Source organism: Lotus japonicus, chromosome 3, assembly GCF_012489685.1.
Source record: "Lotus japonicus ecotype B-129 chromosome 3, LjGifu_v1.2".
NCBI classification, from domain to species: domain Eukaryota; kingdom Viridiplantae; phylum Streptophyta; class Magnoliopsida; order Fabales; family Fabaceae; genus Lotus; species Lotus japonicus.
Genome location: NC_080043.1, coordinates 198,634 through 317,623, shown reverse-complemented (window position 1 = coordinate 317,623; position 118,990 = coordinate 198,634). Strand labels below are relative to the sequence as shown.

The following is a 118,990-nucleotide window of genomic DNA, read 5'->3' as shown; positions in this document are numbered from 1 at the left end:
GGAGGTTAAGTATCCAACTTGGTTGGCGAATGTTGTAATGGTGAAGAAAGCTAATGGAAAGTGGCGAATGTGCACGGATTATACAGATTTGAACAAGCATTGTCCTAAGGATTCTTATCCTTTACCGAATATTGATAAGCTTGTTGATAGGGCGTCAGGATTTGGAATGCTTAGCCTCATGGATGCATATTCAGGGTATCATCAGATAAGAATGTACCAGCCCGATGAAGAGAAGACAACTTTTATGACAAATCAGGCGAACTATTGTTATCAGACTATGCCATTTGGGCTGAAGAATGCGGGAGCAACATACCAAAGGCTGATGGATAAGGTGTTTGACAAGCAGGTGGGGCGGAACATGGAGATTTATGTAGATGACATGGTGGTCAAATCAGAGGAAATGATAGCACACTGTTCTGATCTCGAAGAGGCGTTTGGCGAGCTAAGAAAGCATAACATGAGACTTAATCCAGAAAAGTGTTCGTTTGGAATTCAAAGTGGAAAGTTTTTGGGTTTCATGATCACAAGGAGAGGAATTGAGGCGAATCCTGATAAGTGTAAGGCGATACTTGATATGCAGAGTCCAACCTCAGTTAAAGATGTGCAGAAATTAACAGGAAGAATAGCAGCTTTATCTAGGTTTCTTCCGTGTTCTGGGGAAAAATCAGCACCATTCTTTCAATGCTTAAGGAAGAACAAAACTTTTCAGTGGTCTGAAGAATGTGAAAGGGCGTTCCAAAGTTTGAAGGATCATTTATCCAGGCCACCAATTTTAGCCAAACCAATTCCAGGTATTTCATTATCAATGTTTATTTCCATATCTGATAATGCAGTTAGTTCAGTCTTGTTGCAAGAGAATAAAGATGATATGAGGATCATATATTTTGTGAGTCATGCTCTTCAAGGAGCCGAAGTTAGATACCAGAAAATTGAAAAGGCTACATTAGCTTTAATTATATCCGCCAGGAAATTAAGACCTTATTTTCAAGGCTTTCCAATTGTGGTAAAAACTGATTTGCCACTTCGCCAAGTTTTGCAAAAGCCTGATCTGGCTGGAAGAATGGTTTCCTAGGTTGTTGAGTTGTCAGAATTTGAAATCACTTTTGACAGGAAAGGTCTGGTTAAAGCACAGGTATTGGTGGATTTTGTCAATGAAATGTCTTCTAGTGAGAAAACTATGGAAGTTGGCGAATGAACATTGATGAAAGGAACATTGAAGTTAGCGTTATCTCGGTTTCTTCCTAAGTCTGGTGACAGATCTTTCCCTTTTTTCAAGTGTCTTCGCAAGAATGTCGCATTTGAGTGGACGGCGGAGTGTGAGGAAGCTTTTGTTCGCCTCAAGGAACTCCTATCGTCGCCACCAATCTTGTTGAAGCCAATACAGGGACACCCGCTGCAATTGTATTTTGCTGTGAGCGATAGTGCTCTGGGTTCTGTGATATTGCAGGAGGTAGATGGCGAACATCGAATTGTTTATTTTGTTAGTCACACACTCCAGGGCGCAGAGGTCAGATACCAGAAAATCGAGAAGGCAGCATTAGCGGTCCTCGTCACCGCCCGGCGGTTAAGACCTTACTTTCAGAGTTTTCCAGTAAGGGTGCGGACGGATTTACCCCTGAGACAAGTGTTACAAAAACCGGATTTGTCAGGCAGATTGGTCGCCTGGTCGGTTGAATTGTCCGAATATGGGTTGCAATATGATAAACGAGGCAAGGTTGGCGCACAGTCGCTGGCTGATTTTGTGGTGGAATTAACCCCAGTTCGGTTTGAAAGAGTAGACACGCAGTGGACTCTCTTTGTAGATGGATCCTCCAATAGCAGCGGCAGTGGCGCGGGAGTAACGTTGGAGGGACCAGGGGATCTAGTACTGGAACAATCGCTGAAATTTGAGTTCAAAGCCACAAACAACCAGGCAGAGTATGAAGCTCTCATCGCCGGGTTGAAGTTGGCGCGAGAGGTAAAGATCGGGAGCTTGTTGATAAGGACGGACTCGCAGTTGGTGGAGAATCAAGTGAAGGGCACTTTCCAGGTCAAAGATCCTAATCTGATCAAGTACCTGGAGCGAGTGCGATATTTGACGACGCTTTTTCAAGAGGTTGTGGTGGATCATGTTCCTCGGACTGAAAACCAGCGGGCGGACGCGTTGGCCAAATTGGCGAGCACGCGAAAGCCCGGCAACAATAGAAGTGTGATTCAGGAAACGCTGGCGTTCCCCAGCATTGAAGGCGAGCTAATGGCATGTGTGGACAGAGGGGCGACATGGATGAGGCCTATATTGTCTATCTTGGCGGGGGACCCGGCGGAAGTAGAGCAATGCACAAAGGAGCAGCGGCGAGAGGCGAGCCACTACACTCTCATCGACGGACACTTGTATCGTCGTGGTTTTTCGGCGCCATTGTTAAAATGCGTGCCGCCAGAAAAGTACGAGGCGATCATGTCTGAGGTGCACGAGGGAGTGTGCGCAAGCCACATTGGGGGGAGATCTTTGGCTTGCAAGGTGTTGAGGGCGGGATTCTACTGGCCCACCCTCAGGAAAGATTGCATGGACTTTGTGAAAAAATACAAAAAATGTCAAGTGTTTGCTGATTTATCTAAGGCACCGCCAAAGGAGCTGGTAACGATGAGCGCCCCGTGGCCTTTCGCCATGTGGGGCGTGGACTTGGTCGGACCTTTTCCGATCGCCAAGTCGCAAATGAAGTTTATATTGGTGGCGGTGGATTATTTCACTAAGTGGATTGAGGCCGAGCCCTTGGCCAAAATAACCTCTGCAAAAATAGTCAACTTCTACTGGAGGAGAATTGTTTGCAGGTTCGGGATCCCAAGGGCGATCGTATCCGACAACGGGACCCAGTTTTCAAGCAATCAAACTAGAGAATTTTGCAAGGAAATGGGCATACAGATGAGGTTTGCCTCTGTGGAACATCCGCAAGCAAACGGGCAAGTGGAATCTGCAAACAGGGTAATCCTGCGTGGATTAAGGCGACGGCTCAAGGAGGCTAAGGGAGCATGGCTGGAGGAACTCCCGGTGGTGTTATGGTCATACAACACCACTGTGCAATCCACTACAAGGGAAACCCCCTTTAGAATGACCTATGGGGTTGATGCTATGTTGCCAGTGGAGATTGACAACTTCACATGGCGAACCCAGCCAGATTTTGAAGGGGAGAATCAGGCCAATATGGCGGCGGAGTTGGACCTTTTGTCGGAAACGCGTGACGAGGCGCACATTCGGGAAACAGCGATGAAGCAGCGCGTGGCGGCAAAGTTCAACAGCAGGGTTCGCGTCCGAGATATGCAGGTCGGCGACCTGGTCCTCAAGTGGCGATCGGGAGCCCCGGGAAATAAGCTTACTCCTAACTGGGAGGGGCCCTACCGCATTATTAAAGTTCTTGGTAATGGGGCCTATCATTTAGAAGAGCTTGATGGAAGGCGGCTACCTCGGTCGTTCAATGGTTTGAGCTTGCGCTACTATTATAGTTGATCGCAGGCGAGAAAGCGAGCAAGGCGGAGTCGCCGGAGCCAGATATCTTTAAAATTTTCTGAAAAGTGTTTCCAAATTCTCCAATGTATTACAATAACAAAGCGTGCTCTTTTTCTCCGAAAGGAGTTTTTTAATGAGGCGCTCCATCAATAAAATAAAATGAAAATTCACGAAATTCGTGTCCAAAAATTCCAGGGATTCCCTGACGATCGGAATTGCCGATCGAATTAAAGAATTACGGCGATCACTAAGTGGGACAAGCTTGATCCCCAAAGGGGCTTGCTGGAACCCTGAAGGTGGCGGCGATTCCACAAATGGCCTTTGACGCCTGGGAATCACCCCCCGGAAAGTCTGACGTGATCGCCGGTCCCGTAAACGATGTGCTGGGTAAGTCTCACCAGAATACGACGAGCGTCGTTAACTAGGCAAAAGTCTTGGGACCCCCAAATGGCCATTTGGATCCAAGCATTGTAAGCCCCGAGCGGGCAAAGCCCCGAGCGAAGCCCTCGAGAATGGAGGCCGTTTTCTCCCTTTGGGGAAAACGTCTAAAGTCTTGGTGGTGGAATACCAAGCAACAAGTCCTAGTTAAAATTAATGCACGAAATCGTTAGGCGTAATTCAATCATATGACGCGTGAAAAACAGCGCAAGATATAAGGTCGGCGAATGAATAAGGTGGAAGGCGAGTGCTTGGTCTCTCAGGATGTTGAGTATTTTACTACTCCGGCGTGTTGGGGGGTTAAACTATGAAACTCGTTCTTAAATTTTTTAAGCAATAAGAATACGGCGACCAAAAAATGTACGGCGAAGAGCATTCCAACATGGTTTACAAAATATCCAACGGCGATATAAAAAGCTATGGCAAGGTGGCGAGGTTGCTTAAACATAGATGCATGGCGGAAAAGTACACTACAAGGTGGCAGTAAAAGCTAAAGTAATGTTAAAATTACATTATTCATTGTTTTCTTTCTCTTTCTCTTGTTCTTCTTCTTCCTCTTCTTCTTCAGTCGCTGTCCAGAGGTGTTGGTCAATCAGGGGAGGATCGTCGGGACCAACCAGTCCTTCAGCGGTTATCTCTTTCATTACTCCCATGGCGCTAAAGTCAAAGTTCGGGTACAAATGTTGGGCCTGATCTTTGGCGAGATAGAAACCGCGCTCGCGGTTGTCGAGGGCGATGTCAGCGGCTTGTTCCCTCGCCTCAGTGGCTTTGGTTTTCTCCGTCGCCAGCTCGTCCCCGAGCACTTTGATTTTTGCCAGTTGTGAAGCAATCTCGGCATCTTTCGAGGCGAGGGCCTCGGCGTGAGCACCAGTCGTTTTCTTGATTTCCTCAGCTGTGGCTTGCATCACCGCCTCCATGTCAGACCTCGCCAGGGCCAGGGACTCGGCAGACTTTTTCTCTTGCTCCGCCAGCGCCTTCTTCACTAACTCCAGCTCAGTGCGCAATATTGCGAGCTCCGACTCCTTAGCAACCAGCGCCTCGCTTCTGGCGATCAAGTCCTTCTCAGCTTGCTCTTTTTCCTTTTTGCAAGTTTGAAGGCTTGCGTCAAGACCATCCGCTTCCTCCTTCATCAGCGCCAGCTGATCCTCCAGTTCGCCGATTTTAATCCCCGCCGTGCCAATCATCTTGTCGGCATAGACCTTGTCTTTTCCTGCCTGCGTCGCCAGTTTGTCGAAACGCTTTTCCCAAGCAGCGGCGGCTTCTTGATGCTTAGCACTCTCGGCCTTCAATCGCTCAGCTTCGATGGTGGCGATGTTGAACTTTTCAAACGCGTGGGCAAAGATGCACCCAGCGCGTAGGAGGCAAGCGAGAGTTTCCTCCTTGGTTTCATTGATACCCCGGCTCAAAACCTCTTTCTCTATGACTTCGCGGTTGAGGCCGGTAAGCAAGAATTCTGAAGGTTCAATGGCGTTAGGAAGCATGTTGAAGTAAATGGAGGAACCGCTATCTTTACCAGGAGCTTGCTCAATCTGGGTTGCGGCGACATTAGAAGATCCCTCTTCGCGGCGAGGTGGAGGAGACGCAGGGCACCCATCATTTGTTGGGGGCGGGCTAGGAGGTGCGTCCTGGCGAGGAGGAGACTGGGGGGTTTCATTTTCTTTCCTTTTCTCCCCGGCAAGAGCATCAGAAGACGTGGCGGCTGTTGTGGCATTGACGGTGACAGATTTCTCAGCAGCTGAAGGTTGGGAGATGTTGGCGGTCGAATCAGCGGTTGGTGACGGATCAGCAGAGGTAGTTGTGGCACCAGCAGAGGTAGTAGTGGCATCGGTGGAGGCAGCTGTGGCACCTACAGTAGTGGACTTGGTGGCGGCTGTAGAGGCCACGTCCGCGGTAGCAGATTTGGGGGCCGGGACAGTGGTTGTCTTGGTAGCTGCGGCGGCGGAGGCTTTAGCAACACTTTAACCTTTAGACGCAGCGGCGGTGGTGGGTTGAGCGCCAGGGTTGGAGGTGCCGGCGACGGAGGAGGCTTTGACCAATTTTCTCCTTTTGGGAGCGTTGGCGCCCTCACCTTGGTTCTCGGCACCGCCCCGCTTTTTCACGTCGCCCTCAGTGTTGAACTTTGGGGAAAAGCGGGCCATTCTCCTCTCACGAGCCTTCAGGAGCTCGGCGTTTGTAAAGTTCATGTCTTCTGCAACAAAGAAAAATATCAGTAACAACATAAGAGGCGAGAAAGAAGATGTCGATAATAGAAGTAAGCCATGGACGACCTAGGTATTTGGGAGTCCTTGAGGAGCCAGCGCCCTCAAGGACTGTTGAGCAGTCAAGGATGGGGAGTGGGGCAAGGAGATGCAGAAAAGCTTTGTCGTTAGCGGACAAGGATTCCTCGGAAGGATCAGTAATCCCATTAGGCTTCTCCGTCCAGTAAAGGGGGAAAAGGGCGGTCCCGTCTCTAAGGGTGAAGGCCTCTGGGTAGGCGGGATGAACCGCTACACGGAAGTACTTCCGCGCAAAGGAAGACTTCGCATTACTTTTGTGGGGATGCAAGCACTTCCGGCCGGCCCGGGCCTTCAAGGAAATCCATCCTTTGCTTTTGATGGACTTGGGGTCGACGTCGTAGAGGTAGAAGAAACTGGTGGGGGATGGGGCGATGCCAACAGCGGCGCTTAAGATTTCAAAGCACCGAATGAAGGCCCAGGCGTTGGGGTGGAGTTGGCAGGGAGCCGCGTTGATGTCGCGGAGGACGGTTTGAACAAAAGGCGAGAAGGGAAGCCTGATTCCAAGCTCGCTAAACATGTATTCATATGCAAAGAAAAAATGGGATCTCTTTACGTCGCCGTCTGGCTTATGAAGCCAGGGGCGATCCCCAGGACTGCAAATCCAGATCCTGAGTTTGGCGTTAAACTCATCGTCATTAGACAAACCACCCAAGGAGTTTACGAACTGCACGATGAGATCGCTATCCTGGAAAATAGAAGGTTGGTCTATAGCCTCGTGAGTGGGGGCTATTTGGACTGGAAGGGGCAGAGTGGCGTAGGTTTTTAGTCGGTAAGGAGGGATCTCCGGGACCTCTAAACGGAGGCCGCCGGCAGCGGTGGCGTCGGGGTCGCTTCCGGAAGAGGATGAGGAGTGATTAGGGGAGGTAGGGTTTGAAGCCATTTTTAGAAGGCAGCAAAGTGAAAGAAAGGAAAAGATGAGTATGTGAATGATGCAGAGATAAGGACAGTGGGACTCACCGGAGTAAGATGTGAAGAGTGGGTAGCGGAAGGGGTGATAAGCGATGGCTCCGGAACGGAAGTTGGCAGAAGGAGTCTGGTAAGCGATTAGGGAGGTGAAGAGGGGTTTCGGAAAGGGATGATTGTAGGGAAGAAGGGTTTTTATAGGGAAAGGAGGGAGTCTGGAAGGGTGACGCGTGTGGAAGGTTAGAAGTCATGATGGTTTTGGGAAAGTGGGTCGCGTGTAATGGGGAGTTACTGCGCACGATGGGACGGTTATGAAAAGTGAAGTGACGGTTCCGGAGAAAGAGGGAAATTGATGTAACTGACACATCACGTGGGGCAGTCACGTGGGGCAGTTAGGGATTTGAAAGAGTTTTGAAATAAGAGAAAGCGCGAAAGGCCTCGCCACTGAAGAAACCAAACGCCATCGCCTGACAGGTGATGCCAGCAACAAAGTTTAGTCGCTCCAGAATGATGCCCGCCGGCGAACGGTCATGTACCTGCTCCAGCTAATCGCCAGCACGGAGCAATCGCTCTCGCCGCTTGTGGACTTGTGGATTTGTGGGCTTGCCGGCTCGGGTTGCTCGCCAAGTCAGTGGACTGGGTGGCTAAAGATGTTAGTTTCCTTTTGCTCACGCCATGTTGGCGATATAGTTTACCACACTTTTCTCAAGTCATGTTGACAGCTTAGATCCCAGTGTACAATAGGACACATGTAAAGGCATTTAAAAGACACACTTAGCTCTCATACTTCGAGCTCGGTGTCTTGTGGACTAGTGGACTGGGCGAGCCCCTAGAGGGGCAACGCCCAGCATATAGCCCGCCCCGTGGCGGGGCCTTGGCCTTAAATTGGGCCTTGATCTCAGAGGCCCAATAGGTAGTACCCGAGCTCTATAAATTGGAGGTAGTTATCAGTTGGAAGGGACTTTTGCTCATTTGAGAAAATCATACATGAAATTCAGCATTCTCTCTCTAGCGCAATTCTCCACTCTCTAGGTACTATACCTTTCATCAATGTTCATTGCAATAACAGAGTTTGTCTGTAGATGGTTCATCTAATGTTAAGGGAAGTGGAGCCGGAATAATCCTAGAAGGACCAGGTGGCGTGACAGTTGAGCAGTCACTCAAGTTTGACTTCAAAGCAAGCAATAATCAGGCAGAATATGAAGCTATAATTGCAGGTTTGAAGTTGGCGATCGAGATGGGGGTTAAGAGCATAATGATTAAAACAGACTCTCAAATAGTTTCCAGGCAAATTCAGGGTGAATATCAGGCGAGGGATGCACAGCTGGCTAAGTATTTATTGAAAGCTCAGGGATTGATAAAGCAGATAGGCACGGTGCAGGTCAATTATGTTCCGCGGGAGGAAAATACAAGGGCGGATATTCTGTCAAAGTTAGCAAGCACCAAGAAGCCGGGAAACAATAAGTCAGTCATCCAGGAAGTTTTAGGCAGCCCGAGTATCGAAGAGGATGAGACAATGATGGTGTTAACTTTAGCAGATTCAGATTGGATGGGGCGTATCAAAAAGTGTTTGGCGGCAGAGGGCTCAGATGTGTTGACATTTTCTAAGGATCAAATTCGCGAGGCAAGTCGTTACACATTGCTGGGAGATCAATTGTACAGAAGAGGGATTGGAATGCCTTTATTGAGATGTGTCTCTAAAGATGAGGCGGAAAGAATCATGTTTGAGGTTCATGAAGGTGTGTGCAAGTCATGTGGGGGACAGATCTTTGGCGGCGAAAGTGCTCAGAGCAGGGTTCTATTGGCCAACTTTACGAGGGGACTGTATGGAATATGTGAAGAAGTGTGATAAATATCAAATTTATGCAGATTTACATAAGGCGCCGCCTGAAACTCTTAGCTCAATGAGTTCATCGTGGCCATTTGCAATGTGGGGAGTGGATATTCTGGGACCGTTCACTCCAGCAGGTTCTCAGATCAGATTCATTTTGGTTGCGGTAGACTATTTTACTAAGTGGATTGAGGCGGAATCAATGGCGAAAATAACAGCAGAGAAAGTCAAAAAGTTTTATTGGAGAAAATTGGTTTGCAGATTTGGCGTTCCAGCAACTATCGTCTCAGACAATGGAACACAGTTCACTAGCAGGAGTGTGAAGGATTTTTGTGCAGAAATGGGAATTGAGATGCGCTTCGCCTCAGTTGAGCATCCTCAGACAAATGGTCAAGTAGAGTCGGCGAATAAAGTCATTCTCAATGGAATTAGAAAGCGTCTAGGAGAAGCTAAAGGATTGTGGGCAGAAGAGTTAATCACAGTCATTTGGGCGTACAATACTACTCCTCAGTCAACTACTGGCGAATCGCCTTTTAAGTTGACTTACGGGGTAGATGCTATGATCCCAGCAGAATTGCAAGATGTAACTTTCAGGGTGGCAACTTATAATGAAGAGCATAACGAATTGAATAGATTGGTTGATCTCAATTTAGCAGAGGAAACGCAAGCAGAAGTTCGTTTGAGGCAAGCAATGGTAAAACAGAGGTCGGAAAGGCGATACAATTCTAGAGTGGTTCCGAGGCAAATGAAAGTTGGAGATTTGGTTCTGCGTAGGAAGGCAAAGGGGCCTGATGATTCGAAGTTATCCCCTAATTGGGAAGGACCTTACAGGATTCTGCGAGAGCTTGGTCAAGGGGCGTATCATTTGGAGGAGTTATCGGGGCGAAGGATCCCAAGGGCTTGGAATGCACAGCATCTCCGTTACTATTACAGTTGAAGTGCAGAGTGGTTCGCTCAGTTTGTTTTGTGTTGTTCAGTTTGGTTCAGTGTATGTTTCTCCAAGACCATGTTTTGTTGTTTCAGTTTGTGTGTGTTGAAGTCTATGTTTGTTGGTTGTATCGTTTAAGACTATGTTTGTTGTGTAAGACTAAATTTGATGCACTCTTTTCTCTACCCCAGGCGGGAGAGTTTTTAACGAGACATCAATTATTAATGAATAACAGGTATGCACTCTTTTCTCTACCCCAGGCGGGAGAGTTTTTAACGAGGCATAACCTTTTTTAAAAATGATCAAGGGTGTATCATTTTACTTATTTCTTTTACCCATAGCGGAAACTTATCAACTAAGGTCTATCAATTGGGCGACGTCAGACAATTGAGAAAAAAGTAAGTCTCTTAAAACAAGAGCATTCGACCACGAATTCATAAGCACAGTCTTAAATTGGATTTAAGCTTGTCCAAACTAAGCACAAGTCTCCACGCGAGCATACTAATGAAATCAAATATTTTGACTTTGATTTCCATGAATAATAACTATGTCAAAAATGAAAATTTGACTAAGTTATGTACAAAAAGGCCTTATGATTCCAAAGTAGTTGATTAAGTTTAAATTTTACAACATTTAAAGAGATTCACTCAAGAGTATTTTACTATGTACGGTAAAATGTGAGAGTAACGAATTCAACTAAATGACGAATCTAAATGATGAAGGCGGACCGATTCTGGTGAAAGGTTAGTAAACGTTATTTATGTTAAGTTATATTTTGAAGTTATATGATAACTTGAATAACTAAGTAAAGTTATGCTTATATTTTTAAGTTATATGATAACCTAGATGACTAAGTAATGATATGTTTAGTTATAGAATTAGTTATTGTGATAGTTGTTTGGGTGAGCAAAGGATAAGGTTATTACTGAAGTCATGAAGTTTTAGGTTTTTGGCGACACAATTATAACATGTTTGGGTTTTAGGCGAAACAATTAGAATGTGAGGCATTCATATAATGCTGAAGGGAAATTCATTACGATAAGGGAAAAGTTCGGTACATGAAAGCAAAGAAAATAAATAGACAAAGATTAAAGAGACCGGAGGTCTTTTACATAAGTTGCTAAAAAGGAAAAGGGAACAAGACTTGTCGCTAATGGTTTTCGCCCTCTCCTTCTTTGGTGTTGACATTTTCTTCTTCATTCTTGTCTTCTTCTTCTTCTTCTTCTTCTTCCTCTTCTCCTTTCCCATCCGCGTTATCCGGGCTGATCAGTTTTCCATCCACGATACGAGCATAAGGGTTTGAGCCCTCCAAGTTGATCGCCAGGTCAGGATTGAGAAAGGAGATTTGACTTAGTGCTTTGGCGAAGCCAACCTCAAATTGATCCAAAACAGAACATTGCAATTCAGCAATTTCTGTTTTCATTTTAGAATTCTCGTCCAGGGTTTGGTTGTGAACAGTAGTAATTTGGGCGAGGTCAGCTTTCACCTTGTCATTTTCCTCAGTCAGTGTCTGAACAAAAGCTTTGTGATCTTCAGCAGTCTTCTTCGCATTCTCAATCTCTACAGCCAAATCAGCAGCTTTTTTCTCATTGGCTTTGTTGGATTTATCTAACAACTTCAACGTTGCTTTCAGCTTCCCAATTTCTTTTTCTTTTTCTTCAACAAGTTTGGCATTGGCGAGGTCATCGAATCCGTTAGATTCTAGGTCAATCATCTTGGCGACTGCAGCAATCTCTAAACCTTTGGTCATCATAGCTTGACAGGCCTCTTTTAAACCCATCTTCCTCATCTTCTCACGATCAGCCTCAAAAACCAAGTTTGTTTCCACCAAAGAGTTGAAATCTATCTTTGAATCCCAAAGTGAAGTTACTTCAGTGGAGGTCAGTTCTTCAAACTCCTTCAACAAGTTTTTCCAGCAAATAGGCGGAGCGCTTGATGAGCAGCCTTTATTCGTCCCTGGCGAATCATTTCTGTTCATGAATTATTCCAAGGAAGTCTGGTTCGAAGCTTTGTTCTTCTGAGAGGTAGGTTCTTCATTCTTTTTCTTTTTCTTAGTAGGGCGACCAACTTCAGTGCCAGAATGGCTGGTGTCTTGGTCGGCAACAGACTTTGAAGGATTCCTTTTTTCACGGGCAGCCTGTTGTTCACGGCGAAAGCGGAGGAGGTCTTCTTCAGTAAGGCGAGCCATTTTCCCTGCAATAATATAGTGGTGTTAGAATATAAGAAGATTTTTATATAAAGAGGAAAGGTAAAATGCATAATGAGATGTCTTACCAATGTATTTACCCACTTCATTCTTAGAAAGAGCGGCCATAAAATCTGCAAGGTTCAATCCTAAGCCAGATAAAAGTTGGCAATCTACTAATTCTTCTTTAGTCAAGGCATCCTCGGGAATTTTGATGATGCCTTCATATTGGTTCGTCCAGTAGAACGGAAATCGGGGACTCCCGTCATCAAAGTAAAAAATATCTTTACAGGGTTCTGATTCACGGAGTTTGAAAAATTTTCCTTTGAAGTGTTTATAGTGGCTTTTGAATAAAGTGAATAGCCCTAGACCCCTAGCAGTAGCAAGCGAAACATATTCACCTCTAACGTTTCGCCCACATGTTTCAAAAAAGTAGAAAAACTTATTACTGGTGGGTTCGTTTTTTAGAGTTAGGCATAAAATTTCAAAGGCTTTTAAATACGCCCAAGCATTGCCATGAAGTTGGGTAGGAGCTACATTCAGAAGGGTTAAAACGGAACAAGTGAAATCAGAGAAAGGCAGAGTGTACTTCAAATCGGAAAATAAGTTTTCAAAGAGATAGGTGAAGTTTCGCCCCTGATTATCTGGCCCCCCAAAACAACACGGCTCATCAGGGGCGCAGGGAATTATGTCCAAATGCGCATCTAGGCCATCTTTCCTAAAGTTGTATTTAGTGACTAAATCTATAATAGCTTTTGGAGTACAGTATTTAGAGAATTGTTTTTTGATTTTACTAGCCACCCATAGGGAATCGGCGATAGGTGGGACATTAGGAGTAGAAGCCTCTTTACGGGTGCGTTTAGAAACCATTTTCAAAGTGTCCTGAAAGTGAAAGGTTTAGAAGTAAGATGAAGATGGAATAGAGTATAAGTTTTTAGTTTACAATGCAAGGTTTATGCAGTGTTTCTGGGTAGAGAAAGAGTCATGGGTGTTAAAGATAGGAACTTTTATGCGCAAGTTCATGTGAAAGTATGAAATAAAGAAGAAAAGAGAAGAAGATTGTTACCTGAGAGAAAGTTTGGAACTTCAAAGACTGCTGGGATGGTTGATGATGAATGCAGGAAATAGGAAAGCGGGTTTGGCAGAGAAGAAGCAGGGTGTGGGTTTTTGTTTTCCTTGAAAAGAATATTGGTAGTAAGGAATTGCAGGTAAGTGATGAGAGGGGTAGAATAGGGGGCTTTATATAGAGAAGGAAGGAGGGGTGAAAGGGTGAGATGAAAAGGTACATTAATCACCAGATGAGTGGACGCGTGCTTACATATGGATATTCAAGAGTCAGGTTTGATGTTCATATTAAAAGATGACACGTCGATCAGGGATTTGAATTTAAACGGACGTGATTCATTGTAAAAGTCAAGTGGAAAGGACATTTTAGTCCGGCAGTCATAACGTTTCAGGAGTCACTGGAACGACACAACCTTTTGTGTTTGAATTTATTTTATGTGCTTTTAATCGTATTTATTTTTCATGATGGTAATTATGTCAGTGGGATTTAAAGACGCGATAATGCTGCGGCTCAAGTTCCAAAATATTTGTGGATATCTGTTGATGTAATTGTAGCAGGAAAAGCAATGATGATTCTTGCCACAGTGAGGGCGTAGCAGGTAATAGGCTCAGAGATTTGACAGGTTGGGTTGAACACGCAAGAAAAGAAGAAGAGGAAAGAGCTGGTCTGACGTGGTTATTATTATTTACTTTTATTCAAATGAACATATGTTATGATTTATACGCCCATTTTAATTGCATCATGAGGGCTTTAATGGCTGAGGGCTTATTAAAGACACATTCGCCTTATACTAAGCCTTAGTGTCTTGAGGGCTTGTGGTCTGGTATGGGCGGATCAATGTATTTAGTAACTGAGCTGATCAAATCATGTATCAAATGGGCCGGGAAACCCATGATCCAACCGGATCAAAACCCAAGCTATAAATAAAAGAGGACCGCCCAAGCGGCAGGGACCTATCATTTCACGCATTTTTACTCACTTTGTTTACTTTCGCTTGCTCTCTAAACTGGTTAGCCTTAGTCTGTAGTTCTATACCGGAACAGTTATTATTTATTTTTCATTTTGAATTAAAAATTATTATAGACTTCACATATTTTCAATTGTAATTTTTTTCCATGTATCATATTTTTAAGGCATTTTTAATGATACATGTACCGTACGTATACCATTATGAAGTGGAAGCGTACGTGTCGGCGAAAATAGATCCACGTGTAGTATTATGAAGCATACACTAAATAAATGAAAGACGTATCAACAGCAACTGTGATTGGTTCTATTCTCCGACACTGACAGGACAACATTTTCTAAATCACTGTCACTAATACTAAACAGTCGATCGATCAGTTTTAATTCTTTTTCTTCTTATATTCTATTGAAATTGACTATATGCTAGTTCTTCAAAGTCCGAGAAATGAACCCTATTTGAGTACACCCTCGGGTCATTATTATAAGTAAAAATAAGTTTTTAAATTCATTGAATAAATGATATCCAATTAGACTAGATATATCATTTATTCAATGAATCTAAAATATTATTTTTTACTTATAATAGCGACCGAAGGGTGTATTTTTATTTTAAAATAATGGAAAGCGAAATTCTATTCTATGCAGAAGGACCCGAGGGCGTGATCGCACTAAAGGCAAATCCACCACCATCAACAATAACCAAATTCACACATTTAGTTGGGGACACTTATCGGATCAACCTTTTAAAGGTGCAACAACCTTTAAAGGCGAAATGTCAAACCCCTCCGCAGCTCCAGCCGCAACGCAACACTCTCCAATAAGTGAAGAAGAACTTACCACCAACACCCGCATTGTTATATATGAAAGTTTTGGGCAAAAAATTATGTGATTTGAACATAGAGCTAATTAACCTGATTTTCTAAGCGTGGGCAATTAATAATACTAGTACTCCCCAATAATAACAAATAATAACAAATTTTATTGGAGACATTGCATTGACCTCCCCAATATTTATTATTCTCTCTGTTCCTTTTTTAGTGTTGTTTTAGAAGAATTTGTTGTTCCTATTTAGCTGTAATTTTAATGTTTTAAGATTACAATTTGTCAATTATACCCTTACATGTTCAATAACTTCACTTCAAATTTTTCATAAAATTCTCCTTTTTCAATAACTCTCATTCTCATTACTTCATTTCAAAGTCTTGTCTAGTCAATGGAAATTAAATTCCAATTATAGTACCCAAAATATCATTTAACTTGCTCTACTAGAATGAGAGGTAAATTGTGAAATGATGAGAGAGTGAAAAAAAAACTAACAATTCATTATCTTGGTTGGAGAGTTTTATGACTTTATGACTAGAATGTGAGAGGGTAGAATGAAAAAAACTCTAACAATCCAGTATCTTAGTTGGAGAGTTTATGCTAAAATGACACTTAAAAAGGAAGAGATGGAGTATTAATTATTACATCAACCTCTCCAAAAGATTTATTATTATATCATTCAATATTCATCTATTATTCTAAAAGCTGTTTTAAAACGGGAAGATCATTGCATTTCTCAAAATAGAGGAGATGTATAATAAAATCATAAACATCAAAGAAAGTTAATGCAATTTTCCCTAAAACTAAAGACAGAAATAAAAATCGAGAAATGATCAATGTTCTTGGTACTTTTTCTTATTCAGCAACCTTAGATTTTATAATTAAGAGTTAGGACTGAACCCTTATTGGCTAAAGAGAGCCATACAAGTGGGCATCATGCCATCATCCTACTATTGTGAATATGAATATTCTATAAACAAAATAGGGTTAATCGTCTACTTGGCCCCTGTCTTTGTCTCGCCGTCTGAAATTAGTCCCTCCCCGGAAAATTTGCAAATCTGGGTCCTCTCGTTTGCAATAAGTCTGGAGCAGGTCCTCGCCGGAGTCCGAAGCTCCGGCGAGTGATGAATAGGCATGCTGACTGGATAAATGTAGCTGACATGGATTTTTTTTAAATATATATATATATATATATATATATATTTAGAGAGTTTTAGAGAGATAAACACTGAGAGTGCTCCTCTTGTAAGTTCTCCTTCAGTTTTTCTTTCTTTCAATCTTTTCAGTTTTCAGTTTTTAAGTTTCAGTTTTTGTAACCTATGTTTATGTAATATATTTCCTTCAGTTTTATTTTTCTGTTCATGGAAGGCTGAGCCTCCTGTTTTAATTTCTGTCTTTTAATTTCTGCTTTTAAATTTCTGCTATATAAGCCCCTCCGTGGTGGCGTCCTACTTCTCTTGTTAATCCACTTCTCATCCCCTTCCTTCTGCTTCCGACCCCCTCTTGGTATCAGAGCCTGATGGGGAAATAGGAACATGCTAAATATGTTAGGTATATTAAGTTGTTTCTCTGTTCTGTTCTTGCATAATTAAGCACTATGTTCTGGATCTGGACTGGTAGTACACTTTGAACTAAACTAAAATGAAAGCTCTTTTGAAAACCCTCTAGGATTATTACTATTCAGACTTTTGATCATCTCCGCAGCGGAGGCGTTGAAGGCAGTAAGTCCCTGCGTGGCAGTAAGTCTATATTGGCCATACTACGGACATGTTTTTAAGTTCTGAATATTTTTAATGTCCTTGTTTAGTTTCTTTTTGTGGTGACTTAAGTCTGATCCAGATCTATACTGCTCAACTATTAAGAACAACACAGAACATAACTTATATTTCTAATTTACTTATCTGTTTCTATAGAATAGCTTGCCATCTGGCAAAGATATGTTTTGAAGCTAAGTTTTTGACATCTTTTTGTAAGATTTCTTTCGCAGATTTGCAGTCCACACGGACCAAGAATTTTTAATTAATCAAATCAGATTGAAATTTTGAAATAGATAAAACGATTGCTAACACTTCTTTTTTGACATCATATAAATATATATATTACACATCATATAATTAATAAAATTAAACCTATTTCTATTTCTAACTAATTTAATTAACCAAATTTAATCCCCCACCCTAATCCTAATTCCCACCAAATTAAGTAATTAACCCAATTCCCAATCTTTCTTCTTCTTCCTCTGCCGTTCTTCTTCTCCCTTTCTCCCTCCATTCCCAAAATCAACAAGCTAGGGTTTCTTCTCCTCCTCTCCACTTCTCTGCCCCGCCACCATGGGTACACTAGCGCCAAACCTCCTCTGGAAGGAGCTCTCCGACCACTTCTCCTCCCGCTCTCAAGAACAAGATTCTCACCCTCGACCACCACACCACCACCCCCCTCCATCTCCTCCAACGCCGCGAAACCACCATCGACGGCAGCGTCCTCCCCTGTCGACCGTGAGGTTTGGAAGAACAAACCAGAACTTCTCTGCCATCTATCCTCGTTCGCTTCCCTCCCTCTGTTTCGACCTCACCACGTATGCACGCTCTTCGCCGTTGCGAACGACCAGGCCGCCCAGATCTCGTTCCCCCCTCCTCTGTGTCTGCTCTCCCTTTGCTTCTTTACTTTCGGTGACCCTGTTTTGGCCAAGATCTGTTTTTTTTTTCTTTCTCGTAAACGTGGTTCTTTGTTTAGAAAATTATCATGTTCTTTAATTGAAGTAGCACAATCAAATATCAAGTATATTAGCAATTGTAGGCTTATTTTGGGGGGAGGGAGAATTGATTTTGTGAATTTCTGGGTCCTTTGAAGATGAAGAAGGTTCTGGGGTTGAGAGGAAGAAGAAGCAATAATTGATTTAGGTTTTGTTATTTATTTATTATTTGGTGGGAAATTGATTTTTTAGTTAGATTAGGTTAGATTTGTTAATAGATTTAATATTAGTTCATTTGATTAATTTTTTTTATTAATTTGATTAATAAATCTGATTTGTTATTTATTTTTAATTTTTTTAAATCCACATCAGCCACATTTATCCAGTCACTATGCCAATTCATCACTCGCCGGAGCTCCGGGCTCCGGCGAGGACTTGCTCCAGACTTATTGCAAACGAGAGGACCTAGATTTGCAAATTTTCCGGGGAGGGACTAATTTCAGACGGCGAGACAAAGACAGGGGCCAAGTAGACGATTAACCCAACAAAATAATAACTAATAAAGTAATAGTATGTAATTAGTAAAGCTAGCATCATGTATGAAATTTGTTATGAAAGAAAAATAGTATAATTATATAATAGTATATATCAATAATATATATATATATATATGAAAGTTGTTTTGAAATTAAAATAAGAATTACATAAATTTTAGTTTTAGGATTATAAAATAGTATTAGCATAATTGCATAAATACATTTCAATAGCTCCAAATTCCAGAATAATTTTTTTTTTCGTAGCTTGCTTGAACTTTTAGAATAGTGATTTTACTTTCGTAGCTTGTTTGGGAATATGAACTTATGACAATTACGAAAGTTGAAATTACTTTAAACTATAGTATTGGTCTCGCACTATGCATAAATAAAATAAGAGTACTTTGTCGACATACATCAGATTTTTGCATATTCTCTATCGTTTTTCTTTTTTAAATACCTATACAACATAATTAAGCTTTTTTTCTAATCCTAATTACATTATAATTCTTTTTTTCCTAATTTATTATGCTTTGAATTTGAATCAATACACCAAAATCATTTTAATCTTCTAAATGTATATACGAAAACATAAAATATAAAATATTTGAAGGTTAATTTCTAAATCAATCCTTTAAAACTATTTAATATTATTTTGAACGTAAGATAAACAAGATATTACATTCAATTTTTTATTTTATAATATAAAAAAACTATAATCATTAAAAAAAAGTTGTCAGCATATATCTTTTTTGATACGTACATTTGAAAGAAAAATTGTACCCGTCAGGGTTCAATCCCTAGACCGCCCCCACTCTTATCCATATGTCTCGTAGCTCTTACCACTTTAACTATCATTCGGGGACATCAAGGTACATCTTAATGGCAGAAAAGTTACAATTGACTTTTATTAATTATTTTAAGGTCATTAAATCCATTAAATGTCAAATTAATAGAATGATTATTTTTGAAAAGAGTCATAATTGACTTTTATTAATCATTTTAATGTCATTAATAAATATTAAATTAAATATTAATCCATTATTTATTTTTTAAAATATAAAATTATTTACTATTTAAATTATTAAAAAATAGAAAATATAAATATGGCATAATCTACCTACTAATTAACTAATTATAGTATGAGAGAGAAAATTTATGAAAAAAAGACATAAAATGAAGGGTGTGACATCTATCGGAGTTGCTACTTTTTTATTTCGGAAATAATAAATATAGTATATGATGAAATTTTAATATAAACACATTATAAATAGAGTTTAATTTCTATGCACCGTTTTATTTAATTTCATTAATTGACATGACACATCCTTGAAATCTGATTGGTTGACGGTGTAAAAAAACTTTACACTGTCGGTGCATCATCCTTTTTCTCTTATAAATATACTAGTGCGATAACCCGTGCATTGCACGGAATTTTGTGTTGGAATTTTTTAATAAATAATTTAGTTATATATATATATATGTATTTTTAAATTATAAATAAGTCAATCGTATATAAGTCAACACTGTTATAATATATGAAGAGAAAAATTGAATAAATAAATGAAATTGTGTTGTTTACATTAAACATTTCCAAAAATTTCCTTAAACACTAGTTTGTTGTTTGCCCGACTCATCCAGTATGCAAAGTTTAAGACCCTTTCTTGAACGTATTCTAGAGAGAGCTGCATATAACTGACCATGACTGAAGGCGGGCCTCAGAAGAAAGAGCCCAATCTGAGATAGTGTTTGTCGTTGGCTTTTGTTTGTGGTCATCGCAAAACATACTGCAATTGGAAACTGTCTTCTTTTGAATTTAATTGAAAATTTGGAATAAAAAAGAACCAAGTCTATTCTTAAAATGTGCACTCTGTCATTAGCATTTTTTCCCGTGATAACAGTTGCACCAATAACACGTTCACCAAGGTCATCCACAATTAACCTGGTTCCATTGCATAAACATGTTGTTTGGTCTATATTTCTCAAAAGCATGATTCAAGTACCAACTTTGAATAATAGTTTGTGGTTTGGGATTCCTGAACTTTTAGTGTCGTTCAAAATTTTGTGGTAAACCACTCACCTCAGATTTCAAGATCGCAAGGCAGAGTTAGAGCTCAAATATTCATGTTCTGGTGCAGCTATCATGCTAAACATGTAAGTGTTTATCATTTTAACAATCTCCAGTGTAGGGGGCAAATATTGCTCTATCTTGAAAGAATTGCAAGTCTTTCATTTTGTGTGAAAGGTCAGGATATGCATATTTAATTAATTCAATTAATGGGTCAGGGCTAATTGGGATGAGCAGATCTGGCGGGATTTGAACATCATACTCTCTTGCTCTGAAATCAGGATTATCGCCATTTTCAATTTTAAGAATCCAATATGCAAACTTTTTGATTTCTTTTGCTTTATCAGTCGTCTTAGCTGCGGTTAGCCTCATGTTCTTAGACAATATGACCCGCTTTGCAATGCTTCCACAATGATGAAGAGTTTACAGTAGCTTCCTCTGCTTTCTCTAGTTATTACATGTAGTATTTGTCTAAAATCACTTCCAAGTATTACTACTTTTCCTTTAAAAGGTTTATGTACGTTGTCTTCATTTTTCAACCTCATTAAATCTAGGACTATAACGTTTAGAGTTTCGAAACAAAAAAAAATCAATATTGGAGTTTCATCCCATATAATAAGGCTTGTTTCAAGCAGAAGCTTTGCTCGTAGACTTCCCTACTTTATATTACATGTTAGGTCTTTGTAGCATCAGATGGAATGCAAAATTTAGAATTGAATGAGATGTTCTGCCTCCAAGCAAGAGTAATGATGCTATGCCACTGGAAGTAACATTAAGCACAATTAGTCCTCTTGATCTAAGTGACGTGGATAAAGTGTTCAAACAAAAGTATTTCCGGTTTCACCATAGCAATATAAAAAGTAGAAGCCTTTTGAGTTTGAAAACACAGATGTGACAACCCTCTCATATACAGACTTTTGCTCAGGTGTAAGCATACTAAGCAACTCTTCATATTGTATCTTTAATACATCTTTGTTATAGTTTAGTTCATGGACAATAAATCTATTATCAAATTGTAGGACTTCATCATATTATGGAGATGACAAAGATGGGTAATCATATAATGACCTACCATTCCTTTGGAGAAACTTCTCAATTTCAATGATACATAAATTTTTAAAATCAGCATCGCGATTCGTAGTCATGCAGGCGAGAATGAAGATTGACTAATGATTTTTAACTGTATCAAATATAACTAATGTTGTTCACACACTTTGCATAACTATCATGCGCAACGTGATTTTATAAACTTTTGAATTTCATTTAAATTAAATTCAAGAAATAATTATGTTATTTATAGAAACATTTCAAATATTAATAATATAACTTGAAAACATACATACCTGGATTTTGAAATGTTTTTCTTCTAGGGTGTAGAATGCCTTCTGATAAGAGAAGCCATCATGCATCTCAAACATCATTAGATTTTGAGATTGAATTCATCATTAACATTCTTACAAAAGTTTCCGCATTAGTTCTCCGGAAGCTAAATAAGAGACTTCTTTAATTGCATCTATATATTCTTTGTCATCTATTAGCAACCTCAATTGATCGCATGCTTCCTTAAAAGTACCATATGTTATTCCCTTCACCGTTCTTATACTTCTGTATGATATACAACCTTATTACATAGTTAGTAGCTAGGATTCTCATGTAACATAACTCTCCGATTCCTGGGGGATATACTGTAGTCTGCCAATTTTAAAACATATTTTTCTTGGTTTTCAGATTCTATCTTTTTTATGATAAACAAATCTACTGGGAAATTCATCATATGTTAGATTCCGCCCAGACCGGTATTTCTCATTAGCTGCAAACCAAGCCATAAACATTGTGGATTTTGTACCACTCTTTTCAAGAACATCTCCAACGTCTTCATCATCATTATAGTATACCAAACATTCATTTGGAAGATGAAAATTTAGTTTTTACAACGACGACTATCGTTTGTGTATAGTAAAGTCAAATGTTCTCCAAGCTGCCTCACACGGAGAAAAATAACGACAATCATAATATTTCTTTACCTTGTCCACTGGCTCTTTCGCTTGAGCATCGTTGTCCTTATTTAAAATTTCAAGCATTGCTCGGTCTGTGTCTTTGTTGATATATTTGAACAAATATTTTATAGCATTGGACTTGTTACAATACTCTACATTAATGTGAGCTTGATACTTCATAAGAAGAGTGAGATTGTAAGGCACAACACACCTTCAATGTAAAATATGTTACATGCATATTACAATTGTAATAAATAACATATCTGAGTTATCTTTCATTTTTTCACGAAGTTATGTTTTTCCAAATTGGTATCAGTTTACTGTATTCACAATGCATATTACAACTGTAATAAATAACATACATGTTATCAATTTCAATGTCTTTTCTCATAATTACAATCCTTGTTTGCCTTCTTCTATACTGCAGGTAGTCTTTTTGGTCAATAGTGGTGGTGTTTTAAAATTTATTCAGAAAGAACTTAGTGCGCACCTACCATTCTCCATGCATGGTGATTTTTTTTTGCACTACCACACGGTCCATGTATCTTGAAGTTAGAAACTATAGCGTGCAACTTCTGCAAATATGACTTTGCCAATGTTGTTCCCAGCAAATAGCTCGTGCAATGCATGGGTGTTTTTAAAATTTAAATATATTTAATTATTTTTAGTGTTTTTATTATATTTTTAAATATATTTTTAGTACAAAGAATATGCTTAAATTCTTGATTTTAACACTACTTGAAAATATCTCACCATAGCACAGGCATTAAGTATTCAAGTTCGTATAACTCTTGATTTCTTTATCCATATGATTGAGTCAATGAGTTTCATAATTTGATATTTTTTAATCAATCACAATTTAATTCATAATTTTAAAAATTAAAGATAATATTGATTATTTTTTTTGTAAGTAAAGATAATATTAAAGCTATTCTAAAATATTTTTCAACATATAGAAACTTGGTTAGAATAAAGTTTAACTATAATATACGTATACTCATTTTTCTTTAATTTAATTTTCACCTCCTTGCAAAAAAAAATCACTTATTTTTTCTCTCCATCTCTTTCTTATTTTGCTATCACTATCCCATGTTATATCTTTGTTTCTCACTATTATATTATTATCTCTCCCTTGCGCATAGTTGTATTAGATGGTGTAAAGAAAAAGTATTGATTACTATTTATTAAATCACATAACCTGCGAATATTAGATTGATATATACATAATAAAATTAAGCGAGCAATATAAATAAAAAACATGGTTTAAATATTAGAGTTAACCAATACTAAAAATGTCCCTAGACTTCATGAGGATAGCCTAGTTATTAGAGTTAAAATGACGAAGATACCAAGAAGAAATAATTAAGCAAAAAGCTTCCTCAAAATTCATATCAATGTCATCTGAATCCATCAAACATTTATATGTTTTCCTTCTTCTTTGATAATCTGCATCAAATTAATAAAAATACTTTATATGAGGATGAAATTCAGAAACCACGGTTTAAGAATTGGATTGTTGAGAGGCTGAAATCAAGAAACTCAATGTTTGAGAGAAGCCTGATGCATAATCTTATTTGTACAAATTAAAGAAGGTTTAAGAGTCTTGGTGCTTTTCCTGGATGGTTCTCATAAGCAAATTCATGAATCAAAGACTGAAACCATACCGAATAGAGGAGCTTCCGGTCCTTCAGATTCAAACCAATTAGTTATATAACCAAATCTCTATTTGATCGTAGTTTGAAAAAATAAGTAAAAACTGCATAACAATATGAGAATAATGCTTGACTTACTATCTTTTAAATGAAAAAAAAAAGATATGTACGTTCCATTAAACGACACACCAAATTCCTTGTCTGTCTACCCTAAAAAAATATTCCTTGTCTCTCTTTCAATTATTTTTAAATTCGTACTCTCTCATAGTGGTCTTACAGTAGAATTTTTTTAGTAAAAAGATTATTCTAAGATCTCATGAGTAGAAAAGAAGGGCATAATTCAAGACTCTTGTTACTGATTAATGAAAGGCACCGAATTATCTCATATTCTAATAATTGGAAAAGTTGAAGAAAAGTCAAATGAACAGAGTCATAACCCCCTCTCCTCACAATGCAATTTGAAATCGTGAATGAGAGGAAAAAAAGAGAATTTCTATATCCTCCAAAACAATGAGTCGTATAATCCTCCGAAAAAGCATCAATGAGCCTTGTAGAATTCTTGGTTCAAGATACAACCTAATATCAATTAATTTCTTTTTGATTGTTTTTTTTTACCAAACTTGCCCCTTGAATGTTTTAGTTAAAAAAAATCAAATGTCACTCTTTCCTTCTCTCAGTGCTATTTCTTTTTAGTAATTTAAATAATTATAACGTAAAATATTGAACATATTTGAATACTAATTTTTTGTTTAATGAATAATTGATTAAATAATTTAATTTTTATAGTGTAAAAATGTTTTACACTGACACTCAACTTTTTCTCAAGGTATCCCTAAGGTCCTGAGATTATGTTAAATGGGTGGATCTCTTTCAATAAATCATTTTTCATACGCACTGTTTAGGGATCAAATTTTGAACTAAATACTTAAGTAGTTCAGCTATCTATCAGTTGTGCTAGATTTTGTCTGAACTCCGAACACTTAAACTCAAATAAGTACCAATGATTACCTTCCATTTTAATTTTAATTAAAATAAAAATATAGTTACTCATGTGAAAAAATCAATTAAATAATCTCAAGGAGGCATTTTTAAAATTTGATTTTTTAAATAAAAAAAACACTGATTTCGTTCTTTCCAAGATACAACCTAATATCAATTTTTAAATTTTTAATAACATATGCTCCTTTTTGAAATTTAAAATGATTTTCAAAACTAATTGTAAAATAGATTTTAATAATTAGACATTATTTATAATATTTGACCACATTTTAGTCATCCTATTTAGGCGGCATTAGGCTGTATTTTTAAACAATTTAATTTTTTTAAAAAAGTACACACTGATTTTGTTTTTTTTTTCTAAAAAAGCTCAATTTTAAATTTTGAAAATTTTGGAAAAGGGCACAAAGATTATGTCTTTTTTTTCTGAAAGTACACAAAGATTATGTCAAAATTACCAATTATGAATTTTAATTTTTTCAAAAAATTAAACACACTGATTTCGTTTTTTACTAAAAAATGTGAATTTAAAATTTTAAAATTTTGGAAAAGGGTCCAAAGATTTTGTCAAAATTACCAATTATAAAATTTTAATATTAAACACAGATTTCATTTTTTTCTAAAAAAAGCTCAATTTTAAATATTAATATTTTGAAAAAGCTTAATGAATGTTCTAATTACGGAAAGATTATGATTTTTTGATGGTTTAATGAAAAAAAAATTAAAATCATATATTTGCAAATTAGGAAACATTGACCTTGTCAAAAAAATTAATTGTAAACAATTTAATAACCTTTTTAACCGGTTATTCATGTGCCATTTATGGTGAATGATTTAATAACTTTTTTACTTATTAATTTATTTATTGATTTATTGACTCATTAAATTCGACCAATGAAAATTAATCAATGTGAACCAATTAGAATATGTCATTTGGAAATTCAATAGCAACAACCAATAGAATGAAAACATGTGGATATTAAGTAACAATGCGGCCCACTTTGGTGGATGAGCTTTATATATTATTAAGATGTATAGTTGTTCCTGAAGAGCAAATATGTATTGTTGTTTTTTTTTTCAACGTAAAATATATATAGTTGTTAAATGTATAAAAAATTGATTTGATGTGGCTTATATTACGTTAAGAACATCAAAAGAATGGATCTTAGAACAAAGTAAGTTTCCTAATTATATTATAGAAGTTTCAAGTTCTATACGTAGATATTTTTTTTTCAAAAAAAAGTCATGTTGCATATATGGTCTAAGCTAAGTGAAAACACATAATCGTTGTTATGGCTACTTTATATATGAGGACAATAAATTTGTTCCTCACCCTTGGGCGCCTGTCCAACCTCTGTCAGTTGAGAGGGACAAGATCGTGCTTTATAGAGTCATTGTTCTCTTTCTAATGATTAAAGTTTACAATAAACATGGAGCATCGAAGTTCTGGTTCATTTGGTCATCATTGGGACAAAGAATATTGAGGAGATTCATCTGAATTTTCAGGGCACTTCCGAAGATTGCTATTGCTCATCTTTATATATATAAAAGAGGCGTAAGTGAAAACAATGCTTATTGGGGAGATGAGAGCATCAAATTATGACCATTAAATCTAAGGTTGAAATTTAATGTCATTAAATGGTCATGTACCTTTTTTAAAAAGTAACATTTTATGTTTTAATCTTGACTATTTATATTATATTTAATGGTCATAATTTGATGCTCTAATCTCTCACAATAAACATTGATCTTACTTGATATAATATACATATACATATATTTGTCCTTCCAAGATTAGTAGGTGAGGAATAACTAATAATTACATAGCATTTTTGAAATTTATCTTACTAAAACTTTATTAAATGTGTTCTTTAATTTGTATCTAAACAGTCACATATTTGTAATAGTTGGTTGTGTTGGTGAACAAGTGTAAAAACATTACTTATCCCACGTTTCTTCTTCTTCAATTCCATTAATGGGAAATGCAGAGTGATATGACATTGAGACACACACAACCTAGATACGTTAACAAGTTTCATTAATGGGAAATGCAGAGTGATACGACATTGAGACACGCACAACCTAAACACATTCACAAGTTTCATTCACCTCTCTAGTGATCGTATCAACACCGTCCACCCCATTGTTAGAAACAACACTAATACCTCTCTGCATTCATAAATGGATATTTGAGGTGAGGGACTATTGTCCAACCCCTCCGGAAGCCTCACTTCTGACGATCGTGTAATTAATGACCGTCTTTTCGTCAACCAAAATCCACCATGACCAATCACTCTCCCAATCATAATCGCTCAGACTGATACCTATGTAGGAACCTAAGACCCCAAGATGTCTGCGTCATCTCACCATGTCCCATCATGAGCTCCTCAACCTATTAGTAGTCATATGAGTGGAGATCAAGATCGAGGTCTCGTTCACGAGGAACCTCCAACCATCAGATCTCGGAAGAAAGCAAAAAGCTCAACTACTAGGACTCACCCAGAAGCTAAGCACTCATCACAACCCTTGAGACCCCCCGAACTCTCATAATTACAAAAGACTGGACTCAAGTTTGAAGCATGTACACACTTTTTATCCAAGTCTTATAGAAATTCCCGAACTCCACAATCCACTAATTTAGGCATTGGAGTGATTTTACATGGACCCCTCCTAAGCTTGACGACAGTGGATGACCGACCTCAAGATCCTTCATTCCCTCCGATTAAAGCTCTCATCAACCCCTTCCTCACCATAGTTCAACTTTTCCTCTTCAATCAACATCCTCTTAGGTGATTTGAATGGATTAGCCCGATCAATTGACTCCGTCTGTGATAATTGATAAAACTTCTCCATCACCTAGTCATGGTTGTCACGCACCAATCTTCAAGTTTGGTCGCTACTTCATAAGGATTTGTGGAAACCATCAAAGAGAACGAACCACCACAAAGTTCTCTTCCATCAGAGCAACCCGAGATACAAATGTCACCTACTACTCCGCACCACCGACATCCTGAGTAGCAAGAACTGTCCCACCGCGCAATAGGAGAAGCTCTTAATCGACTCGAGGCAAGAGTCGTAGCCATGGAACATCAACGTCTCCCCAGGGACCACGATGTCCAACCACACATAGAAGACTTCTAGGCCAAAATATTCTGTCCATAGGAGCGTATACGTCAGTTGGAAGAACAAGAACATCGCTTTGATATAAGGTCCTTGGATCCCAGACCCATCTAGAGCCACAATCACCATTATGTTCCAATACTGAGGAACCTGCTATGCAATGCTATTATTAGGGATGAAAATAGGCCAGACGACCTATTAGGGGCCCGCAGCCTAACCTGCTAAAGGCCAGACCTGACTCATTATTATATAGGTCAGGTTCAGCTTATAAAAATAGCTCGTTTGAGTAAATTGGCAGGAATCTTCGATTGGTCGACCACAATCACCTCCTCGCCGTTGAATTAACACTCACCCCTCCCAAACACTGAGCACGATCACGCTCATCACCCGCATATTTCTACAATTAGGAGGAGGGACCTTGAAATGATGGACCCCAATCTCAAAATTATGAGTCATATATGCCAAATAGCTCACCACTTGATCAGCCTCTCACAGGATATGGACACAACGAATCACCAAACCTTTAGCCATCCAATGCCTAATTTGATTCACCATGGAAGCATAAGGATGTAACTAATCACAACCATCATTAATCAAATGAACAACCACTTGAGAGTCCATTTGTACTAATAATTTATAGGAAAGTTATAATGTGCTTATTTTCATGACTTATAATTAAAGGACATATGTCATTTTGTTGGGTGAAATTTTTTTTAGCTAACTTATACACACATTTAGTTATGGCTAAATAAATGCCCATTTTACTCTTTTATTCCAATTTATTTATCATTTTTAAAATTTAAAGAGAAAATTAATTATGGTTTACTAATTATATTTTTGAGACTTGTGATTGGAAAGTTGTAAAGATAAAATTATATGAAGAAGCTAGAAGACATTGGGACCTCATTGCGAAATTAATTGGGATCAAGTCTCACTTTGGTCACCACACGCATATGCTTTTTCGTGTTTGGATCATTCTGGTGTTGAATTATGCAAGTGAGTGGAGAACTATACAAAAGGAACTCAACCACATTAATTGATGGTACAAAAGTGTGTTAATTATTATGGCCAAAATGCCAATTTTAGTACCCATTTTATTTTTCTTCTCAGCAGGTGATGCCATCATCCCACCCAATTTTATTGCTCTGAATAATTTGTGTACGATAATTGAAAAGCAGGATCAAGCCTGGGCCACATCATGTTTTGGCACTCCCAATCAAATTGTGCTTAAGTCAAACACACATGGCCTTCTTTAATCTCAATTCCCAGAGTATAAAACTATGTTTGATACTAGTTGGCTCCGTTAAAAATAAACGTTAACACTCATTCAATATAACAAGTGAAGGAAACTTTTCTGATAGATCAAAACTAAAATATGTTCCTGTCACTCAAGTAGTATTTAAACATAAACTAAATCTATCATTCTTTTATTCTTCTCTTTCAAAAAAAAAAAATCATTCTTTTATTCTTCTTTATCACGCACCATCTTCTTTTAGCCAAAGCCAATCAAAGAAGATAAGAACTAAAATTAGTGCTTGTCCTTCATGTTTTAGAATTATGAAGCATTAATCACGGGTAAGATTTACATTTTAAACTGTTAAAGGGGGTAAATTACTCATTCTTTAATTTTCAGAAATGATATGTGGACATACGTTTTGGATCAACAACATTCAACACAATTTTGCAACGGTTTTTAACCGTCATTAATATTTATAATGGTTAAAAAACGTCAATAAAGTGCATGTCTATTAAATGTTCGGTAAAAGACGTATGTTATTACTCTTTAATTTTATATGTTTTTATTTATTTATCCAACTCTCAAGTTAGTGCCACTAAAAAGTGGCCAATTAACTTTCCAAGTTAAATGAGCATTGGATTCCGATAAAAGAGTGGTGGACTCTTTGGATCGTTCTGTTCATTTGATAAATGTAACTTTTCACCGGTCATTACCACAAGATACTTAACATAGAAGGATGACTTTATATTAAGATAAGTGATGACCCTAAGGAACCCAAGACACGTTAGCAACAATCCCTTGTTTAATACACAGTGGAAATGATGATCATTATCCGGGGAAAAGTGTTCAAGATGAAGACTCTTACAAACACCACAAACAGAGGAAATGGCATCCTTTTTTCTTTTTCGACAATATATAACTATTTTCTACGAACCTCATAGCGACAGAGCTTTATGTTTGGTCTGGTCAATCTCTCTCTCTCTCTATCTATTCCATTTATGATTTGTTTCATTATAACTTGAATTTCATAACAGAAATAACTGAGAACCTTTGAGAAGTAATGTTTATTCAGTACCAAGTAGTAGTACCAACTGGTGAGAGGGAACTTCCGAGGCCGGAGGTTAAAGCAGTATTGATAAGGGCATTGCTTAGGTATCTATTTTAAAATGAAAAAAAAAAATGGGGCAAAGTTGTAGTGCCAAAGTTTTTCTCCCTAAAGTCCATATAATTATATAAATAATCCATCCGTTCCTATTTATCTGTCCACTTTGAGAAAAATAATTCGTTCATATTTAACTGTCCATTTAATATTTCAAAAGAGCATTAAATGATGTTTTTACAACTAATACCCTTCTCAGAACAATAAATGAGGAGAGATAAAACACAGTTTAAATGACATAATAGTAAAAGCATGCTCAACTTTTCTAACATTCAACAAAATTAATTATACTCTTAATCTCTGTGCCACCACCTAAAGTGGACGGATAAAAAGGAACGGAGGGAGTATTCAATGAAGAAGCAAAGTTGCCGGTTTATCCTTTATTATCATTCACAAAAATTTTAAAATCCAAATCATCTAAAGATTTGCATATATTCTTATTCTGTGGTGGCTAAACAAGTCCTTTTGTGCCCACGAATGCAATTTGATGGTGTTATTAATTTCTATGGAGACAGCACCACCATTGGCCACAGTCCAAGCATCATTATGTTCAAACTTCAAACAGAGAATGATTCTAGCCGTCAAATGTCTTTAAAATTGAAGTTTGGGGCTTCATTCATTGCGTCATTTACAGTAATTTATGCTTTAACACATGAAGCTTGAGATTGCTAAAGATAACACGATCATATAAGTGGCTTTTTGTGAATGCTAATGTGAGATATACACAGTGAAGTACTCCATTGGAAAGAAGACCTTATCCCATATGATAATGGTGAGTTTACAACTATAATTAATTCCTGAGGACTCTCATCACAGCACCCAGACCCTTCATGTCAGTCTTCCATGTTCTTCATGTATTCCTTTGAAAGTTTAGATTCCATGACCAACTCTTGTTCTTTGATCAGAGAATAACCTGACTCCAGCAAGGCATCCACTGTTTGCTATATAACCAAATACAAAGGCAGTCAACTTTATTTGCATTATTTGCACAAAAACCAAATCAATACATTATAAAAAGGAAAAAACGAATTTTAAAAATACTACAAATAGACAAAGGAAAAGAAAGAAGAAAAGATGGCCAAACAGATAATTTACATATATGCTTCCCAAAAACATTTGCACTTTCCTCAAGAATGATTTTTCTCATGAATGAAATGAAATATTCAAATTACAAGAATTAGTCAAGAGCTGTACATGCCTAATGTAGCAGAGGACACCCAAATGTTGCAAAGAATAGATTTTCTTTAATTTTTATAAATTCGCGAAGTTAAGTTACATTATAATGTTGAAAATCACAGCTCACAACATTCTCTTGATGAATTCAATTCAAGAAGACGAGATTATTGATTTTCTTATCTATTCAATGGGAAACATAGACATGCTTGCATAATAATATCAATAATTGTTCATAATCATTATATCTTATCTTTTTAAAGATATTTTTTCTAATGCTAGAACGAATTAGTCAAGTCGATTTTAATAACATCAGAAATTCAGAATAGAAAAACTGCGACCCTAATTATCTTTTGGCTATATTTATATCTTAACATTTCATGCTCACCTATAATTTTCAACCAATAAATGAGCTCAAACAATATTTTAACAATATTTATTTGATCAACAACTAATTCCAATCAGTTAAACTTCCATAAAAGGACACAGAATATGGATAGATCAGGAAAAGAGGGCTGATTAATTTACCTCTGGAGGAATAAACACAGGAAGGTTCTGGTCCTTTCTTCTTTTGAGAATTTTGCTTCCAAAATTTTCAACACCTCCAATGTCATCAACCCACTAAAATTCAACCATAAATTTGTGCCTGTTATTAAGAATGATCTTTATGGAAAAAATAAAGTTGGGCATCTCTAAAATTACCCTTTCAGCTGTCATATATAATGGCAGCTTGCCATTGTCGTAATAAAATATCAACTATTTCATATATTTGTATTCGTAACTGTTTACTGTTATGTATACTTTGACTGTTAAGACACATTCAGGAGTTTAATCCTTATTGCTCCCAACCTTCATAATTGAACTGAATTTCAATACAGGCTAAAGTGGGCATGTGCATTTATTCCGTGTGGGAGGAGTGCAATAGATATATAAACCAATCTTGCCAGAGAAAGCCATTATCAAACACGGGATAGTTTCAAGGGCTTTTAGCAACTTCAACTATCTCACTATCACTTAAGTAGATGTCTTCATTCATCATAGTTGATTGATACTCTTGTACTACACCGTCTACACGCTTGCAATATGAGATGAAAAGAGATAAAAGGTGCATATGCAATATGCTTTTATAGTTCATACGGAATAAGGGTTCTAAGTCTAGATCCTTTCTCTCTACAGTCATGACACAAATTGGACAACCATCGATTGGTTAACTCCAAAACATTAAAAAAAGGAGAAAGAAGGCAAAATGATATGTCATTAATTTGTCTCTATGCAAGCAACTCGAACTAATTATCCAAGACAAGTTGCGATTGGTTTTTTTAAGTACATACCAATTAACTACTCGGGAGTTACATAATGAGAGATTATGTCTTGGTATATCTTAGAATTTGGGTTAGACCTAACTCTAGCACAAAAGCTAAGAGGTGAGGATTTTCCAGCCATTTATTAGGGCATGTCCCTAGTCAATGTGAGACTTCTCAATGCACCCCCTCACACACCCGGGGATGACATCTGGAGCCAGGAATTTTGCAGGAATGAATATGCAGGTGACCCATATTACGGATCTAGGATAAGCACTGATACGATCTTCGAATTTGGGCCAGATCTAACTCTATCCCAAAAGCTAGCTTAGAAGTGAGGATTATCCTCCCATTTATTAGACCATATCTCTAGTCAATGTGGAACTTCTCAACAATGCATATCTTTTGTTCTTCTTTTTGGCTATCATTTTTCTTGGTGTATCAAAACCTACTATTAATATTGAACAGAATAATAATAAACAATGAAGGTAATTAAATTTTCTTGCCCTATTGAAATGGAAATATCAGATAGATGAGAAACATCTTGATGTAAGGGTATCTGCGTACCTTTAAAATAGACTTGTCATAGGTACGTGATCTTAGAGCTCCATAAAAGTCCAATGCTGTCAATAACAACATAAATCGGAAACAGTACAGATTTGGTGAATGATATCAACCTTCCAAATTCTATCCTCAGTACGGATTTGGTGAATGAAAAATTTAAGTTACTTCAGATAAATAATGAAATGAAATACTATTAAAATTCAAAAAATGTAATAACAGAGGGTAAACAGACAAATAAAACTTCTCTGGATTTACAAAACATAGATAAGTACCTTGATTAGGGAAAGTATCCACAATCCTTTCAACTTCATCCCTTGATATACCATCTTTCTCATACATTCTGTGAACAATATTCTGGATATCTTCACGGTTAGGTTGCCTGATGCACATTTACAGATAATATTTTAGGGAAGAATGATGTGGTTTACCTACTTCCATGAAATCGGATATTTCATAGTCATTAACATAAGAAATTTTATATGATATCTGATAAGCCAAATTCTGATAGGTCAGTAATGGAGACTTCCAAGGACAATGAAGGTTTATGTTAGAAAAAACTGAGAGGCAGTTATAAGACAGTTATGTGTCATAGGTGACAGTTACCATTTATATTAGTAGAACAGTTATGTTTTTTGCATGGGGCAGGGCACTTATGTTTTCAAAATATGGTAGTTACTTTTTGGATTTAGTAGGATGTATTTGTGTAGAAAAATCACAGATTGACAGGTGTATTTTTGTTAGGAATCAATGCAAGCCAACCAGAAACAGAGATTTGATGCTTTCACACCCTAGGCAAAGGAATTTCAATATTACTGGAAACAAGAAGGAAAGACTTTCTTCACAAGGGAAGTCCTCTTTACAAACTCAGGAGTTTTCAATCCCCAAATAATACTGACTGCCCCTTTTCCTCACAGAAAAAACTAACATTTAAATCTATTTATCCTAGCTAACTTCTAACTTCTAAGTAACATATAATTCCTAACAATAGAATGATAATAGATAATCCCTAATAACAGAGTGAATTAACAACTAATACTTAAATCAAATATCCTTAGTTCCTAACTGGTTTGACAGATCATAGAGTAATGCATAATAACGCAATGGATTGATGTAATGTAATTTGACAGCCTGATTGGGCCTGGTAGTTACTCCAACTTAGGGCTGTTTTAGTTAGCAGTTACTAGGAGGGGATCAGTTATATGTATAAATAGGGGATGTGAGTTTAGAGGGGGAAATCCATTTTGTTTTCAGATTTGGGAAAACAGAGCATTGGTTTAGTTGTAAGGGGGAAAACCCTTGAAGGATATTACCCTCCTATTCTTTTCATTCAATAATAATAGGTTTTCTTTCATGAATAACTAACTTCTGGTATCTTCTGTTAACAACTAACTAATTGCTGGAACCTTCTGTTAATAACTAACTAACTGCTGTACTAATCTATTTTAACTCATGAATGGTAAGTATAATAATCCTAGAATAAGATGGATAGCAATTTACCAGTAAAATTTATCCATCCTTCCATCACGTATCAGTGGAGCATAAATAGTTGAAAAATCATTCCCTGTTACAATGATTGGAATTCTGTTTGTGATATCTGATTCTCGCCAATCTTGGCCAACGCTTACTCTTGTAGGATTGTCAGACAGATTCATAAGAGTCCCAACAACAATTTGATTGTTGACTGTCATTTGAGTATTCCCTGCACAAAAACAGGATATGTTCAATAAGGAATTGACCAAATAACTGCAATACTAGGAGATGCAATATGTGCATGTGCGTGAACACACTCAAAATAGTGGAAGAAACAAAAAGGGATTTGGAATAGAAATTACAGAGAAATTTGTTTCTCCATTCTAAATCAGATAGTAGCTTACCAAATCTACCAAGGCCAGCATCAATGTCATTGATCATCAAACAGCTCATTTTTCCCTGTATAAAGAAAACAGTACTAGACTGAGTTAGCAGATTAAGAAATTGCCATAACATTGTGTAACTAAAAAGTTTTACAGCTAGAGGTAAAACTGGTATGAAGAATTTTGAACCATTTCAGACAAATTATATGATGGAAATTGGACACATCAGCCTTCAAAAAGTCATTAATAAGGTAGTGTTTAACACAGAAAAAATGGAATGGAGGATAGCTTGTTCAATTTAGCTCTACCCATTTTAGTAAAATGCACTACTTTTTAATTTATGTCATGTTCCGTTCTACTTTTAATATGCATCAAATATATTAAAAAACATGTTATGTTCTGTTATAACCTGTCTACCAAATGCTATGTTCGTGTTTTTGACACAAAAACAGTCCTGTTAAAGATGCAAGATAGCATGTTGGGCTCCCTTCTTTGTAACCTAAATTCCTTTGATAGTAGATGAAAATTAGTACATAAGCACATACCCAAAAAGAGAAACGGCAAGCAGAAAAAAAAATAAGAAGATGCAAAACAATTTTTGTGTGACCAGCGTTAGAGGTCAACTAGCACAAACTGAAGCACAGATGTCACTTTCTTCAAAATCAATCACATTAACATAATTTTCTGCATACAACATAGAGAAGGTAAAGGCAAGAAAGACTGATTTGAAATATCTATGTTTAAATTGAAATGTCTTCAAAGTTGTCTTTTGTGAAAACATTACTTCTTTCACCCTAGAAATTATGGCTTAGTGCAACATTTTCGCAATACCTAAGAAAGAAGACAAAATCAAAGTGTTCGACTTCTATGAAAGAATGGAATGTTATCGTTTCCCAAGCCAAAGTTGTGTAATTAAGCACGAAGTAAAAAACCAAAGACATACGCAAAAGTTTAAAACTCCTAACTTGATTCTGGACCACTTGAGATGCTGTTCTATAGCGTTCACGAATCAACCGTCCTGGCTCTCCTGTTAATGGAAGTTAGTAGGATGGTGGAGTTCTGTCAGTTACACATATTTATTACATAAATCAAAATTTAGAAAACCATACAGATATGCGTAATGCGTAACTATACACATTCTGAAAAAAAAAAGAGGAAGAACAAAATGAACATTGGAATGAAAAATAATAATTCCATCAATCATTTTCAACTGTTAGGTGTGACCGTGTGAGGATTAGTGAACATCAAAATCCAATTATATCATGAAAATATGCATGACTTTGTTCACTTTTTTATTTCCTTGAGAGAACTGTTTACTAAAGCAAACAACTTACCAGCTCTCTCGGATTCTAGTTCCCCAGCAGACATAATTACAGGTTCCATACCCATGGCCTGAAATATAAGTTCTGTTTGAAATGTTTTCCCTTGCCCTTTTCCTCCCCAAATACCTGAAATAAAGTGAAGATACACGTTAACTTTTAAAACAGAATGCATAAAAACAATTCTATATGTATTTATATTGATCCCGAAGATTTCTTTGTGTGCATATGTTTTCAGCCTGGTTAAATTTAAAATTATCAGGGTGAACTTATATTGGACTAAGGATAATCATGGTAGACGTTTTCAGTATGAACACTAATATCACATTTAAGACTAATAGATAAGAACAGTTTTTAACAGATCTTACTTGCAGCAGGCGAGCAGAGACCTCACAAATACAAACTTGTGAAAAGAAACTCTCTAAATTTAATCCCTAAACATTGTTATTTTACTTTCTTTAGGGTCATATATATAAGCTACATGAAAATTAATTTGTAGTTTGGTTTATACCTAGAATTAAAGGAACCTTAACATTGAGGAGATGAGCTAGGTAGTTCTTTGCAATGTGACATACTGCATTCACAGAAAAAGGTTACAATAATGTGCATCATGTATAAGTAAAATTTGAAGATTTATAATATTAAATGACTTCAGAATATGGTACTGTACATAAGGAAAAACAGAGAGGAATCCAGGAAGTATGAACTTTGTGATTTTGATATATTTTCACTTTTACGAGGAAAGGGAGAACAAGCATCTAGAAGGAACCAGCATTGAAAGTACATAACTGATAGAGAATAGATTTGATACAGGATGATGACAAATGTTATCAAGTTACAATGAGTTGTACAAGAGAGCAAATAAATCACTTTTACCAAGCTGTCTTACTGCATCAAAATGACTTATGAATGTTGATATTGGCCCATTTTGAGAGAACTTACCAACTTTGTCCTGTGAAAAGAAAGTGAAGAGAAGCTAATAGATTAATAGCAGTGCATTGAGAAAGTAGTGAGTGAAGAAAGGAATATTAATATTAATTAATTTGAAAGGGTTTAATAAATAAAATAAAATTACCATGAAGAGAGGAGCGATGTAATAATCGCCCTGAAGGTATTGAAAGGATCTGGTGGCTTTCTGACGATAATCAAACACGATATCGGCTGCATGCAAATGCAACACAGAAAATTGAGTGTGTCTGTGTGGGAGGGAGGGAGAAGAATGAATGAAAATGCATAATTGCTTACAATCTTTGCCGAGAAAATTGCCGGCGAAGAGATCATCGATGACGCCGGCACGCTGGCCGACGGCGATGTTCATGTTATCAGCCTCTTTACCAAGCCTGTAGAGATAGTCTCTTCCCTCTGCATCTTTCGCTTCCCAAGATGATTGCTGTGACAACCGCTTCTTGTTATTATTATCACTGCTGCACCGAACACGAACACGAACACGAACACTCAATTGCGATCTGAATGCGTGTTTAGAGTTCGGAACCGGAATCCATAACGGTAACACCTTCGCCATGTGACTCTGATGCATGAGTGATTAGATTTCCATTTCCCACCCCTTGCCCGCCACATAACGGCTTCAACTCAATCCCAATTATTATCTGTTCTTTCTTTTCTCAACTATTATATATATTTTTCAATTATTTATTATTTATTAATAATACCATTAATAAAAAAAAGACTTACTTTTGTTATTATCCATACATTCATTCATTCATTCATTCATTTCTATCCTTCCTACAAGTACAAGGGCAGGGCAACTGTGCTTCCGATCAAATTTCTATCCTTCACAGATTGATTTCAGCACTCCTTCCTGCAGCTCACTTTCTGGCTCTGCTAATTTTCGAGTATCAAATTAGTATATCTCGGGTCACTCTAAGTTAAAGTTAAGTAGAAATAGAATAGAGAACATGATCTTTTACTTCAATGTTTCTTACATATGCAACAATTTTCTCACCAGGTACCATCATGAATCTTAATGATCTTAACAAGGTCTGGGAAATTAAGCCACTCAACAATCTTCAAAGAGTAGCTAAGCAGGTGCAGCCGATAATGCGCAAAAGAAAATGGAAAGTCGAGGTTCTTTCTGAATTCTGGTACTTGCTTATTTTATTTACATCCCTTCATTTCCTGTTTGTATGTTATACACCTACGCTTTGCGTGCTAGTATTTGTCTAATACTTTAGAATACAGTCCTGCCAATCCATCACTTTTAGGGCTAAATATTGGAGGGGGTGCAGAAGTAAGGCTAAGATTACGGAGGCCCAATCGTGAGTGGGATTTCTTCCCATATGAGCAGATTCTTGATACTATGTTGCACGAGCTTTGCCATAATGAACACGGTCCCCACAATGCTCAGTTTTATAATCTGTTGGATGAAATCAGGAAGGTAATGATGCTTTATTCTGTTGATACTCAATATATATATATGCATTTTCTAATGCTGTCTATACTTCACTATAAAAGTATTCTTCAAGTTCATATGATCTTTATATTGCATATTTTTTGCAGTGATATGCCTAAGTCAGAAGTGGAATCCTTAGCCTCATGAGTTTTGATAATTCTTTATTGAATTAAGATCATATTTGTGTTTACTTGCTATATTTTATATATATGCACATTCTTGTTGGTATTAGTCTTAGTTCTGATCCTATTCGATTGTAGGAATGTGAAGAACTGATGGCCAAAGGGATCAGCGGCACTGGACAAGGATTTGACCTTTCTGGGAGACGTTTGGGTGGGTTGTCCAAGCAACCACCTTTGTCGTCTCTTCGCCAGGCTGCATTGGCAGCTGCTGAAAGCAGAGCAGGACATAAAGCTTTGCTGCCTTCTGGACCTCAGTGTTTGGGTGGTGATACCTATATTAAGTCTGCTCTGAGTCCAATGCAAGCAGCTGCCATGGCTGCTGAAAGGAGACTGCATGATGACATGTGGTGTGGGTCAAAGTCTGCAGGGGGTGACACTTACATACAGGAGAATACAAGCTCTAGTGAGTCCTCTAAGAGATCTATTCAAACTTCAGGTATTCAACCTGTAATGGCCAAGGAAACAATTATGGGAGAAAAATGGCAGTGCAAAGCTTGCACTTTGTTAAATAAGGTACAGTTTATCATATTTGTTTAATTTTGAGATTGATAGAGTGCACTCAATATTTATGGTTTGGTTTAAATAGTTTTTTCATCCCTAAAACCATGATTTTTATTGGAATTAGTCCCTTTTATTTTATTTTATTTTATTTTATTTTTTTGTTCTACATTTAACAAAAATAATGTGTTTAGTCCTCACAGGGTTCATATAGAGACTAAGAACATAGCTTTTATACCTTTTAAGGATTAAAACTGTTAGAAATATAATATAAAGTCAGTCATGTGTCCTTTACCCGAAAGCTGAAGCGGGATAGTTGGTTCACGACATCATATCATAGCCTCTATGACCAAGTGGTTTCCTTGTTGTCCTCGTTATTCTAATGAAAATAGAATTTCAGCACAAGGTTGGTGGGAGTGGGACTGTGCGTTGTCCAGGCTTCAAGCAGAGTTGGCTCTTGAGTTAAAAATATAGTATAAAATCTTACATGTGTCGTACCCAACAGCTGAAGTTTTTGAGATAGTTGGTTCATGTTAAAAAAAAGGGACTAATTTTAGAATTTGTAATATTTTCATGGATCCATATTGAATTTAACTGGCATAGTTTCAACCCTGTTTTATATTTATGTATGTGCTGTGTTTAATGTTTTTGCTCCATTGCCATGTGCAATCACAAACAAAATTACCCTGTCAGTTTAAAATTTTGCAACATGTACCCTCTATCCAACTTCAAACCATAAAGAAGAATGAAAAAGATCATCCAAATGTCATTTTGTGCCTTGTCTCTCGTTGCACAGGCTGATCTGGTAAATGCTGTAAGCTGTCTTGATAGGTGAAGTACCTGTAGTGTAGACTATAGTTTTGGGGAACAATCTAGTTTCATTCAGGGAACAAGGGCCTTTCTGCCATAGTGATACATTAAGTTGTTAGATGTGCCCATATGTCTAGTCAGCCAGTAGATGGTCTAAGTTGTATAAGGATTGCAAAATTCCATGGTCAATGATGCTGTGTGGTGTCAATATGCTCACTAATTAACCAATAAATGTAGCCAAGTGATCATGACTAGGTAAGTTTCTTCCTCTCATATGGTAGAATATAGCTCTTCCCTTGTGCTTATAACTCTGAACAGGTATTTGGATCTCTGTTGTAGTTTACAGAAGTTTGCAAATCTTTGACAGATGCAGCTTCATTAATCTGTTGTGATAATAAAAGGAAATGACATATAAAGCTTAAACTTAAACATATGAAGAGTAATTGTACCTTGAGTACTTTGCAGTCTCAGCTTATAACTAAAACAGAATTGATAAACTAAAATAGTGTCCTGCTGATGTATCTTTTCTTAGGTTTGATCTTTTTGTATGTGATCAAAAAGCTTCTCGTAGATATTTGACAACAGTACATCCATACATTGAGTAGAAAATTGAATTCACTCTTATGATTTGGTTTATTGCAGCCATTTGCATTGCTCTGCGAAGCCTGTGGAACAGAGAAGCAGAAAGATGTTTCCAAGTTCAAAGTTTGGTGTTGCAAATTTTGTACTCTAGAAAACAGTTTTGAGCTAGATAGATGCTTAGCTTGTGGAGAATGGAGATATTCACATGGCCCACCCATCTCCAATGGTGGGCCTTATGTTGGCACCTAACTGGAAATTTAATGAATCTATGTAAGTATTTTGCCAACAAGCTTGTACACCATTTTAGCAAAGAAAAATAACGCTGCATGTTGTGTATGTAGTTCTGAGACATCACAAATATAATTTGCAGATTGTTCTGTTTGAAAGAAGAGTATGGGTGTGTTTGGATGCACGTTGGATCAGGCCTGATCCACGTTTAAAGACCTCAAACGTGATTTTCCCATCTCCATTGATGTTTGGATGCTAAATGCTGATCCAATTCTGGCCCCAGAATTGGATCCATCCTAACACAACAGTGTGTGTTTGGATTAGCGTTAGCAGAATTGGATCTGGCCAGAATTGAATCTGGAAGAATTGGATCTGGTAAACGTGAGTTTGAGTGACGTGATTTATGTTTGGATACATTTATCAAGAATTGGATCTGATAGACTTGAATTGGATCTGTAAAAGGGTGAGGGGACAATTGGATCAGCATTGATGCTGAAGCAACAAATTGTTGTGTTAGGATGGATCCAATTCTGGGGCCAGAATTGGATCAGCATTTAGCATCCAAACATCAATGGAGATGGGAAAATCACGTTTGAGGTCTTTAAACGTGGATCAGGCCTGATCCAACGTGTATCCAAACACACCCACAATTTGTTGCTTCAGCATCAATGCTGATCCAATTGTCCCCTCACCCTTTTACAGATCCAATTCAAGTCTATCAGATCCAATTCCTGATAAATGTATCCAAACATAAATCACGTCACTCAAACTCACGTTTACCAGATCCAATTCTTCCAGATTCAATTCTGGCCAGATCCAATTCTGCTAACGCTAATCCAAACACACACTATAAGGAATTAGTGAAATCCGAAGCATTGACCATAACGTTCATTATCATCTTAAGAGAACTCTGAACTCATAAAAAAGCATGATACGTGTCATCAAAATTTGATTAGTCAACTGTCCAGTGGCGAGCCTAGTTAGTTGAGAGTGGCCATATAAAATTTTTCATCATTTTTAGTCCCGGTAAATGTAAATCTTTTAAAACATATTTTAGTCATTTTCTTCCACCACCATCTTCCACGTTCAATATCTTCCTCCAAAGCTAACGCATTTACAAAAATAAAAAACCCAAAATAAAAAAGAATTAATTTTTTTTTTCAGGAAGTAAACTACAATAACAACTCGAAGAAGGTGAAACTTTTAGTGATATAATTCAAATAAAGTTGTTGTGAAATAACCTGCCTGCATAATTTTATTACTTTTATTACTTGCTCCAGAGAATTATTGATGTACGAAAGTAGAGCTCTAGAGTACACATATGCGAGAAAAAGAGAAAAGAAATAAGTGTTAACGATGCTTTTTCTTGGTAAGTCCCCAAGAGTTAAGATGTTTTCCCTTTACGATTTTGGAAATTTTCTTTTTTCAGCGTGATCTCGCTTTTATGTCCGGACTTACTTATTTAATTTTGTTTCCAATGTAAAAAAATCAAATAAAATCCATTATTTTTATTATCTGTTTAAATTTAAAATTAGTTTATAAATATATTAAATAATAATTAAATATATGAAATTTGAATTAAATTTAACTAGTATTAAAAAATGGAGTATACAACTAATTTGAGTATATGATAATATCCCGTGGGAGAAGTAGAAAGCTAGATTGAAATTGATAAGTCTGTCGAAATTACATAAATTTGAATGAATTAATAAAAGAGTATTGAAAAAAGATAATGGTATAAATTGGTAGCATTGGTCGGGGTAAGAGAAGAGAGAAAAAAAATGAAAAAGAAAAGAAAATGCGTAGTCCCAGTCCCAGTCATGTAAATGTAAAGCTTAACGCAAAAGAAAATTGAAAAAGCCAGACAGAGAGAGAGAGAGAGAGAGAGAACTGTGAATGAAGTGATATTTCGAAGAAGCTTCCCAGGTGTGACTTCCCACTTGCCGGCCATTCAACGCCATTATACATCTCCATCTATTTTCATTCATCTTCTTCTTCTTGTTCCTCTAGATTTCAGATTTGAACAAGTTCTGCTACTACTTCTTGTGCTGCGGGCTCCACCTCCACCTATTATTGGAAAAAACAATACTCAAATCAACAGTACAGACCTGGATCCATCTTCTTCTTCTTCTTCTTCATCTCTATTTCTCCTTACTCAGGCAGGCACGATCTGATTGATTTGCACAAACTTCCTTTGCTTCTGCATACTCACTCACTCTCATGACTCATGATCCAATCCATTCTATTTTGTTTCAGGATGGGTTCTGTATCTGGAGAAGATGACAAGCTCCACCTTGATTTCGACGATGAGGAAGCTGCTCCCTTCAGCTCTTCTTCACCATCTTCTTCTGTCTCCAAAGTTCATCCTTTCAATTTCGAGACCGCAGTTGCTGCTTCATCTCTGTTTAAATCTCTTCGGGCAAGACGTGTCAGCAGGAGTGTGTATCTTGTTTTGATTAAAGCCAGGATCAACGTCTTGCTACCCTTTGGTCCATTGGCCATTTTGCTACATTATATCACTGGAAAGCATGTATGTATTGTATGCTAATTCACCCACCTTCTAATTATGTTTGCTCATCTTGCCTGCTAATAAACTTACTTCATATCTGTCAGGGATGGGTCTTCTTGTTCACCTTATTAGGTATTGCTCCTTTGGCAGAACGTTTGGGTTATGCTACTGAGTAAGTCTAGTCAATTTTATTATAGACATGTCCTTTTCATCCCAGTCTAGTGCTCATGATCAATTTTCTAATCTCTGATGCAGGCAGCTTGCGTTGTACACAGGACCCACAGGTATAGTACAAATCTTTCTTGTATCAGCAACAGAGTATGTTATATAAGGTTTCCCATTAGAGATTAATTCAATAGGACCTAGTTTCTGCAAGGCTTGTACTGAGTGCATAGAGTCTTTTGTCAATTGAACTGACCTTTTCTGGTATGTGCAGTTGGGGGTCTGCTTAATGCCACGTTTGGCAATGCAACTGAAATGATTATATCAATTTATGCTTTGAAAAGCGGTATGATTAGGGTTGTTCAGCAAACTTTACTTGGTTCAATCTTGTCAAATATGCTTCTAGTCCTTGGCTGTGCATTCTTTACCGGTGGGATTGTCCACTACCAAAAAGTTCAGGTTTTCAATAAGGTATATAGCATGACCTCATTGAAATTATTACACATTATTGTTTCTTCCCATTTGTGTCCTCTACATTTCACAGAATTCACATTATACTTGGCCCTTGCAACAGGCAACTGCTATTGTCAATTCTGGGTTGTTGTTGATGGCTGTAATGGGATTATTATTTCCTGCTGTGCTTCACTTTACTCACTCAGAGGTTCATCTTGGGAAGTCCGTATTATCTCTATCAAGATTTAGCAGTTGCATAATGTTAGTGGCATATGCAAGCTACCTTTTCTTTCAACTTAAAAGTCAGCACAGTTCTTATAATCCTGTGGATGAGGTTAGTTCTTTTGCCTCATCTTTTTTTTTTTTCTTTTTAGCATTATCCCTTAGGTTTGTGGTGTGCTCAGGGTGAACACAGTTTTTTTGAATATTGTTCACTTGATTAATAGGTACATAGGTGATTTACAATTTATAGGTTTATATGCCAATAAAAGAAAATAAATGTGAAATCCTTCCTAATGAAGGGGGAAATAATACCGTGAAAATATATTTCTATTTCCCCCCTAAAGTAGTCCTAAAGTAATGCTATGTAGTATGTACATGATTTATAACACTCCCCTCAAGGTGGTGAATGGATATCAGTCATTCCTAACTTGCAAGTATGTTCCAAAAATAGTTTGGTTGACAGCCTTTGGATATTATATCTATTAGCTTGTTTCTGAAAGGAACATACGCTATTGCTATGAAGCCATTATTCAGGTTCTCCTTAATGAAGTGTCAATCTATCTCAATGTACTTCTTCCTATCATGTTGAACTAGATTATGAGCAATACTATTAGCTGGTTTGTTGTCACAAAATAATTTCATAGGAGCTTCATACTTAACCTACAAGTCATCTGAAACAATCTCCATCCGTAGTAGGTCACAAATTTCTTGTACCATGGCTAGAAATTCAGCTTCTGTGCTTGACCGAGTAACTAATTCTGCTTCTTCTCCATGTGTCCAGATTTTCACACGAAAGGCTGCATTCATGGTCTAACTCCACCTCTTATAAACCGTAACCCTAAACCTAGCACGGCTTTATGATACTTAAGATTTTTTATCTGTAGCTTGGATGTGTTCTACCCTGGGATCATGCATGAACTGACTTATAATAATAACAACACATGCTAATTCAAGTTTAACATGTTCCAACTATATCAATTTCCCTACTAATCTCTAGCTATGAGTTTTATCAATCTTAGGATTCTTTGTATCTTCTCCATTCTATGATTATGCTAAATGGGAATACTTGTATCTTTAAATCCAAGTTTGTCAGTCTCCTAAAAAGGTTTGATACACACTTCCTCTAAGAGACGAAATTCCCTTGTTTAGAGTATGCAACTTCAATCCTAAGGAAGTACTCCAGTCTCCTCATGTCTTTCATTTCAAAGAGTTAAACTAGTATTGGACATTGGCTGGCCTCCATTTTTTCTAGTAGGGTCTTACTAGTTACTACCCAGCCCTAACCCAAACTTAAAAGAAAAGGAAAGGTAGATAAATTTGGATCCCTTCTAAGAGGTTTTATTTTGATCACTAGATACAAATATTTTAATTAGTTGAAAATGTTATCCAAAGATATTAAAAGATAAAAATAGGATAAGTGACTAAATATGTATTTCATGAAGGCAAGTACTTCAATGAAATTTCTTAATACTTTTGAAGACAAAGGAAAACCTTAAGGAAACAATCATTCAATTTTGTTTCATCAAATCAGACTCAATATGATCACATATCAGTATGATTGAACTTCCTCTAAGACATATATGACAAAGGTATGCGACTCTTTAGTTTGAGAGATGTTAGCTTGAGTGGAATTGTCTGACATTTATAGAAAAGTGAAAAGCATTTTTTTATGCTTTTTCTTTTTCGATGGGGGATTAAACCTTTTTTTTCAGTTAACAGAATATGAAATTATTAGATGTATAATATTTTTTAAAATATGAAAGAGTTAGTGTAAGTGAGATTGTGCCTACCATATGCAGTTTTTCTCTGTCATTCGGTGGTCCCTTTACACTTAATCTCTATACTGTATAATGTAGGAAGGAGATAAAAGCGAAGATTGTGAAGAGGAGGAAGAACTTGAATTAACTCAATGGGAAGCAATAATCTGGCTTGCTATTTTGACAGCATGGGTATCTATATTGTCTGGGTACCTTGTGGATGCCATACAGGTATTGTTCTGGCGTCACTGTCGGGATTTTTTTATCCTGTTATTCGTACCCTTAAAGCTTACTCCCTCCGGTCCTATTTATAAGCATGAAAGAGAAGAAAAATCTTGGTCCTTTTTATAAGAACCAAATGAAAGTTTGAGCTATATTAATTATTTTTTTCCAATGATGCCCTTATAATTCTAACTTGTAGAATGTGTCTCATTAATTATTCTCTCTCTTTCCCACTTTCCAACACGAATAACAAAGGGTAATTTTGGAAGTTTATTTTGATTCAAGACAAATTTAATACATTTTATCTAGTTTTACTACATTTCTTAAACTATGTGAATTTTTTTTTTATTGCTTATAAATAGGACCGGAGGGAGTATATTCTTGTGGAATGTTGAATTTGGGCCTTTATATTTTGCTCTTAATTTTTCTTTCATTTTTCAGGAAACTTGTTTTTAGGTATCTGCTTGTTAGAGGTTTATTAGGAAAGTATTTTTTTTGGGTGTTGATTAGGAAAGTATATAAAAGGGGTAATAAGGATGAGTCGAAAAATATTGTGAAATACTGAAGTTAAGAGAAAATAATTGAAGATATTAAATATAGTAGCTAGGAGAGAATCACTCGAGAACGAAGTTATTAGAAGTAAATATCGTTAAATATTGTAATTAGACGAGAATCATTTTAGAGTTATTAGAAGTAGTTATTGTTAAATTTAATAATAAATAATTGTTCTATAATGGAGTTAGGATGATTAGAAATAGGACAAAATAGATAATTAGAAAAAGATACTATGTTATAAATAATATAGGATAAGAGTGGGAAACTATTGATGCATTTGTTAGATGCTCTTTGAAGCACCTATAAGGAGGGTTGATCAAATGGAAGCTGAGTCCAACAGTTAGGGGTAGAGGGATACCTGGAAATACTTTAGGCCAATTCATTAAGAGGATTTTAGAGTGAAATAATCTGTCTATTAACTTCATATATGACAGGGTATTATGGTGTAGACCAATTCATATAGCCAACCCCACCTTGTGAGAAAAGGTTTAGATGATAATTATTTACAGATATTAGTGATTATATATATACACACACACATACATTTACGTTCAAGTATGCTGTATATGTGAGGTGTATTGCTCTGATTAGTATCCAGTGGCTGTTTTTCTCCCATAAAGTTTTTAAGTTGTGTTATTCTTTAAATAGTATCATTGTTTATGTTACATTGGTTTAAGTAGCTGTTTTTTATAAGCTGATTCTTGAACTTTTTGTGTTTTCGCTCTCTTGCAGGGAGCATCTGAGTCAATGAATATGTCAGTGGCTTTTATTAGTGTCATCTTGCTTCCAATTGTAGGAAATGCTGCAGAGCATGCAAGTGCTATCATGTTTGCTGTGAAGGATAAGCTTGTAAGTGACTTCTCAAAGCCTACTCTTTATTCTATTGAATCTGTTTAATTTGTTAATGGATTTGATTTCTCCTCAGGATATCACAATTGGAGTTGCCATTGGATCATCCACACAAATATCTATGTTTGTGGTATGGCCTTGAACTTTTATTAAATCATTATTGGGGGGTATACCTTTACTATATCTTTATATGATTAATTAAACTAACCTGGATTTCTCAGTCATATGAAGATGTTTCTTGAGTTTATTAACGTTTTAAAACAGGATGACGGTCACAAGATTGATGATTCTTATTCTCTTGAAAACTGTAGATCCCCTTTTGTGTGGTTGTTGGGTGGTGCATGGGAAAAGAAATGGATTTGAATTTTCAACTCTTTGAGACTGCCACACTTTTTATAACCGTGCTGGTAGTTGCATTTATGATGCAGGTATGTGATTTCAACTTTGTCCTGTTGAATTGTGTTGATAGCAGTTTAAATGCTTCGTGACCTTAATACGTTCTCTCTATTCTATGTTTAGTCAAGCCAAAATAAAGTCTAACTAGCAAACATACCGGTGCAATAATTTGTGAAGTATAAAATGTTAATTAAATATAAAAAATAAAATGCTTTAATTTATAATTTTGAAAATTTTCTAATTTTTTGATGATTTGCAAACATCTCATATTGTTTAATATTGATTGATTAATGAAGCTCAAGTCTTGATTGAAGAAAATAAGGGAGATGTATTGGGATTTGGAAGATGTATTGTTGAAGAGTGAAAAATCTGAATGACGTATAGAGGATGAGGGCGCTTAGGAAAATTCTGAATCAATACAATTATTTGTTGTATGTCTGATATAAAAAAATCATATATGAAGCTTCTCCATGTCGTTATTGCTTAGGAAACCTAAATGAAGAATTAGGCCAAAGTAATAACTGCTATCCTCTCTCTCACTCCCCTTCTCTCTTTTTCTTTTTGAACACTGAATTCCAGAGCTCATTAGTGTTTTTGTGTGTGCGCATGTCATTTAGCAGGAAGCATGAATGTAGGTGTTTTCTAGTAGGAACACTAATAAGTTCTGAACCAAAAACAAAATAAGAAACATTCATATGCTGTCCTTTGAATCTGGAGTTAAAATTATTAATTCTTGTAAAGGATGAGGTGTAGGTGTTCTCGGTAAATGTATAATATGCACAACCTGTAAATTTTAATTTTTTTTGGTGAAGCATATTCCCATTTTGCATAATTATGTGGTTTTTGCATTGTGCATCTCTTTATTTTATGATAGATAACTGAGGAAAAATCAGGTACGGAAGACCAGGTAATTCAATAGTATAATAATCTGTATAAATGCAATGTGTTTAGGATTTCAGGCAATTAGAGCAACATGTCATGAGAATCTATGTTTAGTGTTTTGGTTATTTTCATTCCACTAGATGGAATATTATCTAGTCTCATGGTCTGGTAGTCTCGTTCTGGGCCTTCTATTTTAAAACAAATATCTTGCTACGTAGATTTTATACATATGTTGAGAAAGCATAAATGTTGGTGTCCAATATGCAGTTAAAATGGGGTAATTATCACTTATCTCTCATTCAGTTTAGTTAGGGTCAAAGTTCCTTTTGAGTTGTTTCATTGGCTTTTTATTGCAACTTTCTTCATCCATGAGTGGTTGGGTTCATTTAGCTACATTTTCTCTTGTTGTCTCTATTATTTGTGTGAGACTAATATCTTTAAATTGCTTTTAATCTTACAGGAAGGAACCTCAAATTATTTTAAAGGCTTGATGCTCATTCTATGCTATCTTATAGTTGCTGCCAGTTTTTTCGTACATGTAGACCCTAAAAGTGGTGAGTTCACCGATAATATACTGCACAGGTTCCTAGTAGGTTATATAATGAGGCAGAAGCTAGATGAATCCCCTCAAATTCTCTTAAGCTATTGCTAAGTAATGTTCCAAAAGCCATGCCTAGGTTTCTATTGCCTCTCAAAATATGCATATATTTTTTGTCAAATGGTTTGAACTTCTGCCTTCGAATCATGATGCACGTTTATGCTCGACCAAAAATGGATTAGATTGGATTCATTTAAAACTCGGTATATCTTTCCTAATAATTTGGATATAACTATATTTTTTATAAGATTAAATTTTAGTATATTTCAGCTAGGGTACTTTCTTTCCAAAAGCAGGAGCTAAATAGTCACCCCCTCCAATGATTTTTTGGAAGAGTGAAGTCATTGAACCCATGTTTGTTTTTTAGTGATATGGCACATACATGTATCAACCCTGTGGGAATTTGTTCATCAAATCCGATTTGATAGATGATTGGTATTTATACATTAGACTATTTGGCACATGTATAGTACTTGATGTAATTCTACCCGTGTAATCTGGTACAGGTGATGACTAGATATATAGTATGGGTATTCCATGGTTGCCCTTTCTATAGTGGCAAAAGTTAGCTGCGAGTTTGAAAGGGTTCAAGAAAATTCTTCAGCTTGCATTCAGCATGGTGTGGGAAACCCAGAAAGTGATCACAAGCAATGCACTGTACTGAAATTTTCAGCCTTGTATTATATTGAATTTTGAAAGCATTTGTTAATCTGTATTATTATTATCTAGTTTTCATTCATTTACCATGAAAATCATAGTCTTTCGCCCGGGTCTCCAATGAATCAAGTTGAAAGTAACCAATCATTGCAAATCTTTTTATTCCCCCCCCCCCTCCCCCCGTATTTGCGGCATCTATTTGAAATTATAAGGTAGCGATCGATAAAATTCACAATGGGATATAGTTCCATCCTGTGATTTTTGTACTTTTAAAATGGAGCATAACAGTTCAAAATATTTAAGAAGTGTATGTGCAACACTTTGGTTTCATGAAAAAAAAAAGGTGGAATTAGATGTAACAGAGTAGGATAAAGAGAGCATTGCCATCACTGCGTATCAAAGAAAGTCGCATGTTGCATCAGAGCATGCATTAGAGAAGTAAGATAGACCTTGTCCGAAACATTTGGCACTCCCTGTGGAAAAATGGTAAGTCAATTATAACCATCACTGATGGTCACCACCCGCTGCCAGATGAATGACCTTAGCCTGCACTAGAAGCTACTTCAAAGATGTTCACTCAGACTCAGACTAGAAAGCAGGCCATAGCTAACCCCTATCCTGCCATTAAGATCTTCCCCAAAACATAACTTCATCAACCCTAGACATGCTGATAGGTTCAAGCAGGTTTATTCAAGAAGAAGGGGTCAGGGGTAAATATTAGTTAGTAAGGGGACTTAATTTTAATAAGCTGTTAGGTTATTAGCTGACAGCTGGCTACAACTGGAGCAGTTATAGTTAGTAACAGTTGTTAGTTACAACTGAGTAGTATAAATAGTTAGATTACTTGTTGAGGAAGGCATTGAAGTTAGAGGTTCATTTCTGATTGAGGAATCAGAGAGAGATCGAGGGATCTCTAGGTGGAAACCCTAACCTTGTGTTCTTCCCCAATTTCCCAGTTTCCCCTAATTCTCTGTAAATCCCTAGATTCCCAGTTATAGCTCTATTGAGCAATTGCATTGTAATCACTTTCAGTTCAATATCAGTCCCTGAATTTACCAGTGTTATCACTGGTATCAGAGCACCATTCTTGGTGCCTGAGGGTGAACCCACGCGATTTCTGCAACTCTGAATGGTTACGACAAGAACCATGGCAAGAAGCGATGGAAGCTGGAGCCAGGAGAGAGATGAATTGCTACAGGAAACAGAGGGCTTGCGCACTCGATTGGAGTTGACGGAGGTGCGAACCAAGGTGGCAGAGGACCTCATCGCGTCGCTGCGAGCCAGACTGGAGGTTCGTGATCGCGAATCCGCTGGAGAAGACGAAATCGAAGGAAGTAGGAGCAGAGAGGAACGAGATCGAGTTCCTAGCAAGAATCGTTGGAGGAAATTGGAGATTCCAATTTTTTCTAGGAACTGATGCTGTAGGCTGGACACAGAAATTGGAACGTTACTTTGCACTGAGGGAAGTGATTGAAGAGGAAAGAATGCAAGCAACTATGGTGGCATTGGAGGGTAGAGCACTCAGTTGGTTCCAGTGGTGGGAGCGATGCAATCCCTCACCTTCATGGGAAGCTTTCAAGCTGGCAGTGGTAAGAAGATTCCAACCCTCTATGGTTCAAAATCCTTTTGAATTACTGTTATCTTTGAAGCAAGTTGGATCTGTAGATGAATATGTTGAGGAGTTTGAAAAATATGTTGGGGCTTTGAAAGAGATTGACCATGATTTTGTGAGAGGAATTTTCCTAAATGGACTCAAAGAAGAGATTAAGGCTGAAGTGAGGTTGTTTGAGTTGAATACTCTTGTTGAGGTTATTCAAAAGTCTTTATTGATTGAACAAAAGAACCAGGTTGTTACTAAGAAGAGTGGGGGGTTTGTGAGATCTGTAGGTTCTTATAGAAGCAACAATTACAATAAAACTGTTACAATAGAGCCTCATAGCAATAGTGAGCATAAACAGGACAATCCTGTAGGAACTGCTCGGAGTGGGCTAGTTCCAGAAGCTGGTAGGACCAGGGTAGAGGGTTACAAGCCTTTGACTGCTGCTGAAATGAAGGAAAAGAGGGAGAAAAACTTGTGTTTCAGGTGTGATGAAACCTTTACTAGAGACCATAAATGCAAAAACAGGCAACTTAGGATGTTACTCTTGGAAGAGGAGGAGGACTTGGAGGGGGGAGAATTTGAGGATGCTTTATCTGGAGAGTTTAATTCTCTGCAGTTGTCCCTCTGTTCAATGAGTGGGTTTACTTCCCACAAGTCTTGGAAAATGCAGGGAACTATCAAGGACCAAGCAGTGGTGGTTCTCATAGATTGTGGGGCCTCACATAGTTTCATTTCTAAGAAACTGGTTGGAGAAATTCTTTTACCAGTGGAAAACACCCCAGATTACACGGTGGAAGTTGGTGATGGTTATAAGATTGGATGTAAGGGGAAGTGTTCTGATCTGAAGTTGATGATACAATCATTAGAAGTCACTCAAGACTTTTACCTGTTTGGCCTCAATGGTATAGATCTGGTACTGGGTTTAGATTGGTTAGCTAGCCTGGGTGATATCAAAGCTAACTTCAGCAAGATGAGGTTGTCACTAAAGAAGGATGGTTAATGGTTTACCCTGGAAGGTGATCCAGCTTTGACAAAATCTGAGTTGTCTTATGGAGCACTCATGCAGATTTTGATGGAGGAAGGGGAAGGTTTGCTGGTTCACTGTGATAAAAAAGCCACAACAGTACAGGATGACAGAATTATTCCAGCAAGTTTGGCTGCAGTTTTGGCCAAATTTGACTCAGTTTTCCAGGATCTTCAAGGCTTACCTCCAAGGAGAAGGCATGACCATGCCATACAACTGAAAGAAGGGGCTGACATACCAAATCTGAGGCCATACAAGTGCCCTCACTACCAGAAAAATGAAATAGAAAAATTGGTGGCAGAAATGTTGGAAGGAGGGGTCATAAGGCCTAGTATTAGCCCTTATTCCAGCCTATCATTTTGGTGAAGAAGAAGGATGGGGGATGGAGATTTTGTGTTGATTTTAGGGCTCTTAATAAAATCACTGTTCCAAATAAGTTCCCTATTCCTATTATAGAGGAACTTTTGGATGAAATTGGAGGTGCCAAGGTGTTTTCCAAGCTGGACCTGAAATCAGGGTACCATCAAATAAGGATGAAGGAAGAGGATATAGAAAAGACAGCTTTTCGTACACATGAGGGCCATTATGAGTTCCTTGTTATGCCTTTTGGCCTCACAAATGCTCCCTCTAGATTCCAAGCCCTTATGAATGAAGTCCTCAAGCCTTATTTGAGGAAATTTGCCTTAGTATTCTTTGATGATATTCTGGTTTACAGCCCAGATTTATCATCCCATTCTGAACATTTACAGCTGGTCTTATCTTTGCTAAAACAAAACTCTCTCAAGGCAAATAGGAAAAAATGCACTTTTGGCCAGTCAAGCTTGGAATATTTGGGCCATACTATTTCAGGAGCTGGTGTGGCAGCAGAACAGACTAAGGTGGAAGCCATTAAAGATTGGCCAATCCCTAGAGATATTAAGGGGTTGAGAGGGTTCCTAGGGCTCACTGGTTATTACAGGCGGTTTGTGCAAAACTATGGCAAGATTGCCAGGCCCTTGACTGATTTGTTAAAAAAAAGGGGTTCAAATGGACACCAGCAGCCACTGAGGCTTTTGAAGAGCTGAAAACAACTATGATTAACCTTCCATTACTGGCAGTCCCTGATTTTTCCAAACAGTTCGTGGTGGAAACAGATGCTTCCAGTAAGGGCCTTGGAGCTGTTCTCATGCAGGAGGGCAGGCCACTAACTTTTTGGAGTAAAGGCCTATCTCCAAGAGCACAACAGAAATCTGTGTATGAGAGAGAACTCATGGCACTTGTCCAGGCCATACAAAAGTGGAGACACTATCTCATGGGAAGACACTTTGTCATAAAAACAGATCAAAGGAGTTTGAAATTCTTGAATGATCAAAGGTTGTTTACAGATGAGCAGTTTAAATGGGCAGTGAAGTTGGTGGGATTGGATTTTGAGATTCAATACAAGCCTGGAAGTGAGAATTCTGCAGCTGATGCACTTTCTAGGAAGATGATGTACTCAGCTATTTCTGTCATTTCTACAGCTGATAAGGATGAATGGAATTCAGAGCTCCACCAAGATCCTAAGCTTGCTAAGTTGATTCAGGAACTTCTCATCTCTCATACTTCCCATAGTGGGTACAGTTTTAGGAATGGATTCCTGTTTTACAAAGAGAGACTGGTCTTGCCCAAGAACTCTAATCGGATCCCTATGATTCTTTCTGAATGTCATGCAACACCTATGGGAGGCCATTCTGGCCATTTCAGAACCTACAAAAAGATAGCCAGCTTCCTTTATTGGGAAGGAATGAAGGCTGACATAAGGAAGTTTGTAGAGGAATGTGATATTTGTCAAAGGAACAAGTATTCTACCTTAGCTCCTGGAGGGTTGCTGCAACCATTGCCTGTTCCTACTGAAGTTTGGATGGACATTTCCATGGATTTTGTGGGAGGGCTGCCTAGAGTTAGAGGCAAGGATACCATTTTGGTGGTAGTGGACGGGCTTTCTAAATTTGCTCATTTCTTTGCGCTAGGACACCCTTTTACAGCCAAGGATGTTGCTTTGATTTTCATCAGAGAGGTGGTTAAGCTTCATGGTTTCCCCACTACTATCATTTCTGATAGGGACCCCTTGTTCCTCAGTCAATTTTGGAAGGAGATTTTCAGATTGGCTGACACACAACTGAAATTGAGCACCTCATATCATCCACAAACTGATGGCCAAACTGAGGTGGTTAATAGGTGCTTGGAGACATACTTGAGGTGTTTTTGTGGCCCAAAACCCAAGCAATGGCTGGACTGGTTATCCTCGGCAGAATTTTGGTTTAATACCAATTTCCATGGTTCTGCAGGAATGACTCCATTTAGAGCTTTATATGGGAGGGACCCTCCTATTCTTCTCAAGGCTGGAGCTATTCCTTCAAGGGTGGAGGAAGTCAATCAGTTGTTTTTGCACAGGGATGCTATCTTGGAGGAGTTGAAAGGGAATTTAACTAAGGCTCAGAATCAGATGAAGATGCAGGCTGATAAGCATAGACGAAATGTGGAATTTAAGGAAGGGGACTGGGCATATCTCAAGCTGCAACCTTACAAATTAAAGTCTCTAGCTTCTAGACCCTTTGCTAAGTTAGCTCCAAGGTTTTATGGACCTTATCAAGTTCTGAGTCGGGTTGGACCAGTAGCTTACAAGCTAGAGCTGCCACCACAAGCTAGAATTCATGCAGTTTTTCATGTGTCTCTCTTAAAGAAAGCTCTGAAGCCAGATCAGCAACCTCATTCACTACCTCCTATGCTCAATGAGGAGCTGGAGTTGGAAGTCACACCTGCTGATGTCATAGCTACCAGGGAAGATGCTTTTGGCAACTTGGAAGTACTTGTGCGCTGGGACACTTTACCCACTTGTGATAATTCTTGGGAATCAGCTGCCAAGATCCAGGAACTTTTTCCTTCTTTTCCCCTTGAGGACGAGGTCAAACTTTTAGGGGGAAGTATTGATAGGTTCAAGCAGGTTTATTCAAGAAGAAGGGCTCATGGGTAAATATTAGTTAGTAAGGGGACTTAATTGTAATAAGCTGTTAGGTTGTTAGCTGACAGCTGGCTACAGCTGGAGCAGTTATAGTTAGTAACAGTTGTTAGTTACAACTGAGTAGTATAAATAGTTAGATTACTTGTTGAGGAAGGCATTGAAGTTAGAGGTTCATTTCTGATTGAGGAATCAGAGAGAGATCGAGGGATCTCTAGGTGGAAACCCTAACCTTGTGTTCTTCCCCAATTTCCCAGTTTCCCCTAATTCTCTGTAAATCCCTAGATTCCCAGTTATAGCTCTATTGAGCAATTGCATTGTAATCACTTTCAGTTCAATATCAGTCCCTGAATTTACCAGTGTTATCACATGCCACGCCAAGCAGGGGCATGACATTGTAGAGAACGTTCCCTTTGTAATATATATATTTCCCTTTGTAATATATATATGGTCAAAAGATTGGAGCAATGGATGGAAGAAGTGGAACACTATAGGAACACCTCAAAATGAGGACATCATTCCCCTCACGTTAATCTAGTCAAACAAAGGGAAGTCTGTTTTGTTTGCTTGGAGCAATCAATCTATTGTCAGAAGATCGCCATTGAAGTGCGAATCATGGAAGACCTCTGCCATATAACTCCAGACATGCATCTGCTGGACTGTTTGGTAAACAACCATGTTGAATACACCAATTCACGGAGGAAATGAAATCCCACGTTCCTCAAAGTTTAGAAGGCCAACTAACATTGAACATACTTAGGAGATACATACCCCCCCCCCAAGAGCACCTTGAGACCTTTTGTGGGTGGATGTTGTGCGCATGGTGGCCGACGCAGTGATATGTTGGATTATCTCATTGAACCTACATAAGTCATCCTTCAGATGGGTTCAATCCCTGCCTCCAAGCTCTATAGGGTGTTGGCACGACCTAGCTTCCTAGTTTATTCACCAAGTCATCTCTAGCAGGAGTGGTCCCTAGAAATCCAAAACTCTTGCACAAATCAAACAAGGGTTAGACGAACCAGGGACTTCCTTACCCATTTCTACCAAGAATATGTCATGTTCCCTATTCTGTACCCTCAAGTCACCCTTCATATGCTCCTGGAGGCCCTACAACTCATACTCGTCACAATGTCTTTGGCGAAGATTGCTCCAATATCCATGGTCGAGTTTCACCTTTGAGCGGTCAAGTATGTCAACATTAAAGATATTATCCTCATATTCGGACAACCGAGATCTAGTGATTGACGGTCCCGCTAACTATAACCCTAAAAAGATAACTGTCATGGGAAAGCCATCAAGAGAAATGCACTAATTAAGGGGGATATCTATAATGATTATGCAACCCCTCAACGCTCATTTCTCATGCGTATCTACCGAGATGTCATGCAATTCAAACTCTACAATATTTTATAGATCATCCCATTTAAAAAGAAGAGTCCAACAAGAAACAAATATTACAAGTTCCATGATAGGCACTAAAACACCACAAATGAGCGTATTTGCCTCAAGGATGACAATAAAGACATCAATGGAGAACACAATAATCTCATCGTGAAAAAGCCACAATCGTGAACTGTGACGTAAAAAGAGTGCTCGTTGACGAGGCAAACTCACAAACTGGTTACGAGACGTCTTTAAGAAGTTGAATTGCTCTATAAGAGACCTCAACTTTCAATATAGAATATGAAATTTGTTTATTTAATCAATTTTTTACAAAATATTGTCCTAAAACAAAATAAGAAAAACACACTTGTGAATTATACATGATAAACTATGTAAGAATATAGGAGAATTAAAGAGATCAAGCTCCAAGCATCTCCCATTGTAGTATGTTGAAGTTGGTGCAAGCTTCGCATGATAATGATAAACATCATGTAACATGGATCGATATTAAATAGAGGATTTCAAATTGGAACACCAGCTACTAACTTTGATCTCAGATTCTTACGCAAGATTTTGCCTGATGGTGACTTGGGAATTGCATCAATGAAGAATACTCTGTTTATTCTTTTGTAAAATACCACCTGTGCAATAGCAAACTCATCTCATTTATTATATTCGATCTGTCTACATAGCCAAGAAGACAATGATAACATGCATCATAAATACACACTTATATCTGAAAGAGAAAACCTTCAATTACAAAATTAGGTGGGAAGTGGGAGAGGGACGTGTGAGAATGTATCTAATCTAATAGTACTATTTCAGTAAATTAAACACATGTGTTTAGTAAATTGTAAAACTAGAAGGGAGGAAAAACCTGTTTGGAGATAAACTGCTTAATTTCATCCTCGTTTATGTCGGTGTGACCATTTGATCTCACAACAAATGCAACTGGTACCTCTCCAGCTGCTTCATCCTTCATCCTGAATTTTACGTTAGGACAAATAATTATTTGTTCAATTATATAATTGTAAAATGAATGTAGTGAGATTAAGATAAGTGATTGGTGAAATTGGTCCCTGAAAGTGTTGGACACTGACAAGTTCGTCCCTTAATTTAGGAAATACTCATGCGGTTCCTGATTGCTTGATGACATTTTACACTATGAGAAGCTGCGAGAGATTTTCCTCTTGTAGGGACGAACTTGACAATGCTCAACACAACCAATTTCACAATCGACTCAATTAAGATGCCACATATATGCACTTACGGGACAACAGCAACATCAGAGATTTTGGGATGAGAAAGAAGAAGGGCTTCAAGTTCAGCTGGAGCAACCTGAAATCCTTTGTATTTGATCAATTCCTTCAACCTATCAACGATGAACAACTCATCATCATCGTCAATATAACCAATGTCACCTGTATGTAACCAACCCCCTTTGTCTATCGTTCTCTCCGTAGCCTCTGGATCATTTAGATAACCTTTCATGATCTGGTCACCTCTTATGCAAATTTCACCAGACTGGTTTCGAGATAAATAATTGCCAGTTTCAGGATCCACAATCTTCATCTCTGCATTCCTTACAACGGTTCCGCATGCACCTGGTTTTACATCAATTGGTTCCTTAGCAAATGCTAAGCACATTGTTAACACTGGCCCTGCCTCTGTCATTCCATATCCCTGTATTCAACACAATCATCCATCTATATATCAAACTTTAATTTTCAAGGAAATACATTAGATTTTTTATTGCTTCTTGTGACTTGTTTAACTTTAAAGGATTAAATAACTTCACTATAAGTAAACAAGTAACTTTATTTATGAAAGTTCAAGTAAAGAGGTGAGATAATTTCCACTACATTTATTTTAATCATGTTAACTCATTTTATCATGATGGATGTTGGCTTTCAGTTTTTTAGTGTTAGTGATCGATGACAATCCTCTTCATGTTGTGTTACTTGCTATGGAGGAGGGATTGCGCCATATTTGGGAACTTAGTATAAGAAGATTGCTTCGAAATTCGAATCAAATTGTACATACTGTGGTGCTAGTTATTAATGATGTTGACGTCCAAAAATTTTGGCTAAAGAATATTAATTTAAGTATCATGAGCACCGGGACTGGAGTTGGATTTGGCATATTATGCTTGCTCATATTTATAAAAGAGCAACATAGTTGGAACTTGGAAATATGTTGATTAGACAAATTTTTAGAGATGACTTTCATTTACGCATTTGGAAATCTCCTCTTATAATTTTATTGAGCATGTTTGTAATGATTTACTTTAGTTTCTTGTGTTACTTTTCAATGTAGAAGAAAAAAATAGTACTAATAATGTTAAGTATACTATTTTGATGTAGATGCTTAGAGTGAGATAGAAAGATAAAAGAAATAAGTTACACATGTAATATATGATGTGATGTAACAGAAAAAAGAAAAAGAAAAAGAAAAATAAAGAGAAAAATTATTTTTTGGGTGATTTTTTTTTTCATTCTACCAATTGAGATTTTTTCATTATACTCTCTATTCTTTATAAAAATAAAGAGAAATGGTTTTTATTTTGTGTGTTATTCTCTATCAAATGGTCATACTCATATCATATTAAGATTGGTATAATAGCACGCCGTATTAGGCATGATAGTATAAGCTTATACAATACATTATGAGTTTATTCATTGTTTGGTGATGACATTGTATTGTATAAGCTTATCCATCAAAGTCCCCTTATACGTTAAAATGACGTATTATTTAATCCATCATGTGAGTGATGGATAAGGCATGATAAGGTTGTGACGTATAAGTCACCATCACCACCACCCTCTATTGCTGCCAACTTACACCACCATTGGCACCACCACCGCCACCACCTGATCACCGCCGCCGCCGCCACCACTGGTGTTGCCACCACCGCCGCTCTACCGCCACCACCACCATAATCGCCGCCACCACAACCCTATCGCCACCACCACCATAATCGCTGCCACCACTCTATTGCCACCACAGACACCACAACCACCACCCTATCGCCACCACCACCACCATTGCCTCCACCCTCCACCGTCGCCGCCACCCTACTAAGCCGCCACCGCCTTACCACCACCACCACACCCTATCGTCGCCAACACCACAACCACCATCGTTGCCACCACCGCCACCACCACCGCCGCCGCCCTACCGCCACCACAACCACCACCCTATTGCCACCACCACCCTAATCGTCGTCACCACTCTATCGCCAACACCACCACCATTGCCTCCACCCTCCACTATAGCCGCCACCGCCTTACCACCACCACCCTATCATTGTCACCACCACAACCACCATCGATGCCACCACCACCACCAACCTATCTCCACTGTCACCACCACCGCCACCAACACCAACCTACCACCATTGCCACCACCACCACCAACCTACCACTACTTCCATCACCACCGTCACCACCGTTATAATCACCTCCATATTTGATTTTTATTATATATCATTATTCAATACTTCAATAAACATAAAATTGCATTAATTTAAACGATATGGTAAATTATACAGAGTATGTCCAAACGTTGGATAGTATAAGAAAGTTATCAGGGCTTATACTATCCGGCCTAATACTATCAGGTCTTATACTATCAGGCCTTATACTATACGTCGCACAAAACGGGCCCTAAGTAACATGGAGACAAAAGTTATTAGCAAATGTCCACAAGTTATGTGGAGCACACGCATAAGTATATACTATTTAAATATTAATTGAGTCGAAAAGTAGATTTTGATTTTCTTTTATCTTGAATTTAGTATGTAGTAACTTGTGTCCTTAATCCTAAACTAGATAAGCAACCCACTTTGCTTGCGTCACGATTCCACTCCACACGGTGCATCAAAGTCAATTTTTATCATTGAAAATGCATGAGGCATGTATGTATAGTTAAATTTTTGGTGAGACAAGTTAGGAAATAAAGAAATGAAATGCTTGAGTTGAGAATAAAATTAATAATTGTAGGTCGTATTGGTAATGGTAGGTACCTGACCGAATTTGGCGTTGGGGAATTTGGCGGTGAGAGCTTGTTCGACTTCTTTACCCAGCGGTGCTCCACCGGATTTCAATATCCTAATTGAAGACAAGTCATGTTTATTCAGCTCCGGCGACTTCGCAATCGCCAGAACAATCGGCGGCACCACCGGCGCCACCGTGATCCTGTGTTTCTCAACCAAACTCAGCAACGCATTGATTTCGAATTTCGGCATCAGCAATATCGCCGCCTTCGCTCTCAGCCCGCACAGCAAAACAGAGTTCAGAGAGTAAATGTGAAACAGAGGAAGAACACAAAGAATCACATCTTCACAGTGGTAGAACAGGTTCGGATTCTCCCCATCTACTTGCTGTGCAATGCTTGTTACCAATCCTTTGTGCGTTAACATCACCCCTTTCGGAAGACCGGTTGTCCCTGATGAATACGGCAGCGCCACCACATCGTCGGGATCGATCTGTTCCAATTCCAATTCACTCTCAGCTTCCATCAGCTGTGAGAAATGCAGGTGGTTATGGCGGTTACCGTTACGATCGTCGTCGATGAACACGAGCTTGACGTTGTGATCCGGCAATTCCTTGACCTTGTCGTGGTAGGAAAATTGGGTGATGAGGAGCTTGGTGTTGGAGGCTTTGGCTTGCTTGGCGATTTCCGCGGCGGTGAAGAAGGGATTTGCGGCGGTGGCCATGGCGCCGAGGTGAGATGCGGCGAGGAAGGAGAAGACGAATTCAGGGGAGTTGGGGAGGAGGATCATGATGACGTCTCCTTTTTGGATGTTGCAGAGTTTGTGGAGGCCGGAGGCGGTTCTCCGGGCGGCGAGGTCGACGTCGTGGTAGGTGTAGACGTCGCCGGTGGGGGCGTTGATGAGGCAGGGTCGTGAGGCAAAGTCAGGGAGATTTTGGAAGCAGTAAGAGTGGAGAGGAAGGTGTTTGGGGATGTAGATGTCAGGGAGCTTGGACCTGAAAATGAATTGCTCTTCCTCCTCGTTCTTCTTGTTCTCAAGAATTGCCATTGAATTGAAGAAATGAAGTTATTGTTGGGTTGGATTGGTGAGCAGGTAAGACTTAAGAGGTGAGAGGTGAGACAAAAACAACAACAAGTTGTTTATGGAAGTAACCTGAATCTGAATGTGTGTGTGATGAGTGAGTTATATATGTACTTACGTTTGAGCCTTGGTTGTTAGTTTGTAATAAAGGATCGGTTACCATGGGAGTTGGTGAAGGGCAAATTGGGGATTAAATGAATGTTGAGGGCCAGGGATGAGAAATTATCATATGTTATGTGTTTGCCTGCCTGCCACAGGTTGGTAATCTGTTTATGTAGTGAATTAGGAGATCGAGATTTGGTTATAAGCCAAGTGAACATATATCTACATTATGTATGATGTTTTATAGAAAACTCACTCTCCCATTTTGTACCTATTAGTTAATCGTTCTCCTTAATATGGTATAAGGACAAATACTATTAAGGTTGTCTAAATGACTAATGAAAAAGTTTGAGTTAAATAATTCATCATCTAATCACACTGGAGATAAGTAAGTTAGAAATAAATTAATAAATAAAATATAGAAATTCTAACTCACTTATTTTCAATGTGATTGGATGATGAGTTATTTAACTCAAACTTTCTCATGAGTCATTTAGACAACTCCATATAAGTAGAACAACTTTAACCTATTTAAAGATGAATTGCCTAAGCTACAATGATGCTCAAATCGCTCATCATGATGAGCAAGTTCCTCGCAGTGAAGATATCACCTATAATGAAGAGGTCGTTCATACTAATCCATAATCAAATTTGAACGAACTTAAATTCTCCACTACTGATGTTCATGGTACTATGTAGCTCAGTTATGAGTTTGACTCTCTAATTCAATAAAGAGTAAGAATATGAAGTAGGTTATCTAGTTGCTTAAAACCTTGCACTAGCTAGCTTATGGGATTGAGAAAGCAATACCATTATATTCCCTTCGGTCCTTTTTATAAGAAATTTGAAATTTTTTTTGATCATTTTTATAAGAAACACTTTTATAAAATTAAGTCAAATAATTCATTTCAATGCAAAGAGACTTATTCCCCATGCAAAATTTTGGAGGGAAATTGCAAGCACTCAATATGTATTGTCAACATTTATGGTAATTAACATGATTGTTCTTGTGAAAAGGAAAATACATCATTGAAATTAAGCATAATAGTTTATTTAAAAAAAAATTAGTTTTTTTAGTTTGTATGATTTTGCCAAAGTTTTTCTTATAAAAAGGAGAAAAAAAAAATATGAATAATGCGGAAAAAAAAATTAATTACCAAAAAGGGGTAAAAAAAATCGAATTTACATGAATGGTGTGTTTTTTGCCAGCTGGGAGCTTGTGTGGCAAGGGGGTGGGATTCGCTCCACCCAACACGAATCCAAAGCACTGGATTCGCCCCACATAAAACGCATGCATATGGATTCGCCCTATATGAAACGAATTCCATGTGCCAGATTCAGTGAGATTCCTTCGTTTCCCAAGGTGGGATCTGATTCCTTGGCTTTGCAGTACATGACAGGGATGCGCTTGGTATGAGGCGAATCCTTTACAAACATCATTCGTTTTCTTTGAGGCGAATTTTCTCTGACGGATTGATGATGCCTTGCATGCGTTTTATGTGGGGCGAATTCAATGCTTTGGATTCGCGTTGGGTGGAGCGAATCTCACCCTCTTGCCACACAAGCTCCCAACTGGCCAAAAACACACCATTCCTGTAAATACCATTTTTTTTACCCCTTTTTAGTAATTTTTTTTTTTTTTGCATTATTCATATTTTTTTTCTAAAAAGGATCGGGAGGGTGTATGTTTTTAACTATCAAGTAATGCATATATTAACCATGATGATCTTAGTAATTAAAGATAAATTTGAGAGTTAAAATTTTATAGAAGATGATTATTATTTTATTTCAATTGAGAAAATTCATATTTTAGTGGGAATTAGCTCTTCCAACGTATATTTTTATTATGTGAAAAAAATCGAACCACCTTATCCAAGTGATTGATACATAATTTGAAAAGAATGAGAAATGGTCTGTGAATTATTGGAATATTTAAAATGAATATTGAATGTGAAATTATGAATGTAATATAAAGTTTTTTTTTCGAACAAATGAAAGTAGGAGTCTAAAGTTAGTGAAGTGAACCCGGTGTGGGTTGGTGAGAGTGGTTTGTGGTGGATGGGTGAGGTAGGGGTCATTTGAGTTTTAATTTTTTTTTGTTACGGATTAAGGTAAAGGCTTTTTCTTTTTCAAACCTACTATGCCAATTTCGTATGGCCATGGAATTGTGTCCCCCACTTTACCTACCACACTTCACCATCTCCCACGCCATTAAACATCCCATTTATTTTTGTCAATTATGATAAGTAATACTACAATGTTTCACAAATTTAAAAATAAAACAGTATGTGCATTTTCTACGAACCACCATATCATTAAACTGATTTGATAATTCAGCTTCATGACCTGAATGGAACCTATGGTGAAGTGGTTAAGTTAGTTGCACATGTGCTCATTTGTTCACGGCTTCTTGCCATTGACATTTTTCTGATACATATTGTTTCGTTTACTTTCGTATCCTAATCTCATTTTGGGCCTTTACTACACCTCTTTAATTTGTCCGCTCATGTCAAGTGAATCTTTTTTGAATTTTGTATATAACAAAAAAATGAAGTGAATCTGGTCCATTACATCACATCATAATTGGATTGGATTAAACCTAAACTACTTAAAATTTACATTGAAAAAGCTTCAGAATACTATTAGATTTCACAAGAAATGCTAGGAATACATTCTTCAACACACTTCATAAAAATGATATTTTAAAAATATAAAGATATTTTTTTAATGAGAAAATATGCTGACTAAAACATAAAGGTATTTTTTTAATGAGAGAAATATGCTGACTATTTCTATGTAACTAAAAAATACTGACTATATATAAAATAAATCAATCATATGAAGTATGCATAAGAGTGTATTTGAAATAGTGTGTTGCTAGATTTCAAAATGAACAACAAGAAGGAAAAAAAGGTTCAAGTTCGTGTTGAGAATTCAAGTGTAAATAATGTTTTTCCAGAAAATTTGATGAAAGTACGTATCTCAGACTTGTGTATAAGGTTTGTAGTGGTGAAAGAGACGAAGAACACGATGGAGCAAGGAGAGTCCACAATTGCAAATTCTTACGCTCAAGCCGGTGAATGTACAAAGTGAGAGAATTCTCTAAAAATTGAAAAACTATGTGTGAACAATAATGAGTATTGCCTCACTTAAAGATTGACCAAATCTGTATTTATAGTGATTGATCTATGTAGTAGTAAGAATGTCCAACCCTTACTAGGTTGACTCTGTTATAGCTATTAGTAACTTAGCAATTCATTTAGCTAGTTGGAATTTGGTTGAGCATCAACTTTTTCCATTGATCGTCTAGGCTATCTAACATGACATTCACTTGTTTGTAAGCCTTTTGGGTCAACAAAGACAATCGATTATGGGTTGTATGACCATTTGAGTCGACCATAACAAGTATAAATATAAAAGGATAAATAAATAAGAAGCTTCACATAAGATGAAACGGAAATTTGTTGAGCAATATGTAACACCCCACTTTTCGTTATTAGGTTATTTATTATTTTATTTTAATTATTATTATGTTATATGGTAATTTGATAATTTATGTAATTTAATTAGATGATTACGTGATTATGTGATTTAATTAGATGATAAGGTCATTAAGTGATTTTATTAGGTAATTAAGTGATTATATGATATAGATAAATAAGGGTTTTAGGTTTTAAGTCAGTAGTTGGGAGTAGGGCCCATTGTAAGACTATTTAAGGGTTAGGAGTGAATTAGAAAGAGAGAAATAAGAGTTTGAGAATTGGAGAAGTTAGCAGACAAAGAGAACACGTGAAAAGCAAGGAGAGGAGAAAAGAGAAAAAAACCTAGACTTTGATCTTCATAGAAGGTAAGGGTTTGAATTTACCTTGTATAATTGTCGTATAACAGAGGTTGAGTTTAACATGAAGGAACCCCCAACTTCTTTGAAAATTCAGAACTGAGAGACTATGTTGAGTGTTAACATGTGGTGAGCAAAATTGATTTTGGGCGAAATTGAGGTTCTAGGGAAAATTGGGTTCTGTTATGCCCGCAGATGCCCTAACAGTCTGTGTTGTAGAGAGCATAACTCTCTCTACAGAATTCCGAATTGAGTGAAACCAATTTTGTATGAAAGCTAACTCATATAGTTATGTGGGGTAATATTTTCATAATTTTTGGATTGCTGGTTCAGTACCAGAATAATCTGCAAGTTCATTCTGTTTCTGCCCGTAGATACCCTAACAGTCTGTGTTGTAGAGAGCATAACTCTCTCTACAGAATTCCGAATTGAGTGAAACCAATTTTGTATGAAAGCTAACTCATAGGGTTATATTGGGTAATATTTTCATAAGTTTTGGATTTCTGGTTCAATACCAGAATTATCTGCAAGTTCACTCTGCTTCTGTTCGCAGACACCCTAACAGCATGTGCTGTAGAGTACATAACTCTCTTTACAGAATTCAAAATTGGGTGAAACCAATTTTATATGAAAGCTAATGTATAAGGCTATGTTTGGTAAAATTTTCATAATTTTTGGAGTGCTCGTTTAGTACCAGAATTATCTGCAAGTTTGCTATTTTTTTGCTTATTTCTATGATTGATTCTGGAACTGGTTCTGGTAATTGATATGAGACATTTGATGATTTTATGTTGCTAGTTTGTCGGTGGAATAGTGAATGATTTCATAATTATATTGAAGTGTTATTTTGTGCAATTTTGTGTGATTTCCGTTATGGAATTTGGTGAGAAAATATGTTATATATTTGGGGCTGGAGTGGTCTCAAATTGCATGTTTTAATTTATGAGTTTTTGCACGAAATACACTTCATATAGTCAAGAGGCAACGTGTCGGTTTTCATCGGAAAACTGAGGTTTGTCCCAGAACTGGCGTGGTTCTGGAAGTCTGGAGTGGACTTCATTGGTGGTTAACTGTCTGGAGTGGACGCGGTGATACCGCTAAGGTTAACAATTGGTACCACATGCATACATTAGAGTCTCACACACTAAGTTTCACGTTTTACCATTGCTTTATGTGTTTGGTGAATTGTTTGTGAATTGTTTTGCTGTTGTGGTGAAGTCGAGAAGTTGAGTTATTATTTTTTTTAAAGCTTATAATTTTCCGAAGCAATATTAAGGACTGTGAAACTGTCTTGAGAGAAAATATTATAATTACTTAGATTTTAAAGAAAAAGTGAAGATTTTATAAAGCAGAATCTGAATTGTTTACTTTCTCTTTGTTATGCTATATTTTATACAATGTAAGTTCTTACCCTTCTGTTGGAATGATGTTCTATGCGACATCGCTCAGGTACTGGAGGTAGAGATGTGACTCATGAGGAGTAGCTTCGGAGAGTCTTAGTTTATGTTATTATTATTATTATTATTATTATTATTATTATTATTATTATTATTATTATTATTAAATAAGTGTCTTGCTCTGTAATGTAACACTGGGTAGATATTTATGATACTTTTACACTTCTGTTGAGAAGATTTTATAACCTCTCCTTATGGAAGTTGTTGAATAATTTTCTAAATTATGGCGATGTCGTACTGTTGATGGCCGAGGTGCTTATGAAATTCAGTTCTGAGTATGATGAATTTTATTGGAATATCATGGAAGATAAACCTATTTAAATAAGTGATTTTATGCATCTTAGGACTATCTGGCTGGTTTAGAAATTTTATTGGCAGAAATAATTCATTCTTTGAAAACCATATGAACTTATAAATTTTCAAACACAACCAATGTTAATTTTAATGAGTTTTCGTGAAGAAGTGTAATACTCCCTCGATATATTTTTAAACTCTGATAAATGTTTTAAAATAAAACAATGGGAAAAAGGGGATGTTACACAATATATAAGTGAAAAAACTCATTCAAGGACCCAACCCCCAATGATGCTCATACAGTACAATCAATTCTGCTTTTGTGCATGCCTAATAGCTTCCTTGTAGAGTAGAAACATAGTTACATGACAAGAAAAACCAATTTTGAAATAAATGTAACAATGGAAAAATTTGTAAGAATAAATTGCAAATATTGAAAGAATATAAGCATTGTTTTGAGCTTTGATAAACATAACTAGATGGCATGAAGAAACATTTGTCCCCTTTGAGTTTGAAATTCTAAAAACCGACCTAAAGGAGAAGCTACACTTCAAATCAATCAAGGTACTTCGTGAGTTTGAAATCCCCAAACCCAGCCTAAAGGAAGTGGCGGATTTCTCCAAAAGGGTCAAAGTAGAGTATGCAACATGAAGAATGACGCGTCGATGACAATATATATACCTGTCATTCCCAAACTTATACTTCGAGCATCTCCGATGCTAGTTCTTAGTTCTTAACACTACTCATGTGGGTCCGTATTGCCATATGTGCTTAAGCAACTATTTACAGATTTTGCTCCGACCATGAGTTCTTTTGTTCTTAACACTATTCATCCGGTTCCACAATGCCATTATATCAATATTTTTATTTCCATATAATTTTAATTCAAATTTAAATGCTAATTCAATACTTAAATTAAATGAATGAGAGAAAAAAGTTAATTTTTTATGCTAAGAACTCAAAAAGTAAAACTTCTTATATAAGAAACTAGAACTCCATGTCATCCCCTCCAATGGTTAAGAACTCAGGTTTTAGTTCTTAACTAAAAAATAAGAACTAAGATCCTTACATTGGAGATGCTCTTAATGTCGCTCCCAAATTAACTAGCTAATGATGACACCTTTAATGACACCATCAATATACAAGAAATTACTAGAAACCCCAATAACCCAAAGATAAAGTAAACTTTTAAAGAGAGTTTAATTTGACCGACCAGCAGCATCAGTATCTACACTTACAACAAATGTTGGGACCTAAGACTAAGCGCTCTTGTGCACTTAGCTTACTAAATTTAGAGAAAAGAACATTGTTTGGTGCTTTTTATCTGTATGTTAGCATCCAACCATCACTACCAATAATGTTGAAACATAGCACCTTGTTTCAAATTCAGTTAAAATGCTGCAACACACTGCATAACCTAAAATCACTACCAATAATGTTGAAATCTTGCTCTCTACCTTTTAAGATGTTAAATTCGATCAGGTGAGTTAGAAATTCACATAACATAACATTTGCGCAAGACTACAATCAAGGTTGTTTTTTTCCAACTTACATGAGTGCCTCTTGCTCCGTTTCACATCAAGGCGTGGGATCAACCAAAAGGGTCAAGGGGTCTTTGTAATTTCTATTGGCACAATAAGTTGCATGTCAGTGGGAAAGCTGAACATAAAATTAACTCAGTATTTGCACTTCCTTTCTCTAAAGTACTCCTATATTGCTTCTTCTCCAAGGCTACAGAATGAGATGCAGGGTTTTATTTGTTCACTTGGAACTTGTGTTAGAATATAATATAAAACCATTAAAATGGTCTTTACCCAACAGCTTAAACTTTTGAGATAAGTGGTTTTTTGACAATTTGGATTAGAGGAGAGAACAAGTAACTAATTATGGAAAATATGATTGAAGTTAATAACAATATTTTAGTTGATCCTGCACCATTTTACAAAACCTATAAATAATTCTCTTCAATAATTAAGTTTCTTACTTTTTTTTTAGCTTTGCTATTTGTCTCGAAGGATTTGAGGTACGAATTTTACGAATATGATTGTGGCCAATCAAACTTTCTCCTTGGCGGAAATCATGTCAGGCAGATTGTATTAAAAAAAAATAAAGACAAATCACAATATGCCATGTGGTCTCTTGCATTTTGTTTTCGTGATATTTAGTGTTTTCCTTTTTTTTCTTCGAAAACAATTAAGTTTCTAGGAAGATCAATAAAAGGGAAAGGGAAGCTTGAGGTACCTAAAGTAACAACTAACAACAGATCGATTAAGGTGTAGTACCTAAAATGATATAAATTAATAAAAAATTAAAATACAATTTGAACTTAATGAGGAAGAGGATGGAGGAAGATTTACAAGGTTCAACATGGGACATGGGACGTACATGGAGAAATATAATCCAGACAATAAAACCCCAGTTTTCAAATAATGCATTGAATAATAAAACCAAACTTAAACAATATGTTATTAGTTTATCGAGTCATTAAATTTAAATTTTTATAAATTACAATAATAAATCCTCCATCTCTTTTTAACAAAATAAATAAATTATAACTTAAAATACTACACAAGGTACACCGACCATCAAAATCAATTTTTTTTGTGTGTAGATTCTTTTTATTTTATGGTACATAACAAAATCAAATATTATAAAAAATCAGTACAAGATCTTCCCAAGAATGTACAAAGAAAATATCATGTTAAAAGAAACATTGCAAAACAAGAACAAAAAAAATAAAAATCTCTAGGTAACCCTTATAGATCTAGCCGAGCTCTTCATCTTCATCTTCATCCAAGATATCATCTTCAAGTACTTCAGGAACTTGGAGACTAGAAGGAGCACATAAAGGAGGAAATTCTCTGACAGCTGAAACTTTTTGTGGAGGAAGATTCACTAAAAGTTCCTCATCCTCTGAAAGATCCTCTAAAAGTTCATCCTCTGAAGAAATATCCTCTGAGAGTTTCTCTAAAAGTTCATGATACATAGTCTCAATAATTGTATTATGATCAGCAGAATCAGAATTATCCACTTTCAAAACTGGATGATCAATCCTTGAAGCAAATTTTCCACATCCTTTTGGGAAATCACGAATGGCAGAACGGTACTTTCGGCCAAGGGAAGTGCTGCCCCCATTTTCCATCAATGGCTTCCCAAAATTTTCTTCAGAATGACTAGTATTGATGATTGATGAGGTCATTCCTGTTGGTGACTCGCAACTCATGATCTTTTTCTCAAAACTCAGCATTGGATTTTTGATGAAACTAGAGTTGTTATTATATAGACAAGACGGTTACATTAATAATCCTAAAAGATAACATTAATTCAAATCTAGCTAACAAAAAGATAAAGATTACCATGATAAACCAAAGATAACAAAAAGATAAAACGTTCAAAAACAAAAAAAACAAAAACAAAAAGATAAAGATTTGTTTAGAAAAATAATATTAATTCAATTTTTAATAAATAAGATGCAACTAGCTAGGTACTGATAATCCAAATATAATAACAAAAATATTTACTTTTTATAAAAAGATAGCGTATATTCAAATTTGATAATAAGTGCAACTAATTAAATTAATACCACTATCTACCCCAAAAAACATTAATCTACCAATACGGAAAAACTTTAATTTTAACTGATCTCCATTTTCAAAGTATAATAATAATTTGTTAACCTACAATTTTAAGGAGGTTAACATGAGGATATTCTTTAATCTCCATTATATTTAAAGTAAGGTAGAAAATTCAATATAGACATTCGAATCTATATTTGGAGTAGAGGCAGGTTGGGTACTTTAGTACCCATACTCGTATACTTAATACTTTAAGTGAACAATTCAATATAGACATTCGAGTCCTTGTCCAACAATTCAATATCGCATAAAGCCTATTGCTTAAACATTAATGGTACAAACCCCTGAATTTTTGTAGCATATCTCTGATTTACACGTTTAGCGTGGTTTTTTTTAGGCAAAGCACATCTTTTATTAACTTGAAAAAAAAAATGAGCCTAAAAGAAGTGCATATTAAAGCAACATCGGGTGATGGATCATCCCACCAAAAAAGTGAAGGGAAAATGGAAGGAATGGAGGCCAAAACATGTGCCATGCATCCCATTTGCTTGGCGTCTAATATGGGAAAATGAGATACCAGGAAACGAAGCAGCTAAGGATTTACAGTCCTTGATATAATGATCAATAATCGGAGGGCATGACTCCAACGAATGACCTTAATCATCATAGACGAGTCAGATTCCACCATTATACTGCCCAATTCCAGTTCTCGTGTTCTTAACAGACACCACCTCAATGAAACTGCCTCCGCCACTAGAGGATTCAGGCGTGATCACAATAAGCCAATCGTTGCAAAGAGGAATTCACTTGCACTTCTCTAGCAACCATTTCTAGCCCAGTCTCTACAATACCGATCCAGCCTGCGTCATAGTTTATCTTCACGCAACCTAACGGTGGAGCTGACCAATGAGGCCTGCGATCAATCTCTCTACTTACCGAGTCACACCTTAAATTAAAACCTCCTTAAAATAAGATATATCAAATTTGTAGCCGTTTGTGCAACATTTTCAAGTTGCTATAACAATGTTCCTTTTTAAATATTGTGCAAATTGTGACAATAAAAAAACACAAGGTTGTTGCATCGTTGGCTGGATGGAGGGAAATGCAGGAGAGGCCGACAGGGATTGAACGCGACAGAGTTGATACGACAAGATGGGTGGCTCGGACAACAGGAAAAATCAAGGCTAATATTGATGCTGGGTGGATCGGGGTTGATGGTATGGGTTTTGGAATGGTGCTCTGCGATCATGGGGGAAATTAAATGCACAGTGGCAGGCAGCCACTCATTTTGAGTCTCAATAACAACAACCACTCCTCGCTAAAGCGTTAGCTATGCGCTGGGCTTTGGCTAGTTTGCTGGAGCTGGGGATTGATTGCTGGATGCTGCAGAGCTTGTCAGATCAATTTGCTAGCTAATGGAAATCAAGTCTGTTATTATGGATTGCAAGTTTTTTTGCATCTAGATTTAATGCTTTTGGTTTAACTCATGTAAGGCGGGATGCCAATAGAGTAGCTCATACTTTAGCCTCAATTGATGTGGATTATACCCTGATAATATGTGGTGGGATGATCCCCACAAAATGTCATTAAGAGTCTATTTGTAGATACAACTTTTATTGAATGGGTAAAGTATGAACTTGCCATAAAAAAACACAAGAATACACGTTTGTAGATGGTCGTGATTTCCACGAATATTTTTTGATTAAAATTTCCACGAATATTATTGTTGCTTAAATAGTAAACCTGTGATTTTTGTCATTCATCATTAATGAAATAATTGAAGATAAATAAGTGCCTCTCAATCTCATGTGATCCTTGGCTATGTGCATGCCTGGTCGTGAGAAAAAGAATGAAAACCAGTCAAACAGAGAAGTCTGCTCTCCAACGCAAATGAATGCCTGGCTGTGTGTGCTAATCCAATTTCCATTCAATCCTTTCTTTCTATTCTATTTAACTAACACAAATAAAAATTCCTAATCTAGAACTAGAATGAATGAGTAATTAATTAATTAGAGAGAGTCACAGAATCAGAAAGATTAATTAATGGCATCATCGGCTTGTACCAAATCCGTTTTCACCTCCTCTGCAACTGCAAGTTTACATTGTCCCACTACTCCCACCAGAGGAAGACCCTCTGTCGTTTCATTCCCCAAACGCAACATCGTTTTAACCTCCTCATACAAGCTCTCTCATTCTCAATGCGCCGTCAACAAAACGCGCTGCAAATCCGACGGCGGAGAAGGTATTTCAAGGCCAAGCATCTTGGTTTCTGAGAAGCTCGGAGAGGCGGGGCTCCAAGTGCTGCGCGATGTGGGACAAGTGGAATGCTCCTACGACCTCTCCCCTCAAGACCTCTGCTCCAAGATCTCCTCCTTCGACGCCTTGATTGTCAGGAGCGGCACCAAGGTCACCAGGGAGGTTTTCCAAGGCGCCAAGGGAAGGTTGAAGGTGGTGGGCAGAGCCGGCGTTGGAATCGACAACGTGGACCTTGAAGCCGCCACCCAATACGGTTGCCTGGTGGTGAATGCACCCACCGCGAACACCATCGCCGCGGCGGAGCACGCAGTGGCTCTTCTGGCTGCCATGGCGAGGAACATCCCACGCGCCGACGCGTCCCTCAAAGCAGGGAAGTGGCAGAGGAACAAGTATGTGGGAGCGTCCATGGTTGGGAAGACGCTAGCGATCATGGGGTTTGGGAAAGTTGGGTCTGAGGTGGCGCGTCGTGCGAAAGGGTTGGGGATGAACGTGGTTGCGCATGACCCTTATGCCCCTGCAGACAGGGCACGCGCCATTGGCGTTGATCTTGTGTCGTTTGATCACGCCATCTCCGCCGCTGATTTCATTTCTCTCCACATGCCTCTCACTCCCACCACTGATAAGATCTTCAATGAGGATACTTTTGCCAAGATGAAGAAAGGTGTTCGCATTATCAATGTTGCGAGAGGCGGAGTTATTGATGAAGATGCGTTGGTGAAAGCGCTTGATAGTGGACTAGTTGCTCAGGCTGCACTTGATGTGTTCACCGAGGAGCCTCCATCGAAAGATAGTAAATTAGTGCAGCATGAGAATGTGACGGTTACGCCACACCTTGGAGCTAGCACCAAAGAGGCACAAGAAGGTGTAGCAGTTGAAATAGCAGAAGCTGTGGTTGGAGCATTGAGAGGGGAACTTTCAGCAACTGCTGTCAATGCTCCTATGGTTGCCCCTGAGGTAATTAACATTAACATATATATATATATATGAATGCATGGCTTGGTCTATTTCATAGCTAGTGATAATAAATTAAATGACGGATCAAGAAATTTCATCTTGTATAACTAGTTTTAACGTACGTACATATGAAAAATTGCAGGTCATGTCTGAATTGGCTCCATATGTTATGCTAGCTGAGAAGTTGGGTCGGCTAGCAGTGCAGTTGGTGTCTGGAGGAAGTGGAATCAAATCCGTGAAGGTGGTTTATCGATCGGCTAGGGGGCCAGATGACCTTGACACACGACTTCTACGAGCGATGATCACAAAAGGGATAATTGAACCGATATCCAATAAAATTGTCAACCTTGTGAATGCTGATTTCACTGCCAAGGAGAAGGGGATTCGCATAAGTGAGGAAAGAGTAGTTGTTGGTTCATCCCCTGAGCAACCAATTGATTCAATTCAGATACAGATATCCAATGTGGAGTCAAAGTTTGCAAGTGCTGTGTCGTCCGAGAGTGGTGATATAAGCATTGAGGGAAGGGTGAAGTATGGCATGCCCCACTTGACATGTGTGGGATCTTTTGGTGTAGATGTAAGTTTAGAAGGGAATGTCATCTTGTGCCGCCAGGTGGACCAGCCCGGTATGATTGGGCACGTTGGGAATCTATTGGCTCAACATAATGTCAATGTCAGCTTTATGAGTGTGGGAAGGACATCTCCGAGGAAGATGGCGATAATGGCTATTGGTGTTGATGAAGAACCAAACAAAGAAGCTCTTCACAACATTGGATCTGTGCCTGCTATCGAAGAGTTTGTCTTTCTCAAACTGTAGCTTCACAGTCACACTTGAACAATCCCATTTTTAGACACTCAAACAGGGTACACACCCATGAGTATTCCCTTGTTCTCTTCATTTTTGTTTTTCTACTCCATCACATTGCATATTATATTTATCATCATTTATATTTCTTCTATCCATTTCTCTCTGTTTCTAATATGAAACATGCTTTCTGCTCACAGAGAGTGAACCTCAAGATTAAGCTAGGTCCGAAGAATTCAAACCCAGTCTTAGGTGCTTAATTACATAATAAAGTAATACTTTGTCAAATAACTTTTTTCCCGACCCCTTAATCATAGCTTCAATCGTACGCCAATTTATAAACAAAGTAATTGGCAAAGTTAAATATCACGAAGCCCACAAGCCTCCATATAGGTCAGTCATCTTAATGTACGAGCACAAACTTTTAAGGTATCGAGTCTAAAAGACGAAGTGCAATGTTCTTCCACAATATGTATGTATTATGTTCGACCAATTTAGAATTTGAAGTATCAGCATGCCAAAAAATTATTGTTTCCAGTCTATTATCCTCTTAACCGGTCACTTGTCCTTATTTTTAAAACATCTAAAATTTTGTTTGATCAAATCTATTTAAAAGGGTAGAATTCACCTAACCTCATGGTTAGCTTAACTTAATTCCACAATATTCTATTTGTTTACTTCATTCATATATGACTGACTGAGTTTAGGTTCCGAGACTTTTGCTTAAAGTTTGTAAGGTTGTCACTTGGTTTTTAGTCAATGCTTATGCTCAGGTTTCCTGAGACTTCGTGCTTGATTCTAAGATCATGACTTTGGCTTAGATTCTAAGACCAAAGTAGAAAACACTAAACAAATCCGCTGAAGCATTTTTTGCGATCTATGAATTGGGGTAAAGACTAAAGTGTGCCCCACCAAAGGCCCCTAACATCTACTCTTATAAATCATCCACACATTAATGGTAAAGAATTGATGAGGGGCTTTTTTTTTTTTCTGAATGGCGTGAAAAGAAATATTAATTGGAAAAAGGGGGTAAAAAAAATAAAATTTAGCTGTCTGGGGTGGTTTCTGACAAGGAATTTATGCCATTCGAGAGAATCCCTGCGAATGGTAATAAGACAAATAACAAAGTAAGTACTGAATGACATGAACGGAAGCTTTTTCAGGTTGAGCAGGAGCCATTCGAGAGAATCCATGCGAATGCAAATAAGACAAGGAGGAATCTGCCTTTTTCAGTGTGCCAGGAGTTGACTGGGGAACAAGGTGCATTCGCGTGTCAGCTCGCGAATGCCTGACAGGTGCTGACTGATGGGTGACATGGTGCAGGCATGCAGGGGCATGCAGAGGCATTCGCCTCCTGCCTTGCGAATGCAATGTCGGCCATTAACTTTTATAAAATGACCCCAGAAATAGCCAAGTTTGCATGCTCGAATTCACCTCTCCAACTCTCTCAATTCTCAACTTTCAAGCTTCATTTCTAAACTCTCATGACATAAGTTTGATACCTCTCAAGAGAACCTACCCTCAAACTCTCTCAAGTGTAAAAGTATCTATATTGTTGGTAATTATTTCTAACTCTATCTCTCATTCTAACCTTTCAAATATTTTAGTTTATCATTTGTTTTTGAGTCTCAAACTTTTTTTGATGCCTAATTTTCGGTTGCATGTTATTATTTCATGAAGGTTTTGTAAATGGCGGATGAAGCAGTGCTAACTCTCGGTCCAAAAAATCCGACGTTGTTGGTGAAACAAAACAAACATGTGTCGGGATATGTTTGGAACCAAACAAGTAAGAAAGTTTTGAAGCTGAGATTACCCCACATTCCTTTGAATGGGGTCCCTCCACAAATCGAACAATATATTCGATTGGCTGGATTTTACGAGGCCGCTCTATGTGGTTCTCTCAAACAAGACAAAGTGTTGATATCAGCACTGGTGGAGCGTTGGCGGCCCGAGACGCACACCTTTCATATGCCGTTTGGAGAGTGCACCATCACTCTTCAAGATGTTGCCGTTCAGCTGGGACTAAATATTGATGGACAACCTGTTACCGGGGTGACATGGTGTGACTGGTCTGATCTCGTTACTCGTGCGCTAGGAGTCACTCCACCGCGACGTGCCATTAGAGGAAGTTGTTTAAACTTGAAATGGTTAAACCAGTGTTTTGATTTTCAAAACCTAGGTGCACTTGAGTCGGCAGAAGCTGAATTTGTTGCAAGAGCATTCATTTTGCGCTTGATTGGCACTTTCTTATTACCCGACCACTCGGGATCACATGTGCCTCTAAGATATCTACTACTCATAGAGAATTTAGCTATGGCCTCCACATACAGTTGGGGTTCGGCTGTGCTTGCAACTCTCTATCATGAGTTATGCCATGCAACCGGTTATGAACGACAAGAAATCGATGGTTGTACTTATTTGCTCCAAATCTGGGCTTGGGAAAGGATTCCAATGACTGCCCCTGAAACCATACCAATATTGCCACTCGGCTGCCCCCTCGCAGGAAGGTATGCACGTAATTTACAAGTAGTTATATTTATTTGTGCACATAAATGCGAAAAAATAAGCCGTTAATAAATACTCCCACTCGCGAATGCCTGTCATTGGCTGTATTCTGCATGCATGTCACTCATTGTCAGCCATTCGAACTAAAGCATGCGAATCCCTTGTCTCCAAAGCAGATTCCACATGCACGTCCCTTGTCTTATTAGCATTCGCAAGGATGCTTGTGAATGGCTACTGTTCATGCTGGCAAATGTGTCATTCAGTGCTGAAAAGGTAATTTGTCTTATTACCATTCGCAAGGATCCTTGCGAATGGCTACTGTTCATGCTGCATCATGTCATTCAGTTCTGGAAAAGTTGTTTGTCTTACTACCATTCGCAAGGTTTCTTTCGAATGCTATAAAGTACATGTCAGAAACTACCCCAGACAGCTAAATTTTATTTTTTTTACCCCTTTTTTCAATTAATATTTCTTTTCACGCCATTCAGAAAAAAAAAAGCCACAAATAAGAATGGACGATAGTCTTTTCAAAAAATTAACATGATATAATATACTCTCATTATAAATTTTCATATTTTAAAAATATTAAGTGGTTTTCACATAGATTTAATCACACCATCATTTAGTAGTTTTGCTATTTTTATATAAGGTTGTTTAAATGACACATGTGTGTTACTAACACACAACTCAATGGACTAATATGATTTTTTATAAATAAAATATAAAAATTTCAACTCACTTGAATGATGAGTTATTTAACCCAAACTTTGTTAGGTGTGATTTAACATACTTTTTATACATGAATTTCATCCCCAATATATTATACATGATTGGACTGGGCGGGACATAAAGAAGATTATGTCCCGCCCAAAATGAACAAATAACCATTGAAGATAGCCATGGCGGGAAAGGCGACACGACGAGCTACATTGCCCTCCCTTAGATGATGGACCCACAAGCCAGCTGGAAGATTCCTTTGGATTTGTCTTATATGTACAGGGATTTGGGCCCTGATTGTCAGGCCCAAATATAGGAAAGATCCATATCATGACCACCCCCTCTATTAAAGGGGAGGTCATCCACTTGTACGAAACCAACTTTTCAGCATTAATGAGAATATTCCTTTTATGGTAGTTTTGCTATTTTAGTGCTCTGCTAGGGTTTACTTTCTGTCATTCTTTTACGTAAGCTTGCCCTAGTACAGAACATTGGCGCCGTCTGTGGCTCTGACTTAGCTCTTCCGGTGACAGAAGGAGGAATTGCGAGCCATGGAGACTCGTTCATGCGGCGTGGGTCGACGCGATCATCGCCGGCGCGGTGGTGGTCGACATGGCGGTCGCGGCGGCGGACGAAACAACAACCGTCCCGTACTGGACGAGCAAGAGCAGGAAGCTTCCTCGGAGGGGGTCCACTCAGTGGCGCCGTCGCCAGCGTCATTGGTGAATGCAGCTCCGGGAAGACCTTCAGATCTGATCGCTAAATCAGATCCAGGTGTTCGGCGGCGTTCAACGCCGCCTGAATATGTGAACTTGGAAGATTTTAAAACCACTGCTCCACGGAGAGCACAAGAGGCAGTGACAGGTATCACGCCTGCGGCTTTGCAACAAATGTTAGATACCTTACAGAAGGTGCAGTCCCAAAACGAGCAGTTGCAAGCCCAAGTTGAGTATCTCACTCAGCGGCAGGATTTTAAGCAAGAACAACGCCTGGAGGCGGAGGATGTAGTTGAATTTCAACCTTTTGTTCCAGCCATCACTAGGGTGGACATTCCAAAGCACCTGCAAACCATGGCATTAGACGCCTTTTCGGGCGAGTCTGATCCTATGGAGCACCTTAGATATTTCAATACCAAAATGGTGATCGGCGGGGCGACGGATGCGGTAAAATGTCGATTATTGCCTTCCACGTTCAAAGGCATGGCGATGCAGTGGTTCATTCGACAACCGCCCTTCTCCATTGATAATTTCACTGATCTGTCCACTAAGTTTCTGACTCAATTTTCCGCCAATAAAACCACAAAAGCAACAATGTTTGATCTTATCAGCATACATCAGCAACCAGGCGAGAAATTAAAAACCTACATGGCACGCTTCAGCAAGATGGCGGTGCAGTTGGAGGATGAAAATCCAGATGTCTGTTTGGCGTCATTCAAAAATGGCCTTCGGGCGGGAGATTTGAATAGAGACTTAACAAGGCGACCGGCAAAGGATATGATGGATCTTCGCGCTCGTGTTCAAGAGTTCATATTGATCGAGCAAGATGATCAGAAGAAACAAGAAAGAGAGGAAGGACGCAAGCAGTCTCAATCTGGCGGTGTTTCACAGGACAAATCCAAGGCGGGGAAGGAAACCAGGATAGCGCAAACCCCCCGTGTACCAAGACCGGGACCATACCAAAACTCTAAACCTGGCTTTCAAAATACATGGCACAGAAATTCACAAGGTCCCACTGCTGCCACAGCTGGTCAGCCTGGTGCTTTGCCAACGCCAGTCCCACTTACTAAGTTGAATGCACCCTTAAGTACCATTTTAAGGGCGGTTGGGCAGACCAACGTTGTGCAATACCCACCACCCCCACGGCGGCCGCCAGCTAACGTGGACACCAATAGGTGGTGCGAGTACCACAAGGCGTTGGGGCATACGACAGATAATTGTTGGAATTTAAGGCGGGAAATTGATCGCTTGATCAAAGCTGGCCATTTGACAAACTTTGTTAAAGACACAGCAGCGCCGGAGGTAGCTAAGATCACTCAAGGGGACAAAGGCAAAGGTAAAGAGATAGTTGAAGAGTTGGGTGATCCTGTTGGGGAATGCTCATCTATTGCAGGAGGATTTGGCGGGGGTGCAATTTCAAGTAAGGCTAGAAAACGCTACGTGGCGGCAGTACACTCAGTACAGGAGTCGAACGAAGGCGAGTGTTGGGTGAATCATTCCCCTATTATATTTACCCCTCAGGATTTCGCGCATGTAATTCCCCATGACAACGATCCAATTGTGGTAACAATTAGGGTTAACAATTATGTGACAAAGAAAGTATTCTTAGACCAGGGATCTTCGGCGGATATCATCTATGGAGACGCCTTTGATCGCCTGGGACTAAATGAATCAGATTTGAAACCATACAGGGGAACTTTGGTGGGATTCACAGGGGACCGTGTCAGTGTGCGGGGATACGTCGAAATTCCGACTGCCTTTGGAGAAGGAGAGTTTGTCAAGAAATTTCAAGTAAAGTACTTAGTATTGGCGTGTAAAGCCAATTACAATGTACTCTTGGGGCGAGACACCCTCAACAAGGTCTGCGCGGTCATCTCAACTGCTCATTTAACTGTTAAATATCCCGCCTGCAACGGGAAGGTCGGGATATTGCGTGTAGACCAGAATGCAGCAAGGGAATGCTATTTGAGAAGCGTGGCGCTCTATGGGCGAAAGGCCGCCAAGGAGAGCCATCGAATTACAGAAATCTTCCCACAAGAAGGATTTAGCTTGGACCCAAGAGATGATGCTGATGATTTTCGCCCACAACCTCTGGAAGAAACCAAGCAGGTGCAAGTCAAGGACAAGTTTCTAAAGATTGGCAGTGGTTTGACAACAGAACAAGAGGACAGACTAATCACCCTTCTGGGTGATAATCTAGATCTCTTCGCATGGACCATCAATGATGTACCAGGGATTGATCCCAAGGTGATCACTCACAAACTAGCCATACGACCAGGGGCGACCCCAGTCATCCAACCAAGGCGAAGAATGAGTGAAGAAAAGAACAAGGCTGTACAATTAGAGACTGAAAAGTTAATCAAGGCTCGCTTCATCTGTGAGGTACAGTACCCAACGTGGCTCGCCAATGTTGTGATGGTCAAGAAGGCCAATGGGAAATGGCGAATGTGTACGGACTACACAAGCTTGAACAAAGTGTGTCCCAAAGATTCGTACCCACTTCCCAATGTTGATAAGCTTGTGGATGGAGCTTCAGGGAATGAACTTTTAAGTCTCATGGACGCTTATTCGGGCTATAATCAGATTATGATGCATCCCTCGGATGAGGAAAGTACAGCATTTATGACCAATCAGGCGAACTATTGTTACAAGACAATGCCTTTTGGTTTGAAGAATGCAGGAGCTACGTACCAACGGCTCATGGACAAAATCTTTTCAAAACAAGTAGGCAGGAATATGGAGGTGTATGTGGACGACATGATCGTAAAGTCCGCCAGGGCTAGTGATCATGGGGGCGATCTCAAAGAAGCGTTTACTCAGTTAAGAACATATCAAATGAAGTTGAATCCTGAGAAGTGTTCTTTTGGGATCCAGGGAGGAAAGTTCTTGGGATTTATGTTAACATCAAGGGGAATAGAAGTGAACCCTGATAAGGGAAGGGCGATCTTGGAGATGAAAAGCCCAACAAGTGTAAAGGAGGTTCAGCGTTTGACAGGGCGAATGGCCGCCTTGTCACGTTTCTTGCCAATGGCGGGTGACAAAGCGGCCCCGTTCTTCACATGTTTAAAAAAGAATTCAAAGTTTCAGTGGACAGAGGAATGCGAACAAGCTTTTACCAAATTGAAAGAAACATTGGCCACATTACCAGTACTCTCCAAACCAACACCAGGCGTTCCATTAGTGCTCTATTTAGCGGTTACTGACAAGGCGGTAAGTACGGTGTTGCTCCAGGAAGAAGGAAAAAAGCAGAAAGTTATATATTTCGTGAGCCATACTTTACAGGGGGCAGAATTGCGGTACCAAAAAATTGAAAAGGCGGCTTTGGCGATTCTGAAAACTGCAAGGCGCCTCAGACCTTACTTCCAAAGTTTCCAAGTCAAAGTTAAAACTGATGTTCCCTTAAGGCAAGTACTTCAGAAGCCTGATTTATCAGGGCGATTGGTTAGCTGGTCAGTTGAGCTATCAGAATATGACATACAATATGAGCCAAGGGGCCAAGTCACAGTCCAGAGTTTAATTGACTTCGTGGCGGAATTAACACCCACTGAAGGAGAGAAGACTCAAGGAGAATGGGTCCTGTCTGTGGATGGATCCTCTAATAACACTGGAAGTGGGGCGGGAATAACAATCGAAAGTCCAGATAAAATGATCATTGAACAGTCTCTCAAGTTCGAGTTCAAGGCGAGCAATAATCAATCTGAGTACGAGGCTCTGATTGCCGGCTTAAGGTTGGCCATTGAGTTGGGAGTCCAGAAGTTATTTATCAAAGGAGATTCGCAGTTAGTGGTTAAGCAAGTGAAAGGCGAGTACCAGGTGAAGGATCCGCAACTGTCCAAATATTTGGAAGTGGTGCGCAGATTGAAGATGGAGGTCAAAGAAATCAAAATAGAACATGTCCCGAGGGGACAAAATGAGAGGGCTGATGTGTTGGCGAAGTTGGCAAGCACAGGGAGATTGGGCAACTACCAAACAGTCATTCAAGAAACCCTGCCTCGCCCGAGCATTGATTTGGTAGAAATAAAGTTGAAAGCTGTAAAGTCAGTCAGTAAGGGCGAGCTACCTTGGATGGAATCGATTAAGACCTTCTTAGAGAATCCACCAAAGGAGGATGATTTGAACACGAGAACAAAACGCAGGGAAGCCAGTTTCTACACACTGGTGGATGGTGAGTTGTATCGGCGGGGAATCATGTCTCCTATGCTCAAATGTGTCGATACCAAGGACGCCCTCGGAATAATGGCGGAAGTCCACGAAGGTGTGTGTTCTAGTCATATCGGCGGGCGATCCTTGGCAATAAAGGTGATAAGAGCAGGATTCTATTGGCCAACCATGAAGAAGGATTGTTTGGAGTATGTGAAGAAATGTGAAAAATGTCAAGTCTTTTCTGATTTGCACAAGGCTCCACCAGAAGAATTAACAACCATGATGGCGCCTTGGCCGTTCGCCATGTGGGGGACTGATATCTTAGGACCATTCCCTGTAGCGAAGGCACAAATGAAGTACATCATCGTGGCGGTTGATTACTTCACTAAGTGGATAGAAGCCGAGGCGGTGGCGACTATCACAGCCGCCAAGGTCAGGAACTTCCTGTGGCGAAGGATTGTTTGTAGATTTGGGGTCCCCATGGCGTTAGTAATGGATAATGGAACCCAATTCACAAGTAGTGTTACCCAGGAATTTTGTGCAGAAATGGGAATCGAGATGCGATTTGCCTCTGTAGAACATCCACAAACCAACGGGCAGGCTGAGTCGGCTAACAAAGTTATCCTGAAAGGTTTAAAAAAGAAACTGGATGAAGCAAAAGGGCTTTGGGCGGAGGAACTACCAGGCGTTCTTTGGGCATACAACACCACGGAACAGTCAAGCACAAAGGAAACCCCGTATCGTCTAACTTATGGAACTGACGCCATGCTCCCAGTGGAAATTGAAAACCAAAGTTGGCGAGTGGCTCGGTTTAATGAAAATGACAACGGAGAAAACTTAATAGCAAATCTAATCATGCTGCCCGAGGAACAACGAGAGGCTCACATAAGAAATGAGGCGGGAAAAGTGAAGGTGGCAAGAAAGTTCTCAACGAAAGTAGTGCCAAGAAAAATGAGGGTAGGAGACTTAGTGCTCCGAAAAAATACAATACCTGATAAACACAACAAACTTTCACCCAACTGGGGCGGGCCTTACAGGATTATAGGCGACGTTGGAGGAGGAGCTTATAAGTTGGAACAACTAAGCGGTCAAAAGGTTCCACGAACATGGAACGCCTCTCATCTAAAGCAGTATTTTAGTTAATAGAAACAACAAATGTAAATGAAGTCGCACTTTTTTTCCCTTTCTTTGGAAAGGTTTTTAATGAGGCGACATTTGTAATGAAGGGACAATTGTTCCCATACGAAAGAAAATTAATGAAAAGATCATTTCAACAGAATCGCATATATTTTTTAATTTATATTACGAGTTCATGCAATGCAAATCGTATCAAGGTATGCAATACCGCGAGTAAACCTTTCGGAATAAGAGAGTATCGCCTTCAAAAGTTAAAAGCCTTGGCAATTCTAGTGGCCACTAGAAACCAAGCCTCGTCGAAAAATCGGCTAAGGTATGTAAACCAAAGTAACAATGAAAGTTGGAAACAACTAAAACAACGAATGAACTTAAGATGATATCCATTTAAAGTAGAGAAAAGGGGGCGACGCCCATACATGATTGGGAATGAAAATAAAAGACAGGGCAATGCCCAAAGAAAAATTTCAACTTCATAAAATAAAAACAAATTCAAGCCAGGTTCTCGTTGTTGGCGTTGTTGCCCTGGCTTGTCCCAGCTTGAGGATCTTCCTTCTCCTGATTCTCATTCCTGTGCTGCTCATTCCCATCCTCGCCATCTTCTTCAGGCTCACTCTCATCATCGAATTGGGGAAGGAGGTCGAGGCTAATGTCATCATCACCAACTACTTGACCATCCTTGATCTCCTTCAGCCACCCAATACGGGAAAGATCAAAGCCCGGCTCAACCACACTGATCTGCTCTTTGGCCGCCAGAAAGCCTTGAGCATATTGAAGAGAAGCACGCCCTATGATGGAAGCATTCAGGCGATCATATTTCTTTTCCAACTTTTGATATTTGGCTTGAATGGCAGTGTGCTTGTCATTTATGGCTTCTTTAAGAGACTTGGTCTTTTGAAGAAGCAGGTCCGAAGCAGCCAAGTCTTCAGTTAACTTAGCACCCTTCTCCTCAGCAGATTTCAGCTTTTTGTTGGCAGTCTCAGCATCAGTTTTAGCCCGCTCATAGGCTGTCTTATAATCAGCCGCCTTCTTTTCATAAAGGTTCTTGGCCGATATCAACTCCTTCACGCACTGAGCCATTCCCGCCACAGTACTGGCGGCGGAAAGCGCGTGATGGATCGCCATGGAAGCAATGTTGGGGGGGCCTTGACCGGAAATGTCCTTGTGAATCCGGTTGTCAAAAGTACGGGTCATGAATTCCAGCCCATTGAAATGAGGATCCGACAAGTTCAGCAAGGGGGGAGGAGCCTCGCCACCAATGGCTGAGCTAGGGCCAGCTTGGTTAAATGGAGTTGGTGGGCGGTTGATCAGCGCGCTTGAATCTTGTTGAGGGGGCGGGACATTGTCATGTCCCTTCTTTTTCTCAGCTGGATGACTTTTTGGATCGAGAGTCGATTGGTGGAGAGGCTTACCACCAGCAGCACCTGAAGTTTTTTGACGTTTAGGGTCCCTGACGTTGTCAGAACCCGAAGTACCTTCATTCTTCTTCTTCTGCTCAGTTTCGGCGCCGCAGCAGACTGGGCGAGGTATTCCTTCATCTTGATTGGGTTCGCGTCAACCTTGCTTTTTCCCATCGTAGCTGTATGGAAAACACCAATTAGACGAGATACATGAACAAAAAGAAAAAGAAGTTACGTACAAAGATTATAAACTTACTAAAAAATTGATTTAAAGTGCCGGATTTCGACGCCTCAATCAAGTCGTGACCAGAAATTACTGGTAGTGTGCGGAGGTAATCGGCGACGCCTTGTTCAGATTCATCCAAGGCGTCGTATGAAACGGATATTTTTCGGCGAGGGTTCTTTGTCCAGTAAAAAGGGAAGAGAGGGTTATTGTCGGAATCTCGGAACAAGTTCTTTATTTCGGGCGACTCCATAACTTTAAAGTATTTCTTCTGCCATACTTTGTAATGGCTTTTAAGGGCGGTGAACCGACTCATGTTCTTACGGGCTAATAGTGGAACCCATTTCACAGAAGTAGGTTTAGTGGTGACTGATTTATAGAAAAGGAAGAACAAAGGATAGGTTGGAGTGAAACTCAAGTGTTCACAAAGAATTTCAAAGCAGCGGAGAAAACCCCAGGCGTTGGGCTGGAGTTGGCAAGGCGCCACATTCAGAAAAGAAAGAACGTGACATATAAACGGCGAGAAAGGAAGTTTGATGTTCAAGTCTAAGAAGAAATAGCCATAAACAAAGAAGAAATCGGGCGATTCATCGGCTGGTTCTTTACGCAACAGAACACAGTCATCTTCGCCACATGGGAGGACATTCAACAGATGATCTTCATTATTCGAGGTGGCGGGATTTATCTTCGTGAACCCTTGAGCAGATATTCGAAGAGAATTAATGCTCCCAACGCTGCTCCATATAGAACGCAACAGACATTTATCTTCAACTAAATGCACGTCAGAGCGCCATTCAGGTGAAGACAAATCTCCATTAGAGGAGAGAATTGAGTCTACAGAGCCGGCGGGACCGGAATCATCATGGGTAGAAGGCGAGGAGTGAATTTCAATTATAGAGGGGGCGACAACTTCCTCCTCCGTGGAGGGTGAAGAAAGTTCTAGGGAAGAAAGGCTAGCGTTTGGTAAAGACATGCGAGGCAGTTTCATAAAAAGAAGAAAGAAGATGAACAAACTAAAAGTAAAAAGAAGATGAACAGAGTCAAAAGAAGAAAGAAGATGAACAGAGTCATAGAAAAGAGAAGTAAACGAAGAATCTCAGGAAAGAGAAAAACTAACCAGGGGAAGAACTGTGGATTTGAGAAAGGAGAACATCGGCGATAGGGGAGCACCGCGCAATGACGACGGCCGGAGGAAGAAAAGGTTCACCGGAGTTCAAAGAAGAGGATGAAAGCTGCGATGAAAAGGTTTTCAGAACAAAAGTTTTAAGAAAGTGAAAAATGAAAAGTGAAAAGGGGTTTTTATAGAGAGAAAGGAGGAGAGAGAATGAATGGGGGAAGATCGTGGGATTTTGGGATTTGAAATTCGAAAAGGTAGGAAGCGAAAAGACATTACTCCTCGAGACGCACAACTGAAAATTGCATTTATAACAAATGATGACGAAATCCCGGAAAATAAGGATACGTGCGTCAGTTGAAAAGACGTGATTGACGGTTATAACTAATGGCGACATATCTTTGAAACGGCAACAAAGGTGGCGAAGCGTGAAAATGGCGATGTAACAACGAAAGTAAAATGGCGATGAACGAATAAACAATAGAGGCGAACTACTGGGTAACATGATGAAGACATTTCGACTCAATTACTCGAGTCTCATGTCTTGGGGGCATGTGGACTGGGCGGGACATAAAGAAGATTATGTCCCGCCCAAAATGAACAAATAACCATTGAAGATAGCCATGGCGGGAAAGGCGACACGACGAGCTACATTGTCCTCCCTTAGATGATGGACCCACAAGCCAGCTGGAAGATTCCTTTGGATTTGTCTTATATGTACAGGGATTTGGGCCCTGATTGTCAGGCCCAAATATAGGAAAGATCCATATCATGACCACCCCCTCTATAAAAGGGGAGGTCATCCACTTGTACGAAACCAACTTTTCAGCATTAATGAGAATATTCCTTTTATGGTAGTTTTGCTATTTTAGTGCTCTGCTAGGGTTTACTTTCTGTCATTCTTTTACGTAAGCTTGCCCTAGTACAGAACAATGATAATTAAAGGTGAAAGAAGCTATTTAAATTTTACAAAACAAAAAAGGGTTGCATTGAGTTCAAACTAAGAATAGTGATGAATAGTGCATCACTATTCATGTTTAAAACATATGGGAAAGTGGAAGCAATAAAAAATGGGATAGGTAGTTAGGTACATAGATGCGGCTTTTTTTTCTGAATGGCGTGAAAGAAAATATTAATTGGAGAAAGGGGGTGAAAAAAAAAACAAAATTAGCTGTCTGGGGTAGTTTTCTTTTAACATTCGAGAGATTCCATGCGAATCCTAATAGGACAAACAACTTTTCCAGAACTGAATGACATGATTGAAGCTTTGTCAGGTTGTACAGTAGGCATTCGCAAGGATTCTTGCGAATCCTAATAAGACAAGATGGAATATGGTGCTTTTTCAGTGTTGTGACATGGAATCTGCACGGAGAGACAAGGGATTCGTTTGCAGGCTCGCGAATGCTTTGTCCACAGGCCTTCAAATGCTTTATTGCGAATGCATTAAAAATATAATTTTTTCCGAATCCCAGTTATAAAACCAAGCTCTCTGAATCAGATTTCTTCTCAGCACCATTTGCAAATTTTCTCCAAAACTTCCTACGTTTTAATAGCTCAAAAATCACCAAAGATGGATAAGGTCATTGCTCTTGTGTATTCTAGAGGTAGAGTTTTCAATGGCAATCAAGGTGTCATATTTGAAGGTCAAGCAAGGTCCATGCATCTCAAATGCAACATCACATTCGACCGCTTGAAGAGTAAAATCCATGAGAGGTTGAAGCTCCAAAGAAACCAAATAATTTCTAGAGTCATTTGCAGATTTATGACTAACTCAAATCCGATCCTTTTTTCACCTCTTGAGCTAGTTGATAATCAAGATGTGAGTGTCATGATGGATGGATTTCGTCAGCAGTCTTTCATGACAACGCTAGAGTTATACGTTGATATTGCTGAAGCTGGAAGTTCATCAATACCGGCCTCAACCAATCCGATAAGTGCGCAGCAGGCATTCGCTCATGAAGCCGGTGGTAGCCGTGGCGTTGAGGAGGTTGTTCATTTGGGTGATGACACAGTGAATTTGGATGATGATTATGACTACCATGACACTGATAATGTGGATGGTGAGGAGATTGTATCTTCAGATGATCATGATGAAGATGAAAGATTGGGTGAAAGAGGTGACTCGTCCGACTCGGACGAGGGTGGCTTTGACGGCAATCCCGGACCTCCTATTGGATTACCGACGCCGGTGAATGTTTCTCCCGAAACGCATGGTATGTATAGTCACTTTAACTCTTTAGGTGTTGTATTTATCAATATATCGGGTCTTGTATAAATCTTCTTTGTTACAGGCGTCCCAGCCCCATTTTGGAATGAGTCTCCACACTATTCATATATTAACTGGGAACACCCCGATGAAGAGACAGATTTCTATACTGGAGGGGATGATCGGACATCGTGGCAGCTAGGCGATGAATTATATATAAACCAGTGTTTTGAGACCAAGAAAGATGTCCAGATGGCCCTCAAGCATTATTGTTTTAAGCTAAATATAACTTATATTGTGGCTGAATCCAAACCCACATACTTTGTGGCAAGATGTCCGAATGGGTGCTCTTGGAAGTTGAGGGCCATGTGTTCTAAAAAAACTGGAATGTGGACGGTAACTAGGTGGGGCGGTCAGCATACATGCATCAATACGATAGCGTCGCAGGACCATAAGAAGATGACATCCGACTTTATCTGTTCATTCATTCTTGGTACAATATTTTCTCATGATTATTATTTTGTTACCCTTAAAAATACTTAGTAATTTATGACTTTCTTCTAATGCTGCAGATATGGTACGTACCCATCCTACTGTACCTGTTTCTCTTATTCAAGAGAGGATCACTGGTGTGCTCAAGTATAAAGTATCATACTTTAAAGCCTGGAAAGCGAAGCAGAGAGCGGTTGCACAGATCTTTGGTGACTGGGAAGAGTCATATGACTTGCTCCCTAGATGGCTGAATTATATGCTTCGGTTTTCCCCTGGGTCCTATTACGCAATATCCACAAGTGACATTATCGATTGTAATGGTAATGTAGTTGTTGGTTCAAAGACATTTAAACGTGTGTTTTGGACCTTCAAACAATGTTGTGATGCTTTCGAGTACTGCAAGCCTGTGATACAAATTGATGGGACATGGCTCTACGGCAAGTATAGTGGAACTTTACTCATCGCAACAACACAGGACGGGAACAACAATGTTTTGCCAATTGCATTTGCAATTGTCGAGGGGGAAAATCTGAGCTCCTGGTCATGGTTTTTACGCTTGATACGTATGAAGGTCACCCAAAAACAGGGTATATGTTTGATATCTGACAGACACGCTGGCATCAAGGCGGCAGTACGCAATCCCGCTAACGGGTGGCAACCACCAAATGCTTATCATGTTTACTGCATCCGCCACATTGCCAGCAATTTTAATCGTACATTCAAGAATCAGAAGCACAAGCTTGACCTGATCAATATGGGTAAGCCACATGCGTATCTTCATTCATTCAAACTTGAATTGGTTAAATGTCAAGTTGATTGTATTTGTGTTAAAATGTGCAGGTTACGAGCCTTGTCCATATCTTTTTCAGAGACAACTCCGCCGGTTTCGAGGAATAAGTCAAGCTATCAGAGATTGGATTGACCGCATCGACAATCAGACATGGAGTTGAGCATGCGATGAGGGTGGGCGTCGATACGGCCATATGACAACAAACTTATCTGAGGCCGTTAACAAAGTGTTGAAGGGGGCAAGAAACATGCCTATAACTGCATTGGTGAAATGCACGTACGGGAGGATGGTGGATTACTTTGTTCAGAGAGGTCAGGCAGCAGCTCGTGAAAAGGCCGCTGGCCACATATTCTGTAAAAAGGTCATTGTAGCCATAGAAAAGAATGTTCTACTCGCAAGTGCTCATATCGTGCGCACGTACAGCATCGATAGGACAAGGTTTGAGGTGGAGGAAGGTTTTAACCAGCGAAGGCATCGCAATGGGTATGTATGGTCTCTGCGGTTGGACAATAGAACATGTGAATGTGGGAGCTTTCAAACATTCAAGTATCCATGTGACCACGCAATTGCTGCCTGTATGCATCAAAGTTTAGACTATTGGAGTTTGGTGGACCCTGTTTATACGCTTCAGAGCATATTGGACGCGTATCAAGGACAGTGGTATCCAATTGGCAATGATCTGAACATGCCACCAAGGGAAGGGGATCGAATTGTTCCAGATCCGTCCACGGCTAGGGCGAAGGGTCGTCCTAGGTCAACTCGAATAAGAAATGAGATGGACTTGACGGAGCCTCAATCGAGTCGAAGATCTGTTACGCTACAGAGATAGATGTTGTTCTTGTGTGTGAGGGATGTACTTGTGTTTGAGGGTTGTTTTTATATTTGGGTTGCTTGTGTTTGTTGTGTGTTTGTTGAATTAAACTAATGTTTTTCCATCATATTCATTAATTAACAAAAAACAGTACAATAGATCAATGATGAATTCGATGGGATCCTGTTCCGCAATCAGGCCAAGGTGTGTCTCTCGCTACTCGATATGGCCTACCTTCCTGCTCTGCTTGGTTCTCATGTTGGCTACCTTGGCCATAAGAAAGTCCATGTTGGATGTTGGACTCATTGTCTCCTACTCCAGATGCTTGGTTCAAGTCAAACACAAAGCTAGCCTGTGCATTGCTGATTGCATCTGGGTTGGCAACATTCCAGAATGATGGTCGGGGATTCAACACGTCAGAAGCTCGGGGAATTTCCAACACTTCACTTACACCACCGCCTCCCCATCCAGGTACAGGGCTCCATCCTTGGGGATCAATGTGCTGCATTTCCGGTGTCCTGAACTGGTCATAAATCGAATGAGGCTCCTCTTGAAAATATTGTTGTGACTGTGATTCACCAAACGACATGTCCGCAATGTATGGTTGTGAGCCAGAATATGGTTGTGACTCCGGCATCTGCACCTGTGGCTCTTGGTAGTGTTGGGAACTACCAGATGACCCTGACTCATTTGCAGGCTGTCTCGACCCACCACCAAAGTGGTATTGTCGGTATGAATCACCCTGATGTAGGGGATACAACGAGTACTCGCCCTCTCGAGGTGGTAGAGTACCTCCATGTATAGTCACATCCTGAGCATGCACCTCTTTCCAATACTTGCCCAAACCCTGTGCTTCTGCTCTTCCAACATGTGGTACGTATTCAATTGTGGGACGTGGTAAGTCCATAGGCATGAGTTCAACTGACGCGGCAGGAACAGTAATCCTGTCCAGCTGGTGACATAAAGTAAGGCAACGCGCGGCTTGGCTTTGCATTTCCTCAGGTGTATACATACCGCGATCGACGTCAGAAAGTCCATACCACACATGTTGAATGTTTTCACCCTACATTAGTGAATAAATAAGAAAGTTAGTATTTCAAAATTTACAAACATAGGAACAAAGAGAAGCAAAGGTTATATAACATTACAATTTGCCCTGTTGTCGAACTCTGACGCGTCAGCCAACGAATGAAATGTTGGGCGTACCACTTCATGTAACGGTCGTTAGGGCCAGCTAACGTATTAACCACGGGTTGCTGAACTATCCTTTGGTGTCTTTGCCCCCACACCTGTATAAAGGGCATCATGGCTGTAACCCAATCTTCCTGTTCCTTCCCCGCCAAAGTTATGTCATGCAGTTTATCAATTTGATATGGTGGGTCAGGTACCCCCTGAAACATGCCAAACTGTTGCAAGACTCTATCCGGTTGGTGCCACTCAACAAAGGTGTAGCATATCATTGGCACAACTGATCTCCACAAGTGCATACTTTGCCAACACCGTTCCGGTAGCGAATTTATAACATGATCTGGGTATGGCCTCCAGACAAACTACACATCCAAATTAGACGAAAAAAATTAAGAACATAAACATAAAATGATTGAGACAAGATATCAAAATAATATAATATTAGCGTAATATAATATTAGCATAACTAACTTACGTCTTCAGCTCTCAGTTCGTCGAGCTTGATCCGCCACAAATCAATTTGATTCGTTTGACGACCAACGTCAACACGATTTGGGTTTCTTCCCCACCTGAAATAAAATTTAGGGTAAATTATTAACGGCTTATTTTGTCGCATTTATGTGAACAAATAAATATAACTTCTTGTAAATTACGTGCATACCTTCCTGCGATGGGGCAGCCGATTTGCAATATCGGTATGATTTCAGGGGCAGTCATTGGAATCCTTTCCCAAGCCCAGATTTGGAGCAAATAAGTACAACCACCGATTTCTTGTCGTTCATAACCGGTTGCATGGCATAACTCATGATAGAGAGTTGCAAGCACAGCCGAACCCCAACTGTACGTGGAGGCCAGAGCTAAATTCTCTATTAGTAGTAGATATCTTAGAGGCACATGTGATCCCGAGTGGTCGGGTAATAAGAAAGTTCCAATCAAGCGCAAAATGAATGCTCTTGCAGCAAATTCAGCTTCTGCCGGCCCAAGTGCACCTAGGTTTTGAAAATCAAAACACTGGTTTAACCATCTCATGTTTAAACAACTTCCTCTAATAGCACGTCGCGGTGGAGTGACTCCTAGCGCACGAGTAACGAGATCAGACCAGTCACACCATGTCACCCCGGTAACAGGTTGTCCATCAATATTTAGTCCCAGCTGAACGGCAACATCTTGAAGAGTGATGGTGCACTCTCCAAACGGCATATGAAAGGTGTGCGTCTCGGGCCGCCAACGCTCCACCAATGCGGATATCAACACTTTGTCTTGTTTGAGAGAACCACATAGAGCGACCTCGTAAAATCCGGCCAATCGAACGTATTGTTCGATTTGTGGAGGGACACCATCCAAAGGAATGTGGGGTAATCTCAGCTTCAAGACTTTCTTACTTGTTTGGTTCCAAACATATCCCGACACATGTTTGTTTTGTTTCACCAACAACGTCGGATTTTTTGGACCGAGAGTTAGCACTGCTTCATCCGCCATTTACAAAACCTTCATGAAGTAATAACATGCAACCGAAAATTAGGCATCAAAGAAAGTTTGAGACTCAAAAACAAATGATAAACTATAATATTTGAAAGGTTAGAATGAGAGATAGAGTTAGAAATAATTACCAACAATATAGAGACTTTTACACTTGAGAGAGTTTGAGGGTAGGTAGAGCTTGAGAGGTATCAAACTTATCACTTGAGAGTTCAGAAATGAGGCTTGAAAGTTGAGAATTGAGAGAGTTGGAGAGGTGAAGTTGAGAAATGAGGCTTGAAAGAAATGAGGCTTCAACATTTCTGGGGGTCTTTTTATAGGGGTTTCAGACCGCCAGAAATGCAGAACATAGCCAACAAGCCATTCGCGAGGTCAAGTGCGAATGCCTGTGCATGCTTTGATCGTGGCCGACAAGCTATTCGCGTGGCAGGCTACGAAAGCCTCTGCATGCCTCTGCATGCCTGCAAGCTCTGCTACGTCCCATCCAATGACAGCCATTCGCGAGCTTTGTTGCGAATGCCCCTTGTTCCTCAGTCAAACTGCATCGGGAAGGAGGAGAATCTCTCCTGGTGCACCTGATTCTCCTTGTCTTATTAGGATTCGCAAGGTTTCCTACGAATGGTACCTGGTCAACCTGACTTCATGTCATTCAGTTCTGGAAAAGTTGTTTGTCCTATTAGGATTCGCATGGAATCTCTCGAATGCTAAAAGAAAACTACCCCAGACAGCTAATTTTGTTTTTTTTTCACCCTCTTTCTCCAATTAATATTTTCTTTCACGCCATTCAGAAGAAAAAGCCCATAGATGCAATGCAATTATGCAACTATGCAAGAACGGTAAAGGTAACGATATAAATCTAATGGGAATGTCAACACGTGTGAACTTCCACCCTGAAGTCACAGTGTGAACTGAACAAAGAGTCAAAGACACAGACACTAACACGGTTTCACATTACAGTTTTACGTTTTCACATTAATGTTTTCTGGTCAGATCCTCCACCTTTTTCTTCGTTCAAACCAGAACACTTCCTTTCCCATTGAATTAAATAAAGGATCTTCTTCTTCTTCTTCTTCTTCTCATCACCACAACCAAGGTAAGCCATTTTGGTTTCTATCTAGCTCACTCAAACACAACACTGCATTATGGGACTTTTTTGGTGGCTTGTTTTCTTCGTTTCCTTGTTCCATTTGCATTCTGTTTCTTCACTCAACTCAGATGGGGTGACTCTCCTCTCACTCTTGAGTCACTGGACATCCGTGTCTCCTTCCATAAAATCCTCCTGGGTTGCCTCTCATTCCACACCATGTTCATGGGTTGGAGTTCAATGTGACCCTGCCCACCATGTGGTCTCCCTTAACCTCACTAGTTATGGGATCACTGGTCAACTTGGACTTGAAATTGGAAACTTGACTCACTTACAGCACTTAGAGCTCATTGATAACTACCTTAGTGGCCAAATACCTCACACCTTGAAAAACTTAAACCACCTCAACTTTATTAGCCTCTCTACTAATCTACTCACTGGTGAAATTCCTGATTTCTTGACTCAAATCCATGGACTAGAGTTTATTGAACTGTCTTATAACAATCTAAGTGGCCCCATTCCCCCAGATATTGGCAATTTGACTCAGCTCCAGTTCTTGTATCTTCAGGATAACCAGTTGTCTCGGACAATTCCCCCATCAATTGGGAACTGTACCAAATTACAAGAGTTATATTTGGATAGAAACAAGTTGGAGGGTACCCTTCCTCAGAGTCTAAACAATCTCAAGGAGCTTACTTATTTTGATGTCGCCCGCAATAATCTTACAGGTACTATTCCATTGGGTTCTGGCAATTGTAAAAATTTGCTGTTTTTGGATCTCTCATTCAATGTGTTTAGTGGAGGCCTTCCTTCAGCCTTGGGGAATTGTACTAGTTTAACAGAACTTGTTGCTGTGGGCTGTAACTTAGATGGAACGATTCCATCCTCCTTTGGTCTACTCACCAAGCTTTCTAAGCTAACCCTTCCTGAGAATTATTTATCTGGCAAGATACCTCCTGAAATAGGAAACTGCAGGTCTTTGATGGGCTTACATTTGTATTCCAATCGACTCGAGGGGAATATTCCAAGTGAACTTGGAAAACTGAGCAAAATGGAGGACCTTGAACTGTTTAGTAATCAATTGACGGGTGAAATTCCGCTTAGCGTCTGGAAGATTCAACGTCTTCAGTATCTCCTTGTGTACAACAATAGTCTTTCAGGGGAACTTCCTTTGGAGATGACTGAGCTCAAGCAACTGAAAAACATCTCATTGTTTAACAACCAGTTCTCTGGAATCATACCTCAAAGCTTGGGAATTAATAGCAGTCTAGTAGCTTTGGACTTCACAAACAACAAGTTCACAGGCAACCTTCCACCAAATCTTTGTTTTGGGAAGAAGTTGAGCTTGCTACTTATGGGAATCAATCAACTTCAAGGTAGCATACCTCCTAATGTTGGAAGCTGTACAACTCTTACAAGGGTAATTCTCAAACAAAATAACTTCACTGGGCCCCTTCCTGATTTTGATAGCAACCCCAATCTCTATTTTATGGATATCAGCAACAACAAAATCAATGGTGCAATTCCATCAGGTTTGGGAAGCTGCACAAATCTCACTAACTTAAATTTGTCCATGAACAAGTTTACTGGGCTTATACCTTCAGAGCTAGGAAACCTCATGAATCTTCAGATTTTGAGTCTTGCTCACAACAACTTAAAAGGTCCTTTGCCATTTCAGTTGTCAAATTGTGCAAAATTGGAAGAGTTTGATGCAGGATTCAATTTCCTAAATGGTTCGTTGCCATCGAGTCTGCAGAGATGGATGAGGTTAAGCACATTGATTTTAAGTGAGAATCATTTTAGTGGGGGTATTCCCTCTTTCTTGTCAGGATTTAAATTGCTTTCTGAACTTCAGCTTGGTGGCAATATGTTTGGAGGCAGAATTTCTGGATCCATTGGAGCATTGCAGAGTTTGAGGTATGGGTTGAATCTAAGTTCAAATGGGTTGATAGGTGACCTTCCTGCTGAAATTGGAAACCTGAATACTTTGCAAACACTGGATCTATCTCAGAACAATTTGACAGGAAGCATAGAAGTTATTGGTGAACTATCTTCATTACTTCAAATCAATGTTTCATACAATTCTTTTCATGGTCGTGTACCAAAGATGCTAATGAAGAGGCTTAATTCCTCATTGTCATCATTTGTGGGGAATCCTGGGCTATGTATCAGTTGTTCACCATCTGATGGCTCCATTTGCAATGAAAGCAGCTTTCTAAAACCATGTGATAGCAAATCAGCTAATCAGAAAGGCCTCAGCAAAGTTGAAATTGTGCTGATAGCACTTGGATCTTCAATATTTGTTGTCCTGCTGGTTCTAGGACTACTTTGTATTTTTGTTTTTGGCAGAAAATCTAAGCAGGACACTGATATTGCTGCTAATGAAGGTCTTTCGTCCCTTCTTAACAAAGTCATGGAGGCTACCGAAAACCTAAATGATCGGTATATTATCGGCAGAGGAGCCCATGGAGTTGTTTATAAAGCCCTTGTAGGTCCAGACAAAGCTTTTGCTGTAAAGAAGCTAGAATTTTCTGCCAGCAAAGGCAAGAACTTAAGCATGGTCAGAGAAATTCAAACTCTTGGCAAAATCAAGCATCGAAATCTGGTCAAGTTGGTAGACTTTTGGTTGAAGAAAGATTATGGTCTGATTTTGTACAGCTACATGCCAAATGGAAGCCTTCATGATGTTTTACATGAAAAGAACCCACCTGCATCCTTAGAGTGGAATATCCGGTACAAGATAGCAGTTGGAATCGCTCATGGATTGACTTATCTCCATTATGACTGCGATCCTCCCATAGTGCACCGCGACATCAAGCCGAAAAATATTCTTCTGGACTCTGATATGGAGCCTCACATAGGTGACTTTGGCATTGCCAAACTTTTGGATCAGGCTTCTACTTCAAATCCTTCCATATGTGTGCCGGGTACAATTGGTTATATAGCACCAGGTAACTCTTGGGCATTTACTATTTCTTGATTGGAAATTTCATTCCTTTACAAATTTCTGGACATGTTTATATATTGGCTTGTGTTGTTGCAGAGAATGCTTATACAGCAGCAAATAGCAGGGAGTCTGATGTATACAGTTATGGGGTAGTTTTGCTAGCGCTGATAACAAGAAAGAAGGCAGTGGATCCATCATTTGTGGAGGGTACTGATATAGTGAGTTGGGTTAGATCAGTGTGGAATGAAACAGGAGAAATTAACCAAGTTGTTGATTCAAGCCTTTCAGAGGAATTTCTAGATACTCATAAGATGGAAAATGCTACCAAAGTGCTTGTGGTGGCTTTGAGATGTACCGAGCAGGATCCACGCAGGAGACCCACGATGACAGATGTTACCAAGCAATTATCAGATGCTGATCTACGACAAAGAACAAGAAGTAAGAAGCGATAGCCGTTTTGCTTTATGCATTTTGCTGCTTATGTGGTTATAGTCTCGGTGTCTGCATTATTGTATATGTATAATCAACTAGGTGATGCAGAGGAGTTAACTTGAATAATATTGAAACTTAGTAGAGTTAATCCAGTCCTATTTCTTTATCCCTGGCCTTGTGTCTCAATGGGAGGAAAGCGTTAAGGAAACCTGAATAGGCAAGCTGTAGCCACACATTTATTCACTTTTGGTCCCTTAACTAGTAGAACATTTAAAGGTGCACAAAATATAATGTCCTCTGCGGATTTTGGAGGGCATAGACCCTGTCAATGCACCAGTTTCTGCACTACCCAAGGTGCTATCAAGTTAAAAGTATTCAAGTAGAGTGAGCCCAAACCAAGATGGCTCGTTAATACTAGTATTATGTAAGCTCCCAGCAGTGAATCATCAATGTAGAGCACCAAGACAATTTTGAGATTTAAAAAATGTAGACAACACAAACAAAGAGGTGCAGTTTCTCAAGTCATGGCATTTATCATATTCCCAGATGCTATTATGTATATCCTATCATCTCTCACTCTCTAACTTCCTAACTAACTGTTCTAAGTAGTAACTAATATGGGGTTACTTAATACTTCAATCCAGAACTTAACATCTGATAATACTTACTAACCTTCTCTGCCTATTTTTTATAGCCAATCATCTCTAACTTTCTAACTAGCTAAATGCATTTACTAACAATCCTCTCTCCCTAAATACCCATCTTGATTCTTGACAGTTAAGATTAGAAGATAGTAAAATCATTTGTTTATTTTTTATTTATGCACGATTCACTTTTTTTTATAAGTTCTAAACTATGATCCTTATCTCAGAAGATATAATAAAATCTAGACATTTACACAGATGAAGATAAATTTGTAACAACAATTGAGCTCATTTTATGGCTCACCTTCTAATACTTTTGCTGCCTGAACAATCAGAATTGTCAATCTTTTTGTTGTCTTCATGAAGTCACTTATATTAGATCACATGGAAATAAAACCCCAATAAATGCAGGATTTGACAGAAATATCCATCTGAAAGGTGTTACCTTGAAGACAAGTCAGTGTTGCCAAATTTAAGTACCAAAAGTGAAAATATTATGATCCAAGTTAAAAACTAAAACAAAGCAGTATAATAGATACCTGAAGAAGGGTTCTGGTTTTCTTAACAGGATTTGTTGCATCATGGTAGAGCACATGATTCAACATCTCCAATATTTCTAAGCCAAACATGTTGGCCAGTCCCCTGTACACCAGAGAAAGATGGGAAAGAATTTAGAGAAAGCAGGATAGAAGCTATTGGAGTGCTGCAGAAAGCTACAAATAGAGATTCAGAATGAATGGATTTTCGTCCACCCATGTGATGATTAGTTAGCGTTCATTTGTTTTTAACAACACATAGTATCCCACAATGTACACCTATCATGTTTGAGTTTCTTGCATTCTGTTACTCGTACTATTGTTTAGCGTGACTAAAGTTTTATGATAGGTCAATCTACATAGAGAAATTAAATTGATAGGTAAATTCCCAAAACAAATCTGATGAAATTTTGTACTTATTTCAAAACAAAGTTATGTAATTATTTTGTTAATAGGAATAAATTAAAAAAGTTGTAGGTAAATTGGTGAGTATGTTTCAATAAAAAAATTCGTTTAAATAAGTTTTTCGTCCCTAGGGATTTTTGTTTTGTTTTTCATCCTTAAAAAAATTACAGTTTCGTTTTTTGTCCTTGTCGTCTATTTTTCCATCCAACCTAAACAGAATCGCGCGTGGAATCGCTCGGTTTCCATGACTATGTCAGCCTGTTTGGTTTGCATATTTTCTGTTTTCATTTTCACTAAAAATAGAAAATATAGGTGAAAATATGTTTGGTTAAATATTAGAAAATGTTTTGAGTGAAAATATTTCCAGAAATAGGCTCAAAATTGAAAATAAAAAAAAGTTGTTTTCAATGTTTTCGTGAAAAATGGAAACGAAATAGAGAAAACGCGGTGGCAATCATGTAATATTAAACACATTCCTCTCCTTTTACTTTTGAGTCGGTGATACTCATTCCCCTTCTTCTCTTTGCTTGTGTACTGTGTATGTCGTCCAAACTCAACACCTCTGTCCTCAGTCCGCAACTGCCTCACTCCTTTCCAACCATTCGCACCGCCGCTTGCGAGTTGCGATCACCACGCCTATAGCCACCTGTTCGTGTCACGCTAGAAGCAACGTTCATTGATTTGGATGATTTTGATGTATCTCTGTCGATTGTGATTATCTGATAAATTACCTTGATCTTGCTCTTTTGAGTGATTAATTACCTAGATTTCTCTGTGTTTTGGGGCTTCATATTGGTCTATCTCACGACACCTTTTGTTCTCACATCGTAATCCCTAACTCTCTGAGTGCGTGACCTAGATCTGGAAGAGGTTTAGGAGGTTAAGAAGCAGCTAGATAATATTGGAATCGATTTGTTTGGTTGATGCGTTTTTAGCTAAATCTAATGTCGCAAGGTGCGTTAGATTTAGAGAAACTATTAATATGATTGTTGGTTGGTTTTCAAATGATGTTTCTGCTTCTGTCACCAATTGGGATATGGAGGAATATGTTGTAGTGTTGTGTTGGAGGATATTCCTTTGGTGATGAGCTTCCTGAGACAAGATCTATTGAAAATTGGTGAATCAAACACATTTTCACTAGTCCATAACCTTAATAAGGTCGTGTTCATCACGTAAACATATCCCTGATGGAAGTCATTTTGATTTTCGGTTGTTTGATATTGTAAACTATATTCCTTCATTTCCTTGTACCATACGATGCAAAAATTGTTTTTATAATGCAAACAATCCGAGTAATACTCACATTTAATTTTGTAGAAGATGCTAGGAAAGAAATTGAGGCGGATGAGGCTTCCAGCATTTCTTTTGGGCTCGAACCTCAGTATTTTAGGCCTAAGAAAAACAGCCCAAAAACTAAATAAGCTAGACAAAAGGGCTGTGTTGGACAAAAAAGACAAATGTGTAGATGTATTTTGACACCTATATAAAAATGCATATTTTGACCCCAAAAAAATGCATACCATAGCAGCAGCAAAACAATACTTTACTTTCATGTTTGTTTTGGTGTTAAAGCAACACAAATGTGATTTCACTTATTTTAAAACATCATTGGAGAATCTAAAATTTGTTACGTTAAATTTTAACATGAATTGAAAAAATAAGATTTTGACATGTTGGCTTTTACTTGAGTTCAATAGAATTTCAAAAACAATTCACATCTACATTTTAGCAAGGCTCACGTGGCATAACATCATCAAATTAAAATTGAACAAACACGCACACACTTTACCAAGATCATAACATGCAACAAACAATTATACTTTAATGAACGTTGTTCTTCCTCGTCATGAAAACATTAAGAAACAGTAGAGAAATAAAGTCCAGTTCACATTCAATATTTCAAAGCAATAAATTCAAGAAAATAGAGAAATAAAAAGAAGTTCAAGCTTGAAACTCTTCAAATTACTTTGAAAATTTGGGGTTAAGGAAACCCCATAGCTCAAAATTATAAAACACTAGATATTACTACCCGTGCGTTGCACGGGTTTATTTACAATATTTTTACATTACATAAAATTATTATAATTTAAAAAATAAATATACACTAAAAAGCATTTTAATTATAAGATATAAAAATAAAAAAATAATTGTGTTAAGACATTTCAATATATAGTATTAGTGTTCTCTTTATGAAATATATAGTATTAACCAAATTTAACAATTAACATTGAAGTAATTTTAAAATTTAACAATATGATAAATTTTTAAGTTAATTTGAAATATTTTAGATTAAGTCATAAATTTTTAATATCATTAAATTAGTTGTAATTAATAACATTTTTTTATTGTTTACCGAGAAAATTATTTGTTTGGAGAGACAATAATAATATTCCAAATAGGTGCACCCCAGTCAAGACCAACAACATAATTTAGAACAAATAAGAAACAAAACCTAAACCATCCGTAAGGAAAATCAACTAAATAACAATTAAATAGTTTAATACATTAAGTAAGTGGTTATACATCAAGGAAAGAAGGGAATTTGAAGTTCTATATAAGCTAAGAGATAAGATGCATAAACATACAAAATTCCTAATGTATGCTTAATTTATGTAAATTAAAATTACATAGCAAAATTTAGATCTATGAATATATACCTTGAAATCCCACAGAGAGACCCCAAAATGACCCCGAACCTCATAAGTCATCTTAGATCAAATTGCTAGAGCCTAGAGAGCTATTTAAGATCAACATATGAAAAAATGAAAAGATAGACGAATTAGAGAATTACCCAGTGCTCTAATTTTCTCAAGGTTCCCTTTGATGGAACATGAATTGTCTTTTCACCTTCAATAGCTTGTTAGCATATAGGAACGTAATTCTATTTATAGTCCAACCCTAGCAAACCTCTTATGCAAATAAAAAGTAAATCTCAATTAGGAGAAATTAGGAGAAATTAGGAGTAGGAAAAAAAAAAGGAATTATGCAAATAAAAAGGAATTGTCATTGTTTCTGAATCTCGTACTAATCGGATAACATCGTATGATAAGATCCAACTTATCACTCAAAAGCTCCAATCACATGAATAATAGTCCAAGATGTTTAATCAAATCGTTCATTTCAAAATATGAATGAAATTTAAAATCGAAAAGAAAAAATTGAGCAATGCAAGAGATCAAATGATTTTAACATCGTATGATAAACCAATCAAGTTTTGATACATTCAGCTCATATCAGTTGTTAACATGTCAAGAGTACTTTGGGTAGACAATGTCCGTAAAAAGCTAGAATTTTGAAGAATTTGGAGGGGAACAAAAAGAACTTGAAGAATGGGTATGAACTATGAAAACGTGCGTTTAAATAATGATTGAATAGGAATTATAAAAGGAGAGAGGACTCACCCAATAATTTATCCATAACACAGATAGGCCCAATGCTATTCAGCCGTTTTTATGAGTAATATAGAGGTAGTGGAGCTAGAATGAAGCTGCACACCCCTTGAAATTAGTAAATTTACATTTAAAAAATTGCAAATTTTAGCAGGTGAAGTGACAATTGTTAAGGCCCCAAAACTAAAACTGATGGAATTACAAAGTGGAATCTTAACGGTAGAAAGGACAAATAAATGACCATTTATATTAAAGTAACCGAATGAAATTACTTGTGCCATTATATCAACCTGCGTTGGAGATGAAAGGTTGATTTGTTTTTATTTTTTTATTTTTTTTAATTTCATCTTAAAGCAGGTGATGAAGATAAAGGTGGGGAACTTGATCATCTCATTATTGCTATTTTTCCAAGTTTTTTGTATTTAATACTTAGCTCAAGTGAGCTTTACTAATATATATAGATTGTTCTCATTTTCAAAAAATGGAAAATAAAAATTTAAACCAAACATATTTCTTAAATCTTGAAAAATTAAAAATGAAAATAATTTTCAGAAAATGAAATTAGAAAATGAAAACTGAAAATGTTTTCTCAAACCAAATAGGCCCTAAATTTGAGTATTTTTGAAGGATGTAACAGAATCGCACATGAAAAAAGTGAACAATGCGCATGAAATTCTCCATTGATAAAAAAATTATAAACGAAATTCCCATGAAAAATTGTAGAAAATCTGTAGAAATTTTTTTTTTTTAGTACATCGGAAAGATAAATTGCACCAGCCAGGAATCGACCCCTGGACCTCCCCTACCCAACTCATATGTCTCCTAACTCCTACCACTTGAGCTATCCTATGAGGACAATTTGTAGAAAAAAGTTCATAAGAAATTTTATTATAAAATTTATGGGAAAATCCGTAACAAATAGGAGGTATTAATTTGCAGCTATCTTTTGGGAAAAAACAGTAGAAAATGACAGGAAAATCTCTAGGAGATGTAGTAGGAAATTAAAATTCATTAGGAGGTATTAAATATTAATCCATAGAAAGATCTGTGGTGAAAACTGTAGGAATATTTGTAGGGAAAAGCTGTAGAAATACCTCTACAAAAAAAGTAGTGGGAAAATCCATAGCAAATAAGAAGTTTTATTATATAGGAAAATCAATTGAATTGTAGGAAAATGAAAATCCCTACAAAAAGCGGCAGGAAATCCACATAAAATAAACTAGCTTTTACGAGCATTCTCTCGCTGATTATTTGACTAATTAGTTCTCACTCTTAAATCTAATCATGTCACTGATTGGCTGTTTCACCAATTGTGTGTAGTTTATAGGTTGTAATCACCCTTGATATCTTACCTACTACACCATGAAAATACACCATACCAAATTCTTTAAAAAAATTCATGTGTGGTGTTTTGTGTCACCACATTACATATGTTAGTACACTCATGCTTCATTTATATATATATGATGCAAATTTCATTGAAATGATACATACTCGTCACAAAAATAAAAATTGGTTGTTTGAATCTTTAGATTGAAAGTTTAATTTCTAAGACTGTATCTTGAAGAGACATTTGGTCTTCACCCTACTAAATAAGAATAGTGATAGTAATTTTTTAAAAAATTTATTAAAATGATATAAAATTTAAGGCAAATAATTAAAGTAAGGCATATTAGATCAAAATGTTAAAAAAATAGGAAAGTTAAAAAATAATTAAACTAACTAAAGGCTTTATTTATTATACTACTAATGAAGAAGCTTTTTAATAGTAGTTTTTTACTTACATTACACCGACACTTGTCTGGTCTTGTCTCTCTCCATCATCTTCTTATTGTTGGTTTGTTCATGTGTTGGTGTTGAAATTGAACAAGATGTTGAAGTTGAAGTTGAATTCAAACCTTCAATTCAATTTAAGACAATTGTGAACCAGAGACAGGGAACACAGAAGATCCAACTTTGAAGAAGAAATGGGAGTAGATTTGAGGCAAGTGGTGGCTGGTGTGCTCACCCTCACAATGTTCGTCATGCTTGGAAATATGATCAAAACAGACCACTTTGATTCACTCCAAGTAAACACACTCCCCTCTCTTGCTTTTTAATTTTTTAGTTGATTTGAATTGATCAAATGAAAACCCTTTTTCTCTATATTGATCTCAAAGCTTGTAGATAAATTAGAAGATCCTTAGTTACAATACAATTACAAACTAGAACAACATTAATAAAACATGTAGACTAGTCACTTCAATTGGTGTTCCTGATCTTCAAAATCAAGACTTTACAATTAGTTTATATGGTTTGTCCTTTTTACATTACAAGGAAAAGCTTCCAGGAACAATGGAGGATTCCAACTTTGAGACTGCAAAGTTTGATGCTACTCATGTAAGAAAGGATATAGGGCTTTGGAAGGGTGATACTGATTTGGATGACCTAAAACCGTGTTGGGTTAAGCCATCATCTGCTGGTAAGATTTGATTTCAGGACTGATGACCTTATATCATAATTACAAGTCTTTCTTCTGTCTTTAATAATTCATATTTTGTCATGGCTGGCAGATGATGTAGAGCAGACTGAAGGGTTTGTTACTTTTGCATTAACCAATGGCCCGGAGTACCATATTTCTCAGGTAACTTATTCAATCATTGTGCTTAACTTAGTGAGGAGTTGCTTATGTTTTTCCTTTTGATAATGCCCACCTCTGTTCTAACAAATTTAGTGGTGTGAGAAAAGGAAAGACTATTTTATGACATGTTCTGGTCACCTTCCGCTACTGATGATTGTTATACTAAGATTTATAATATTTTGCTATTCTGTGATGAGGATGCCTTTGTGGAACAGCAATATCTAAGAAGGAAGGGGACAGTAGATTAGATTTTTATTTTGCTTGTTTACAACTCTTTTTTTTATCCATAATTTGATTCAGATCTTTATCATATCATTCAACATATCTTTCCTAGTAATTACAATCTTTATATTGGCTATTAATATTCAAGAAAAAATCTATCAATTGTTTTCTCTTAATTTCGTTAATTTTAGAAGGAGCTCAGTCAAGAGCCAGTCTGCCAGATTCACTATAGGTAATAAAATGGATTCTTCTGTGTCTAGGTCCTACTCTAAGACGTATAAGTGTATAACATTCTGTTCTTGTTATTTCTTTCCTTCATTATTTTGAGGTTATTGCCTCTTTCATTCATTATTCCCATTCCTTTCTTCCTTTCTCTATTCTTCTTAATAGATCTCATCTTATCACTAAATGCCCTGTTAAATGACTAAATTTTTATGTATTTACCCAACCAAGAAATCTTTTCATGAGTTAGTAGATCATGCTGCATGTTATTATTTCATTTCCTTGTGCTTTTAATATATCAATCTAATTATCATCTAGAACTTAGCCTTTATGTCTAGTGTTGAGTTTGTTGCTTTCCAAGAGTGGTGAAGAATTGCTTTGCTTTGCCTGTTTTTCCCCGTCGTAGAGGCCTACTGCTACTAGTTGCTAACATCTATAATTGTTAGTTCTATATTCGTTACCTCATAGCTTTAAATACTGTGAGACCCTGATAGAGACACCCACCTCAACATATGTAATTTCAATTATTATTTCCTATATTGTCTAATAATCTGGCCATGCGTTGATCAGATAGAAAATGCGGTGATTGTTGCTAGAAATCTTGGGGCAACACTTGTAATACCTGAGATCAGAGGAAGCCAGCCTGGTGACAAGAGGTTAGCACTGAAATTCACTCCATGACCTCTACCTAGCCTAGTCTTAATTTTTTTTTTATGGTAATATAACTTTTTTTCCTTTCAAAATGAGTAGCTATAACATTATTGTTGTTTTTCTTTCTGTGTTAAATGTTCTTCTTCTTTTTGTGTCAGCAACCAAGATATATAAGCTAGTGATGTAAACAATGAGCTGAAATTGAGTTAGCTTTATTAATTTCTCAAGTGCTAAAGAAATATATATATATATATATATATATATTTTACTGCCTCTTTTTATTTCCAATTAGTAGGGTCTAGAATTACTTTTAGAAACCAATCTTAGGATTTCACCTAACAACTTAAGCGTTTTGATTAGTTGGTCCTTCACATAAGTAATGCCAGTCTTTTTCAATTCATCTTTTCTCTGGATATCTGGCATTTTTTGTGTTGCCACTGTTGCTCTTATGAAACATTATACTAGTCATGAAAGTAGCTATCACAGGGAAGAGAGAAGGTAGGTGGTTTGTTTTTGTGGTTTTTATCTGTCACGATTGCAATACCTGGCAAAAAAACTTTCTATTTGTTCTGTATTATTATACGCTTAGTAGCCGTGCTTCATTTTTCTGTCACACTTAGATAAACATTCGAACACAAGTGAGGCCAGAAGCCAGGGCGAGGCCAGGCCAAAATCCTTGGCCAAGTTGTAGATTAACAACTTTAAAACTGACTCAAGGCCTCCCATTAAACAAGGATCAATTTTCAACTTTGTTTTTTCAGGTCCCATTTTTTTGAAGCTTGCTTTGGATGTGTAGCTCAATTTGAGCATGCTTAAATGTAGATGGTACTGATGAATATATCAGGGTTGAACTCAATTTTGAATTCATTCTAATTTACTTTTGAGTGTAAAGCAGTACTAGTTTATAACAAATATAATTGGCATCCCAGGAACTTTGAGGATATTTATGATGTCGAGGTGTTCATGAAAAGCATGGAAGGAGTGGTCAGAGTGGTAAAGGATCTTCCTGGTCATAGATCAACACAGAATATTGCTGCTGTGAAAGTCCCTAATCGGGTTACAGAAGACTACATAGCTAAACATGTTGAGCCAATATATAGAACGAAGGGAAGCATAAGGCTTGCAACTTTCTTCCCTTCAATAAACATGAGAAAGGCAGGGAAAAAAGGTGACACTGATTCTGTTGCGTGCTTAGCAATGTTTGAAAGTTTAGAATTGCAGCCAGAAATGCATGAAGTGGTTGACTCAATGGTTGAAAGACTAAGAACTTTAAGCAGAAATTCAAATGGCCAATTTATAGCTGTGGACTTGAGGGTTGAGATGTTGGATAAGAAAGGCTGCCAAGGTAGTGATAATGATGCAGAGAAAAGCTGCTACAATGCACAAGATATTGCAGTATTTTTGAGGAAGATTGGTTTTGAGAAGGATACCACAGTTTATGTGACTGAATCAAGGTGGGATAGCAGCCTTGATGCTCTGAAGGATTTGTTCCCTAAAACTTATACAAAGGTGAGTTGTGTTTTTTCTTGATATACCTGTCTCAACTCTCTCTCTCTCTCTCTCTCTCTCTCTCACACACACACACACACACACACACACACTTGTTAAGTTGAGAACTGTTATCAACACTCCCATTTATTGGTTAAGAAAAGAGATTATTCAAGTTCTGCGTGTTTGGATCAGAGTTGGCACAATTGATTCTAGATAAAATTGATCTTGGCAAAATTGACTATAGTAAGAGTGAGTTGAAAGTGCTTATCAAAAAAAAAAAAGAGTGAGTTGAAAGTGAAGTGATTTATGTTCAGATACATTTAAGAAAAAAGTGGTTTTGTAAGGTAATATTGTGGAGTCTAAATGTAAAATCTCATAATTGATTATGTTCAATGCAAAAACTACTTTCTCTAGCTTGTCTTAATTGACTTTGGGAATGAAATCAATTCTTCAAAATGACTCCCAAACATCTATATTGTCATCAAAATTGATTTTACTCTATTAGAGTCAATTATGAGGTTCCCCCGGGGAACCAAACACAGTGTTAAAGTGAGAGCTGTTAGCCGTTTTTTTTCAAGTTCTTACATTGAAATAGCCACAGAAAATTCTATAACATTTAAGCATTGTTTGCACTAGACTTATAAAATCCTGGTTGCCTCTGGTGCAGGAAGCCATCATGCCTGCAGATAAGAAGACAAAGTTCTTAGATTCGAAAGATTCTGAAATTGAGAAAGTGATTGACTTCTACTTAAGTTTCCAGAGTGACGTTTTCGTACCAGCAATTTCAGGTCTGTTCTATGCGAATGTAGTTGGAAAGAGAATCGGTTCTGGAAAGACACAGATACTGGTTCCAGCTCATATTTCAGGTTCATCTGCTTCTGCCTCCAATTTCGTGTCCTCCTATGTTTCCAAGAAAAACCACTTTGCTTATTCTTGTTACTGTTAAGAATCTTGTACCAAAAGGTCATCCTTCCCCTGTTAGTTTATTTGTTCAACTTGATATGGTCTCGGGGTGTTCATTTTTTCATTAAGGGGTGTTCATTGGATTAGCGCGTATATAGGATTTTTTGTATAAATTTTTTTATTTGAGAATGATTCAAAATTTATGTGTAATTCATTTTTATGTAAATGACTAATTTATTTTTAACATGATAGCTACTTATTAGCATACTCCTTATTTTTGTTTTCTTAAATAGTGTCTCAATGATGTTTGTGAAGTCAGGTTTCAAAATAACTTTTATGATCCTTAACTTAGATGATCAGGATAAATAAGGAAAGCATGTTTCCCATTTTTTTTTTTTTTTTGAAATATGCCTCAAAATTAATTAAATGCCAACCGGCAACTGTGCTGATACATCAGAAATAACCAAAGGTAAAGCAGCATCAGGAACTTCCTCCACCCACACTAAATTAGCATAGGTTTCGGCGTTCCGAGCTAAAAAGTCCGCTACGGTATTACCCGTGCGTCTAACAAAAGAAACAGTAAAATAATCAAAACTCGAAAGTAATAAACGACAATCTCTAATAATAGAGCTAAAATAAGACCTTCCTTCCTCCCTTGCATGGCAAGACCTGAAAAGTTGAAGACAATCCGTCTCCACACAAATCCGTCGAAAGCCCAAGTCAATAGCCAACTGCAATGTCCACCGCATGCTCATGGCCTCCGCCAAGATAGGAGAGATAGTGTGAAGAGGAAAGGAACAAGCCGCTGCCACAACAGCTCCCTCGTGGTCCCTCGCTACCATACCCAAACCCGTAACACCACCATCATGGAAGGAAGCATCAAAATTACATTTGATAATTCCATGGGCTGGTTTGTGCCACTTCGCTGGCATGGTCACCGTGGGCATGCCACCTTGCTCGCGAGCTAGAGCCTCAGCCATCAAGTGTGTTACGCGCCGGAGAACACCGTCCACCGCTAAGACCCCTTGTTGGAAATTCACCTGGTTACGTGCCTCCCAAATAGCATAAACAGTGGCTTGTGCCATAGCCAAAATCTCCTCATCTCCATGTAGAACAATGGCTGACCAGAAATCTCTAAAAGAAGAGAAAAAATCAGCATGGAAAGCACCTGGAGAAGCAAACCAAATCTGCCTGGTGATTGGACAATGCAAGAACAAATGATCCTCCGTTTCGTTGCTCGCTGCACAGAAACTACAACCTGGATCCACATCCACTCGGCGACGGAACAAACTGTCCTTCAGCGGGAGAAAACCGGAGATGGCGCGCCAGTTGGTTTCTTTGCATCTAGGAAGAGCTTGCGTGGCCCAAAACCGGCTCCAGAACGCTGGTCTCAAGGGGGCTGATGATGAGAAGGATGTTGCATCACGGGACAGCAGCATACACATGAAGTTATAGCCCCCCTTGGACGTGTAGTTGCCATCATTTGAACCTGGCCAGTAAAGCTCATCCTGGCCCCCATGCATACCCAACGGGATAGACAAAATTTGTGTCCCTGTACTAGGATTGAAGACAAACTCAATCAAATTTTTATTCCAACAATGCCTAGTGTGATCAATAAGCATAGAAACCTTCGTCAAAGCAAACTCATCCACTAAATCTTGTCTGTAAATGAGAGGAGCTCCCCCCGGTACCCAATTATCCGTCCATATGTTTACCTGAGACCCATCACCGATCCTCCAAACACAACCATGCTCAAAGACCCAACTGGTCTTCAAAATACTAGTCCATGCATAGCTCGAACGATACCCTTTCTTGGCCTCTCGTAAAGTACAGCCATTGAAATACACCACTTTGAAAACACGAGCTAACAAGCTAGTGTGGATGCGCCACCAGTTCTTACCTACTAGTGCCATGTTTCCCTTTAGTTGAATATAACTAAATAAAAGTTTTGGTTCAGGAGCTTTGATATCTTTCCTTCATATATTTGACCATAATGAAAGTATTTAAGCGTTAGAGGCTGGACCATCAGACATTATCTATCAGAACTTCAGAAGGCCGGGATGATATTCCTTCAAAACATATATCATCAATGACATTCGAGGATGCAACAATGATGATCCGAAAGTGGAATGAATACTTTTAGCTTTCAAATTTTATAAGATTTTGGCTGAAATAAGTTTTTCCTCCCTGCAAAATACATTGTTTTTATTTTTCATCGGTGGAATTTTTTATTTATTTAACATTCTCCCAAAATTATACGTTTTGTTTTTAGTCTTTGTCGTCACATTTTCCATCCAACCTAAATGGAATTACACATGACATGGGTTAAATGCTTATTGTGTTATATAGTTATTGTATTTATTCATTTATGTACTTGCATTAATTGTGTTAATTTCATTCAGGTTGGATGGAAAATGTATCGCAAGGACAAAAAAAAATCGTGTAATTTTGGGCGGATGTTAAACAATTTTTTTCCAATGACGAAAAATAAAAATGATGTATTTTATAAGGACGAAAAACTTATTTTAGCCTAAGATTTTTCTTCTTCGTGCGCACTTCAAAACGATCAAAATACTTTATTAAAATTTTCTTATAGCTCCATACATTGTTCTCAATAAAATGTTATGGAGTCATAAAACCGTCTTTTAATATGATCGTTATTGCTTAGTTTAAATTTGAATAAATTTTGGCTTGAGAAAGTTTGGTTAAATCTCCCCTTCATCATATAATGAAACTCGGAAAAATTAATTTTTTTGAATTCCGTCACCACTCCAAGGGCTAATATCATTAAAATTCAGAAATTTTGACTAAAAATTGGAAATTTCCACCGACACTCAGAAATTTGCACAAATTTTAGCTTGAAAAAGTTTGGTTAAAGCACCCCTTCATTATATGATAAAACTCGTAAAATTTAATTTTTTTGGAATTTGTCACTTATTCAATGGGCATTTAGCTTTAAAACTCAAGAGCAACTAAATTGATGGGCTAACATCTTTAAAACTCACGAATTTCGACAAAAAATTGAAAATCTGCACCAACACTAAAAAAACTTGCCCATATTTTACGTTGAGAAAGTTTGGTTAAGGCTCCCCTTAATCATACGATGAAACTCGGAAAAATTAATTTTTTTGAATTCTGTCACCCGTTCCAAGGGCTAATACATTGAAAATTCAAGAATTTCGACAAAAAATTGAAAATTTCAACAAACACTCAAAAATTTGAACGCTTGAGAAAGTTTGGTAAAATCTTCCCTTCATCACATAATGAAACTCGGAAAAATTAATTTTTTTGAATTCTGTCACCTATTCCAATGACTAATACTTTTAAAATTCAGGAATTTCGACTAAAAATTAGAAATTTCCACCGACACACAGAAATTTGCCCAAGTTTTAGCTTGAGAAAATTTGGTTAAAACACCCTTTCATTATATGATGAAACTCGTAAAATTCAATTTTTTTGGAATTCGTCACTTATTCCATGGGCATTTAGCTTTAAAACTCAAGAATTTCGAACAAAAATTGAAAATTTCCACCAACACTCTAACATTTGCACAAATTTATTATGAGAAAGTTTGGTTAAAGTTCTCCTTCATCATATTATGAAATGTGGGGAATTTAATTTTTTTTTCGATTTTCGTCACTCATTCCATGGGCTAACACCTATAAAACGCAGGAATTACGGCTAAAAACAAAAAAACTACACCGATACTCAAAAATTTCATAATATTAATCCTGAGTAAAACTTGGTTAAATCGTCTCTTCTTTATACCATGAAACTCAAAAAAAATTAATTTTTTTAGATTTCGCAACTAAATCCAAGGGCTAACATCTTTAAAACTCACGAATTTCGACAAAAAATTTAAAATATGCACCTACACTAAAAAACTTGCCCAATTTTACATTGAAAAAGTTTGGCTAAGGCTCCCCTTAATTGAAAATTTGAACCAACACTAAAATAAATTGAACAAATTTTTGCTTGAGAAAGTTTGGTTAAATCTCCCCTTTATCATATAATGAAACTCGGAAAAATTAATTTTTTAGAATTCTGTCACCCATTCCAAGGACTAAAAAACTTAGGAATTTCGACAAAAAGTTAAAATCAGAACCAACACTAAAAAACTTGCCCATATTTTACCTTGAGAAAGTTTGGTTAAGGTTCCCCTTAATCATACGATGAAACTCAGAAAAATTAATTTTTTTGCATTCTGTCACCCATTCCAAGAACTAATACCTTTAAAATTGAGGAATTTCGACTAAAAATTGGAAATTTAAACCGATACTCAGAAATTTGCACAAATTTTATCTTGAGAAAATTTGGTTAAAGCACCCCTTCATTATGTAATGAAACTCGTAAAATATAATTTTTTTGAGTTCGTCACTTATTCCATTGACATTAAACTTTAAAACTCAAGAATTTCGAAAAAAAATTGAAAATTTCCACCAACACTCTAACATTTGCACAAATTTAGCATGAGAATGTTTGGTTAAAGTTCTCCTTCATCATATTATGAAATGTGGGGAATTTAATTTTTTTACGATTTTCGTCACTCATTCCATGGGCTAACACCTATAAAACGCAGGAATTACGGCTAAAAACAAAAAAACTACACCGATACTCAAAAAATTCATAATATTAATCCTGAGTAAAACTTGGTTAAATCGTCCCTTCTTTATACCATGAAACTCAAAAAAATTAAATATTTTAGATTTCGCAACTAAATCCATGGGCTAACATCTTTTTCTAAAAAGAGAAGCATATCATAGATCAATAAAAGGTCAAGGGAACAAAAACTCCCTCTTGTGAGTATTAGAAAGTTCATAACAGAAACATAAAAAAGGAAAGCATGATAATACATAAAACAAGTACATAAAGCAAAGCTGCAAGAAACTAGAAGTAGCTAAGCAAGAGACAAAAGACTAGGACAATGAAAAAAATAAACAGCAGTAGGAATGATTTTCCTTAGATCAACGCCCATGAAACCTTAGCAACATATTAAACGTTCCCAACATCTCATAGACAGAGGAAGCTTCACGAATCAAAGCTCACTTGGCATCAGTCAAGTAGGATAAGTCTACAGCTCATAGCATCATAACTCATAGAGTAGGAACGACCAGATTATTATATAGTAAAACCGAGGCAGCTAGACAAGGACCATGAATAACATCAAATTCATCCTCTCATATCAGAACAGAAACTCGCCTTGGACCATAAAGAAATCAACACATTGGCCATCAGCATTTATAAGGAGAAAATATCAGATATAAACCTGCTGCAGGATGAAATTAATTCAGAATTTTGCCCAAATTCGATTGGCTCTGTGAGCTCCTGATTTTGCCAGTTTATCAGCATGGTTATTTGCCTCCCTGTAAATGTGATTAACCCCAAGGCATCCCACATCAGACATCCGCATATCAAGTTGTATTAAATCTTGGTTAAGCTTCCATGGCCTGTTTTGATCTGAATTAACCCACTCCACGGTGAGAGCAGAGTCCGATTCAATTATTAGATTCCTGACTTGAAATTGCTTGCAGAATATTAAGGCATTTAAGATAGCTTTAAGCTCTGCTTCATACGCCCATAGAACTCCAACAGCTGAAGAGAAAACCCCCAAAATTTGCCTTGAGCAATATCTCAAAATCCCACCTGTTCCGGTATGGAACCTCAGACGTGGGCTAATCAAACTGAGAGCAAGCGAAGTAAATAAAAAATTGAGAAAATTGCGTAAAATGATAGGTCCCCCTACCGCTTGGGTGGTGCCTTTATTTATAGCTTGGGTTTTTAGTCCGAATTGACCATGGGTGACCCGGCCCATTAAGTACAGAATATTGGTTAGCTCAATTACATGATAACTCGGTTCGCCCATATCAGACCATAAGCCCACAAGACACTGAGGCTTAAAATAAAACGAAAGTGTCTTTACGGAGCCCACACCACTAAGTTGCTCATAACTTAAACAAAATGCAAATAGAATGGGCGGACAATCTAAATTTACAGGAAATTTAAATAAAAAGTAAATAATGATCACATTAAGCCAACTCTTCTCTTATATCTTTTTTGATGTGTGAACCAGGCTGTCAAGTCCACTCAGCTATCATTTCATTTACACTTACCGTGTCAAGTTTCAAAATCATCATTACTTCCCCTGTCATAAATATATCCACAAAATATCCTGCATATATCTGGGAACTTGGAGCTACAGTGTTATTTGACGTTTTCAAGTTCCATTAACACAATCATTAAGAAAGAAATAAATGTAATTGAAATCACAAACAAATCCACACATGAAAAGTCACACTCTTTCCTAAAGTAGTTGTACCGATGTACCCTTTCTGAATTGTGAAAATTGAATTCACCCTTAAAAACATCCTCTCTTCCGGACTGATATGTCCTTTCAGATTCGAATTCCTCAACAGTCACCTCCTTTCAAATTCAAAGCTTCTCAGACCATACGTCACTTCCCTCCAATCGTCAGACCATGCGCTTTAAATGCACGTGTGAGATCACGCGTCTGTTCACCCTTTTACTCACCTTTTCATCTTCATCCCCTTTTCTATATAAAGTCCCTTATTTTCACTTTACCCTTATCCGTGCTTTCTCCTTTCACCATATACAAAAAGTTCTAACTTTGTTGTTTCCTCACCCTTAGTACTCCACCTTTGCATCCAAGAACTCCTTATTCTAGAATTTACTCAAGTCACATTTCTCTAAGGTAAATCTCTTCTCTCTTTTCTTTATGGAATTCCTGCATCTTACTTTTGCCTTCAACTTTATATGAATAGTCTGCGTCTTTAACTCAGAAACCTATAGTTTGAATAACCCAAAAATCAATCCTAAACTCCTTCTTCATCTCATACTTCTAAAATTTTATTTTCATGATCAGAAAAATGGCTACTAAACGTACTCGTAGAGAAACCCCCACTCCTAGTGCTCCAACTACCGCGGACTCTCTATGGGTCTCTAGTAAAATCAAGAAACAATTTTCAAAAATTAACACTCCTAAGGCTGTTATAAATCTAATTACTAAATATAATTTTAGAAAGGACGGACTGGATGCCCACCTAGATATACTTCCCTGTTCTTCCGACGAACCCTGTTGTTTCGGGCAAAAAGATGATCAAGGGCGAAATTTCACTTATCTTTTTGAAAATTTGTTTTCTGATTTGAAATACACCCTACCCTTCTCTGATTTTACTTGTTCTATCTTAACTCTCCTAAATGTAGCCCCTACCCAACTTCATGGTAATGCTTGGGCTTACGTAAAAGCCTTCGAGGTCCTTGTGTCACTCTTTACATATCCAGCCCACTAGCAATAAATTTTTCTATTTCTTTGAGACCTGTGGGCGAAACGTTAGAGGTGGATATGTTTCGCTCGCTACCGCTAGGGGTCTAGGACTGTTCACTCTTTTCAAAAGCCACTATAAACATTTCAAGGGAAATTTTTTTAAACTTCGTGAATCTGAACCCTGCAAAGACATATTCTATTATGATGATGGAAGTCCTCGGTTCCCATTCTACTGGACGAACCGGTATGAAGTTATCATCAAAATTTATGATGATGCCTTGACTCCAGAAGAACTTGTAGAATGTCAATTTCTGTCTGGCTTAGGATTAAATCTTACAGATTTTATGGACGCCCTTTCTAAAAATGAAGTGAGTACATACATTGGTAAGGCATTCTAACTTACATCCCTCTTTCGAAATTTATATTAAACTTCTCTTGTATGCTAACGTTGTTTTCTTATTGCAACTAAAATGGCTCGCCTCTCTGAAGATGATATACTCCGTTTCCGTCGTGAGCAACAGGCTGCTCGCGAAAAAAGAAACCCGGCGAAGTCTATCGCCGATCAAAACACCAGTCACTCCGGCACCGAAACTGGTCGCCCCACCAAGAAAAAGAAGAAAAATGAAGAGATTGCTTCGACCAAAAGCAAAACTCCGAATCAAACTTCACTGGATCAATTTATGAACAAAAACGTTGCTGTTGAAACAAACAAAGGTTGTTCATCAAGCGCTCCGCCCCCTTGCTGGAAGAACCTGTTAAAAGAGTTCGAAGAGTTAACTTCTAACGAAGTAACTTCACTATGGGACTCCAAGATTGATTTCAACTCTTTAGTGGAGACAAATTTGGTCTTTGAGGCGGACCGTGAAAAGATGAGGAGGATTGGATTGAAGGAGGCTTGTCAAGCCATGATGACTAAGGGTTTGGAAATTGCTGCTATTTCAAAGATGATCGATCTCGAATCTGCTGGATTTGATGGCCTTTCAAGTGCCAAGCTCGTTGAAGAAAAAGAAAAAGAAATTGAGAAGATGAAAGCCACATTGAAACTGTTGGACAAATCCAAAAAGGCTACTGAAAATAAAGCCGCTGATTTGGCTTTGGAGGTTGGAAACTTAAAGAAAACTATTGAGGAAAACAACATTTCTATTCAAACACTGACTGGAGAAAATGGGAAGGTAAAGGCTGACCTTACCCAACTGACTGCTGTTCACAACCAAGTTCTTGAAGAAAATTCTAGCTTGAAAACAGAGGTTGCTGAACTGAAATGTTCTATCTTAGACCAATTTGAAGCTGGTTTCGCCAAAGCAAAAGGACAAATCACCTTTCTCAATCCTGACCTGGCTATCAACTTTGAAGGGCTAAACCCCTATGCC

General features: G+C 38.0%; 12 protein-coding genes across 23 annotated transcripts; 8 read left to right on the top strand and 4 right to left on the bottom strand.

Annotated features, from left to right (window-relative positions):
• Positions 1-30,922: 30,922 nt before the first annotated feature.
• Positions 30,923-38,160, bottom strand: LOC130748579 (ribulose bisphosphate carboxylase/oxygenase activase, chloroplastic). 3 transcript variants are annotated; one of them, XM_057601803.1, is made up of 12 exons: positions 37,806-38,160; positions 37,636-37,721; positions 37,431-37,512; positions 37,072-37,134; positions 36,576-36,689; positions 36,207-36,268; positions 35,263-35,317; positions 34,886-35,087; positions 33,661-33,767; positions 33,392-33,447; positions 32,052-32,144; positions 30,923-31,291 (listed from the first exon to the last, which is right to left on the bottom strand). In XM_057601803.1, exons 1-12 carry the CDS (start codon positions 38,095-38,097, stop codon positions 31,184-31,186), a joined length of 1,320 nt encoding a protein of 439 aa, XP_057457786.1. In that variant the 5' UTR covers positions 38,098-38,160; the 3' UTR covers positions 30,923-31,183. The 3 variants fall into 3 exon arrangements, with proteins under 3 accessions (XP_057457786.1, XP_057457787.1, XP_057457788.1); XM_057601804.1 differs by having other exon boundaries at positions 37,437-37,512; XM_057601805.1 differs by having other exon boundaries at positions 37,503-37,512.
• Positions 38,161-38,280: 120 nt separating this feature from the next.
• Positions 38,281-41,312, top strand: LOC130743235 (DNA-dependent metalloprotease WSS1-like). Of its 2 annotated transcripts, none has more exons than XM_057595384.1 (5): positions 38,281-38,413; positions 38,527-38,662; positions 38,760-38,955; positions 39,231-39,665; positions 41,103-41,312. In XM_057595384.1, the coding sequence occupies exons 2-5, from the start codon at positions 38,535-38,537 to the stop codon at positions 41,289-41,291; spliced, it is 948 nt and encodes a 315-aa protein (XP_057451367.1). In that variant the 5' UTR covers positions 38,281-38,413; positions 38,527-38,534; the 3' UTR covers positions 41,292-41,312. The 2 variants fall into 2 exon arrangements, with proteins under 2 accessions (XP_057451367.1, XP_057451366.1); XM_057595383.1 differs by having other exon boundaries at positions 38,295-38,451.
• A 1,738-nt stretch (positions 41,313-43,050) lies between these two features.
• On the top strand, positions 43,051-50,679 carry LOC130743234 (vacuolar cation/proton exchanger 2-like). Of its 3 annotated transcripts, none has more exons than XM_057595382.1 (13): positions 43,051-43,196; positions 43,281-43,370; positions 43,527-43,800; positions 43,884-43,951; positions 44,035-44,063; positions 44,216-44,412; positions 44,516-44,728; positions 46,473-46,604; positions 47,883-47,999; positions 48,076-48,129; positions 48,311-48,427; positions 49,738-49,831; positions 50,382-50,679. In XM_057595382.1, exons 3-13 carry the CDS (start codon positions 43,528-43,530, stop codon positions 50,390-50,392), a joined length of 1,305 nt encoding a protein of 434 aa, XP_057451365.1. In that variant the 5' UTR covers positions 43,051-43,196; positions 43,281-43,370; position 43,527; the 3' UTR covers positions 50,393-50,679. The 3 variants fall into 3 exon arrangements, with proteins under 3 accessions (XP_057451365.1, XP_057451364.1, XP_057451363.1); XM_057595381.1 differs by having other exon boundaries at positions 43,281-43,433; XM_057595380.1 differs by having other exon boundaries at positions 43,058-43,429.
• Positions 50,680-51,679: 1,000 nt separating this feature from the next.
• Positions 51,680-54,413, top strand: LOC130749580 (uncharacterized). The gene is made up of 4 exons (XM_057602961.1): positions 51,680-51,866; positions 51,958-53,045; positions 53,199-53,474; positions 53,525-54,413. Exons 1-4 carry the CDS (start codon positions 51,680-51,682, stop codon positions 54,218-54,220), a joined length of 2,247 nt encoding a protein of 748 aa, XP_057458944.1. The 3' UTR covers positions 54,221-54,413.
• A 3,392-nt stretch (positions 54,414-57,805) lies between these two features.
• Positions 57,806-62,683, bottom strand: LOC130744423 (4-coumarate--CoA ligase 1-like). The gene is made up of 4 exons (XM_057596610.1): positions 61,544-62,683; positions 58,790-59,202; positions 58,397-58,502; positions 57,806-58,160 (listed from the first exon to the last, which is right to left on the bottom strand). Exons 1-4 carry the CDS (start codon positions 62,558-62,560, stop codon positions 58,041-58,043), a joined length of 1,656 nt encoding a protein of 551 aa, XP_057452593.1. The 5' UTR covers positions 62,561-62,683; the 3' UTR covers positions 57,806-58,040.
• Positions 62,684-73,506: 10,823 nt separating this feature from the next.
• On the top strand, positions 73,507-78,455 carry LOC130749390 (D-3-phosphoglycerate dehydrogenase 2, chloroplastic-like). 3 transcript variants are annotated; one of them, XR_009022911.1, is made up of 4 exons: positions 73,507-75,069; positions 75,212-75,933; positions 77,038-77,432; positions 77,555-78,455. XR_009022911.1 is itself a non-coding variant. In XM_057602740.1 (3 exons), the coding sequence occupies exons 1-2, from the start codon at positions 73,903-73,905 to the stop codon at positions 75,884-75,886; spliced, it is 1,842 nt and encodes a 613-aa protein (XP_057458723.1). In that variant the 5' UTR covers positions 73,507-73,902; the 3' UTR covers positions 75,887-75,933; positions 77,038-77,439. The 3 variants fall into 3 exon arrangements, 2 of the variants coding, with proteins under 2 accessions (XP_057458723.1, XP_057458722.1); XM_057602740.1 differs by lacking the exon at positions 77,555-78,455 and having other exon boundaries at positions 77,038-77,439; XM_057602739.1 differs by lacking the exons at positions 77,038-77,432; positions 77,555-78,455 and having other exon boundaries at positions 73,508-75,069; positions 75,212-76,400.
• LOC130749568 (protein MAIN-LIKE 2-like) lies at positions 77,564-79,159 on the top strand. The gene is made up of 3 exons (XM_057602946.1): positions 77,564-78,381; positions 78,556-78,652; positions 79,154-79,159. Exons 1-3 carry the CDS (start codon positions 77,564-77,566, stop codon positions 79,157-79,159), a joined length of 921 nt encoding a protein of 306 aa, XP_057458929.1.
• Positions 79,160-91,507: 12,348 nt separating this feature from the next.
• On the top strand, positions 91,508-92,143 carry LOC130749559 (uncharacterized). The gene has a single exon (XM_057602933.1). It carries the CDS (start codon positions 91,508-91,510, stop codon positions 92,141-92,143), a length of 636 nt encoding a protein of 211 aa, XP_057458916.1.
• On the bottom strand, positions 91,883-100,574 carry LOC130742540 (serine/threonine-protein phosphatase 7 long form homolog). 3 transcript variants are annotated; one of them, XM_057594636.1, is made up of 6 exons: positions 100,439-100,574; positions 100,204-100,344; positions 93,975-94,801; positions 93,789-93,882; positions 93,274-93,675; positions 91,883-93,188 (listed from the first exon to the last, which is right to left on the bottom strand). In XM_057594636.1, the coding sequence occupies exons 3-6, from the start codon at positions 94,790-94,792 to the stop codon at positions 92,286-92,288; spliced, it is 2,217 nt and encodes a 738-aa protein (XP_057450619.1). In that variant the 5' UTR covers positions 94,793-94,801; positions 100,204-100,344; positions 100,439-100,574; the 3' UTR covers positions 91,883-92,285. The 3 variants fall into 3 exon arrangements, with proteins under 3 accessions (XP_057450619.1, XP_057450620.1, XP_057450621.1); XM_057594637.1 differs by having other exon boundaries at positions 100,204-100,330; XM_057594638.1 differs by lacking the exons at positions 100,204-100,344; positions 100,439-100,574 and adding an exon at positions 94,924-95,670.
• LOC130742538 (receptor-like protein kinase) lies at positions 95,912-100,745 on the top strand. Of its 2 annotated transcripts, none has more exons than XM_057594635.1 (3): positions 95,912-98,827; positions 98,920-99,261; positions 100,468-100,745. In XM_057594635.1, the coding sequence occupies exons 1-3, from the start codon at positions 95,935-95,937 to the stop codon at positions 100,485-100,487; spliced, it is 3,255 nt and encodes a 1,084-aa protein (XP_057450618.1). In that variant the 5' UTR covers positions 95,912-95,934; the 3' UTR covers positions 100,488-100,745. The 2 variants fall into 2 exon arrangements, with proteins under 2 accessions (XP_057450618.1, XP_057450617.1); XM_057594634.1 differs by lacking the exon at positions 100,468-100,745 and adding an exon at positions 100,311-100,448.
• A 5,264-nt stretch (positions 100,746-106,009) lies between these two features.
• LOC130748290 (protein MANNAN SYNTHESIS-RELATED 1-like) lies at positions 106,010-110,605 on the top strand. 2 transcript variants are annotated; one of them, XM_057601474.1, is made up of 6 exons: positions 106,010-106,298; positions 106,552-106,690; positions 106,782-106,852; positions 107,864-107,949; positions 108,874-109,453; positions 110,103-110,605. In XM_057601474.1, the coding sequence occupies exons 1-6, from the start codon at positions 106,197-106,199 to the stop codon at positions 110,379-110,381; spliced, it is 1,257 nt and encodes a 418-aa protein (XP_057457457.1). In that variant the 5' UTR covers positions 106,010-106,196; the 3' UTR covers positions 110,382-110,605. The 2 variants fall into 2 exon arrangements, with proteins under 2 accessions (XP_057457457.1, XP_057457456.1); XM_057601473.1 differs by having other exon boundaries at positions 106,546-106,690.
• A 5,020-nt stretch (positions 110,606-115,625) lies between these two features.
• LOC130749544 (uncharacterized) lies at positions 115,626-116,874 on the bottom strand. Its single transcript, XM_057602918.1, has 2 exons — positions 116,867-116,874; positions 115,626-116,019 (listed from the first exon to the last, which is right to left on the bottom strand). Exons 1-2 carry the CDS (start codon positions 116,872-116,874, stop codon positions 115,626-115,628), a joined length of 402 nt encoding a protein of 133 aa, XP_057458901.1.
• Between the last annotated feature and the right edge of the window lie 2,116 nt (positions 116,875-118,990).

Excerpts from the sequence above, each read along its gene's own strand:
- LOC130749580 (XM_057602961.1), top strand. The coding sequence starts at position 51,680 with ATGGCAAGAAGCGATGGAAGCTGGAGCCAGGAGAGAGATGAATTGCTA. Across the intron at positions 51,867-51,957 it reads AGAAGACGAAATCGAAGGAA|GCTGGACACAGAAATTGGAA; the intron begins GTAGGAGCAGAG and ends CTGATGCTGTAG. Across the intron at positions 53,046-53,198 it reads GCCTCAATGGTATAGATCTG|ATTTTGATGGAGGAAGGGGA; the intron begins GTACTGGGTTTA and ends GCACTCATGCAG.
- LOC130742540 (XM_057594636.1), bottom strand. The coding sequence starts at position 94,792 with ATGGCGGATGAAGCAGTGCTAACTCTCGGTCCAAAAAATCCGACGTTG. Across the intron at positions 93,883-93,974 it reads GGCTGCCCCATCGCAGGAAG|GTGGGGAAGAAACCCAAATC; the intron begins GTATGCACGTAA and ends ATTTTATTTCAG. Across the intron at positions 93,189-93,273 it reads GTTCGACAACAGGGCAAATT|GGTGAAAACATTCAACATGT; the intron begins GTAATGTTATAT and ends TCACTAATGTAG.
- LOC130749568 (XM_057602946.1), top strand. The coding sequence starts at position 77,564 with ATGGCGGATGAAGCAGTGCTAACTCTCGGTCCAAAAAATCCGACGTTG. Across the intron at positions 78,382-78,555 it reads GGCTGCCCCCTCGCAGGAAG|ATTCCACATGCACGTCCCTT; the intron begins GTATGCACGTAA and ends TCTCCAAAGCAG.
- LOC130748290 (XM_057601473.1), top strand. The coding sequence starts at position 106,197 with ATGGGAGTAGATTTGAGGCAAGTGGTGGCTGGTGTGCTCACCCTCACA. Across the intron at positions 107,950-108,873 it reads AGCCAGCCTGGTGACAAGAG|GAACTTTGAGGATATTTATG; the intron begins GTTAGCACTGAA and ends TTGGCATCCCAG. Across the intron at positions 109,454-110,102 it reads TCCCTAAAACTTATACAAAG|GAAGCCATCATGCCTGCAGA; the intron begins GTGAGTTGTGTT and ends CCTCTGGTGCAG.
- LOC130748579 (XM_057601803.1), bottom strand. The coding sequence starts at position 38,097 with ATGCATCAGAGTCACATGGCGAAGGTGTTACCGTTATGGATTCCGGTT. Across the intron at positions 37,135-37,430 it reads AGTAAGACAGCTTGGTAAAA|TATGTCACATTGCAAAGAAC; the intron begins GTGATTTATTTG and ends CTGTGAATGCAG. Across the intron at positions 31,292-32,051 it reads CTGTGTTTATTCCTCCAGAG|CAAACAGTGGATGCCTTGCT; the intron begins GTAAATTAATCA and ends TTGGTTATATAG.
- LOC130744423 (XM_057596610.1), bottom strand. The coding sequence starts at position 62,560 with ATGGCAATTCTTGAGAACAAGAAGAACGAGGAGGAAGAGCAATTCATT. Across the intron at positions 59,203-61,543 it reads CCAACGCCAAATTCGGTCAG|GGATATGGAATGACAGAGGC; the intron begins GTACCTACCATT and ends TGTTGAATACAG. Across the intron at positions 58,503-58,789 it reads TCTGATGTTGCTGTTGTCCC|GATGAAGGATGAAGCAGCTG; the intron begins GTAAGTGCATAT and ends CGTAAAATTCAG.
- LOC130743234 (XM_057595382.1), top strand. The coding sequence starts at position 43,528 with ATGGGTTCTGTATCTGGAGAAGATGACAAGCTCCACCTTGATTTCGAC. Across the intron at positions 46,605-47,882 it reads ACCTTGTGGATGCCATACAG|GGAGCATCTGAGTCAATGAA; the intron begins GTATTGTTCTGG and ends GCTCTCTTGCAG. Across the intron at positions 48,130-48,310 it reads CACAAATATCTATGTTTGTG|ATCCCCTTTTGTGTGGTTGT; the intron begins GTATGGCCTTGA and ends TGAAAACTGTAG.
- LOC130749390 (XM_057602740.1), top strand. The coding sequence starts at position 73,903 with ATGGCATCATCGGCTTGTACCAAATCCGTTTTCACCTCCTCTGCAACT. Across the intron at positions 75,070-75,211 it reads CTCCTATGGTTGCCCCTGAG|GTCATGTCTGAATTGGCTCC; the intron begins GTAATTAACATT and ends GAAAAATTGCAG.
- LOC130742538 (XM_057594634.1), top strand. The coding sequence starts at position 95,935 with ATGGGACTTTTTTGGTGGCTTGTTTTCTTCGTTTCCTTGTTCCATTTG. Across the intron at positions 98,828-98,919 it reads AATTGGTTATATAGCACCAG|AGAATGCTTATACAGCAGCA; the intron begins GTAACTCTTGGG and ends GTGTTGTTGCAG. Across the intron at positions 99,262-100,310 it reads TCTACGACAAAGAACAAGAA|GATTTGACAGAAATATCCAT; the intron begins GTAAGAAGCGAT and ends CAATAAATGCAG.
- LOC130743235 (XM_057595384.1), top strand. The coding sequence starts at position 38,535 with ATGAATCTTAATGATCTTAACAAGGTCTGGGAAATTAAGCCACTCAAC. Across the intron at positions 38,956-39,230 it reads TGTTGGATGAAATCAGGAAG|GAATGTGAAGAACTGATGGC; the intron begins GTAATGATGCTT and ends ATTCGATTGTAG. Across the intron at positions 39,666-41,102 it reads CTTGCACTTTGTTAAATAAG|CCATTTGCATTGCTCTGCGA; the intron begins GTACAGTTTATC and ends GGTTTATTGCAG.
- LOC130749559 (XM_057602933.1), top strand. The coding sequence starts at position 91,508 with ATGACAACAAACTTATCTGAGGCCGTTAACAAAGTGTTGAAGGGGGCA.